This window comes from Trichomycterus rosablanca, chromosome 14 (genome assembly GCF_030014385.1).
Source record: "Trichomycterus rosablanca isolate fTriRos1 chromosome 14, fTriRos1.hap1, whole genome shotgun sequence".
Taxonomy (NCBI): domain Eukaryota; kingdom Metazoa; phylum Chordata; class Actinopteri; order Siluriformes; family Trichomycteridae; genus Trichomycterus; species Trichomycterus rosablanca.
This window is the reverse complement of record NC_086001.1, coordinates 22,671,293-22,793,188: the sequence shown is the minus strand read 5'-3', so window position 1 is coordinate 22,793,188 and position 121,896 is coordinate 22,671,293. Positions and strand designations below refer to the sequence as shown.

Below are 121,896 nucleotides of genomic sequence, written 5' to 3'. Positions count from 1 at the left end.
ATACCAGCACAACACACACTAGCACACCACCACCACGTCAGTGTCACTGCAGTGCTGAGAATGATCCACCACCTAAATAATACCTGCTCTGTGGTGGTCCTTTGGGGGTCCTGACCTTTGAAGAATAAGGTAAAAGAGGGCTAACAAAGTATGCAGAGTAACTGATGGACGACAGTGGAACTGTAGAGCTACAAAGTGCACCTATAGATAGATAACTTTATTAATCCCATAGGGAAAGTCAGTAAATGGTTAGTAAACTATATGGTTAGTGGAGCTGATAGAAAAAGAGTATACATACAAGGAGGTGGTTTTAATGTTATGGCTGATCGTATATAATTTTATAACCCAAAGGTTGTCCCTTGTATTTTTTGTAGATATTCAAGTGTCCACTACCATCACTGAGCCACATTTGCTTATTCACCTCTCATACATGAGTAAAAACTATGAACACTACTCTGCAGCATCTAACATCTGGCGTAGATCATCAGCCAAGGTCACAAGATCCAGCAAGAAGGTCCTGGGTTCGATCCCCAGGTGGGGCGGTCTGGGTCCTTTCTGTGTGGAGTTTGCATGTTCTCCCCATGTCTGCGTGGGTTTCATCCGGGTGCTCCGGTTTCCTCCCACAGTCCAAAAACATGCAAGTGAGGTGAATTGGAGACACTAAATTGTCCATGACTGTGTTCAATATAACTTTGTAAACTGATGAATCTTGTGTAATGAGTTTAACTGCCTGTCCTGTCATGAATGTAACCTAAGTTTAAAACATGACGTTAAAATCCTAATAAACAAACAAACTGTACTACTGTTAGGTTCTGTGGCGTCAGGGGAATGTGCCGTCTCTCCCTGACACCACAGGCCTTACAGAGCAGGAACGAGCTGCTCATTTAAATACCTGGCCAGCTCGTTAGGGCGAACGGGCTACAGCTGTGCCTTGTGCCTTCCCTTATTTAAGGGAAAGGTGCAGAGCTGTAGCCGTCGCACCTTCTGCTTTTGTTGGCCATTTTCTCGTTTCTTTCTTTCAGTTTGTTTGGCACTGCGGTGCCCTTTTATGTTTGTTTATTTAAATTCTAGGTTGTGCCGCCGCACTGTGCTGCCGCCGCCGTGCCGCCGCCACCGGGCCACCGCTATTGGGCCGCCGCCAGGTCGCCGCCGCCGAGCCGCCGCCGCCTCCGTGCCGCCGCCATTGTGCCGCCGCCGTTGAGCCGTTGCCGCCGTGCCGTCGCCGCCATTAGGTCGCCAACAGGTCGCCGCCGCTGAGCCGCCGCCGCCGTGCCGCCGCCACCTTGATATCCATTAGGGCGCCCAGAGGAACGCGACCCCCTCCCAGCGCAAAGCGCTGGTGACAGCGTCGCGTTACGCCCTCTGGAGCGCTGTGAATAAACGGCCACTTCCCAGCCACTCTGGCTGGTGACAGCGCCGTTACATTTAGTCGGTTAAGTCCGCATTTAATCACACCCGGTAGCTGGCATGGCGCTGACCAGCACAAACGGCTGGAGAGCGCCGTGCCACTCAACTACCGGCGGTGTTACCCCCTTCTTTGGCCAACAGCGCGAGGTTTCCCACCTCGCGAACCCGGTCGCTTCGCCTCTTTAAGGCTGGGAGCGGTTTTTGCTTTCAGCGTTGCGGTGGCAGTGCGCTTAAGCTCCCAGCCAGGAGGTGAGTGACCAGGGTTCGCGCCTTGCGCTTCCCCTTTTTCCCATTTATGTTTTTTTCCCTGTTTCTTTCAGCCTCGACGTTACCGGCTGCCTTCGGGATTCCTGGAAGTGTTTTCTGTTCTGGTTATTCTTTATGTTATGGTTTATTATGTTTACTATTTGTAAATAAAACCCTTTTAAGTTTAATCCTCTGCATCCTTGGGTCCTTTCTCCCCACATCATAACAACTTCTTTATATTGTTTTTATATATATTTTTTATATATTGTTCACTTTTATAATTATTATTCTTATATGCAATTATATGTTATTTTCTATATATAATATTCATATAGCTGTCATTTTGGTTCACTTTTATAATTGGTCTTATTTATAATATTCTGATTATTATTATTATACTACTTGCTGCAATTATCTTAATAAAATACTTTCTGCTGCACAATCTGTAGTTAATCTGTAGCATAAATCTACTATTTTATCTATGAGGACGTGAAAGGAGAAGAAATTGGTAAATAAATAGTATCGCCGTGTTTTGGGGGCAATTCCGGCCCAGTTATGGGAGAGTCGGCGGAGATCTGGCATCCGGATTTGGGCCAGTGTATTTGGTCCGATTCTGGCCAGTCATTCAAAAAGATTCAGAGCCGACACGGGCTGCCGGCACTGAACCAGATGCGGCAGGCTCGGCTGGCAGGAGCTGCGCCGGAAGTGGGCCACAATTACAAGGCTAGCTGGGTCATTACATCCTGGAAAATGTAATCTCGTTCCTCATTAATTTACTTTCACGTTACATTCTAAACACAAACAAATACTGTATACTGGAATCACATCTACAAACAAATTCCATTTATTTACTTTATTTATTTAGTTTCAGAAAAATCCTCTCTTGTACAGAGATGTGCCTGTGTTTGTGTCTGCTTTAAAACATACACGCCATGAACCAATCAGATTTAACATAAACAAGTTTATTCCTTAATTATTTGTCCTTATACTAGAGGAGCGACTCGGTTCCTTTAGTTCATTTTAAAGAGTCGTTCAATAGAATCGGTTCGTTCGGGAACGACTCATCTCTCATCACAGTAACTGTAATGTCATTACAAATATGTAACTGTAACGCGTTACATGACTTCGTTACAGATAAAAAGTCATCACGTGACTGTACCGCGTTCCCCCCAACACTGTAGCTGAGAGATACAGGGCTAATGGAGATGTTTTACTGCTAAGCTGCTGTTCAACTCCAGTCCAGTTGGTGACGCTGGTGCGTCTTAAGTTGTTCTGCCAACCGCCATTAAACATCATAAAAAGAAGAAGAAGAAGCTGCTGTGTTTGTACTGTAGAGCCTCATCTGTAAGTAAAATATGTATTTAATTATAACCCTTATATTTAATTATAACCACATTCTAATTAATAATAAAACTAGAGTTCATAATAAAACATCACTGTGAGGATTTGAGGAGCTTTAACTCCAGTTTTATTTAAACACACAAACTATTAGCTGCTCCGCTAACTGTTAGCATCACACATGATTCAGTACTGATGAACCGATTCATTGAACCGATGAATCAGTGGATTGTAACGGATTCAGAGTTTATTCATTATTAAATCTAACATTTTGATATAAACGCGTCACATTTTCAGCTTTGTTTACAGTGTTTAATGTTTGTTAGAAACAGCGAGTTCTTGTAGCTTTGTTTACAGGTTGTTTTACAGGTTTATAGTAAAAGTTAAAAGTATTAGTACAGCACTGTTATTGGGAGTGGATGAGAAACTAGATGTAAAGAACATCAGACTTAATCATTTCACTTTGGGCCACAAAACCACTTCCACCAAACTCAAAGGGTTGTTTCCCAGACAGGCATTAAGGCTTATAGTCCAGGACTACATTTAGCTTTAAATAGAGAATCTCCATTCAAAATGCTGTGTAGTCTAGGACTAGGCTTAATCCCTGTCTGTGAAACCAACCCAAAAAGTTCTATTAGAAGTCTTTTCTGTCTGATGCTGCTCAGTCCCACAATAGTTTCAACATTTTCACTCTGTTTACAGCCTCACAGCATTAAAAATAAACAGTTAAAACAGTCTGAAAGAATTTTCCTGGATTTCTCTTTAATAGGGAATAAAGTACATTTGTCTATCTGTCCGTCTGCCTGTCAGATCTTTTAATAATGCAGTCAGCAGAAGAGGGACACGTCACCCCCATAGATCTACAAAATGAAGTATTCCAAGAGAAACTAATAAAAAAGGAGGAGGAAGAAGATGGAAGTTACTTCTGTAAGTAAATGTGGAGCAATTTGCCATGTTAGTACAGTACAGTGTGGTTAGTATAGTAGAAATAATAAGAGAATGTGGATAGTGGGATTAGAACCTGTACTGTACCGTACTGTCCAGTGTAGAAGTGCTGATACTTCCAGTCTGGATTAAATCTAAGTAGTATTTATTTGTGGTAACTAAACCCACAACCAGTGTTAATTTTGACAGCAAATTTTGATTTAGTCTTAGTCATAGTCTTTTGACTAAAATGTGATTTAAATTTAGTCAAAATTTAGTCATCTGAATTGTTTTAGTCTAGTTTTAGTTGACTAATTGTCATAAGAATATAGTCGACTAAATCTACAGTCGATTTAGTCAACTAAAATACATATTTGTTTGTTAGGATTTTAACGTCATGTTTTTACACTTTGGTTACATTCATGACAGGAACGGTAGTTATTCATAACACAAGATTCATCAGTTCTCAAGGTTATATCAAACACCGTCATGGACAAATTTAGTATCTTCAATTCACCTCACTTGCATGTCTTTGGACTGTGGGAGGAAACCGGAGCACCTGGAGGAAACCCACACAGACACGGGGAGAACATGCAAACTCCACACAGAAAGGACCCAGACCGCCCCACCTGGGGTTCGAATCCAGGACCTTCTTGCTGTGAGGCGACAGTGCTACCCACTGAGCCACTAAGCCACCGTGCCGCCCTAAAATACAGTGTATCACAAAAGTGAGTAAACCCCTGTTGCCGGTGGTTTAGACATTAATGGCTGTATATTGAGTTATTTTGAGGGAAGAATAAATTTATACTGTTATATAAGCTGCACACAGACTACTTTTCATTGTGTCAAAGTGTCATTTTGTCAGTGGTGTCCCATGAAAAGATATACTGTACTTAAATATCTGCAGAAATGTGAGGGGTGTACTCACTTTTGTGATACACTGTACATATAAAGGGTGTAAAATGTAAATGCTTTTTCATCAGTTCCCTTAAATTATTTAAGTCATTATATACACTTACACAAAATTAAACATTTTTTAACCAGTTATGGAATATTATTAATGTTTGAAAGTGCAATACGCACAAAAACAGATTTAACCTCTTTCAAACATCTTTATTTACCTGACCTCGCTTATTGAGCATAACAATAACAAAATATTAATGACCAGTAGGCCTGAAAAGTATATGCATTGTTTATAACAAAATGCATATTACATTCTTTATAAAACTGGGTACTGTAAAAGCAGCTGTGCCATTATGTTTCCATTATACTGCCAGCTGTGCCAGATGTCGTTTCAGATTTGTTGTGTTTTTACCCGAGATCGTCGCCCCACATGGTTTACACATCATCTTGTTTTTCATGACGTTAAATGAGAAATGTGTCCAGATATCGGCTCTCCTCTTTCTCCCTGTTAACATCGTGGAGTTAACCTGGTTCCATGAGTAAAGACAGTTCACAGGCTAGTCTGGTCTTCCCGGGTTAGATCAAATGTGTGCGAGTGTGCTCTTACCGCGGTACCGCAAAAGATTAGTACTGATTGGATGGCTACCCGGCTTGTCCCGCCCCTCCACATACGCTAAAGTAGTTCTGATTGGATCTCTTCCTAACTTGTCCCTACCTTCCACAAAACTAAATCAGTTATTGGATGTCGTCCCTGCCAAACATTTTCGTTTTGTTTTTATTCGTTGACGAAAGTGTCGATTCATTTCGTCATAGTTTTTATCCTTTTATGTAGTTTCTATTTAGTTATCGTCTCGTTTTCGTCATGAAAAAAAGGTTTGTTGACGAAAACTATGACGAAAATCATTCGTCAACGAAATTAACACTGCCCACAACCTTCAGTTTCCTCCAGTTGTTGAGTTTCTTCTTCACATATTGATGAATTTCAGGTGAAGGATCTTTAATCCCTGTGGAACACGTCACCTCTGAGGAACACCTCACCCCAGAGGACCAACAGTGTGGAGGTTTCCAGATGAAGCCTGTGAAGAAGGAAGAACCTGAAGATAAAGATGAACTCAGTAAGTAAAAATAACATTTATTATTGAATTTATTTGTGTCTATCACTAATACTAACACTAACAGCACCACTAAACCCTCACAGTCACACAAACGACTCTAATCTCTATTTACACAAATAAAGAAAACCATCGACCCCAACTTGTGAGAATCTGTTCAGCCATGATAATAGAGACAGCAGCTGATCTGGTGTTAAGAACCACACAAACTACAATAATAATAATAGTAATAAGTTTAACTTATATAGCGTCTTTCAGCAAACTCAGGATCGATGTACAATGACAAAACAAACATAACAGAAGGGATCGATTATACATAGATTTCAAGAAGAAAAATGTAAGTATTGTGTATAGAGAAATTCACAGAGAGAAGAGATCCAGCAAAGAGTCGAGCAGAGAGTTCTAGAGTGCCTCCCATAGTGGACAACCTAAAGAAATTAATCATTCATGATGCATCATGGTACAGGACTTTATCATCAGATCTCAGTTTAACATTTACTAACAATCTGCATTATTTATAATGTTATAAATGTATTTGATTATTGATAATGTTATAAATGTATATTATTATTTATAATGTTATAAATGTATTTGATTATTTATAATGTTATAAATGTATTGTATTATTTATAATGTTATAAATGTATTTATTATTTATAATGTTATAAATGTATTTGATTATTTATAATGTTATAAATGTATTTGATTATTTATAATGTTATAAATGTATATGATTATTTATAATGTTATAAATGTATTTGATTATTTATAATGTTATAAATGTATTTGATTATTTATAATGTTATAAATGTATATGATTATTTATAATGTTATAAATGTATATGATTATTTATAATGTTATAAATGTATTTGATTATTTATAATGTTATAAATGTATTTGATTATTTATAATGTTATAAATGTATTTGATTATTTATAATGTTATAAATGTATTTGATTATTTATAATGTTATAAATGTATTTGATTATTTATAATGTTATAAATGTATTTGATTATTTATAATGTTATAAATGTATTTGATTATTTATAATGTTATAAATGTATTTGATTATTTATAATGTTATAAATGTATTTGATTATTTATAATGTTATAAATGTATTTGATTATTTATAATGTTATAAATGTATTTGATTATTTATAATGTTATAAATGTATTTGATTATTTATAATGTTATAAATGTATTTGATTATTTATAATGTTATAAATGTATTATTATTTATAATGTTATAAATGTATTTGATTATTTATAATGTTATAAATGTATTTGATTATTTATAATGTTATAAATGTATTTATTATTTATAATGTTATAAATGTATTTATTATTTATAATGTTATAAATGTATTTATTATTTATAATGTTATAAATGTATTTGATTATTTATAATGTTATAAATGTATTTGATTATTTATAATGTTATAAATGTATTTGATTATTTATAATGTTATAAATGTATTTGATTATTTATAATGGTATAAATGTATTTGATTATTTATAATGTTATAAATGTATTTGATTATTTATAATGTTATAAATGTATTTGGTTATTTATAATGTTATAAATGTATTTGGTTATTTATAATGTTATAAATGTATTTTATTATTTATAATGTTATAAATGTATTTTATTATTTATAATGTTATAAATGTATTTGATTATTTATAATGTTATAAATGTATTTGGTTATTTATAATGTTATAAATGTATTTGATTATTTATAATGTTATAAATGTATTTTATTATTTATAATGTTATAAATGTATTTTATTATTTATAATGTTATAAATGTATTTTATTATTTATTATGTTATAAATGTATTTGGTTATTTATAATGTTATAAATGTATTTTATTATTTATAATGTTATAAATGTATTTTATTATTTATAATGTTATAAATGTATTTTATTATTTATTATGTTATAAATGTATTTGGTTATTTATAATGTTATAAATGTATTTTATTATTTATAATGTTATAAATGTATTTGATTATTTATAATGTAATAAATGTATTTGATTATTTATAATGTTATAAATGTATTTGATTATTTATAATGTTATAAATGTATTTAATTATTTATAATGTTATAAATGTATTTGATTATTTATAATGTTATAAATGTATTTGATTATTTATAATGTTATAAATGTATTTGATTATTTATAATGTTATAAATGTATTTGATTATTTATAATGTTATAAATGTATTTGATTATTTATAATGTTATAAATGTATTTGGTTATTTATAATGTTATAAATGTATTTGGTTATTTATAATGTTATAAATGTATTTGGTTATTTATAATGTTATAAATGTATTTGGTTATTTATAATGTTATAAATGTATTTGATTATTTATAATGTTATAAATGTATTTGATTATTTATAATGTTATAAATGTATTTGATTATTTATAATGTTATAAATGTATTTGATTATTTATAATGTTATAAATGTATTTGGTTATTTATAATGTTATAAATGTATTTGGTTATTTATAATGTTATAAATGTATTTATTATTTATAATGTTATAAATGTATTTATTAATTATAATGTTATAAATGTATTTATTATTTATAATGTTATAAATGTATTTGATTATTTATAATGTTATAAATGTATTTGATTATTTATAATGTTATAAATGTATTTGGTTATTTATAATGTTATAAATGTATTTGGTTATTTATAATGTTATAAATGTATTTATTATTTATAATGTTATAAATGTATTTATTAATTATAATGTTATAAATGTATTTATTATTTATAATGTTATAAATGTATTTGATTATTTATAATGTTATAAATGTATTTGATTATTTATAATGTTATAAATGTATTTGGTTATTTATAATGTTATAAATGTATTTGATTATTTATAATGTTATAAATGTTTTTGATTATTTATAATGTTATAAATGTATTTTATTATTTATAATGTTATAAATGTATTTTATTATTTATAATGTTATAAATGTATTTATAATTTATAATGTTATAAATGTATTTTATTATTTATAATGTTATAAATGTATTTTATTATTTATAATGTTATAAATGTATTTGATTATTTATAATGTTATAAATGTATTTGATTATTTATAATGTTATAAATGTATTTGATTATTTATAATGTTATAAATGTATTTGATTATTTATAATGTTATAAATGTATTTGATTATTTATAATGTTATAAATGTATTTGATTATTTATAATGTTATAAATGTATTTGATTATTTATAATGTTATAAATGTATTTGATTATTTATAATGTTATAAATGTATTTGATTATTTATAATGTTATAAATGTATTTGATTATTTATAATGATATAAATGTATTTGATTATTTATAATGTTATAAATGTATTTGATTATTTATAATGATATAAATGTATTTGATTATTTATAATGTTATAAATGTATTTGATTATTTATAATGATATAAATGTATTTGATTATTTTCTGCTTCAGAACTGAACAAGGATTTCTGCTGCTCCTCGTGTCCACATTCCTCTACAACCCAAAATCAGCTCCACAATCACATCAAGAGCTGCAACCATGATAAATATGAGACTCTGGTGAAGATTAAGACTGAACATGAGGATCTGACGCCCACCAGAAGCTCCAGTAATCAGCAAACGTCCTCTGGTACTGTCAGCATTAACACCTCTCTCAGTCCCACACAGGAAGAAGGAAACGTCTGCTCACAGTGTGGGAAGAGCTTCAGGTGCCTGAGTGCTCTTAAAATACACCAGCGCATTCACACTGGAGAGAAACCGTATCAGTGCTCACAGTGTGGAAAGAGGTTTATTACACAGGGTAATCGCAATATACACCAGCGCATTCACACTGAAGAAAAGCCGTATCAGTGCTCACAGTGTAGGAAGAGTTTTACTACAGAGAGTAATCTTAAACAACACCAGCACATTCACACTGGAGTGAAACCGTATCAGTGCTTACAGTGTGGAAAGAGTTTTAATTGTCAAAGTTATCTCAAACAACACCAGCACATTCACACTGGAGTGAAACCATTTCAGTGCTCACAGTGTGAGAAGAGTTTTAATAAACAGAGTAAACTCAAAATACACCAGCGCATTCACACTGGAGAGAAACCGTATCAGTGCTCACAGTGTGTGAAGAGTTTAATTACACAGGGTAAACTTAAAATCCACCAGCGCATTCACACTGGAGAGAAACCGTATCAGTGCTCACAGTGTGGGAAGAGTTTTAATACACAGAGTAAACTCAAAATCCACCAGCGCATTCACACTGGAGAAAAACCGTATCAGTGCTCACAGTGTGGAAAGAGTTTTAATGGACAGAGTGGTCTGAAAAGACACCAGCGCATTCACACTGGAGATAAACCATATCAGTGCTTACAGTGTGGAAAGAGTTTTAATACAAAGAGTGAGTTTAAAATACACCAGCACATTCACAGTGGAGAAAAACCATATCAGTGCTTACAGTGTGGAAAGAGTTTTATTACCCAGAGTAATCTCAAAATACACCAGCGCATTCACACTGAAGAGAAACCGTATCAGTGCTCACATTGTGAAAAGAGTTTTAATCAAAAGAGTAATCTCAAAAAACACCAGCGCATTCACACTGGATAGAAACTGTATCAGTGCTCACAGTGTGTAAAGAGTTTTGAAAGACAGAGTGATCTGAAAATACACCAGCGCATTCACACTGGAGAGAAACCATATCAGTGCTCACAGTGTGGGAAGAGTTTTATTTATCAAAGTGATCTGAAAAGACACCAGTGCATTCACACTGGAGTGAAACCGTATCAGTGCTCACAGTGTGAGAAGAGATTTAATCAACAGAGTAATCTCAAAAAACACCAGCGCATTCACATTTTACAGAAAGGATGCTCACAGTGTTGGAGCTGCTTTGCTCATTTATCAGCACCTAGACACAAGTGTGACTCATCAGATTGTACCAAACAAGCAAAAATATAAAATATATTGAGTGAGTGTTGGGGAGAAATGGTTAGCAATGAATGAATTATACTGTGTAATTAACAGGTAATTAATTACACCGTAAACATGAGTAAGTAAATAGTAATAATAAAAGTATAAATCTTTAGGTTAAACTATTACTGGGAAATATTGTGATTATCTATAGTGGAGTGAATGGTGGTTAGAACCAGGAGGTTTAGAGCCTGATGTAAGTGAATGCTATCAGTTAATAGTTGAAGTGAATTAAAAAAAAATGTATTGGATCGGCTAGCATATATTGGTGTTAGTAATACTGTGCTTGATTATTTTTCTTCATACATTTCTAGACATGTACAGTATGTTCACAGTCACTCCTGTTTCTAGTGGTGTCCCTCAGGGCTCTGTCCTGGGAACTATACCTGTCCATTGTGCTCACGACTACGCTTCCTCCTCCATCTCTCTCTGATTGTCTAATAGAATTAAGAACATGGTTCTCTTACAATTTTCTCACATTAAATGCTGATAAAACTGAAATTCTTCTTATAGGTAGAAAATCTTCTCTCTCTAAATCTAACAAATTCTCAGTGATGATGAAGAACTCAGTCGTCTCTCCTTCCACTCACAATCTTTCATTTCATGCACATATTAATAATATCACACGATCCGCTTATTTCCATTTACGTAACATAAATCGTCTGCGTCCATTCCTTTCTCCTAGAAGTGCACTCTAAAAAATGATTCATGGTGTTAGTAAATAAAACATAATAAAACAAGTCAATTCAACATTAAAAAATATGTTTGTTACATTTTTTTGAAATTGTAAGTTCAGACAAATTTAAAATGTATTTTTGGTTTGGATGCATTTTTTAATCCTTTTTGAATGCAAAATTTTGCATCAGCACAACAACGGACAAATTTTGAGTTGAACCAACAAAAATATTCGCGCCGCCGGAACTAAGAAAAAAAGAGCAATTGTGCACAGCTCTCCTCTTCCCCCCCTCCTCATTATGGAGACGGACGTATTCGCATTTTCCGCTTGTACCTGCTATTACAAGGGACTGTTTTCATACTGAGAGTAAGTCTATCACCCTTTATAAACGTCATATTTCAGAGTAGATAAGTAGATTATTATAGCTCGCTAGCAGGTCTGTCGTTACAGGAGGCTTAGCTAAGCTAGGTTAAGCCAGCTTGAAGTTCAGTCAGAGAGAGCCAGTGTCAATGTCTAAGACACAAAGAAAAAGTAATATTAATACGGGTTTCTGTTAGGAGATTTAAATGTTTTAGCTCGAACTGCTGAATAAACGACTCTATCGCTTGTCGCTGATGAGGTTCGTTGTAGCAATCCGTTAACTCTAGCTAGATTATTATTTTCACAGGCTACGTATAACTATTTGCAAGGGGGTTCTTCTTTAAAATTGTATTTCCAACTGTATATATTTTTGTGTGTATTTTGTGCTGCATCTAGCTAGCTTTGCACCAAGCTATGGCTGTGTTTCGCACAATTGATAATTATGCGTAAGAATTATTTAGCCATGTAGTGCTAGCTAGCTAACGTATAGCTAGTTACGTTGGCTGACAAGGAAAAGGGCGCCATTTTAGTTGAGCTAAAGTGTACAATATATGGCGATTGCCCATTTCATGTTGGTTGGTTAAAATACAGAAAAATTTGTCAAACATTTAGAAATGCATTGGTTCTGTAAAATTTGCAAATTTAAAACCACAAATAAGACTGAGCTCTTAAAGCATTATAGGCTATGGCATTGGCATAGTGGTCAAACCTTGCCCTGTCTTTACTGGGAATGTTACTGCTCATTTAGAACATGGGGCAGCCTTAAAACGCATGTGTCAAGAGACCATTCGACACAATTAAAACGAAAAGAAGTGTTAGCATTTAAATGTCCAAGTTGTACATTAAATACCATTTCCACAGAAAAGGAGTTCTTTGAGCACATTGGTCACCATTTAAAAAAGCAAGAAACTATCACATGTGTGTTTGAGAATTGTCACTTCAGAACAAACATTTATGGGACATATGCATCGCACAGAAGCCGGAAACACAATCCTCACTCGTTGTGTGACATCAAGGGTGAGTTTTTACAGAGGAAAATAGTGAACCCTTTAAATACAGGGGACGATCTTGATGAAGATGATGATGATGATGATCAGAGTGCAGAGGTGGCTGGAGTAGAGGCTGAAAATGAAACGAGAGAACTACCCAACTTGATTGAAAAGAACCTAAATAAATTGGAAAGTTTATTTAATGTACCTAATAGGTGTATTGATGAAGTGGTGGAAGAACTAAATTTCATTTCTCGTTCAGCTTCAGGTCTTGTTATAAGAGAGATTTTACAGTCATGTTTAAACAAGCACAGTTGTCAGGTAGATGGTCGAATAATTTCAGAGATTGTGACACAAATCTGTGAATCCAATCCTATTAGCTTAGCACTGGGGACCGATGGCCCTCTCTCCACTTCCTACAAATGAAGGGAGTATTTTAAAGAGCATTTCTCAGTGGTGGAGCCCATTGAATATGTGCTCAATGACCGTGAGCGGAGAAGCTTCCAGTATGTACCTATTCTGAGGTCCTTACGTGAGGTTTTGAACAAGAAAGAGATCCAGGACTTCATCCTTAACAGTGGGAAAGAAGTACAAGCCGGCACTGATGCACAGTACAAGTCTTTTCAGGATGGCACATACTTTAAAGCCAACAAACTGTTATCAAGACATGACCCAGCCATAAGTCTCATGTTATATGTAGATGATTTTGAAATCTGCAATCCACTTGGAACATCCAGGAAAAAGCACAAAATTACTGCTCTGTACTGGGTTTTAGCAAATGTGCCACCTTTGCTCACTCACATCAATCTACTTATCGATTCTCTGCAAGACAGATGATATAAAACGATTTGGATATAGTGCAGTGTTAGAGCCCCTACTGAAAGATCTTGTGACCCTAGAAGAAGAAGGAATTTACATATCTTCTTTAAGCAGACAGGTCAAAGGTACTGTGTTTTGTGTCGTTGCAGACAACCTTGGCGCTCATTCTATTGGAGGATTCGTTGAAAGCTTCTCTAGTTCACATTGCTGTCGGTTCTGTCTTGGAGAAAGGTCACAGTTCAAGGTAATTGAAGTTAGAACAGGAGCATTTTCTCCTAGGACAAAAGAAGACCACAGAGTCCATATCCAGACTGCACAGGAGTCTACTGGTGTGTCTAATTGCTTTGGAGTAAAGAGACAGTTTCCACTAACAGAAAAGCTACAACATTTTGATGTGTTAACAGGCTACCCACCTGATTTGTTACATGACCTTTTCGAAGGTATTGTACCAATGGAGTTAGCCTTGTGCCTTGATGCTTTAATTAGAGCAAAGTATTTCACTCTTGAAGAACTGAACAAATTAATCAGAGATTTCCCATATAGGTGGGCAGATAAAAAGGATGCACCACAGCCGGTTCCTCAAAATTTTGCTTCAAAAAGAACTGTCAGTGGGAATGCCCATGAAAACTGGACTTTGCTGCGCCTCCTTCCCCTCATTGCTGGAGCAAAAATACCAGAGTGTGAGCCAATATGGCAGGTTCTTTTGAACCTCAAGGAGATAGTTGAACTGGTTCTGTCTCCAGTTCATACTGAGGAGACTATTTGTTTTTTAGACAGTAAAATTTCAGAGCATCGGCACAGATTCCTTGAAGCCTTCCCCCAGAGTGGTCTTATTCCGAAACATCATTTTGTAGAACACTATCCACAGCTGATTAGGAATTTTGGTCCACTTGTGTCATTTTGGACAATGCGTTTTGAAGCAAAACACAGCTTTTTTTAAACGTGTTGTTAGACATACCCACAGCTTTCGAAACATCTTGCTGTCTCTCTCAGTGAAACATCAGTTAATGGTTGCATTTCATTTGCATGAAAGTAATATCCAGCCTTCTATACGGGTAACCAAGCTGTCAACAGTGGATTTGAGTGTTCTGAAGGAAGACGTTAAGGAAGCATTGGAAAGAAGATTTCCTGGTGAGTCATGTGTTCAGATGGCTAACACAGTGTGTTACTATGGCACTACTTACTCAATTGGAATGATCCTGGCTAATGGTTCGACAGGTGGACTACCAGATTTTGGAGAGGTAATTCAGATTGTTGTTGTTAAAGGAAAACTTGCATTCATTGTAAAATGTTTGAATGCTTGGTTTGTGGAACATCTGTCAAGCTACGAACTTGAAAACACCAGAACAGTTAAAGTTCTTAATCCATCGGAGTTGTCTGACATATTCCCTTTAGCAGCATATATAATCGAAGGGAAACGTTTTGTGACTCTAAAGCACTTCATTTACTTACCATAAATGGCTCAGTAGTCCACCTTCGATGTATCTGATTCATGCTAGTGATGTAAGGAATTTTCACTGGGCTCACACCCATTTATTGTGAAATGCTTAAAATGTCATATGTGGCAAAGAAATTCAGTTATTACATGCACTCAAACTATAGTTGGAAATAACTTAAGGAGTTGTTTTCTGACGAGAGCCTGGCTTTGGACTAAATTTCCCCTTTAACAGAGAAACTCCATTCAGAATATTGTGTAGTTCAGGGCTAGAACAAGAACAAGAAACATACAGTAAATCCAGATGTTTTATTGTGGGCTCTGCAAAACTCGGCCTTGTTAACACTACATAACAAAAAATAAATGTAAGTTGGTTTAAAAATAGACTCTACACTCTAGTTTAAAACAAGATTTTGATGTTGATTCAGCAGTTACTGTACTTTAGTGATTGTTTTTCACACACATACACACACACACACTTGAAATTTCAGTTTCTCTGGTTTTACTTTTTCTGGGAACATTTTTGTTAAATATTTCTTAGTAAAACCAGAGTGATACATTTTTATGTACTTTGATGTAATCTGTTATGTCTTTTTAGTTTGATGCTGCAATGTCTCAGCCTGCTAAACTTCGGATCATACTTCAAGACCATGACATTCGTAGACTGGAGTTACCTTCTGGAATCCCCGATACTGTAGACGAACTTCATTCTCTTGTGCAACAGACATTTCAGATTGAGGGTAGTTTCACTTTGCATTTTAAAGATGCTGATTTTGGAGAGTATTTTTCTCTAAATTCAGTATGTGATGTCAAGGACAAAGACACACTTAAGGTGGTCCATGTTTTTGAATCCCCCATGGTCATCTTGACTAATCTGGACAGCTCCTGCCCAAGTGGAACAGAAAGTGCCATTTATCCTCAATCTGACAGTTGCTCATCTGGATCCCAAGATACAGTGATTCTCTCATCACCTGAGCATATGACACACCGCTCTCAGTGCTGGCCTGTGGAATTTACAATACCTCGTTTCGCCTACAACACAGAACTTGTGCTTGCATCAGGTAATGAGGCTTTCGAGAAGGAGGGAATTCTTCTGAGTCCTACTGCAATTCTTCCTGATATGCTTGAGAAGTTGGCCGAAACCATTTATCAGTATGTTGCCTATCCTACAAGTGTGCAATTAAACCATGTTGCAGAAGCATTGATTCAAAAACATCCTTGTCTGAGAGAACCAGGTTCATTTAACAGATGTTATGGATGGCAGCAGAGACTGAAATATAAAATAGCTAATTACAGATGCAAACTTCGAACACTTGGGTGCCCTGAGCTTGTAGTGAACTCTCTGAAAAAGAAGCGAGCACATGAGATGGCAGCTGCAAAAAATGTAAAGAAGCCAAGAAAGGCAGAGGTGAATTACTTGCCGCCTCACCCACAAGGAGAAACAGAAGAAAGTTTGGAGCAAGTCAGACTGGACCTCTTGAGTGAAGTAAAGAAGAGGACTAACTCTAATATCATCAGTGAGAAAATGGCAAGGACATTCTCCATTCGCAGACAGGAAGTTGTCAACCTAGCCCCACATGTCGATGTTTTCAAAGAACGCTGGCCTGCCCTTTTTGATGTCATCCAGGTGAGTGCCTTAATGGAATACCTTACTAGTTCTCAACCCTAGTCCTACAATAGTCTCTTGTTTTGCACATTTGAGTGTTTTCTGGTGGGAAAACACAAAAAATGCATGGCAGAGAGTACTCCAGGACCAGGATTGACAGCCACAGGAATAGTTGATGGGTATGTTTAGTGTTAAGTGAAAGCATGTTTTATTGTGTGCCCTACAGATACGTGAAGAGTTCAAGAGAATAACCACAATCAACCTTGAGGCATCTTTCATGGCGAAGCTTGATCAGTACTGCCCAAAACTGATGAACTTGGTGTCATCAAGAGGAGGGGCTGCAAAAATGAAGATTCATCAAATAAAGGACACACTTCTTGAGGTATTCTTATCATTCTAATCTTAGAATAGAAAAAAATGGAGATTGAGCTAATTGAGCTAATGCTTGAATGAATAAACTGACAGTTTTAGCCCTGTAATGGCAGCCAAAGGTTCATGTGTTTGTTACATTGTACACATTTGGTCCGGTTAGTTCTGGTTTCACACTGCAGTTTAGTGAGCAGACTAAAGAACTTTACTACACCATGTCATCATCAGCTACGTGGGCTGCATCTTTCTATACTTCATATAAATTGGTTTGTAGAATGTTATGAGTCCAGCAAGTTGCTTTGATGTTGTGACAAATTCTAGCTCTGTCAGAATCCGACTCCCCTTCGCTGGCATGCGCACCCCACAACAGAATTGAGCGTAACAGATTATCCTCAGATTCCTTTTATCTCTGTGTATAAATAAGGGTTAATCTACAGTTACAGTAAATAAATGAATTCCCAGTGCAAGCGTTTGTGTCCATATTGCTGTGCGGCACGCCTGCACGCCAAGGGGAGTCAGATTTCACCAGTTCTTTTTCCTCTGGTTTGTTTAAAGACTGTCTCAGCTTCCTGTAATTGGCTAGGCGAACCTGACCATGGTTTAGTAGATCCGGACCGAGACCACCTCTTTTGGTCAGACCAAACTCTGGTCCTTTGTTCCAGACCATGGTTTGTGGCCCCTTTCACACCTGACACTTTGGTTCGGACCAAACTGAAAAGTCAGAAAGTCCGGACCAAAGGAGGTAGGTGTGAAAGCTCCTTTAGTAATAAGTCTAGCTGTCACAAGTCCACTCGTATCCTATGAAGTCCTGTCACCATTTCCCAGGATTGATGTTATCTGACTTTTTTCTTTACCAGCAATTCAACCCTGGCTCGTCATTGATTGTAGTGCAACGTTATTCTTTTTCAAATTAATTATATGTTTAACATGTTTTTCAGGATAACACGATTGAAAGACGCAGAGAAGTTGCAATCCGTTGCATGGTGGTTTACCTCGGTGAAAAGGAAGAGGATCTCTTCAAGGAATACTTGGTGGGCAAAATGAAATTGCTGTCTACTTTTAAACACTACACTAACTACAGCAATATTGAAACTGAAATATTGGGTCTGAATTTTTCTATAAGGATGCTGAAGCTCTGAACAGACATCTTGCTGGGGAGGTGATGAAGATCATGGTTAACAAAGCTGCCAGTACATCTGACCCAGCCAGTGCCACTATCGTGATAGAGGGAACAGAAGTCCTGAGGGGACTGGATCTACCAAGGGCTTGTGCCTTGCTGATGGGTCTTATATATGCCCTTAATCTCAGCTACCCAAGACAACTGAGGCATACCTTTGAAGTTTTTCAAAAGTTACTCCTCGAACTGGATGGACTGAAAGCTAGTCCAAAAGTAATGTCTCTTAAACAAAAGCTGCTCTCATAAAATATAGGAATTGTTGAAGTGTAGATGTACTGTGAACACATCTGACTGTTCTGTTCTCAAAATCAAAACTGTACATACTTTACTGCAAAGTAAGACTATTCATTTTGTCTAAACTTGGCAGTGATTAATAGTTTTGTTACATACTGATTTCTAATGAAAGAATACAATACATGCTTAAAATCCAGTCCAGTTCAGTTCAATGGACCTTTTATGTATATGTTGAACTAAGATGACTAAATATTGTTGAGTTGCTGTATGGTGAGTATTGTTGATTCAAGATATGGTTTAACTATGTAACCTTGCCCAAGCATTTTTAAATGAAGGGTAAAAGGGGTTTACTTCAGTAATGTTGTCTGTTAACATATGTCCTCTGATCTACAAGAGAACAGTTTGGTGGGTTCAATGCCTTCTTTGCAAATTGCACAGAGTAGGTTTTTTTTGGTTTTTTAATTTTGGTGTAAGAGACATGTGAATTATCTGACACAGCAAATTTGCCAGTGTTAAATCAATGCTGTTGGTGTTAAATTAAGATTAACTTAAATTCTGACACTCAGTGTTAATTTAATAGTGTTTATTTACCACTGGCAAATATGCTGTGCAGTGTTTGGTTCTCAAAACCTAAATGTTTGTATAATGCATATTCACTGCACTGGTATGTTCTGTTAACAGCTGTGTTCTGATCTACAAGATAACTTGCACAGAGCAGATTTATTTTTATTTTATTTTTTTGTCAAGCATCTATTCTTAAGACAGTTTTGCTCTCAAATTTAAATTGTTTGTAGGATTGTTTAATCCTTTGTTTCGCTACACTTGCTGTATCCAGCATTTTCACTTCTGTGATGGTCTTTTAACAGCTGTTATCAGCTAGAATATTTTATTTTGTACTATGCAGATTTTTATTATTGTGCAACAGTTTTTATGCACCACTTTCAATCCAATAATAAAAGGTGGTATTTTCAAAAAAATGTCTTTATTTGCCCTAATATCTGGAAAATCTTGTATTAATTAGGTAGGCTCAAATTAATGGAGATTTTTAAAGTTTAATTAAATTACGTTGGTAGAACTTAATTTAGTTGTGTTTATCAAACAAAACAATGGGATTAATATTAAGTGAAACAACTTTAAAAAGTTAAGTTAGTCCAACAATGAAAGGCTCATAGCTTTTACTCAAAAACATTCTAGTTGGGATTACTTAAAAAGATACATGCAAATTGTTACATCAATTTTTTTAAGTAGATCCAGTATATTATTTTTTAGAGTGCAGACAGCTCATCGATCAGACCATCAGAGCGATGTAGGTTTAATTCACTAACATCACGACCAGATTAAGAGCTAATTCACAGTTTACAAACAAACTAAATTTAGAATAAGTAACAGAAACAGACACAGACTTACTGTCGCTGTATTGTATTGTATTATAATGTTAAATTGTAGCCTATTTTATTGAGATTATGCTTTAATGCTGTATTTTCTTACATTTATTTAATCCAGCACAATGGTTAAACTGCACAACCCAACAAGTTAAAATAACCCATCATGTGTTCTGTCCAATATTTACACAGTGCTGGTTGCCCAATAACACCTTTTCACCTGCATTCGGCCTTTCTTTCCTGTATACCAAAAACAGTCACCAGTGCAGGTCTACAACATGTTACAAAAACACTTGGGACACTTTATTTTTGCTTTCTTTATCTTGCCGGTGTCACATTGTATTGAAACTAAAATAAATAAATGAAAACTTAAAATTTAAAATCAAGTGTTTAGGTTCATTCATCATCTTAACACATATTACAAACTAATCAAGCTCGTCAGATTTCAGACATTGTTCACATAAACAAAAATCTCAAGAGGAAGCACAAGATTCATTTATTTATAGACGGTGCTGCTTATGGTTTTATGGTATTTAAGCTGGATGTATAGATGGAAGTTAACATGTAATCTAAGGTGACACTTAAGTTTATTCGCTGCTGTTGGCTTATAAAGTTTTACTGAACAAACTGGCTCGTATTTTGGCACTGATATACCTTCCTGAATGGTGATCTGCTTGGTCGACACAACTAGCACAAGTAATCGTGGTCTACACCCCACAAGCGCTGTGTTGTACTTGCACATGCGCTGAACGCTACCATCCTGAAACTGCTAACGTTTCTAAACCTCTAAAGCTGAGTTAAGTTTAGGACCCAGTTGGCTGGTAGATTGCGCTGTAAACAACGATTTACCTTTTGGTGTTACAATTCGGCATAGAGCAGTCATATGTGGAACACTATTCTCTACTCAGCATTGATAACAGTGTTTTTACTTAAATAAAACCAGGTTCCACCGAGATTTGAACTCGGATCACTGGATTCAAAGTCCAGAGTGCTAACCATTACACCATGGAACCACACAGTGAAGCCTTACTTAAGCCCAAAAGTTAATAAAAGTTAATATTGTAAACAATGATTTGCGATTATATTTTGGGATGGAGCAGTCACATGAGGAACACTATAACACTACTAGTGCTATTATAATATTCAAGCTGGATGAATGGATGGAAATTAGCATGTAATTTAAGGTGACTCTAAACTAGCACAAGCAATTGTGATGCTCTGTTGTACTGCACATGCGCTGAATGCTACCATCCTGAAACTGCTAATGTTTCCCAATCTTGAACCTCACACCGGGCCCCAAATAAAAGCAGTAAGGTCCCACCGAGATTTGAACTCGGATCACTGGATTCAGAGTCCAGAGTGCTAACCATTACACTTTACATCTCAAGTTATTTATATTTAAACTTATGTGATTGATATAACTGACTGAAGTCAATTGAAAAAACTGAAGTAATTTAGAAGTTTTAAACACTAAATAAAAGTAATTTTAGTTAAACATTGCCACCCAAGTATCAAAATCACAACAAAACATTCCTATACACTATATAAGAGACAATCAAACCAGGGTTACCCACCGTCCTGTAACATACACAATCCTTCTTTATTTGGACTAAACGCTGCGTTCAGTATTGAAATGATACAGGACGCTTTGTTCCGTATTTTTATCAATGGGAGACGTGATGTGTATAAAACAGAAGGAAACTGCTGTTTAATTAATTATATTAAGTAGTGTTCACTTTTATTCTTAGTAACGGTGTGTGTGCGCTGGTTATAGCAGCAGAACCTGTGTAATACACCGCTGTATGAGCAGCGCAGTGGGCAGAGTGCAGATGAAGCCTCATTTAAGCTTTTGAAACGTTTTTCCTGATTGTGCTGAAAATACTTTGGGGGGGACCTTACACAGTCATGAGAACAAAGGTTTTATTTATGGTGTTTAACATTTATTATTTTTATTCAGCAGTTCCTTCTGTTTCATACACATCACCCGTCTCCCATTGATAAAAATATGGAACAAAGCGCGTCCTGTATCAGTTCAATACCGAATGCGGCGTTTAGTCTCCAGATAAAGAAGGATTGTGTATGTTACAGGACGGTGGGTAACCCTGGTTTGATTGTCTCTTATATAGTGAGTGAGATAAAACACAGCACCAAAGCTTCATCAGTCCCGCACATGCTGCTTTAATATAAGCTCCGATACACTGAGTCCAGTGTTACAAAAGTGAAACAAGCTTTAAATCCTCGGGATCAGATGTTCCGTCCCTAATAAACAATGTTTTGTCCATTTTGTGTTAATTATTTTCATTATTTCGCTTTTGTTGTTCTTGTGGGAATTCCTTAGATGTTTAGAAGAGCGGACGGTAAATAGAGATGCACACGCCACGTCTAAACATCTGCACAAACTATCTAATAAATGGATAAAATGATTTCCACAAACTAGACAAAACCTTGTTTATCGTTACCATCACAAACTCCGTTCACTTTACCGCTGACAAACAGTTTGATTGACAGCAGGTAAGCAACACGCACTTCCGGTGTTATTGTACCTACCTTTTCCGTCAGAAATGTGCGGCCGGGAAGTGCAAAACAAATTTACATTTTAGAAAACAAAATTACATATGCCGAAAATAAATTTACAAGTGCTGAAACACTTTTACATATGCCAAAACATATTTACAAACACTGGGTACCCAAGCACTTGTAAATTTGTTTTTGCTTTCATTGTAAATGTTGTTTTAGTTTTTTTGTAATTTTGTTTTCTGAAATGTAAATTTGTTTTGCACTTCTCGGCCACCGTACGTAAGCGAGAGACGCTGCAAAAGAGCTGCTTCTTTCAGACGTTCCTCGTTCAGCCTTTCTAAATAAATAAATAAGTAATTAAAAGCTTACAACAGCAGCAATTAATGTTAATAGTAATACATAATAATAAGTCAGAAGGAAAACATTTTCTTCAGGAAAATTATTTAAAAGCACCACGTTTTGTTAAACTCTCTTGAGTTTTGCTCAATAAAATGCCAATAAAAAGTTTAAGTAGTTTTTAATAAAATAGTTTTTTACATTTACACTGATTCTTATTCCACTGCAAATATGAGCTCAAGATATTTCATGTTTTATCAGGTCAACTGTTAATATACAGAAACATGCAACACATTCCAGAAAAGTTCAGACGGGGCAATTTAGAGCAAGTAATTTGGTAAAAATGATAAATGATTCGAATTGAATTAAAGTTAAACTTAAGGTGGTGAAGTTTTTATCCCATGACTCTGTATTTAAGGTGACTGTTTAAAACAATGTTTATTTTAAGTAGTGCCCTAAGTAGGGAGTAGGCGTTATTTGAGACAAGGCCGATAGTCTCTACTCAGACTGCAGACTGAACGACCTGATAAACTATCTGATGAAGTAAAAGCTCTGAACCTTTTCTGTATTTTGGCTCCACTGTTCCTCATGTTTCATGTTTACAGTTTCTCCATTTTGCACTAATTACTAAACTTGTGTTTTTACTTTCCCGGTTGTTTCTGTGGTATTTGTGTGATTGGCTGATAGTCCTGCACTGAGGATACTGTGGGTCACTGTCAGTGTTGCCAACTCCTCAGTAAGGAAAGTAGCTATTGGCTGTCCTAAAAGTAGTTAGAAGTCGCTAAATGACGTTATCGCCTAATTTGCATAAGGGTTAGCATGTGGAAAGGTCTATATATTATTGTAAACTATAGGTAGCACATCTCAATAGATCTATTGATCTGTATCTCAGGCATTAAGTAAACATGTAGTATGTTTACATGTATCTCAGGCATGTAGTGAATAATATTCTAACCCTCTATGAGGAATATCTTCTAAGGTTTTTACCTCTGTGATTTATCAGACCCTGTTGGATAAGATCCCAGTGAGGAAACTATAGATCACACAGATCTTATTTATAGCTACAAAAACATGGAATAAGGAACAAATCATTAGAACTGAACTGACGAGGAAAAAGCAACAACATTGTTTTACGTACACAAACAGCTAAGTACAAGATAACGTAATAAATGCTCAACATATTCACTCAGTAATGAACTTTATTAGACACAACCTTTACTGTACCAGCTGAACTGCTAAGAAAGCACAAAACTGAAAAATAACCGAATACATTTTGTGTTGTCGTAATATTAAGGTCACAGATGGTTATTTAAAGATGATTGGCTTTCCTAGATGTATCACTGAACGCATGTATAAACGTGGTTAAATAAAATGTTAACACATAGCATTAGATAAACAACTGTTATTCAACTGTATGCAATCACGTATAGCTAATCTGAGCACCTTGCATAGTTCTGAAATAGAATACAAAATAAGTCACATAATAACGGCATTACATACACTTAAACTTTATACTTTTAAAGGAATTAAAACTAAAACCACACATTACTAACCGCTAGCAGAAATAAATTAGGCAAAGGAAGCACAGAATTATAGACGTCCACTCAAGGAATGAAAAACAGATGTGCACATGCTCGGTAGGACAAATCGATGGTATTGGGTAAAATAAATCAACAGAACAACAACAGCACCCGCTGCTCGGTGAGGACAGTAACTGCAGAACGATATGTGCTCTCACGTCTGAGTCTCCAAAAGTCTCCAGTAACACCAGAAAAAGTCACTAGAGGGTCTGAAAACTCACTAAATATAGCTAAGCTGGAAACATTATTATACTGGAGTATTATACTGTTTATTAGCCTGACTTAAACGTTAGCAAGCCATGTGACCCGTGTGTACCATCCAATGAAACAGCTATATGTATGGCTCTGTGGTGCAATCGGTTAGCTCGTCCAGCTGTTAACCGAAAGGTTGGTGGCTCGAACCCACCCAAGGACGAGTGTCTTTTATTGCACAACCTGCCTGTTGATCAACTGGATATGAGACACAACAACAGTATGTAGTCCCACAGAATAGTGGAAATAAGTAACTGAAAACATCCAGTAAACAACAGTCCTACAAGCACAAATATCCACCTGATAAGTCACCAGAGACCGGCTGTACAAAGTGGAAGAACGTCCTTTTGGTTTCAGATGTTAAACTGAAGATAGTCGCCCAACGTGGGGCTCGAACCCACGACCCTGAGATTAAGAGTCTCATGCTCGACCGACTGAGCTAGCCGGGTTTAAGCTTATGTAGGTTTTAAGATTAAGAACTAATTCACAGTTTACAAACAAACACAATTCAGAATAAACAACAGAAACAGACACAGACTTACTGTCACTTTTAAACTACTACACAATTACTGAACCCGCTCCATTGTGCTTTACACCTCAGTGTATATTACCTGGAAACAGATGCTCTTCATATAGAAATATGCTTTACATTTGCTTGATGGTAATAACTCCTAGTGAAGTCTTAATGAACAATTAAAACATCAATTCAGGTTTAGTTCAACTGGAAAAAATATTAACAGTAGCTCAACTTCCTAAAACCCAGAATCTACACGTACAAATCCTACATTCATTCCACAAAGATCACGAAATACATGATTTAATGAGTAAAAACTTGACGTTTGGAGCTCCTCTGGTGTGCAGGCTGGTACTGTGTATCAGCACTACTTACTGTGTGCAGGAACTGAGTCGTATCTGCTCCAGTCACTGGTTGGTGGCATTAAGCTCAGTCAGGAACTTTAAGAAATATATAGTTTAGATAGTTCACACATATAAGAACCCACAAAACCTCTTAGATGTGTGTTATGAAAGTCAGTTTCAGCTGGTTGAATGGAGTTAGTGTAGAATTATGTACAAAGATCTAAAGAAAGTATAGATGAACCGGCCGGTTAGCTCAGTTGGTTAGAGCGTGGTGCTAATAGGCTCTATGCACGACTGTCTTCCGGGTTCTCGTATACTGGCAGATCAACTTCTGGTATTCATTCGCCGGTTGTCAACAAGCAGATAACGTTAGCCATGGCTCTCTTTTACACTTGTCTTCAAGATTAACCTCGTCTGACAGTGAACGATTTAGACCGACCGACACATGGTTTGTACTGCTTCCTCTAACAAGCGGGAAAAAGGATTTTAAATGTACAACTCCAGCTACATTGACAAATATGAAGGTAAGTACGTTAGCAAACATTTCCTTAGAACCATGCAAGTAGGCTAGTTGTAAACTGGTTAGTGGTTGTTTTGCTAGACTAGACAAACACTTCATCTAGCTTCACAGACCAGTATTGAGATTTATGTTTTAGTTAGCTTTGAAGCATACCGTTAAAATTTCATTTTTATGCATATTCTACTTGCACAGTGCCAGGTTAGGCAAGCTTTAAGATAGAGTGTCAAATCCCATGTATTAATGATGTTCAAACAACAATAAATATATATATATATATATATATATACAGTGTATCACAAAAGTGAGTACACCCCTCACATTTCTGCAGATATTTAAGTATATCTTTTCATGGGACAACACTGACAAAATGACACTTTGACACAATGAAAAGTAGTCTGTGTGCAGCTTATATAACAGTGTAAATTTATTCTTCCCTCAAAATAACTCAAAATACAGCCATTAATGTCTAAACCACCGGCAACAAAAGTGAGTACACCCCTAAGAGACTACACCCCTAAATGTCCAAATTGAGCACTGCTTGTCATTTTCCCTCCAAAATATCATGTGATTTGTTAGTGTTACTAGGTCTCAGGTATGCATAGGGAGCAGGTGTGTTCAATTTAGTAGTACAGCTCTCACACTCTCTCATACTGGTCACTGAAAGTTCCAACATGGCACCTCATGGCAAAGAACTCTCTGAGGATCTTAAAAGACGAATTGTTGCGCTACATGAAGATGGCCAAGGCTACAAGAAGATTGCCAACACCCTGAAACTGAGCTGCAGCACAGTGGCCAAGATCATCCAGCGTTTTAAAAGAGCAGGGTCCACTCAGAGCAGACCTCGCGTTGGTCGTCCAAAGAAGCTGAGTGCACGTGCTCAGCGTCACATCCAACTGCTGTCTTTGAAAGATAGGTGCAGGAGTGCTGTCAGCATTGCTGCAGAGATTGAAAAGGTGGGGGGTCAGCCTGTCAGTGCTCAGACCATACGCCGCACACTACATCAAATTGGTCTGCATGGCTGTCACCCCAGAAGGAAGCCTCTTCTGAAGTCTTTACACAAGAAAGCCCGCAAACAGTTTGCTGAAGACATGTCAACAAAGGACATGGATTACTGGAACCATGTCCTATGGTCTGATGAGACCAAGATTAATTTGTTTGGTTCAGATGGTCTCAAGCATGTGTGGTGGCAATCAGGTGAGAAGTACAAAGATAAGTGTGTCATGCCTACAGTCAAGCATGGTGGTGGGAATGCCATGGTCTGGGGCTGCATGAGTGCAGCAGGTGTTGGGGAGTTACATTTCATTGAGGGACACATGAACTCCAATATGTACTGTGAAATACTGAAGCAGAGCATGATCCCCTCCCTCCGGAAACTGGGTCGCAGGGCAGTGTTCCAGCATGATAATGACCCCAAACACACCTCTAAGACGACCACTGCTTTATTGAAGAGGCTGAGGGTAAAGGTGATGGACTGGCCAAGCATGTCTCCAGACCTAAACCCAATAGAACATCTTTGGGGCATCCTCAAGCGGAAGGTGGAGGAGCGCAAAGTCTCGAATATCCGCCAGCTCCGTGATGTCGTCATGGAGGAGTGGAAAAGCATTCCAGTGGCAACCTGTGAAGCTCTGGTAAACTCCATGCCCAGGAGAGTTAAGGCAGTTCTGGGAAATAATGGTGGCCACACAAAATATTGACACTTCAGGAACTTTCACTAAGGGGTGTACTCACTTTTGTTGCCGGTGGTTTAGACATTAATGGCTGTATATTGAGTTATTTTGAGGGAAGAATAAATTTACACTGTTATATAAGCTGCACACAGACTACTTTTCATTGTGTCAAAGTGTCATTTTGTCAGTGTTGTCCCATGAAAAGATATACTTAAATATCTGCAGAAATGTGAGGGGTGTACTCACTTTTGTGATACACTGTATATACTCTATATATAAAATGTATGTGTGTTCAATTCCCAGGTGGAGTGGTCCGGGTTTTTTCTGTGTGAGGTTTGCATGTTCTCCCTGTATCTGCGTGGGTTTCCTCCGGCAGCTCCTGTTTCCTCTCACAGTCCATAGATGTGCAAGTGAGGTGAATTGGAGACACAAAATTGTCCATAACTCTTTGATATTAAAACTTGAACTGATGAATTTTGTGTAATGAGTAACTACCATTTCTGTCATGAATGTAACCAAAGTGTAAAACATGATATTAAAATCCTAATAAAACATAAAACAAACTAAACATATCTGACTGGATATATTAGCAATTTACCCTCAATCTTTTGATTAAGTGTAAAAAGTTTTGTTCACCAATATATGAATGAGTTATCTTTTATTCATTATCAAATGTTATATGTCAGACCATAATCAATTTCCTGTCAATTGATCAATTTGATGTTACAGTATTAACATGTCTTTCTCCAAAAACATATTTGTTGTAAATGCGAGGAGGAACTTTGATTTTTTTTATTCTTATGTTTATTACAGCAGGTTATCAAGAATTAAAGTCATTACAGAATTTATCAGTGTCAAGCTGGCAGCCATGGGGTATCAAATATATATGCTGTTCAGTTCAAAACCTTGTATCGCGTAACAAAAGAGAAAAAAAAAACGTCTATTTGAAGTTAAATGTAAAAAGATTTTATTTCAAGTCTTTTTAACGCCATTCATTGTGAAATGAATGTTAAACAACTGCCAGATTCACAAAACGTAAGAAACAGCAAAAACTGTTTTACACACTCAATATAGAAGCACTTTGTAGTTCTACAATTACTGACTGTTTCTCTACATGCTTTGTTAGCCCCCTTTCATGCTGTTCTTCAATGACTCTCCCAGGACCCCCATAGAGCAGGTATTATTTAGGTGGTGGATCATTCTCAGCACTGCAGTGACACGGACATGGTGCTGGTGTGTTAGTGTGTGTTGTGCTGGTATGAGTGGATCAGACACAGCAGCACTGCTGCAGTTTTTAAACACCTCACTGTCACTGCTGGACTGAGAATCGTCCACCAACCAAAAATATCTAGCCAACAGGGCCTCATGGGCAGCGTCCTGTGACCACTGATGAAGGTCTAGAAGATGACCAATTGAAACAGCAGCAATAGATGAGTGATCGTCTCTGACTTTATGCCTAGGTGGACCAACAAGGTAGGAGTGTTTAATAGAGTGGACAGTGAGTGGACACGGTGTTTAAAAACTCCAGCAGCACTGCTGTGTCTGATCCACTCATACCAGCAAAACACACACTAACACACCACCAGCATGTCATTGTCACTGCAGTGCTGAGAATCATCCACCACCTAAATAATACCTGCTCTGTGGGGGTCCTGGTCATCAAGAACAGAAAGGAGGCTAACACAGTATAGAAAGAAACAAATTAACTACAGTCTGTAATTGTAGAACTAATAAAATAATCAAAGAGTGTAGACATAAGAGGTATGTTTACATAATTAAGAGGCTTTTGTTGGCTTTTTATGCTTTTGTTTAAAAACAGAGTATAAACTATAATATATATATATTTACAATATTTAAATGTGCACGTTCTTTAAGAAATTACAGTCAAAAACGAATGTTTAGCTCCATCCCTTGACAAGTTGTCCAATCTCACGATACAGTAAACAGCTGATTTATGCTCTGATAGCGATCACTGTGTCAAACAACTTATTCTTTTTAACCCGTCGGATGCAGCATTCAACATGAACTCTGAGAATGTACCGATCCACCCCGATCTTGTTTTTTAAAACACAAAACCTTCTTACTAATTTTAGAACTCAAACTCGTATATTCGCCGCTATACGACACGTTGTGATTAGAAATTTGCCGGTGTTTATAACAAACCGGAACCTAGACTGCCCGACTAACGCTAAACGGAAACGCGTCACAGAGCTTGCGTGCATAGAGCCTATAACGCCAAGGTCGTGGGTTTGATACCGTATGGGCCACACTTACTTTTGGACTTAAACTAACAAACAAGTGAGCCTTCTCTAACTAGCAGGTCATATTGACCTGGACTTCAAACGTTGTCTCTGATTAGTGTGAGATCTTTTTAATGTCCCTCTCATTCTAGTCAGAAACATGCCATTATTTCAATCTGCCAAACTTAATGACCCTTCTGTAAATGGTTTAATGTGCACACTGCTGCTACTGGCTTGTTGTTCTTTTCTACAATGTAAGTTCATACCTTCAGGTTCATGTTATTTAAGATCTCTACATAGATTTCTTCCTCATGTACAGAAAGACGCAGTTCAGTTTGAGTCGATTCACTAAGTTGATAGTACTCAGTAATGAGCCGTTAGAAGCTGAGGGAGTCGATTCTTTTTGATGAAGTCAACATTTTATATGTTATACAAAATAATTAAAAGAGTCGAATCACTATCGTTAGCTGTCATTTAAAAATGAATCGCGGGTCAATACAGAGACAAACCATCTCATCTAATACAAAATAAAATCAAATAATGTATAACAGTTTAATGATGCATCATACATACAGTGAAGCATAAATAACATTCAAAGCTTAACAACATAAAAAAAACATCAAATCACCTAAATATTATTATTTAATTAGTATTAAATTTTACACATACAGTAAAAACATGTAAATGTGGAAGCATGTGTGTATTGTTTATGTGTGTGTGTGTATTGTGTATGTGGGGTGTGTGTGCATGTTTATGAATATTAATATATTAGAATCGTATGTTAGACACGTATAGATACATGAAGTGATGTGTAGACACATATTAACTCCTCAGTAATAGAGTGATACAGGGCTAATGGAGATGTTTTACTGCTAAGCTGCTGTTCAACTCCAGTCCAGTTGGTGACGCTGGTGCGTCTTAAGTTGTTCTGCCAACCGCCATTAAACATCATAAGAAGAACAAGAAGCTGCTGTGTTTGTACTGTAGAGCCTCATCTGTAAGTAAAATATGTATTTAATTATAACCCTTATATTTCATTATAACCACATTCTAATTAATAATAAAACTAGAGTTCATAATAAAACATCACTGTGAGGATTTGAGGAGCTTTAACTCCAGTTTTATTTAAACACACAAACTATTAGCTGCTCCGCTAACTGTTAGCATCACACATGATCCACATTACTGAACCGATTCATTTGAACCGATCCACCAAAATGAATCAATTGAGCGGAACTGATTGAGGTTCTTCATGATTAAATCTCACATTTTTATATAAACACGTCATAGGTGAACTTTGTTTATAGCTGAATAGTCTATCTGTCTGTCTATTAGATTTTTAATAATGCAGTCAGCAGAAGAGGGAGACGTCACCCCTGTGGATCTACAACATGAAGAATTCCAGAAGAAAATAATAAAAGAGGATGATGATGATGATGATGATTTCTTCTGTAAGTAAATGTGGAGCATGATGCCACTTTTTCACCAGACAGTGTGGTACAGTACAGTATTATACAGTACAGTATGGTTAGTATTGGAGAAAGTGGATAGTGGGATTAGAACCTGTACTGTACTGTACTGTCCTGTGCTGCTACACTCTAGTCTGGATTTAAGTTTTAATCTAACTAGGATTTATTTATGATTAGGAACCAAACCCACAACAGTTTCCTCCAGTTGTTGAGATTCTTCTTCTCATATTGATGAATTTCAGGTGAAGTCACTTTAATCCCTGCAGAACTTGTGGCTTCTGTGGAACTGCTCTTCTCAGAGGACCAACAGTGTGGAGGTTTCCAGATGAAGCCTGTGAAGAAAGAAGAACCTGAAGATAAAGATGAACTCAGTAAGACTTGATCAAAATCATTTCTCCTGATTTGGTCGTGTCTGAATGTCTTGTAATATTTTTGTATATTTAGTGCATAAGTGAGCAGGTGAGTGAAATGAGGAGACAGAAGATAAAGAAGATTAAACAGATCATGCTGACTGTACCGTGTTTACACTAGTATATAATTACAGAGTAATGCCAGGTGAATACAAGTGGCTGAATGATTGGGTAATGAATGAGAAGAAATAAAGTCGAGTATATGAGCTGATATATTCAATATATACGTGATTGTTTGTGCTGATGGTCCTGGAGAGATGAGTCTGCACCTTCCATCCAGATCTTAACTCTCCTCCTTTTTTTAGAAAGTGTTGCAGGCCTGAAATGCAGGAATGGATGTTTATTAATAAATGAAATGAAGTTGAGCAGATAAAAGATAAAACATCTCAGCTTCATCCTGTCTGATATCAAATAAAAGTCAAAGTCTGTGTTTATATTATTATTTGCTTTTTCCATACTGTCCCAACTTTTTCTGATTTAGGGTTGTATTATTATTATTATTAAATCTGCTGAAACCCTGTTTGAACAAAGGTTTATAGGTCGTGTTTTTGACAGATAGTATAGAAGTACGTGTCTGTTAGTTCTAACTTAAGTGCTTAATAAAGAAGTCGGTCGTTACTACCAACAATAACAAACTTATTTTACTTTCTTTCAAAAAAAAAAAAAAAAGAGATTTCAGGTAAAGGAACCTCGATCCCTGTGGAACACGTCACCTCTGAGGAACACCTCACCCCAGAGGACCAACAGTGTGGAGGTTTCCAGATGAAGCCTGTGAAGAAGGAAGAACCTGAAGATAAAGATGAACTCAGTAAGATATTTTTTATCTTGAGTAAAATAAGATTTGGATTGAATAGAATCAGAGGAACCTGGGATGAAGCATCATACAGTGAAAGCTTGTATTGTGCTCATGCAGATCAGTGTGAGCAGGAAATGATGAATGCAGGATGAATCACGTTACAGGACTTTAGCATCAGATCTCAGTTTAACAATTACTAACAGTATTTATTATTTATAATGTTATAAATGTATTTGATTATTTATAATGTTATAAATGTATTTGATTATTTATAATGTTATTAATGTATTTTATTTTTTATAATGTTATAAATGTATTTGATTATTTATAATGTTATAAATGTATTTGATTATTTATAATGTTATAAATGTATTTGATTATTTATAATGTTATTAATGTATTTTATTTTTTATAATGTTATAAATGTATTTGATTATTTATAATGTTATAAATGTATTTGATTATTTATAATGTTATGAATGTATTTTATTATTTATAATGTTATAAATGTATTTGATTATTTATAATGTTATAAATGTATTTATTATTTATAATGTTATAAATGTATTTGATTGTTTATAATGTTATAAATGTATTTGATTATTTATAATGTTATAAATGTATTTATTATTTATAATGTTATAAATGTATTTATTATTTATAATGTTATAAATGTATTTGATTATTTATAATGTTATAAATGTATTTATTATTTATAATGTTATAAATGTATTTATTATTTATAATGTTATAAATGTATTTGAATATTTATAATGTTATAAATGTATTTATTATTTATAATGTTATAAATGTATTTATTATTTATAATGTTATAAATGTATTTATTATTTATAATGTTATAAATGTATTTGATTGTTTTTAATGTTATAAATGTATTTATTATTTATAATGTTACAAATGTATTTATTATTTATAATGTTATAAATGTATTTGATTGTTTATAATGTTATAAATGTATTTATTATTTATAATGTTATAAATGTATTTTGTTTTTTATAGTTATAAATGTATTTTATTATTTATACTGTTATAAATGTATTTTGTTATTTATAATGTTATAAATGTATTTGATTATTTATAATGTTATAAATGTATATTATTATTTATGATGGTATAAATGTATTTGATTATTTATAATGTTATAAATGTATTTGATTATTTATAATGTTATAAATGTATTTATTATTTATAATATTATAAATGTTTTTGATTATTTATAATGTTATAAATGTTTTTGATTATTTATAATGTTATAAATGTATATTATTATTTATGATGGTATAAATGTATTTGATTAATTATAATGTTATAAATGTATTTGATTATTTATAATTTTATAAATGTATGTGATTATTTATAATGTTATAAATGTATTTGATTATTTTCTGCTTCAGAACTGAACAAGGATTTCTGCTGCTCCTCGTGTCCACGTTCCTCTACAACCCAAAATCAGCTCCACAATCACATCAAGAGCTGCAACCATGATAAATATGAGACTCTGGTGAAGATTAAGACTGAACATGAGGATCTGACGCCCACCAGAAGCTCCAGTAATCAGCAAACGTCCTCTGGTACTGTCAGCATTAACACCTCTCTCAGTCCCACACAGGAAGAAGGAAACGTCTGCTCACAGTGTGGGAAGAGCTTCAGGTACCAGTGTCATCTCAAAAGACACCAGCGCATTCACACTGGAGAGAAACCGTATCAATGCTTACAGTGTGGGAAGAGTTTTAATACACAGAGTAAGCTCAAAAGACACCAGCGCATTCACACTGGAGAGAAACCGTATCAGTGCTCACAGTGTGGGAAGAGTTTTAATACACAGAGTAATCTCAAAATACACCAGCGCATTCACACTGGAGAAAAGCCGTGTCAGTGCTCACAGTGTGGGAAGAGTTTTAATACACAGAGTAATCTCAAAATACACCAGCGCATTCACACTGGAGTGAAACCATATCAGTGCTTACAGTGTGGAAAGAGTTTTAATTGTCAAAGTTATCTCAAAGAACACCAGCACATTCACACTGGAGAGAAACCGTATCAGTGTTCCGAGTGTGGAAAGAGTTTTTATACACAGAATAATCTCAAAACACATCAGCGCATTCACACTGGAGTGAAACCGTATCAGTGCTCACAGTGTGGAAAGAGTTTTAATACAAAGACTGAGCTTAAAATACACCAGCGCATTCACACTGGAGAGAAACCGTATCAGTGCTCACAGTGTGGAAAGAGTTTTAATGGACAGAGTAATCTCAAAACACACCAGCGCATTCACATTTTACAGAAATGATGCTCACAGTGTTGGAGCTGCTTTGCTCATTTATCAGCACTTAGACACAAGTGTGACTCATCAGATTGTACCAAACAAGTTAAAATATAAAAGAGTGAGTGAGTGAGTGTTGGGGAGAAATGGTTAGCAATGAATGAATTATACTGTGTAATTAATAGGTAATTAATTACACAGTAAACATTAATAAGTAAATAGTAATAATAAAAGTATAAATCTTTAGGTTAAACTATTACTGGGAAATAATGTGATTATCTATAGTGGAGTGAATGGTGGGTAGAACCAGGAGGTTTAGAGCCTGATGTAAGTGAATGCTATCAGTTAATAGTGGAAGTGAATTGAAAATAAAAGGTATTGGATCGGCTAGCATATATTGATCTTAGCGCTACTGTGCTTGATTGGTTTTCTTCATACATTTCTAGACGTGTACAGTATGTTCACAGTAACTCCTGTTACTAGTGGTGTCCCTCAGGGCTCTGTCTTGGGGCCTCTACTATTTATAATTTACCTGCTTCCCATTGGACGTATCTTTAGGAAATACAACATTCAATTTTATTGTTATGCGGACGACACCAAACTATACCTGTCCACTGTGCTCACGGCTACTCTTCCTCCTCCATCTCTCTCTGATTGTCTAATAGAATTAAGAACATGGTTCTCTTACAATTTTCTCACATTAAATGCTGATAAAACTGAAATTCTTCTTATAGGTAGAAAATCTCCTCTCTCTAAATCTAACAAATTCTCAGTGATGATGAAGGTCGTCTCTCCTTCCACTCACAATCTTTCATTTCATGCACATATTAACAATATCACACGATCCGCTTATTTCCATTTACGTAACATAAATCGCCTACGTCCATTCCTTTCTCCTAGAAGTGCTGATGTTCTTGTTCATGCCCTGGTCACATCTCGAATTGATTATTGTAACTCTCTCCTTTTTGGTCTACCTCATATGGGAGCTTTTAGCTACTCTGTCCCACATCTCTGGAACTCTCTCCCTCCTGACATTCACACCATTGATTCAATCCCTACCCTTAATCTGTGTAATTAATTATGTACTGATGTTTTGTATTGTAAGGTGTCCTTGAGTGTTTTGAAAGGCACCCATAAATAAATTGTATTATTATTATTATTTGTATATGTTGGCACAGATGTTACTTATACTTGTTTTTCACACATTTTCATAGTTTGGCTTATACAGAGGTGGAAAGTAACAAATTACATTTACTTGTGTTACTGTAATTGAGTAGTTTTTTGTGTACTTGTACTTTTTAAAGTAGATTTTACAACCTGTAATTTTACTTTTACTTAAGTATGTTTTGTATTAAGATTTGTAATTCGCTACATTTTAAAAACTTTCGTTACTGGGTTAAAAAAAAAAAAACAATAAAAAAAAGTCGACATCAAACCTACTAGTACTTGTACCGTTGCAGTCGTAGTCGCAATTTAACTGTTACGGGACGTGTTTTGTTCCGTATTTTTATCAGTGGGAGAGAAATGCTGCAGATTAGACTGAGACAGGGTGATGTATATGAAACAGAAGGAAACTGCTGCTACCGTGGGAATTAGAAAGTGTTTAGTTATTATTTTTAATAGTGTTTACTTTTAACCTTGGTAACGCCGTGTGTGCGCAGGTTTATCAGCATAACAACCTGTTTATTACTCCGCTGTTTGAGTAGCGCAGTGGGCAGAGCGCATATTATTCTGCCCTAGATTCGAGCCCAGCTTAGGGCGAAACTAAAGCAACTGGGGTGGGCATTGCTCCCCCTGGATTTTCTCACTGCCCGCCTAAGCAACATAGCCAGAACCGGGGCTGCATATCAGTGTGTCAGTGTCACTAATCATTAAGCTCCACTTGGCTACAACTATTAAGATTCTGGAGTGTATATGTGGGAATTTGTGCACGTCCGGATGTGACAAAAATGCCCAGGTTTTATCCCAAGTTAAGTTGAGGTCAGGGCTCTGTGACACTGGAGTTCCTTTCAATCAACTTTTCTTCATGTAAAACAGGAAAGGGCCTTCCCTAAACTGTTGCGCTTTGTTTAAATCATTGATTTACTACACCTGGGAGAGTCCTGACACTTACAGTACAGGTACTGTATGTTCGTGTGGAGTATTTTAGAAAGTGGTGCAACAGCGACATCTAGAGTTTACATGCGGTACCGCTCAGGAATATAAATGTCTGATAACAGTTAATGTTAACAACAGTGCTGCTGGGTCCTAGTGCCCTATAGTTCACCTTAAAATAAATGCTAATCACAACAACCGGGAGAAATAAAAACATTAGTTTAGCATTACGTGCAAAATGGAGAGAACTTTACAAAACACAAATGAGGGGATAAAAAAGCGTGTGAGAAATACATGAGAGAAACAGCATGTCCAAAATATTAAAAAAAGGTTTATTTAGAAACTTTCTTTCTTTAGCTAACTTTGCCAGTTCGTTCAGTCTGCCGTTTTGAGTAGAGACTATCGGCCTCGTCTCAAATGACGCCTACTCCCTACTTAGGGCACTACTTAAAATAAACACGGTAAAAACACTTACCTCAAATACATATTTATTGTTAGATAAAGACTTCACCACCTTAATTAAACTTAATTAAACCATTTAGCAAGAGAAATAAGTCACATCAGCATTTTATAAAGGCTTTCACAAAGCATCAACAAATTGAGACGCGTCCTAAAGCAGCTGAGGTAAACCGTACAGACTTCTCTATAGTACCTGATTACAGTTTTACCTCACTCACTTTTAATTACTTCATTTTCTTTATTCTTTTACACTATTGTAAATTGTTCCACACTAACACACCATGTCAGTGTCACTGCAGTGCTGAGAATGATCCACTACCTAAATAATACCTGCTCTGTTTTTCAATGTGACCATTAAAAGTAGATAGAAAAATAGATGGACTACAGTCAGTAATTGTAGTACTACAAAGTGCTTCTATATGGTAAGTGGAGCTGATAAAATGGACTACACTGATCATCCATAACATTAAAACCACCTCCTTGTTTCTACACTCACTGTCCACTGTGTAGTGTGAACTGAACAGAGATCTGAACACAGTGGTGTAGTGTGAACTTGGTATTAGTGGTTAAGGTACTAGGCTAGCAATCAAAAGGTTCCTGGTTCAAGCCACACCATTGGCGAATTGTCTCTGTTGGGTCCCTGAGCGAAGCCCTTAACCCTTAATTACTAGAACTGTGATGAGTGTAAGTAAACATTGGAGTAGTAAATTGGTTTCTTTGCCATGTACAGCTTCTGGACACATTTATTTCCTCTGTATTGTGTCCACATTCCAGTTCCTAGTTTGTTCCCAAATCTCACAACTCAGATTCCCTCAAAATAAAGAGCAGCATGGAGAGCAACTGTAACTTTAATCTTCTTTAAACCTTCCACTCTTATTCTGCCTCCATCCCAACTTTTTATAGCAATCAGTGAAATAAAGACGAATAAAGACACCAGAGAATGAGCCAATCAGAGTTTCTTCTTTTTATTACATTTTTACAGAACATTTTTACACATCTGGATCTGGTCCACAAAGTCATCCGGGCGTTGTCTTGATGTAAAGACAGCGTCTTAATGGCAGCACGTCTCTCTGAGATCCCGATACATGTTTCCACATTAGTGGTATCTTTACATGTCGGCCATGTCTTGGGTCCTGATGCACCTGTGAACTGTTAACACACATTAACAACACGTCAACCACCAGACCTGCATCCCTAACACTTAAATAAAGGTTCCAATCAAGGTTGGCCTTTAGACGTCCTCTGTTTCCAGCCTTTCATGAAACCGTCGGAGGCTCCGCCATAAAAGCGTCTCCAGTGCAGCAGCCAGGGCTTCAGGTTCTGCATACAAAGACTCGTCCAGAGTGAAGATTTTATCCAGGAAGCTCAGCATCTCAGTCTGAGAGAAGAGAAACAACATCAGGGGGCTGTTAATAAATAACAGATTACTAGTTCAAAATCATTTGTGGTGAAAAAAAAAACACACACCTGAAGATGGAATAAATAACGCTCTGTCTCCTGACGTTCAATCCATCTGGGTGTAACGCACGAATAGATGAGAGCAATCAGCCGGTCCAGAAAGAGCCATCGTCTCCGGTACTGCGTCAACTAAACAATGTAAGAAAAGCCACATAGGTGTGTTTGACTACACTTGTAGTGCAGCACAGATTCATTCTAGACTCTATAGAGCACAGACTCTCTTACTGAAATGATCTGATGCACCCTCGCTCTTCCCAGAATTCCCAGCAGCACCAGCTCAAAGACGATGTCCATAAAGTTGACGTGCTGGATCTGTGAGTAGAAGGAAAATAGATTTTCTTTTAGAATGGTCGGACTGTGGTTCTGACTGATGCCGTAGTCGCTATGGGTAACCGCATCTGTGGCATCCGGCAGTCAACAAATATATTAGTAAATATGGTGCCAGGTTCAGACTGAGTCAAACTCACCCCGATCTGCGCCAGCTCCACTTCAGCCCACATCCGATTAGTCTGATTCTCCAGCATCTGTATCAGCCGGTCGTACCTTCGGTGGAAGATGCGCAGATCCTAGAAGAGAAATGCTCAAGACGTTAAATCATTCGTACATCGCTTGAATTATTTGATACATGTTTTGCTGTCGTGTTACCCTCTTTTTTGCAGCCACCAGTACGAGTAAAGTCATTCTTCCCACCACACAGATGTAACTGTAGTTCGGAGGGTGACTGAAAATAATCTAAAGGAATCGAAACAGAGATAATAAAGTGAATAAGTAAGGAAGTAAGAGATGCTGGAAGTGAGGGAATGGACGCACCTATGGAGGGAAAATTTACTTACATCGAAGGCTCGACGCAGTGCTGCTAGTTTATGGGTGAAGTTTTTGATTCCCATTATTTTGCAGTAGTGACTGTGTAAACAGGAGTGTATCGTTTATTTATTAATAAATAACATCATTAAAATAAGTTTATATTGCTCTAAAACTGCTGCAGTACTCACAATAAAGCAGGAACATTCCTTATTTCTATATGGCCGCTCTCAATATCCACCTGTAATATTAGATATTTAATGCTTATTACAGTGCCACAGATCCTGAATTACTCTCAGGTAATAACACCGTGTGTAGTTTTACCTCATGGTCGGTTTGAGGTCTAGAAGTTTCCTCTGTTCTGGATTGTACTTCTGAGCCACAGGTCACCATCGAGCTCAGGTCAGTGTAAACAGATTATATCACCTGTAAACAGGGTGAAATAAATAAGACACGAGGAGTCACAGCTTCACAAATGCCTCACAAGTCTTTATTAAACAGTCTCTTCTAACATAATCTCTGCACTAGTACATTTTCCCCAAATGTATTGTAGTTCAAAGCTTTTTGCATTGTGTTAAGTAACATTAACACATCAGATTTTACAATAACATACACTATGCAGTTACATTCACACATCTTGACACTCAATATCCCAGCTAGCAAAATTGTATCGGCCCACAAGCGGCCCGAATCGCGCATGCCGGAAAAAAACCAGTCGGCCCGATGCCGGCGCGCCGAGTCGGCGTTGTCTCGGTTGTGAATCACGGCCGCAGCGCGGCCCGATATTTCTGGCCCGAGTCTGGGAATAACTCGGCCCGGACTCGGCCGAGTGTTACGGCTGAGATACGGCTCAAATGAGTCGGCCCTCGACCGGCAAGCCATAATACGGCCTAGTTTGAGCCAGATGTATGCCGTAAGTACCTGACTCGGCCCAGTTTCGGCTTATTACCAGTATCCCCCCATCCTATCCCACCCTGTCTGCCAATCCTTCCCTCAGAAAACAGAATCAGGTTACATGGAAAATGACTGCTTTTATTAAATAACGATTTACATACATTACAATACAATGTCTCTATAAAAAAATGGCAACTGCAGTATACACAAACCTAAATCACGATATATATATATTTATATGTATATATACAGTGTATCACAAAAGTGAGTACACCCCTCACATTTCTGCAAATATTTCATTATATCTTTTCATGGGACAACACTATAGAAATAAAACTTGGATATAACTTAGAGTAGTCAGTGTACAACTTGTATAGCAGTGTAGATTTACTGTCTTCTGAAAATAACTCAACACACAGCCATTAATGTCTAAATGGCTGGCAACATAAGTGAGTACACCCCACAGTGAACATGTCCAAATTGTGCCCAAAGTGTCAATATTTTGTGTGACCACCATTATTATCCAGCACTGCCTTAACCCTCCTGGGCATGGAATTTACCAGAGCTGCACAGGTTGCTACTGGAATCCTCTTCCACTCCTCCATGATGACATCACGGAGCTGGTGGATGTTAGACACCTTGAACTCCTCCACCTTCCACTTGAGGATGCGCCACAGGTGCTCAATTGGGTTTAGTCCATCACCTTTACCTTCAGCTTCCTCAGCAAGGCAGTTGTCATCTTGGAGGTTGTGTTTGGGGTCGTTATCCTGTTGGAAAACTGCCATGAGGCCCAGTTTTCGAAGGGAGGGGATCATGCTCTGTTTCAGAATGTCACAGTACATGTTGGAATTCATGTTTCCCTCAATGAACTGCAGCTCCCCAGTGCCAGCAACACTCATGCAGCCCAAGACCATGATGCTACCACCACCATGCTTGACTGTAGACAAGATACAGTTGTCTTGGTACTTCTCACCAGGGCGCCGCCACACATGCTGGACACCATCTGAGCCAAACAAGTTTATCTTGGTCTCGTCAGACCACAGGGCATTCCAGTAATCCATGTTCTTGGACTGCTTGTCTTCAGCAAACTGTTTGCGGGCTTTCTTGTGCGTCAGCTTCCTTCTGGGATGACGACCATGCAGACCGAGTTGATGCAGTGTGCGGCGTATGGTCTGAGCACTGACAGGCTGACCTCCCACGTCTTCAACCTCTGCAGCAATGCTGGCAGCACTCATGTGTCTATTTTTTAAAGCCAACCTCTGGATATGACGCCGAACACGTGGACTCAACTTCTTTGGTCGACCCTGGCGAAGCCTGTTCCGAGTGGAACCTGTCCTGGAAAACCGCTGTATGACCTTGGCCACCATGCTGTAGCTCAGTTTCAGGGTGTTAGCAATCTTCTTATAGCCCAGGCCATCTTTGTGGAGAGCAACAATTCTATTTCTCACATCCTCAGAGAGTTCTTTGCCATGAGGTCCCATGTTGAATATCCAGTGGCCAGTATGAGAGAATTGTACCCAAAACACCAAATTTAACAGCCCTGCTCCCTATTTACACCTGGGACCTTGACACATGACACCAGGGAGGGACAACGACACATTTGGGCACAATTTGGACATGTTCACTGTGGGGTGTACTCACTTGTGTTGCCAGCTGATTAGACATTAATGGCTGTGTGTTGAGTTATTTTCAGAAGACAGTAAATCTACACTGCTATACAAGCTGTACACTGACTACTCTAAGTTATATCCAAGTTTCATGTCTATAGTGTTGTCCCATGAAAAGATATAATGAAATATTTGCAGAAATGTGAGGGGTGTACTCACTTTTGTGATACACTGTACATATATATATATATATATATATACAGTGTATCACAAAAGTGAGTACACCCCTCACATTTCTGCAGATATTTAAGTATATCTTTTCATGGGACAACACTGACAAAATGACACTTTGACACAATGAAAAGTAGTCTGTGTGCAGCTTATATAACAGTGTAAATTTACTCTTCCCTCAAAATAACTCAATATACAGCCATTAATGTCTAAACCACCGGCAACAAAAGTGAGTACACCCCTAAGAGACTACACCCCTAAATGTCCAAATTGAGCACTGCTTGTCATTTTCCCTCCAAAATGTCATGTGATTTGTTAGTGTTACTAGGTCTCAGGTGTGCATAGGGAGCAGGTGTGTTCAATTTAGTAGTACAGCTCTCACACTCTCTCATACTGGTCACTGAAAGTTCCAACATGGCACCTCATGGCAAAGAACTCTCTGAGGATCTTAAAAGACGAATTGTTGCGCTACATGAAGATGGCCAAGGCTACAAGAAGATTGCCAACACCCTGAAACTGAGCTGCAGCACAGTGGCCAAGATCATCCAGCGTTTTAAAAGAGCAGGGTCCACTCAGAACAGACCTCGTGTTGGTCGTCCAAAGAAGCTGAGTGCACGTGCTCAGCGTCACATCCAACTGCTGTCTTTGAAAGATAGGTGCAGGAGTGCTGTCAGCATTGCTGCAGAGATTGAAAAGGTGGGGGGTCAGCCTGTCAGTGCTCAGACCATACGCCGCACACTACATCAAATTGGTCTGCATGGCTGTCACCCCAGAAGGAAGCCTCTTCTGAAGTCTCTACACAAGAAAGCCTGCAAACAGTTTGCTGAAGACATGTCAACAAAGGACATGGATTACTGGAACCATGTCCTATGGTCTGATGAGACCAAGATTAATTTGTTTGGTTCAGATGGTCTCAAGCATGTGTGGCGGCAATCAGGTGAGGAGTACAAAGATAAGTGCGTCATGCCTACAGTCAAGCATGGTGGTGGGAATGCCATGGTCTGGGGCTGCATGAGTGCAGCAGGTGTTGGGGAGTTACATTTCATTGAGGGACACATGAACTCCAATATGTACTGTGAAATACTGAAGCAGAGCATGATCCCCTCCCTCCGGAAACTGGGTCGCAGGGCAGTGTTCCAGCATGATAATGACCCCAAACACACCTCTAAGACGACCACTGCTTTACTGAAGAGGCTGAGGGTAAAGGTGATGGACTGGCCAAGCATGTCTCCAGACCTAAACCCAATAGAACATCTTTGGGGCATCCTCAAGCGGAAGGTGGAGGAGCGCAAAGTCTCGAATATCCGCCAGCTCCGTGATGTCGTCATGGAGGAGTGGAAAAGCATTCCAGTGGCAACCTGTGAAGCTCTGGTAAACTCCATGCCCAGGAGAGTTAAGGCAGTTCTGGGAAATAATGGTGGCCACACAAAATATTGACACTTCAGGAACTTTCACTAAGGGGTGTACTCACTTTTGTTGCCGGTGGTTTAGACATTAATGGCTGTATATTGAGTTATTTTGAGGGAAGAATAAATTTACACTGTTATATAAGCTGCACACAGACTACTTTTCATTGTGTCAAAGTGTCATTTTGTCAGTGTTGTCCCATGAAAAGATATACTTAAATATCTGCAGAAATGTGAGGGGTGTACTCACTTTTGTGATACACTGTATATATATACATATACATATATATATATACATATACAAATAGATAGAGAGATAGATCTAGATATATAGACAGATATGTAGACATACATATCTAGATAGATAGCGAGATAGTTAGAAAGATAGCGTTAGAGATAGATATAGAAATAGATATATAGACAAATATATAGATAGACAGATAGATATAGAGACAGAGTTAGAAATAGTTAGATATCTATAGATAGAGAGATAAGATAGACAGATATATAGATAGATGGATATATATAGACAGATATATATAGATAGATGGAGAGATAGATAGATAGAGACAGACAGATAGATATCACATTATACATATATTATGTTTACTAAGTAGAAAACAGATTTTATTCCACATTAATTATAATTTATGAGAGCAGAGCCATATGTGTGTATAATAAAAACCTGTACTAGTATAAACTTAGAGCATGCTATGCTATAACAAACATATATAAACCTGGGTAAAGTTTACAAAATAAGGTTTCTAATTTTAAATTTGAGATTACATTTCACAAATCCACGGGTATTTTACAAAATCAGGAGTACGGATTACAAATTAACGGGTACAGTTTATAAACAGAGAATGGATTACTAAACCATGGGGACTAAACCATTTCCTTTTTAGTGACCGCTACCATGTGCTGTAAATTAGAATCAAATGGAATGACTTTTCCTGTTTGTAGAGCTGCATTTCCTCTTCCACATCAGGCCGTATCTTCCATATCTTACCAGTTCTTCTAGTCTTTCACTGGAGCTGTAAAATGCAGGAGCAGTGAATCAGTTTTCTAATGGACATAAATCTCATCTAATCTATAATTCAATTGTGGTTGTACAGTGAGAGTACAGACACAAGTCTACACTGACTTTTGACTGGTGGCAAGCTTCCCCTTTTTAATTTTTTTTTAAATGTTTTTTTTTTTTTGTTGTTTAAGAAAACAGGTCACTATACATCGACATCGACTGCATGCCTCTACAAATCAGCTACCCATTCAACTGTTTGAAATATAGTAGAGAGGTATGTAATGCAGAAATTACCTCCTCTTGTCTCCTTGCCCTCTCCTTTCTCCCTCCATCTTTATCTGGAGCCAGATGTAGCCATCTTTTTACCACTGACTCAATGGCTACATCTGTGGCTTCTGCGCACACAACATTTTTTCTCACTGACTCTAAAATAGAGAAACATGACATGTTAGGCAAATATCTATCACTTAAAAACAGTACTTGAAATTAGGAGAGTCCTCATGGTCAGATTATGACAGTAAAGGGCCCCTGGGTAAGAAAGTGCTATAGATCCCACCTGTCCCTCAGGAAAACTGAGATCTACAATATGTTATGTAGTTTGTCCCTCCTGAACATGACACTGTCTTTTATGTGATTATTAATCAGTGTACTTACGATTGACTATTTCTCGTAAACGAGTCGCTGAATGAGACCTTTCCATTGGCCCCTTTCCAATTCATTGATCTAGCAAGGTCATTTGAAATCATCTTCTGAAGAGTACGCCATGTCGTATCTCTTACATTTGTACCCCCGATGATGCCAAAATAGTTTATCTGAAGCAAAACAGCAATAAGTTGACATTGTGTAAGCTAATTTACAATTATTTTAAAAAAGATAAAAGTAGTGATCAGATGTGAAATCTAAAAAAAGAAGCACTAGAACACAATCATAATACGAACAAAAAAGGCTTCCCACCCCTGATATTAGGGCAGTCATGGGCTTAAGGAACCGGCATTGTGATCTGAATGTCCCCGGTTCGATTCCCGGTAAAGCCCAGTCATGATACGGCTGAAGTGCCCTTGGGCAAGGCACCTTACTCCGAATTGTTCCCTGGGTGCTGTGGAGGCTGCTCATCACTCTAGGCATTTGTGTTCACTTCACTAGTGTATGTGTGTGTGTGCATATTATATTATAGCATATTATAATATATATATTATATATTATATTATAATATATATATATATATATATATATATATATATATATATATACAGTGTATCACAAAAGTGAGTACACCCCTCACATTTCTGCAGATATTTAAGTATATCTTTTCATGGGACAACACTGACAAAATGACACTTTGACACAATGAAAAGTAGTCTGTGTGCAGCTTATATAACAGTGTAAATTTATTCTTCCCTCAAAATAACTCAATATACAGCCATTAATGTCTAAACCACCGGCAACAAAAGTGAGTACACCCCTAAGAGACTACACCCCTAAATGTCCAAATTGAGCACTGCTTGTCATTTTCCCTCCAAAATGTCATGTGATTTGTTAGTGTTACTAGGTCTCAGGTGTGCATAGGGAGCAGGTGTGTTCAATTTAGTAGTACAGCTCTCACACTCTCTCATACTGGTCACTGAAAGTTCCAACATGGCACCTCATGGCAAAGAACTCTCTGAGGATCTTAAAAGACGAATTGTTGCGCTACATGAAGATGGCCAAGGCTACAAGAAGATTGCCAACACCCTGAAACTGAGCTGCAGCACAGTGGCCAAGATCATCCAGCGTTTTAAAAGAGCAGGGTCCACTCAGAACAGACCTCGCGTTGGTCGTCCAAAGAAGCTGAGTGCACGTGCTCAGCGTCACATCCAACTGCTGTCTTTGAAAGATAGGCGCAGGAGTGCTGTCAGCATTGCTGCAGAGATTGAAAAGGTGGGGGGTCAGCCTGTCAGTGCTCAGACTATACGCCGCACACTACATCAAATTGGTCTGCATGGCTGTCACCCCAGAAGGAAGCCTCTTCTGAAGTCTCTACACAAGAAAGCCCGCAAACAGTTTGCTGAAGACATGTCAACAAAGGACATGGATTACTGGAACCATGTCCTATGGTCTGATGAGACCAAGATTAATTGGTTTGGTTCAGATGGTCTCAAGCATGTGTGGCGGCAATCAGGTGAGGAGTACAAAGATAAGTGCGTCATGCCTACAGTCAAGCATGGTGGTGGGAATGCCATGGTCTGGGGCTGCATGAGTGCAGCAGGTGTTGGGGAGTTACATTTAATTGAGGGACACATGAACTCCAATATGTACTGTGAAATACTAAAGCAGAGCATGATCCCCTCCCTCCGGAAACTGGGTCGCAGGGCAGTGTTCCAGCATGATAATGACCCCAAACACACCTCTAAGACGACCACTGCTTTATTGAAGAGGCTGAGGGTAAAGGTGATGGACTGGCCAAGCATGTCTCCAGACCTAAACCCAATAGAACATCTTTGGGGCATCCTCAAGCGGAAGGTGGAGGAGCGCAAAGTCTCGAATATCCGCCAGCTCCGTGATGTCGTCATGGAGGAGTGGAAAAGCATTCCAGTGGCAACCTTTGAAGCTCTGGTAAACTCCATGCCCAGGAGAGTTAAGGCAGTTCTGGGAAATAATGGTGGCCACACAAAATATTGACACTTCAGGAACTTTCACTAAGGGGTGTACTCACTTTTGTTGCCGGTGGTTTAGACATTAATGGCTGTATATTGAGTTATTTTGAGGGAAGAATAAATTTACACTGTTATATAAGCTGCACACAGACTACTTTTCATTGTGTCAAAGTGTCATTTTGTCAGTGTTGTCCCATGAAAAGATATACTTAAATATCTGCAGAAATGTGAGGGGTGTACTCACTTTTGTGATACACTGTATATATATAGGACGGCACGGTGGTACGGTATATATATATTGTAATATGTAGATATATATATAAACACACACATACACATACATATACACACACACACACACACACACACACACACAATGTGTGTGTTTCATTACATGGATGGGTCGAATGCGAATGGACCAATTCTGCTGTGTACAAGCATAGTGGCAAATAAATCACTTTCATACTGTATTTACTTACTGCTTTCTCTTTGATGGCTGGGCTTTCACGAAGCTCCTGCTCTAGTGTGGTAAGACCACTCCTGTCCTTAATGGGAAACTTTGCTGCTATCGCCACCACTTCTGTCTGGTCTGTACCCATAGCACCCATAGAGTTTTGTTTTTGTAGTAACAGCAGGATTTGGGCCTGTTGCTGCTTGATTATTTCAAGCTGAGTGAGAATTTCGATCTGCACAGCTATGAAATATTAAGACTGTTAGCACATGTCCCTATGTCCCAAAAAGGAATGGATTCAAGAATGTAATCAGTGCTGACCCCACATTTAGGCCTGATGGAGACTGGTGTGTCAGCAAACATTACTCTCTAACAAACTAGTGTATTATATTTTAAGCAAAAAAAAAAGAAGCTTGCTCACTCCTGAATGTTACACATTCTTTAGAATCTATTTTCAATTAGAACTACTTACGTGTGGTTGTCTCGATCTGCAGTTGTCTCCTTGCTGGGGTATTTAACCTAAGTGATGTCGGTAGCTGAGGTGTTTGTGCTGTGATGCCTATAGAAAGATAAACAATTAACCTGTTAACACTGCAATATAGTCAGTATATTATAATTTAATTTAAAATGATTAACAAGAATGATGTACCTAGAGTTCTTTCAGGCACATTGGGTGGTATTGTCCCAGCATCAGTGGCTTGACTAGTAGCTGGAGTATAACAATAACAATAACAATAATAATAATAATAATAGCATTTTACCAACTTTTCTTGCATTCGTTTGAATTTAAAGCTGCTTACATGCATCTGCCTCGCTCTGCATTTGTCGGGTTGCTGGGGTATTTACCATCAATGTTGTTCGGAGCTGAGGTGGTGGAAACAGGGGTGGTGGTGTGATGCCTAAAGAAAGATGAACAATGATCCTGTTTACACGCAGTGTAGTCGACAGATCAGAATTTCTACATCATATTCAAGCAAGGCATAACACGTGAAATATGCATTTATTTAGAAAACAGAAAATGTTTAACAAGAATGTACCTAGAGTTCTTTCTGGCACATTGGGTGGTGATGTCGCATTAGTTGGTTGTCTAGTAGCTGGAGGTTAACAACATCAGTACAAAAATCTTCAGTTTATCAACATATGCTTACTTTCCTGGAGTTGGGCTTACTACAGTTCATGAAATACTGTCTGCAGTTGTGTTCTCTGCTGAGTGTCATTATCAGAGGCCAATATGGACAAGCTCTTGATGCACAGAACACGTTAGCAAGTTTTATGTATAATTATAAGGATTTAGGTTAAAAAAAAAAAAAAGCACCAAATTGACCCATTAACTCTGGAGACGTTCCAAGGTTAATATTAACGTATCAATAAACGATTAGTTTGTGCTTGTTAGGTTTTACCATACTAAAATAACATTTTCTTACCATTGGCAGTATCTGGCAGATAATTTACATCAGATATTGTTTCTTCAAAATCACCATTGTCTCCAACATCGTCTTCACTGTCACACTGAATATATTTCCTATTGAATCCCCTATTGAATACAAAGAATGTACTTTTCAAATTAAGGTAGACTTGACATTAGTATTTCCCAAAAGAGATACAGGTGACAGCAAGGTTGGGTAATTGTCCATAATGTCCCATTATTCTTAATCATCAGTTGGTGGCATGTAGTTATTTGGCTAATAGAACATTTACATTCCTTTCCTTCTTCTGTATGAGGGCATTGTGTCATCTTCACTCTCTGTTTGTAGATCACTTTGCTGTTCAGCCAGTGCTAATTTAGGCCTTATAGCATCGTATGAATCTGATGGCAAAATAAAGGCAGAAGCATTTATGTAGCATTATATAATAGCTCTCTCAAGTCTGACTGGCTCAGGTTTTCTTAGAATGCTCAGTAAATATATTTATGAAAACAGTTTTAAGTGCAGGGTTCCAAATGTGCATATACAGTAAACTTAAACTGAATAAGACAAGGACTATAATAACCCCAGTTAACATGTGCATTGGCACTGAGCGTGTCTCAGCCAACCAGTATGTGGTCAGAACTAAATATGGTATAGCATGGAATTACATATTCATAAAATTCAACTTCAAGCATTTTGTTATTGCAAACATTTTAGAAAACAGGTGATTAATTAAATCATTATATGGTAAGCTGTGGCATGACATACTTCACAAGAAAGCTATTCATGAGTATTTTGAAATTACACACTTTTCGTGCATCTCACTATGACAGCGTATTTTGCCCAGTCTGGATTCGGAATTTCTTGCTTTTTCACTGCCTTGCTCATCTCGTTTCCATTTTTGTATGGGGGCCAGCTACAGATTCCATTCGATACCCAAACAGCTGGGACTACTGCAACCTTTTTGTCTGCAAATTCCACAATGTGAAACATCCTGTAGTGGAAAAACAGAAAAGTGTTTACAATAATTTACTATAGTATGTGGGGACTACTTTGGACCTGGTCACAATACTGATGAAATAAGGCACAAACAATGGCTGTATACTAAAAATAAATAAATAAATAAACATTTTCTTCTCTAATGTGAACATTCTCTCTAAACCTAACAAACAGAAACCTAACAAACAAAGCTCCAAACCTAACAAACAGAAGTATCGCTAGTATTCATGAAAAAAAAAATGTTAAGGGAGTCACTTACGTTTTAATGTGACCGTCACAGTGTTGTAATTCTGTACTTCTGTTATGTCTTTAAAAGAGACTGACAAAACAAACTGAGAAAAGAAATACATCTAGTAAATCTTTATTTACTGTACCAAAGAGTAAGGGAAGTACATAGTAACAATTGTGCAATTAGCAAAATAAAATTAACAATGCAGTATATCCAAAGGTTTGTTTCAGCCCTGTCCCTTTTTGTTACTTTTAAACTGTAAAAGATTTTTGTATGAATAAAAACAAACATTTTTGAGTGAACAAGGATTTGAACTTTGATTATGTGGAGGAAACATAGAATATCAGCAATTATTCACATAAGCAATAATCTCACATTTGAGTCAAGTCCACAGGGCAAGTGATTTACAACAAAATCCTTTTACAGCAGCAAGACAAATTATAACAATTACTTGTTAATGAAATGTATGTTGTCAGACTATTGACATCCCTCAACCCTCTTCTACTCTTACACATGAATCAGAGGAATTCCAACAAAATCATCCTTAAATGGAAGTAATACATACTTACAAACTGAATCAACAGCAGATGTGTACAGCAAGGTTGAGTCAAGATTAGAAAGCAGAAATATCCCCAAATGAGTAGAAGTCAACAGATAATCAAAGTAATTTGCTTTTGTTTTGAATTCATTGTAAACCAACACCACTGTTCCCTCAACATCAAGAATGTTTCTAACCAGAGCTATTGTATCACCAATGCGAACACAATTATCACCTTTAGAAGTTTTAATGCAAAAACTCTCCAGAGATAATTCGCTGTACTGATGGGTAGCATTACTCATACTGAGAGGTACAGGACCGTGATTGTGTTCCTTTCTCAAACAATGTGAAAATGGTTGACTGATGTTTTCTTTTATTATGCTTTCCATTTCTGATAAGCGACGAATAATCTGAGCTACAGGGAAATGTGGCTGCCTGACAAGTCTTTTCAGCTGCCCCAAATAATTTTCAAACGGAAACCCTGATATTGTATCTAAATGTCCATGTTCTTTGACATCATCTGCAAGGTGCACAAGACCATGAACATTGTATGATATGTACTGCATTCCATAGGTCTCACCAAAATGTGAAACAAACGTCAGAAGCAAAGATTTTGCAAAGTCGTTTAAGTCCATACACAAAAATGGGTGGGCCAAGATAAACATGGCAGTGGAAAACAACATGAAGTTTTGGAAAAGGGCTGATGAAAGTACATTTCGCAGCACAACTGGTCCTGAATACAGCATGAATTGGCGCCACTCTGATGCTTTCCACCTACAGGTCTCATCTAGTCCTCTTGGTTTCCGTGCAAATTCAGAGGGTATATTGTACTTTAATTGTTTAAGATTTTCTGACACTTTGTTTAGGTCCCTTGATTGTAGTCTAGTTTTAAGGGGTCCACTTGACCACAGCACCACTAATTTTCGCATCACTCCTAAACATGATAGATGCATATAATCATGTGGGAATTTCGATACCATGCCTATGTATGTATTTGTCAGAGGGGATGTTGTTGTATGATGCTCTTCATCAGTATATAACCTGAAACTTTCATCAGTCCTTCTCTGAGCATCTAATTCAGGGAAAGCAACATTGTGATTGATTCGTCTGCCACGAGTCACACATTTATCGCATCCATAATATCCAGAGTGGCCCTTTATGCCTTTTATAAATGCCCTAGCAGGTGCATCGCATATTACTGAGGAGACAGTTATGAAGAAGGTCTTACCCTTGAAAATAAATCCAGAATGTAAAGTTTTTAACTCTTCCACAAGACTTTTTAGATATTCTTCTAAACATTTCGGCTTGCTAACACCACTAAAAATACCAATCACAAATGGTTTTGCAGATGTGTATCCTTTTAGTAACCCTAGAATAGGCCAAAATTGAGTATTGGAACTTTTGAACAAAGGAAGCCCATCAAAATGTAACTGTATTTTGAATACATGACCATTTTTTACATTTTCCCAGATCAGAGCTAGCGTGTTGTTCAGCGAGTTTAGAATTCCAAAGTAAAAGAACATCCCTCCTTTAATTTGTGAGACCTGATAATTTGTCTTTGTTTTAAGCAAGGTCCTTGCATCTTTTGGGAGGTCAGGGTGCCAGGGTCTCAGAAGGACAAGAAGAGTTGAAAGCGCTACAAGCTTAATACCAAATTCTACTGCCCAGTTTGCCAAAGATTGCGCTAGGTCAGGTTGCCATTCATGACTCTTAGGTTCACTCATGTCATGATGCTCCCATGCATCCCAAAAGGGCTCAACAACGTCTTCCCCATTTTCGAAATCATCACACTGTCCCTCATTGCACTGCTCAATTTCCATGCTATCACTCCCTCCAACCATGCCCTGCTCAGTTTCAATGCCATCACCCCCACCAACCATGCCCTGCTCAGTTTCAATGCCATCACTCCCTCCAACCATGCCCTGCTCAGTTCCAATGCCATCACCCCCACCAACCATGCCCTGCTCAGTTTCAATGCCATCACTCCCTCCAACCATGCCCTGCTCAGTTTCAATGCCATCACTCCCTCCAACTATGCCCTGCTCAGTTTCAATGCCATCACTCCCTCCAACCATGCCCTGCTCAGTTTCAATGCCATCACTCCCTCCAACCATGCCCTGCTCAGTTTCAATGCCATCACTCCCTCCAACTATGCCCTGCTCAGTTTCAATGCCATCACCCCCACCAACCATGCCCTGCTCAGTTTCAATTCCATCACTCTCTCCAATCATGCCCTGCTCAGTTTTATCACTGTAACTCACTCTCTCCATACACTCATCACTCAACACATGGCCATCTAAAAATTTCTCATTGCATCCACAGAAAACATTCTGCTCTTGATATAGTTCCAATAGCCGTTTCTTGACACTCGCAACAGCTTTTCTCCGTAGATTCGAGGACACCTGATACGCACTGTACTTTTCATGGTCCATGGGTCCACTAAAAGATGTGCACTAAGGTAAAGAACACTGTTTCAGCAATAAAGATTCAGACCATTAACTTTCATTATGTTTATTTTGATATGTGTATCTTAAAGAGTTTCGATTTTATCTACCTTTAGTATTGAAAATGCTACTAAATATTGATATTTGTAAGTATGGTATCGAAGTTGAAAATTTCAGTATCTTGACAATAACCTAATCAAAGTCCAAGTCTTACATTCCATTCAGTGTTATTTGTGCCAAAGTACTTAAACATGAAACCGCTAACATTTATCTTTGGAAAGCTACAAATATATATGTATATATATATATATATATATATATATATATAATAAATAACTGTCAACATACCTGAGTGATATTGGCAAATATATTACTAACAGACGTTCCGCTACCACACTGGAATAGGTGCCTGTCAGATGGGCAGAAGGAGACAATCAATAACGTTATTACAAACAAGGTCAGCAATTCCTGTAATTAATGCTGTTCATTTCTTCCAGAAAAGGGTCACCCGATAAATGTGTGGTTGGTAAACACCATAAAAATATTGGCATTATTAACTGGGATTAATTAAATGAGGGACTTGCTTGCCCACTAGGAGTTATATGATTCAGACCAGCCCACTTTAAACTCTGACTGCTCACTTCACTAGTGTGTGTATATGTGTTTCACTGAATGGATGGGTTAAATGCTAGGACATAGTGGCAAATAGATCACTTTCACGTTTGTTTTAAAAAAAGGCTTAACAATATCATGTGATGCACGACGTCACATCACCGTAAAATTGCCTCTATTCATATTTTTTCCCTAAAAAACTACTCATAACGTTACTTGGGAGAGTATATAACCATAACATTATTAATTTACAATTTTAAAACCGTCACCTCTGCACTGTCTGCCTTTTTCGCTTTGAACACCTTCACTGCTCTAGTTCAGTTATGTGATAGGAAAGTGCAAGTGTGTAAAGGCTGCTGATGCGGAATGTAAAAAGGGCGGACAGTGCGGAGATAACCGTTTACAAGTGAAATTAAAAGTTTGTAATTAATAATGTTATGGTTATATGAGTGGCTTTTTAGAAAAAAAATAATGAATTGTGGCAATTTTGATTTGGTGGCTTGACGTTGTGTGTCACATGACACTTATTAGACGGCTGGTGTGTGTGAAGTTCGATGCATACTGCATACTCGCGTACTTAAAGAGCGTACTACTTTAACGGTCAAGCAGTGTGTACTGTATTAAATCTAGTACATACTGTCGATGTATGCCATTTCGGACGCAGTTAGATGAAACACGAAAATTACACATTTTGTTTAAACATCAGTGAATTTCACCGAAAAGCGATTAGTATTCAGATATGCAAATATGTTGTGTTGTCAGCTATCAGTGCTCCTGCTAGCGGCTAACGGCTGCTACCGAAGACCTGCCGCGCCATTTACAAACACACAGTTACTCACATCGGCTTGTAAAATACGCCAAACAATGCGCATTACTAATATTAAAATACTTAGGTATGTCAGAGCGATTGTATGAGGGCTACGTTTATCATTAAAGAACGTTAGCTATGTGAGAAAAAGTGTAGCTAGTTAGCTAGCTAAAGTAAGCATAAAAATAATTTTTATATTGTAAAAATACAATTACATTTTACTATAGCATTCGATAGAAAAACGTATATATAATTAACAGTTTTAACTACACCTGAGTGATATATATATATATACAAAAATATAAGATTAAATTGAAATACTTACAGAATGAAGCAGGACACTGAGGCGGGTGAGAGCTCGCGCACGGCGGTGAGAGAAAAGAGCGGGAATCTTCATCGTCTTCTTCTTCGGTGGTTTTTACCTCAGCTTACTTTCACCCCTTCATGTTCCTCATTCAGAGTTTATTCATTATAAAGTTTATTCCAGTCCAGTCATCTTTAAAACATTACTTATTTAATCTCTTCTGTCTCCGTATTAACCTGCACTATTTCCCCTAATCATTTTTGTCGTTCATGTCTCAGTCATTAGAGCATATCAATTATCTAAAAAAATATATAATATTAACAAAGACTACCTATAATTTATTTAATAAATTTAAAATTTATTTAAAATTATTCCATCATTTTCCAGACAGTTACCGGTATCGGTCCGAGTCACTGATATTTATAGTGGGCCACATACCTCATGCTGAACGTGGCCCGAGTTCGGTTATACAGAACTCAGCCGCTTCTCTTACTACAGATATCGGCCCAGACTCGGCCCTAATGACGTCACCCGAGTCCGACAGTACGCCAGATGTCCCGCACCTCACCCACATGTGGCCCGATAGTACACTGCTAGCTGGGAAGTTTGGCTAATTGAAATATTGGCGTGTTTCTGACCTGAATGAGAGGGGAATTAAAAAGATCTCACACTTGTCAGAGACAACGTTTGAAGTCCAGGTCAATAGGAGCTGCTAGTTAGAGAAGGATCTCTTGTTTGTTAGTTTAAGTCTAAAAGTGGGTGTGGCCCGTACGGGGATCGAATCCACAACCTTGGCATTATTAGCACCACACTCTAACCAACTGAGCTAACCGGCCAGTTCTTATAGTCACTTTAAATCTTTGTACATAATTCTACACTAACTCCATTCAAGCAGCTGAAATGGACTTTAATACAACCCCTGGCAAAAATTATGGAATCACCACTCTTGGAAGATGTTCTGTCAATTGTTTAATTTTGTAGAAAAAAAATAAATCACAGACATGCCACAAAACTATCATTTCTCAAACTGTCAACCCTCTGGCATTAAGAAACAATAAAAAAAGAAACAAATATAATAGTTGTGGTCAGTCACAATTGCTTTTTTTTAGATCAAGTAGAGGAAAAAAATATGGAATCACTCAAATCTGAGGAAAAAATTATGGAATCATTAGAAAACACTGCACCATTATTACTTTGTTGCACCACCTCTGGCTTTTATAATGGTTTAAACTCTCTGAGGCATGGAGTTAACTAATGACAAACAGTATTCTTCATCAATCTGCCTTCAACTGTCTCTTGCTGTTGCCAGATCAGCTTTGCAGGTTGGAACCTTGTCATTGGCCATTTTCTTCAATTTCCACCAGAGATTTTCAAATGGATTGAGATCCGGACTATTTGCAGGCCATGCCATTGACATTATATGTTTTCTTGAAGGAAAGTTTTCACGTCCTTTGCCCTATGGCAAGATGCATTATCATCTTGAAAAATGAAGTCATCATCACCGAACATCCTTTCAACTGATGGAATAAGAAAAGCGTCCAAAATTTCAATGTGGACTTTGGCATTTATTGAAGACCATCTCCCCTGTGCCTTTACCCGACATGCAGGCCCATATCATCAACAACTGTGGAAATTAACATGTTTTCTTTAGGCAGTTATCTTCATAAATTTCATTGGACAGACACCAAACAAAAGTTCCAGCATCATCACCTTGCCCAATGCAGATTCGCGATTCATCACTGAAGATCACTTTTATCCAGTCACCCACAGTCCACGATTGCTTTTCTTTAGCCTACTTTAACCTTGTTCTTTTCTTTTTAGGTGTTAATGATGGCTTTTGTTTGGCTTTTCTGTATGTAAATCCCATTTCTTTTAGGTGATTTCTTACAGTTCAGTCACAGACATTGACTCCACTTTCCGGCCACTTGTTTCTCATTTGTTTTGTTGTGCATTTTCTGTTTTCAAGACATATTGCTTTAAGTTTTCTATCTTGATGCTTTGATGTCTTACTTGGTCTACCAGTATGCTTCCCTTTTACAACCTTCCCATTTTGTTTGTACTTGGTCCAGATTTTAAACACAGCTTACTGGGAACAACCAACATCTTTTGTGACATTCCACAATGATTTATCTTCTTGAAGGAGTTTTATAATCCTCTCATTTGTTTCAACTGACATATCTTGTGTTGGAACCATGATTCATGACAATCTGCTTTGTGCAACAGCTCTCCGAGGTGTAAGCACTCTTTTTAAATTGAAGAATAATTAGCAAATCTAATCTGCTGCAGATGTTTTGTTTTTAAACTGCAAATTACAGAGTGATTCCATAATTTTTTCCTCAGATTTGAGTGATTCCATATTTTTTTCCTCTACTTGATCTAAAAAAAGCAATTGTGACTGACCACAACTATTATATTTGTTTCTTTTTTTTATTGTTTCTTAATGCCAGAAGGTTGACATTTTAAAAAAATGATAGTTTTGTGGCATGTCTGTGATTTATTTTTTTTCTACAAAATTAAACAATTGACAGAACATCTTCCAAGAGTGGTGATTCCATAATTTTTGCCAGGGGTTGTACATAAAACTGTGAGATTTAATCATGAAGAAACTCAATCAGTTCCGCTCAATTGATTCATTTTGGTGAATCGGTTCAAATGAATCGGTTCATCAGTACTGAGTCATGTGTGATGCTAACAGTTAGCGGAGCAGCTAATAGTTTGTTTGTTTAAATAAAACTGGAGTTAAAGCTTCTCAAATCCTCACAGTGATGTTTTATTATGAACTCTAGTTTTATTATTAATTAGAATGTGGTTATAATGAAATATAAGGGTTATAATTAAATACATATTTTACTTACAGATGAGGCTCTACAGTACAAACACAGCAGCTTCTTGTTCTTCTTATGATGTTTAATGGCGGTTGGCAGAACAACTTAAGACGCACCAGCGCCACCAACTGGACTGGAGTTAAACAGCAGCTTAGCAGTAAAACATCTCCATTAGCCCTGTATCTCTCTATTGCTGAGGAGTTAATATGTGTGTCTACATCACTTCATGTATCTATATGTGTCTAACATACGTATCTATTTTATTAATATTCATAAGCATGCACACACACAGATACACACACACATACACAATACACACACATGCTTCCACATTTACATGTTTTTGCTGTATGTGTTATGTAGATAATATTTAGGTGATTTTATGTATTTTTGACATTTAATTATTATTTAAGTGAAGCTTTTTACAAGTTTAGAGGTTTTGTGCTTTGCTTCACTGTATGTATGGTGCATCATTAAACTGTTATACATTATTTATTCTATTTTGTATTAGATGAGATGGTTTGTCTCTGTATTTTTAAATGACAGCTAATGATAGTGATCCGACTCTTTTAAGTAGTTTGTATAACATATAAAATGTTGACTTCATCAAACAGAATCGACTCCTTCAGCTTCCAACTGCTCATTGCTGAGTACTATCAACTTAGTGAATCGACTCTTTTGAGTCTATTCTTGTCGTTTGACTTAAAGAACCGGATTAAAGAATCGATTCATTTGATTCATTTGAACGCGCAGACTCACTCGCTCTCCCGCTGTGAGCTTCTCAAACTGAACTGCGTCTTTCTGCACATGAGGAAGAAATCTATGGAGAGATCTCAGATAACATGAACCTGAAGGTAGTGGTGGAGCCAGACAATTTTCATAGGTGTGGCCAGACTGAGACCATTGCTCACACAGGGGTGGCACAGAAACTGATACCTTTTTTATGTGGTCACTCACTCAGCTAGCACCTAAAATAAAATGCTGATGAAGACTGAATTAAATTGTTAGTGTGAAGGCTTTACTTAATTTTATTTATAATGGTAAAGCTGCTCTCTCTCCATGTTTAAAGTTATGGGTGAGGGCAAACTGACAGATGACTTAAGATGTTAATTATTTAAGCATTAATTTACCCATTGAACGGGTCACCTTGGCCATCATCGCAACAATTGCCCCCCCTGAGAGATTTGGCAGGAGCCGCCACTGTTATCTACATAACACATACAGCAAAAACATGTAAATGTGGAAGCATGTGTGTGTGTGTGTATGTGTGTTTGCATGCTTATGAATATTAACAGAGTAGATACGTATGTTAGACACGTATAGATACATGAAGTGATGTAGACACACATATTAACTCCTTAGCAATAGTAATGATACACTATGTGGCAAAAATTATTTGGACATCTTACCATGAGCTTGTTGGATCTCAATTAAAAAACCAAACAGTATTAAAAATCAAGTGACTTCTGTGTGATCATTAGTGACTTGTGATCTTCTGAACAGGTGCACAAACATCAAATCATCTGCTTCTGAGCGACATGGAGGGACGGGCCAACTGCATCCTGAACTTAGTGCAATTTTCCAACAGTGGAACGTTTTGTTGTGATTTTGATACTTGGGTGGCAATGTTTAACTAAAATTACTTTTATTTAGTGTTTATTCTAAATTACCTCAGTTTTGTCAATTAATTTCAGTCAATTATATCAATCACGTAAGTTTAAATCACTGGAGATGTAAAAGTAAAGTCTGAAGTTTATTTTTGTTTTATTTACTTGGCAAATGGTGAATCATTACGTTTAGTTTTGTGGTGTCAGCATTCCATGGTGTAATGGTTAGCACTCTGGACTCTGAATCCAGCTATCCGAGTTCAAATCTTGGTGGGACCTTACTGCTTTTATTTGGGGCCCGGTGTGAGGTCCAAGGTTTTGAAACTTTAGCAGTTTCAGGATGGTAGTGTTCAGCGCATGTGCAAGTACAACAGAGCGCTTGTGGGGTGTAGACCACGATTACTTGTGCTAGTTGTGTCGACCAAGCAGATCACCATTCAGGAAGGTATATCAGTGCCAAAATATGAGCCAATTTGTTCAGTAAAACTTTATAAGCCAACAGCAGCAAATAAACTTAAGAGTCACCTTAGATTACATGTTAACATGTTAAAGATGATGAATGAACCTAAACGCTTGCTTTTAAATTTAAAGTTTTTATTTATTTATTTTAGTTTCAATACAACGAGACACCGGTAAGATAAAGAAAGCAAAAATGTGTTTTTGTAACGTGTTGTAGACCTGCTATGGCGACTGTTTTTGGTATACAGGAAAGAAAAGGCCGAATGCAGGTGAAAATGTGTTATTTGGCAACCAGCACTGTGTAAATATTGGACAGAACACATGATGGGTTATTTTAACTTGTTGGGTTGTGCAGTTTAACCATTGTGCTGGATTAAATACATGTAAGAAAATACAGCATTAAAGCATAATCTCAATAAAATAGGCTACAATTTAACACTATAATATAATACAATACAGCGACAGTAAGTCTGTGTCTGTTTCTGTTACTTATTCTGAATTGTGTTTGTTTGTAAACTGTGAATTAGTTCTTAATCTGGTCGTGATGTTAGTGAATTAAACCTACATCTCTCTGATGGTCTGACCGTTGAGCTGTCTGTTCTGACCTGCTGCTTAAGTCCGGCTAGCTCAGTCGGCAGAGCATGAGACTCTTAATCTCAGGGTCGTGTGTTCGAGCCCCACGTTGGGCGAATATCTTCATTTAACATCTACTGAAACCAAAAGAACGTTCTTCCACTTTGGACAGTCGGTCTCTGGTGACTTATCAGGTGGATATTTGTGCTTGTAGGACTGTTGTTTACTGGATGTTTCTCAGTAACTTATTTCCACTATTCTGTGGGACTACACATTGTTGTTGTGTCTCATATCCGTTTCATCAACAGGCAGGTTGTGCAATAAAAGACACTCGTCCCTGGGTGGGCTCGAACCACCAACCTTTCGGTTAACAGCCGAACGCGCTAACCGATTGCGCCACAGAGACACGCGCACAGATGTTTCATTGGATGGTACACACGGGTCACATCACTTGCTAACTTTTACAGAAGGGCAATTAAGTTTGGCAAATTCAAATAATGGCATGTTTCTGACTTGAATGAGAGGGGCATTAAAAAGATCTCACACTTGTCAGAGACAACGTTTGAAGCCCAGGTCAATAGGACCTGGGGGGTATTCCAGAAAGCGAGTTTAACAAACTTCAAACTTAAACCTGAACTCCGAGTTGACTTATCTCACCGTGTCATAGCCGGAGTTTTCGGTTCCAGAAAAGCGGTTCAGGGTTAGATTACTCAACTCTGAGTAGATTAAACCCAGCAGAAGCGCGTTCACGGTTACCTATACACAGGTATTCTCAATGGAGTGGCGATAAATGGATTCATCATGGATGTGAATGAAAGAAAAAGTTGTTTGTAATATTTTACACGAATAAAACTGTTTATTTTAATGTTTGCGTATTCAGATCATGAAAATGTTTTAGACGTAAAAGTAATACAGCAGCGTCCGTAAAAAAGACGTCGCAAATGGCAAAAAAAAAATGCTTACAGAATTAACGCGTGAGTTTAAATTAATAAAAAAAACTTATCCATAATTCAACATTTAGCAGAAGGATAGGGTAAAATTGTTTAATATGTCAGGTGTAATATTTGTCTCGATTTTAAACGTTTTTTTCTTTCATTTACTTAATCTAGGTGTAATCCAAGTGGAATTAGATGCACATGGCAGCAGATAAACATGAAATACAAAAACTGTCCATGTTCATTACATGTAAATCTTTAGTTTTTAGTGCATAAACTGTGGAATATTAAGAACTGCATTGGTACAGTCTGAACACTTTTATTGGCATCTCTCCAGTGATTGGTGGTGTGGTTTTGAACCTCCTGCAATTGTTAGTGACCTAAATGTCCCTAGATTCTAATGAGTATAAATAATGTTCTTTAATACAAAAAAAAAACACTGTTAAAGGACGATAAAGAAACCATCTCCGCTGCCTCAGAGTGGGATGATACTGGGAGGCCTACAGTGGAACAGTACATGTTGAACATAGAGCATGGCATTTCATTTGATCTACAATTATAATGTGTGTGACTGTCCTCTAACAGAATGTGATGGGCAGTTCCGAATCAAATGAGGGACCATCCACCTCTAAAGCTCAGCTTAGAACAGTAAAAATGTCTTACCAAATATCTGAAATATTTAGAACACATTAAGCTATGTTTGATCATAACATGCTATTTTGTCTCTTTTTTTAGGTTGGGTGTAAATAAGATGGACTATACAAGGTCTATCTGGAGAAACAAACTGCAAAGTGTGAGCATATAAAGAGGTGGCAAGGTGGAGCATATAAAACAGACAAGGCTAGAAATTCAGTTGCTTGAATTTAAGATGGGTGTCGGTGCTAAGGGTGTATAAATATGAATGTTCTCACTAAAGAATAAGGACAAGAATATTAACTTGTTGCATTGTTTTATTTTCAGTGATCATGCACAGAGCCTGACTATTTGGCTTCAATATTTGTAATGTGGGTAGCATCACATAAGATCTTAATGAAAGCATCTCCATAAGATGGAAAACAGTAGGTTGCAGAACATGTATTAAATGTTACATTGTTTTATTTGAAATTTGTTAATTTTTTAAGATAATGGTCACTACCTGTATGTGGAGGGATATTCTGTCTGCTGTTCAAATAATAAAAGACAACATTTTAATAAAATAAAATCCACATCTGTCAGTTACCCACCCACACACAGCTGTAACATATATACATATGATAATATGTGTAAAAATAATACTTGAATAGACCCATAACAGGGCAGATGCAACATTCATTGATATGTAGTAAAATCATTCTTTAACATAATTTTGCAAAGACCTTTTTTGTACAGATAGGGTTTATATATATATATATATACAGTATATATATATATATATATAGGCCCTGTTTTAAGTAACAATCATGTTTGGGGTTAATTACTACAATCAATTTAAACCACAAATGATTTTAGCTTACTAAACTGTGTGTGTGTGTGTGTTAAAGGTGTTCTATATTAATCCATAACATTCCATCCATAATGTTATAATTAATGTTGTAACAAGCCTTTTTATTAATATTGTGATTATTGTGATTAATAATGTTGCAGCTGCCCCTTGTGGCAACCGTCCCCACTCTCCCCGAACTGACTGACTGATAAAAACGGAAAGGTTTGCGAATAAATCCATCCGGAAATGATTAATCTGAGTTTAATGACTCGTTCCTGATTAAGATCTCTTCGAATAATTAGCGCGTCGGGATCCACTGGATCCTGGAGTAAAGAACATGGCAGGTTTACATGAGGAAATTGTGAGTAACCCCGGGTTAGGTTTAAGTTAACCTGCCAGCGAGCAGGTTAGCTTCAGAGTGTAAGTTGCTATAGTAACTGACACAGGCTCTCTTTAATTTCGGTTTCTGGAACGGAAAACCTCAAGTTTTCATTAATTCTGAGTTAACTTACCCGGTTTAATCACTTAACCCGCTTTCTGGAATACCCCCCAGATTAAGAACTAATTCACAGTTTACAAACAAACACAATTTAAAATATAACAATAAGAACTAAATGCAAAACTGTAAGTTAGTCGCGTCTTTCTGCTCATACTGAGTATTACTGTGGTATTACTGCATGTAGGAGACACATGGAGCGCAGTATGGTAGGTGAACTATTCAAGTCTAAATGTAGAACAATCTACATGTTTGAAATTCAGACCTTCTTTGGTATTAAAAATAAAGAAACCTGCTTTCAGTTAAATCCACTATATTTAAATAACTGTCCTACTGACTCATAATACCACATCTACTGTTTTTACCTTGATGATTTAAAGAAATGAGAAAATGATGCAAATGGAAACATTTAAAACTCCATAAAATAACAAATCAAACTATCATATGAATTCATCATATTTTTGAAGCGTTTAAGTATTTTACTGTAGGATTATGAAGTAATGGGATGGTAAACTTATATAAAGTGTCTATTTGATTCTATACAGACCAGTTTTTTTTTCAGTCCAATAAAATAACCAAATCAAACAGGTTAGATAAGGATGATAACTAAACATTATAATCTTTATATAAATATAATAAATAATCAGGGTATAAAAGGGTTTCTCTGCTAAGAAGAAATTCTGCAATGTATTCTAACACAACAACCACTACAAAGTACACTGTAAACACTGTCAGTACATGGTGACTACGAGTGGTTGATTTCATATTAAAGTTTATGTTACGTTTTGTTAGGATTCAGTTGCAGGAGAAGCTGCAGGAAGTAAAAGATGTTCAGGATGAGGATGATGTGAGTTATGAGAGTAACGAGGAATTCTTCACCCAGTGTCTTCCAGCATCACCATCATTCTTTTTCATTCCACACTGGAGCAATCAACAAAAAAATCACTTAAAGGGTCTGCAGTGGATAAATGTTATTACAAAAAGTGTTTGACTTGTTCACCCATATTACAGTTTTACATTTCTAGAGTTTCTACAAGGTTAAAGTCATTAGACTGAACATTTAGTGATTGACTGTCCAGTTGATGTAGATGTTGTTGTGCACAATGAGCTGAAAAGACGACCTCGGAGAGCAGAGGAACAAATCGATGCTTCCAAGAGCTCTTTATCTACAAAACCTGCAGAAATGAAGGAGTTCTGGAACTGAGTCTGGTTACAGAGATGAAGCTCCAACTCCTGCTGTTCTGAAGTGTCTTCTGGAGACCAAGAAACAAGGAGAGGAAACATGAGAATGAAATGTTTATGTTATAACAGTCTGGATCCAACATGGTTGAGTATTTGCAGCAGTAGGAACAGAGGAAGCTCTTCCTGTTGGTATTAGAGCTTCGACGTGAACATTTTTCTCAGTTTATTACAGTCCTGTAGAGCAGCGTCTCTTATCCAAGCAGTGGATGTTTGTTTTAGAGCTTTTTATTGCTTTGATTTACACTTTACTAAACAGTGTCCCTCAGCTTGGGAATCATTACAGCAGGTAGTGAACCAGCATCCTGGTAAATCTTCAGCTCTCCGGGTTTCAGGGGCCTTGATTTATTCAACAGAGGAGGAATTTAACATGTAAAGAAGAGCAGTTTAAGATGTATGTTAGATGTATTTTATATTTTTGTTTCATCAGTTATTAAATAATAATTAGTTAATATAATTCAGAAATTAATAAATTGTATCGTATTAAATGTTAAATTGTAGCCTATTTTAATAAGATTATGCTTTAATGCTGTATTTTCTTAAATGTATTTATGCTTAATCTCATTACAGTAGCTACAAATAATATGTGGCTGCGATAAAAAAAATGCAGGATTTTCAACAATGTAAATAATATATTAATTAATAACTGTCTGATTTTGTTAACATTTTCCTAATTATTTTTTTGTGTATCCATGTACATTTTATACTCAATCAATTATTTTTATTAACACTAAATAATAAAACAAAATACCTCAAAAACATTTTATGCTGTTTATTATTATTATTATTATTATTAGTAGTAGTAGTAGTAGTAGTAGTAGTAGTAGTAGTAGTATTCACATATCAGCACTGGAGTAAACAACATTCATGGTAAAATGAACCCAGCATTGGGTAAAAAAGAACCTCACAGTTGGGTTGTTGTAACAACTCAACACAATGGTTAAACTGCACAACCTAACAAGTTAAAATAACCCATCATGTGTTCTGTCCAATATTTACACAGTGCTGGTTGCGAAATAACGCCTTTTCACCTGCATTCAGGCTTTTCTTTCCTGTAAACCAAAAACAGTCGCCATTGCAGGTCTACAACACGTTACAAAAACACTTGGGACAAAAGAGCCATAAACACTCTCTAATTTTTATATATTACAATAATAATAATAATAAAGTCTCAAATCTGCAATGAGCAACAAGCTGTAATTTATTTCTAGCACCACTAGATGGCGACGATGTCTGTACAACATTTTGAACTTCACTTTAAAAGTCAGTTGAATGTGTTTTACTGTAGTAAGAATGAAAGTATGAGCTGATCTTTGTCTCATTGTGTAGCTTTGATAAAGAAAAAGCCGCTGGGTCAGTGTGTAACAGGAGGTTTGGAGTGAAGGTGGGTGTGTGGATAAAAGCTTCCAGCACCTGGTATTCCCAGGCGGTCTCCCATCCAAGTACTAACCAGACCAGACCCAGCTTAGCTTCCGAGATCTGGTGTTCTCAGGGTGGTGTGACTGTGAGTGGGAGACAACATAAATGAGCTGCTTCTTATAGACGTCCGTCGTTCAGCCTTTCACTCCGCTGTGTGTCGTCTTTTATCTTCTCTGTTCTACATGCAGCTTTTCAAATAAAAGATCCTGAAACAGTGACAAATGGGTTTCCATCCAAACCTTTGCATTTACAAAATATCGGCAGAAATTCCATCAACTACAGTTATGCGAAAAAACCTTTACATGACGTGTCAACGCGCTGCAGAGAAACGAGCAAGATGGAGAGATTTAACTTGGTTTTTGCTTTTGGCGCAATTATATTTACAACCATTTGCCATCTTTTTATGGTTATGTTGTTTGCAGCTAAGAGATGTCGGGCAGAACGAGCAATGGCCCATCTAATGTGAGCTCAAATCTCCATGCCATAGCAACGTTCACCTCGCATCTGGGAATGTAAACGCACAAAACAATTTTGGGAGCACATTGTGCAGAACCATTTTTCAGGCGAGCTTTGGATCAAGAATTTCAGAATGTCAAAATCAGCCTTTGATGAGCTATGCACCATGATCGGGTCATCTGTAGAGCCAAAAGTTTACAGTCACCGGCCACCCGTGCCAACTGAAAAGAGGATTGCTATTGCCTTGTACAAGCTGGCCACTAGTGCGGAGTACAGCATAGTGGGCGAGACGTTCTGCTTAAGCGTAACAACAGTTCACCGTAGTGTGTACGCTGTATGCCAAGCAATAACTAATGAAACGTTACGTCGTATTACCAAATGCTCGAAAGGGATGGCCATCGATTGTTTTGCAGGCACTTGTGGATGACCAGTTGTTGATTCGTGATGTATGTCTTGGCTCTCCAGGCAACGCATATGACACTTAAAAAGTTTAAAAGTTAAAAATTTGCAAAAAGTTGGTGGATGGAAAACCCTGAGAGCAGCACAGAAAAAAGCGTAAGCGAGAAACTTTTTAGACTGACGGCGAGACATGATTGAAAAACAGCGCAGCCAAAAATGAAAAACAGACTTCTTAAGTTCTTAAAATCTGCTTTTTGGTTCTCAATATCTGCTTTTTGGTTCTCAATACTTTTGACACAAATCTAACGCCATAGAGTTCCTGCCAATGTTTATGTTTAAAATTACTGTTACATTCATTACTGCTGCAATTCAACTGGACCTACTAGCGACTCTGGTGGTGGCACTCTCAAATGAGATACGGTTCAATTCCGCACAGGGTCTGGTGCTTTAATTCTGCCTATAGGTCCAGGTGGAGTTTCAGTAATTATGACCTGCATAAACAGGACCACAATCACAGGGTCATTAATACTAACTGAAGTCTCTGATTCCAAACGTTATCAGTTAGGGATTTGTCAATAATAGTCATAACAGTGACCAGTACAGATGCTGCATTTGCATAAGATGGAAAAGATTTTTATCAGTATTTATTAATTAAGAGATGGGGTAATTTGACATGCATTGTGGGTAGTCGGATAAATGCTTATTTTGATTTCTCTGAATGTCATAAGATGCCAGAAGACTTTTTATTTTTTATTTATTACCAAATTGTGTATCACAGTAGAGATCATATAATTTTCTGGGTATTTCTGGGTATTCTCTGGAATTTTGGGGATTTTTAGTAATCGCTTTGTGAAGTGGAGGCATCACATCATTTTTCATTTTATTAAAATGTAGGTGCGTTGATGGTGCAGTGCTAAATTACCCTAGCCCACTACCACTGAGCTCCATGGCTCTATCAGTCTGTCAGGTCTACTCAGACATGATTGGCTATATTTGGGAAGAAGGAACTGGCTGGAAAAGCCTAGCCTTAGGTAGGTACACTTAGTGCTGTCCCAAGCCTAGATAACAATAACGAGGCCTGCATCAGAGGGCATCCAGCGTAAAAAAAAACATAACAGCTACAATGTCATGATAATTAAGGGTCTGTTCAGACCCTTAAATAAGGGTGTTTACAATGTGATCTAGAACAAGCCTAAACTCTGAACCCTGCATGATGACAGTAAATAATTTTGGTTACTAAAAACATAAATTATTACTGAAAGAACATAAATGTGTTGGTTACTTTTAAACACAGTGTTGTTTTGTAGAATATCAGTCCTGCTATCTTGTTTCTTTTTTATATTTTGAGTGTTGGTTGTGGCTACTTCCTGTCTCTCTGTCTGTGAGGCACATTTATGCTAAAGCAGTCATCACCAAACATCCTGTAAACCAGCACCACGTAAGTTTCAGTTCACTGAGTAATAATACTGTGTACCAGGGCCGGCGCTGGGGGCTGAGGGGGGCATTGCCCCCCCCCAAATTGTGTCTTTGCCCCCCCAAGCACAATGCAAGCAACGGCTATTTTTAAAATTATCTCTGAACCAATCACAAAAATGCATTTTGTTTTACAGTGTGAAGATATTTCCTTGCTTATTCCTGATTGGCTCTTTGAGTCATATAAAAATCAGCAGACTGCCCCAAACAGTTCAGTTCGGCAGTATATGTTCTGTTAGTGTGAGCGAGAGGCAGGTATACTGGTAAACACTCTTCTGAGTTTAAACTGACTTCCACATGGTAATATTTGCTTAACTGTGGTTTTTCGTTGCTTTAATGTTACTTACCTCTTACATAGGTGTTGCTTAAATTATTTTATTAGCCGTTAGCGGTTAGCGGTAATTCTTTGTTCTGAGTTCATTTTAGAATACAGGCTCAGCTAAAGGTTTTAGATAATTGTATCCACAGTGTGCATATAGAGATTTCATTTTTTGTATATAGTTTGTTTGGTTACGTTATTTTTAACTTGGCATTATTTTTACATGACCTTCTCGTTGCAAGGCAGGAGTGTTACTGCCACAATATATAGGTGTATAGTTGTGTTCAATGAAAATATGATTACTGTTGTTCATTTGCACTTATAGTCTTTACATAATTTGTTATACTGTGCATAAATACTGCATTGTACCAGTACGTTTCATAACATCAATAAAAACTTCAATACTTTACCAGATTTTTTACCATTAAAGTGCAGTAGATAGGAAAATTTTCCTTATTTTATGTACTTTCATATTTTTTTTTTTTTCAAAATAGAAATGTGACGAATATCCCCCCCCCCCTTTTTTTTTTTTACAGAATTAGTATTCTTTTGTTTTCTTTATATTTTAATTTCCCAATAATATAAATATTCTCACTCATTCCTATTTCCACGTTTGAATATTCTCAGTCTGTGTGTAGGTACATTTGTCAGCTTTGACTTAAATTTGTATTAAAGCCTTTCAAGAAATAGAGTTGTTCTATTAGTAATGGCAATTTAATTAAGGGGGCGTATTAAAATGAAATACAATTAGATAATCTTTTTTCTCCATTTACATAATCAACATGTATTTTTTAATCATTGGGTTTTAAGTTTAAGTTCGAAAACATGCATTTTTATTTCTTTACCTCATACATCACTTTAAGCCAGTATCAATAGCTTGGCTGTCATCATTCATGCACAAATCAAGCCTTGAATATATTTCTGGCTTCAAAAACATGACTATCAACATGCCCCCTCATTAGGTTTTACTGCCGCCCCAAGCAAAGCAGTCCAGAACCGGGGCTGCTGTGTACACTGGGTATTTTTAGTGCAGAGACCTGAACTAGATACCATACTGAAATAACAGGTTATTCTTTGTCAAAACAGTACTCAATTATCCAAAACTGTGTGAGGCAGAAATACAGTTCAAAAAGCACACTTTCAACAAATCAGTTGATAAATTAACTGATAGAGCTTGTACAGGTCAACTATGAGAAGTGCAAGACGTACAGGAACAAGTCACATGATGTCACTAATGTCAAGTCACAAGCAACACCGTCACAGAAACTGTTCTTTCAGAGCTTTATGTTGCAGGTTTCCTGGGCTCAAAAAACCCTATGACAATGTCTAGGTTTGAATTAGGTGATAAAGCACACAACTGTTGCACTCTAGATAAGCAGAATCAGGTTTGCTAGAGAAATTAATCATGCTTAACAATCTGGCAGACTAATATATGAATATGGGCTTTCGCAAGATCTACTTATTACACCAAATTACATTTAAAGATTAATAATCATATTCATACCATCATGTACATTTGATAATTGAAGTAGAACAGTTCTAGTGTATATTAGTGGAAAAAGAAAGTACACATAACTTTTTCTGTACATGCATTAAGTATTAAGTATTTTATTTTCTCCTCTGAATGTGCTGGTGTTTTTCAAGATGACCAGTCACAAAAATGTAACTTCTGTGTGACCGTACTGGTGTCTATTACAAATGCTGCTTCCAGTAAAACTTCATCCGCACCATAAGCAGCAGTATGAGTCATCCTCTTATGTGAATGCGCTGGTGTGGTGTACTTAAAGGATATTCATTTCACTAAAGTTCTTTTCAGACAGTGAACGGTGATATGATTTCTTTCCTGTGTGAATGCGCTGGTGTTGTTGGAGAACATAATATGCAATAAAATACTTCCCACACTCTTAACAGTGATGTAGTTTTTCTATGTGAATACGCTGATGCCGTTTGAGACTATTTTCATGAGCAAAAATCTTTCCACACACTAAGCAGTAATACGGTTTCTCTCCTGTGTGAATACGCTGGTGTACTTTAAGGGATTTACTTTCAGTAAAACTCTTCCCACACTCTGAGCAGTAATAAGGTTTCTCTCCTGTGTGAATACGCTGGTGTACTTTAAGGGATTTACTTTCAGTAAAACTCTTCCCACACTCTGAGCAGTAATAAGGTTTCTCTCCTGTGTGAATACGCTGGTGTATTTTAAGGGATTTACTTTCAGTAAAACTCTTCCCACACACTGAGCAGTAATACGGTTTCTCTCCTGTGTGAATACGCTGGTGTATTTTAAGGGATTTACTTTCAGTAAAACTCTTCCCACACTCTGAGCAGTAATAAGGTTTCTCTCCTGTGTGAACACGCTGGTGTACTTTAAGAGCATTACTGTTCGCAAAACTCTTCCCACACTCTGAGCAGTGATGAAAGTTCTTCATGTTTATGCTTTGATAAGACTGTAGAAACTGTTTCCTTGGAAAGCAACAGAAACGAAGAAACAAGTCGATTAATTAGAATTACTTTTACTACATTAATACCACAATAATATTAAACTCATCACCTAGTAATAAAAACATTAAATTCACTTCACGTCTAAGTGAGAATCTGAATTCAAAGAACATCAGGATAAAATACTTATAAATACTGCAGATATTAATAATTAAATAACTATAAATAATTTGATATAAATAAAGATATAAGAGATCTGACTTTCTCAACATCAGTCCTGCACCAAGCAAATCTAATCCAGTTCATGACAGGACTAATAATTAGCTCACAAGTGTAAATCTTTGGTGTGCTGGGAGTAAAAAAGGCTTCATAAATCACCACAATTATGAGCATAAAGCTATTTTAAATATATATATTAACCTGATAATATTAAATAACATCATAAAATAAAAAGAACAACAAATGCAACATAAATGTAAAAGAAACAAACAAGAAAACCCTTTACCTTCCTGTTAGAATCCTGGCAGCCACTTTAACAAAGCTGGTGTCTCCAGCAGGTCGTTTCTAATGAAGAACGTGCAGAAGATCCTTCTTACCAAGTGACTCAGCTACAAGTCTAGAGTTTAGTCCTTAAATAGAGCTGAGGACAAAGACTCAAGACCAGTTCAAAACTCTGCATTGGTCAATCATCAGCCAACCATTCACACCTTCTTGTGTGAAGTACTAGCTCATTATCTATGGAACGTGTGCAAATGAACTAGATGGAGCCACAAAGCATGATGGGTGAAGTCAAACTACACCTATTTATCTCAGCAGAGAAGTGATTTACATTTAATCCTAAACACAAACAAGGAATTGAAAGTTTTTTCTGTAAAGTGAAATGACATGAACTTAGATAAAGCTTTTATGATAAGAATCTAAGTCATGTAAAATGCTGTATGTATATTTGTGTGAATTAGTTTCTACTGTATATGAGGAACAATAAGAAAACTATAAGAGGAAACAGATTTGATCTGTATTTATGATGTAGTAATATTTAAGTATTATTAATATATATATATAAGAAATATTTTAAGCACTTTCTACATTCTGAACAGTGATACGAGCTCACTGAGGAAAGATACAGATTAATAAAGAGAAGGAAATAAAAACCTGAAAATAAGAGCTTTACCTTCTGTTGAAATCCTGTTAAAACAGCTGAGAATGAGAGCAGTTCATAACTAAAAGATAACGGACTGTACTTGTACTCGGTCTGTTTACCTCCAGCAGTGACTGCCCCAACCTTATATGCAGTTGATTTGCATAATGACTGATCACCCGCTATTGCATAACAATGGAACCGGTGATCAGGTCCATATGCAATTCACAATTGGGGTAAATGTGTGTCTTTTTCCCCAATCATGTGTAAAAGACACACATGGCCATTGTCATTAATGGTCATTGAGAATTGCATATGGACCTGATCACCGGTTCCATTGTTATGCAATGAGCGGTGATCGGTTGTAAACATAAATAAAATTGAATTAAAAAACAATATTAAACAAACCCCTTTGAATGGATGAAATAAATAGAGAAGAAAATGATGAACCTGAAATAAAAATGCAAACTAAACCTTTCTATAAACATTTACTAGGAAAAGTGAAGGTACAACCTAAAGCTACCACATACTAAGCTACAGCTTACAGCCACACCTGAATCAGATAAAGACAGACCATGGGAACCAGGTGATGATTGCAAGCAGGAAGAGCAAGGAATGATTTGTTTTTGAGGAACTTGGCTTCCATATATTTCATTGTTTGCTGAATATTGAAGGCAAACACAGAGTATCACATCATGACCACAAGTTTTTTACTGATATGTTGACAGTTTTGAACAGGAAATACAGACAACACAACAGTCTTAGACTCCTAAGATTATATATGAAGTTATACAATTAGAATAAGTACAAATAATCATAAATACAGTAAAAAGTAGACGCTTGCACAGAACTGTATGTGTTTCACATTTCCTATTTAGTTGTTTGCTAGAAGACAGATTGAGAATAAAATATAATCACAATTATCTATCTATGTTTGCTTTATTCTAGATATTGAGCAGTTGCAGGCAGTCGGGGACGTCTTAGACCAAGTTGAGGAACGTTCACGAAGAACTCGAGAGTGGACTTCCAATCCCAAAGAGTAGTCCGGACCAACATGAGTTATACCCAAACAGTGGACCAGACTGGCAGCAATTCAACAGAAGGCAAAAAAGGACTTGAGCATGTGATGAGTGCATCAACTCTGTTACATTTGGAAAGCATGGCAAAGTTCCAGAGGGGAAAAAGAGGCTGGATAAATCCAAAGTGAATGGAATACTAAGTAAGTATCTTTTAGCTTTCTCATTTCATACTGAAGCAACCTTAGATGTACACAGTGTGGGTAGCAGTCATTACATTGTGGTCAGTATAACCAGTATAGCAGTGCTGTGGATAGATGTGCTGTAGACTCTACTCATTTATAAAGCCAATCACTGTACATACTTTCATTTTATTTTCTACTGCAGCTTATACCATGATCTGTGGTAAACTGCATGGATGGGAACCAGTTGAGAAAGCCAAACTGAAGAAAGCCGTTATCAACAAATGTCGTATCAGGTCCAAGTCAAAGGCTTTATAAAGGAAGGGAAGGAATGGAGGTGCTGTTTTTGGATACAGAAAGCCCTTTGTCTTTACTACCCACCCTGTTTTGTGTCCCTGATCCATCCAGCATTTGTTTATTTTGAGTTAAATTAAGACAGTTTGTCTCAAATTAATCCTGTTGTTGTGAAATTCAAAACTTTTGACATTAGTTGTATTAGATTAACTTCTGATTAGACGTGATGTACTTGTATTAGGTCATTTTATCTAGAGAAAGTTTTATTCCTTTAAAAAAATGCATTAACCAAGTAACAATGCTTAAATCAAGCACGACTATCTTTCATAGGAACCAGACACTTTCATTAGGTAAAATTACTTAAAACTAGTTAAAACAATCATGAAATGATATGACCTATATGGACTAGATTTAAGATGATTTCACTTGTAAAGATGTGGTGTGTATTATGAACATATATTGATATTAACTAAACATTTTAGACTGTTTTCTGAGGTGTTTCTATGGTGTCAATAACTCAGTTGCTTTAGATTCTATCTGATTTATTATTGTAAGTTGTTTTGCTGGGAATATTGTGTTACTACTACTGTCAGCTGTATAACCCATTTATCTGTTGTATAATAATTGCAGTCCCACACTACATACTGCATTCTTAAATATTTGTTACTGTTCAGTTGTATTCAGTTGTACATTGAAGTTTCAGCACCTGAAATTGTACTTAGCTGTTATTTCTGTAATATGTTATTTTTTACTATGCAAAATTGGAGAATTGTTAAATAAAAATAATATGATAGATAGATAAGATAGAACTTTATTAATCCTGATTGAAATAGTTTCGTTACAGCAGCAAAACACAGAACTCTACACAGAATTCTACACATATTGCACAACTATAGAATATAGAAAAAAAACAGTATCTAAGTATAAAGTATCTAAGTACACATTTATTATTACCATTATAATTACCACTACCATTATCACCACTATTATCAACATTATTACAATTACTGTCACTAGATTATTAATAACAATAATAATAATGACAATAACAAAATGTGACAGCAAATTTGGGGTCTAGAAAATAAAGTGACTTCAGTGAATAAGTGGTTAACGATCAAGGAAAAACAGCCCTAATCAATCCAACAACATTAGATCTGGCTGCCTCGACTGTGAAGAGACTCGTTGTAGAGTCTGATGGCAGTGGGTAAAAAAGATCCTTAAAGATTTTATGGATTTTACTGTTTTTACTTCAAAAGAAAGGAACCAGATCCTTAACCAAGCCCTATTTCTGAACCCAGCCATAAGATTAAAATTAAAAGGAGCAAAAAATCAACAACTAAAAGACACACAGGCATGCACTGACTTAAAGAAAGAAAAAAAGAAGTAAAAATAAAAAATAAAATGGAAATTAAAAAACAATATCAAAAATAAAATAGCAATATCTTTTAAATGGATAAAGGAAATTAAAGAGAATAAAACAGAGGAAGAAAATGATGAACCTGAAATAAAAGTACTAAAAAAATGGAAACAATAGAATTGTTACTCAAATATTATTGTAACTCAATTCATAATGTAATAATACAGACCCTGTAGCGGTGGTCTTGCTAAAAGAATCAAGAAACAGACATTGGATGAAAGCCTGGGTTGTTCTCAAACATACCACATTTGTATGGTATAAAGTAAAAAATATCTTCTGGAGAAAATAAACATTACATCATAATAAAATGTAATTTTAAAATCTCTCTCTATACAGGCTCACTGTGGAAGCAAATTGGTGGTTAAGTGGGCGGGTCTAAACTGCTGTAGGCTAAATGAGCAGAGATAAACTGATAAAATCTGAAAGAACGTACCACAATACAAATAACTATTTCTGTGAAAGAATCAATTCCCCTCTGAAACCATCCACATGTATCTAAGTTCTGCTGTATTATTCCTCACCATGTGCTGGTTTCACTTTTAAACTTGTGTTTTACAGCTCAGGAGAAATCAGGTGAGAATCAGCTTCTCCAGGAGAGTCTAAAACACCTCATGTGGCTTTTATGTTTGTCTTTTATTTAATTTAGTTTTAATATTTGAATCCATTTAGATGATAAATGTTTAAGAAAAGAAAAATGAGGAAAGGGGGTAAATACTTTTTCACAGCACTGAATAAATGGTGGTTAATAAGTTGAAAAAGAAAATCTTCATAAATGTATCACTGCCTCACAGATTCTAAAATCAATCAAACAGTTTAATGTTACATTTTCATGTAAATGTTACATTTAATTTGTTAAATCTGACAGTTTCACTTTTGATCCGTAACAAACATTAAACCCCGGGTAGAGGGGCTGAGTGAACGTGGTCTGAACCCTGTGGAGGAGCTTCATTGTATCAGAGACGCTGTAGAAGGACAGAGTTCCTGCTTCATAATCCACATACACTCCTATTCTAGAGGAACTCGGCATTATGGGAATTTCAGACTTTTTCTTATTGTGGCAGAATAAAAATCTGGATGAAGAACACAAGAAACTCCAGGACTGATCATTACCTCCAAACAAACACTCATAACCACGTCCCTTCCTGCTGATGCTTTTATATGACACTGCTATACAAACCCCATCATCCCCACTCAACTCAACCTCCCAGTAACAGCGTCCACTCACACTCTCTCTACACACAACCTGGTACCGGTCAAATCTATCTGGATGATCAGGATACGACTGTAATGTTCCACTGCAGGTCACCACTTTGTTCTCCTCAGACAGACGGAGGTTTTTATTTACTGTGTTTGGATCCAGTGTGAACCGACAAACATCTGGAGAGGAAACACAAAATAAACCAATTAACATAGAAGAGAGAGAGAGAGAGAGTGTACAGTGTGTGTGTGTGTGTGTGTGTGTACAGTGTGTGTGTGTACAGTGTGTGTGTGTCTGTGTGTACAGTGTGTGTGTGTACAGTGTGTGTGTGTCTGTGTGTACAGTGTGTGTGTGTACAGTGTGTGTGTGTACAGTGTGTGTGTGTACAGTGTGTGCATGTGAGAGTGTGACACTAGACAAACACACACACAAACACACACACACACACACACACACACAAATACACAGAAACACAATACAACCAAAGATACAGAGCAACACTACTCAACACCAAACACACAAACACTCACACACTGCAAAGACATACAAACACACAGAGATACCACTAAAACACACAAGAACACTACACACGTGGACAACTACTGCACAGACACACGCACACACACTACACAAACACACAAAAACCCTAAACATACACACACTACACAATCACACAAATGCTACACAAACACTACACATACACAAACAAACACCAGCAACACACAATCTAACAGCAAACACACAGTCATGCTAGTAAAGCTCTTTGAATTGTGTGTGTGTATTTAAGTGTGTGTGAGTGTGAATGTGTGTAAGAGTATAAGCATGTATGAGAGTGTGTGTCTCTGTAACTGTGTCTGTGTAAATGTGTGTGTGCGTGTGTGTGTGTGTGTGTGTGTGTGTGTGTGTGTGTGTATTTCAGTGGTTTCTATGACTGAATGATTGAGACTCATAAAATCTCCTGGATCAAAAATATACAGACAGCAGTTTAAATGATTGTTTTACTTGTTTTAACTTCATGACCCAAATATCTAAAATGTCCCTAATCCAAGTCATGATCAATGCCAGACCTGTCAAATCCAAACATAGATTACAAATTGTGATTTAATTGAAAAAAAAAGAGAAGAAATGATCAGAATCCAAGGACTGAGGTGACATGTTTCTTTTAAGTGTCTGTGAACTTTTGGCTGTAATAAAAGTGCTGTGAATACAAAATGCCTTTCTGATTGAGTTTATTTTTTATTTTTTCACAGTTGTTAGTTTTAGATTAAGACAAAGCCAATTCTAATGTTTTAGGACTTTAGCAAACCACAGTAAGAGCCATGATCTCCAAATGACACTTGGAACAGTTAAGATGCTTCAAGAGCTCATCAATGTCTCATCAAGGAAAACATACAAGAACCCAAACAAACATTTAGGAAACCGCAGGACCTGCTGGCCTCAATTTAGATCTGATTTAATGATTCCAGTATTAGAAGGAGACTGAGCACAAATAAAATCCATGAGTGAGTCACAAGGTAAAATCACTGTTAACTAAGAGGAACATAAAGCCTCGTCTCTCATTTACCAATATAAGAACCTTAATGACCCTCAAGCTTTTTGGTGATGATTTTCTGTGAACTGATGAGTCAGAATTCTTATACTTGCAATAAAGCTAAAACAGCATTTTACAATAAAAACATCTTACTAACAGTCAGTCATGGTGGTGGTTGTGTGATGGTGTTTCAGGGCTAAAGAAGAACGTGTAATACAAAAACACAACAATTCCAAATAACAAGAGCAGATCTTTGTTTAAATAAATCTGAGGAAATAAAGTTTAGGTTTTAGACTTCATCAAATTTTGACTTGAACCAAACTGAGCTGCTGTAGCATCTAAACTAGTAACGTGTGACAAATCTGTAAAAATAAAGATAACTGGGGGGTGCAAATACTTTTTCACTGCACTGTGTATGTTTGTGTGCTTGTGAGAAACTTACATTGTAGAAAATCTTCTCTGATTTCACCTTTAGGAGGTGAAGTAATCCGGACTTTCTTCACTGCAGAAAGAATGAACAAAATGTGGATTTGATTGTTTTGTTTGATATTTTGGAGACAATGGAACACTGAGGGCTTGAACTCACCTTCATCTGGTATCTTCTCACACTGCTCTTTCCAGAATTCTTCTACTTTCTCTCTCAGCTGAGATACAGACTTTGTAACCTCATCAAATGAGAGGAAAGGACTGACTGTGATGGCGGCCGATTCTGCAGATCCAGCAGGAGCCGAGAGAGACTGAAAATTCTACATCCAGACAGATAATGTTCACAGAGAAACAACAAGATGATGAATCACAAATGATGGATGACAGACATGAAGCACAGAGTGATGTTTCTCCTAATAACATTAACAGTATTTCATGATCTCTTGGACAAGCTGATTCTGATTCTCACAATTTCTCAGAACCCCGAGTGTTACGACTTTATGAGTCATAATGTGTTTTGTATGGGGGGGTTTTCCCTATGTTACAGACTTGTGCAGAATGTACAAAAATACGCAAAGCTACCACCAGGGGGAAACGCATATAAAAAGGAGACCTCTAAGAAGACAGGAGAGGATGCTTTGCTTGTGATGGGTTTTCTGTTGTGTTTCTGGCTCTTCCCAACATGTTTGAAAGAATGCTAACAATAATCAAGTTTAAGGGAACTCATTTCTTGATGAAATGCATCAAGTTTCAAAAATTTTAAGTTTAGGGGACGTCAAGTTACTAGGTACCGCTGTAATTTATTACTTGGACTGGTGCGGCAATAATATAATTATTTTAGTGCTGTTACCTGGAGGAAATGGACGGGATCCTCTGTGTGTGAAAGCTGTTCCAGTTCAGCATCTTTCCTCTTCAGCTCTAAAATCTCCTGCACCAACTGATCCAGGACTCTTACAGCTTTACTTACTTCTGCTGTCTCTCGATCTCTGATCAGATCTTTTAACTCAGAGCATCTTCTGTTAATTGAGTTGATTAGTTCAGTACAGATCCTCTCAATGTTCTTCACTGCTGTCTGTGCAGAACACTGTTAGAAGATTCAGAAAGAGGAAACATTTCTCACTCAGATATTTGTCCATTTAAAATTCAATGTAGTGATCTTTACAAATCTTATACAGTAATTTATGTTTAAGCATCTAGATACAGAGCAACAATCAATCATTTTTTTAAGTGGCTCAAAGTCCTAATCTGATTTTATCACCCTTATAATTATTAGCACAACCTCAGAATTGCTGTACAGCATCAATCACCAAATAACCAGGCAGAATATCTCATTTTTAATGGAGATTGGTTTAATGGAGGAGAGTCGGACTGATCCTGAGAGCTTTTTGTTTATAAAACTTACCTTGTGAGACTTCACAGCGTTTATCAGCTCACAAAGTTCCTTCCTTCTGTTCTGGATTTTCTCATGGAATTTCCTCTGGATCTCCAGCAGCTGCTTCTACACAGAATAGCAATTCAGAATTTACTTGTATTGTGTACGAGCACCATACAAACAACATCAGTGTAAATGCTAATGAGTTGTTACTTGTTAAAGAGAGCTGTATAATATTTTTACCTGTTTCTCAGTTCGTTCTGCTGCAGCTGATATTGTATCATGTCCTTTATGATCATCCATGATACACATCATGCAGATACACTGCTGATCAGTACAACAGTAAACCTCCAGCAGTTTATGATGCTGAGAGCAGATCTGATCCTGGAGTTGTCTGGAGGCTTCAACCAGCTTGTGATTCTTATAAGAAGAAATTCGATAATGAGGCTGAAGGTGAATTTCACAGAAAACACCAAACACACCAGACAGGATTTTACTGCTTTGGATTTTTTCCCAGTGCAGGAATCACACTCCACATCTTCAGGTCCAGCAGAACAGTGACCAGGATGTGGAGCTTGAAGTTGTGTTTTCTTCAGTTTCTCCACAACTCCAGCCAGCATAATGTTTCTCCTCACAACAGGTCTTGGAGTGAAGGTTTGTCTACACTGTGGACAGTTGTAGGTTCCCTTATCATCCTCCTGATCCCAGCAGTTATTAATACACACCATACAGAAACTGTGTCCACATGATGTAGTTACTGGATCCTTCAGTGTTTCCAGACAGACTGAACAGCTGAACTCGTCCTGAGTTACTGAAATTTTAGACTCGGCCATTTTTCTACACGTAAACAGAAACACTAGTAAACACAGCAAGTTATTTACAGCAGCTTAGACTTCCTGGTTTAGTTAGTGTGCATCATGTTCAAAACAAGTGTGTTTAAATCAAATCAACAATCTGAACTACATAAAGTAACAATACACAGTAATGTACAGAAGTGTGGAAATGTATAAATTCACCTGCGTTCATCAACTTCAATTATCAACAAAACACAAACACAGACACGGAACAGATCCACACTCGAACAGAACAGCATCAGATCAGTTTCACTTCTGCTGAACTAAAGAGAGAGAGAGAGAGAGAGAGAGAGAGAGAGAGAGAGAGAGAGAGAGAGAGAGAGAGATATGGAACCTGGTCAGGGTCACGATGGGTCCTTACTTGTTAACACTGAATGTAAATCAGGAACACATGCTGCACAATTATTTGAAGGTAACCAATTATTATTCAGTTTAGTTTTAAATAATACACACATATACTTTTTATGTCTCATCCTGCAACTGTTTCACATGTCTTTTTATTTAAAGAAATATTTTATAGGAGAGATGCTACACTTACCCATCCTGCTCGTACTACAGGAAATTATAATGTAAATATTACAAATAAATAATAATAACTTTTTTATCTTTTACTGTAAGTTGTTATTAATAGTATTATTATTTTTACTATTATTTATTTCATTTATTTCTTTTTGCTGTTGTTGTATTGTTTTTTATGTTAACGATAAATGCAATCCAAGCAGACTTTGGAATGTCCAAGGCAGTTAACCAAAGTTATTTTTACAGTATAATTTCCTGTCATACAATTAGGATGGGTACGTGTTTTACTGACCTTTGTCTTATTGTATTGATTTGATGAAGAAAAAGACTCTGGGTATGTGCAAGAAAAGTCATCACTGCTGCCTGAAACACATTACAAAAACACTTTGGACAGAAGAGCCTCTCTTACTTTTTTTTTTTTTTTTTCTTGCTGACCTCGTGTTGTATTGAAACTGAAATAAATATATAAATAACTAATTAAAGGTTTAAAAAGCAAGTGTTTAGGTTCATTCATCATTTTAACGCATATTACAAACTAATCAAGATCGTCAAATTTCAGACATTGTTCACATAAACAAAAATCTCAAGTGGAAGCACAAGATTCATTTATTTATAGACGGTGCTGTTTATGGTTTTACGCTTTAAAACAGCAGTCGCATTTTGCAAAATGTTGTTTACTACCGTGTGTAGTAAAGATTGAGTGGATCTCCTAGTAACCACTGGAACTCCTCATTGCTTCAGTATTTATATATTAAGTTGAACTGTTGATGCTATAAGAAAGGAAACAAACAAAAACCATGATCATAAAACACAGTAACCCCAACCTTTGTACAATAGTACAAAACCCTTTACCCCCCACTGTGTACATCCACCCAGCACCTTACAGAATGTGAGGATGAGGGTTCAATCAAGACATGCCAACAGTATCAAAATTTAGGATGTAGTGACACTCAAAAGTATATACACAATATAATGTGCCCTGCCACAAAGCAAACATGCTTCAGGAACGGTTTAAGGAGCACAACAACAAGTTTTTTAGGTGTTGACTTCAAATTCCTCCAAATTCCCCAATCCAAGCGAGCATCTGTGGGACATGCTGGACAAACAAGTCCGATCCATGGAGGCCCCACCTCACAACTTACAGGATTTAAAGGATCTTCTGCTAACATCTTGGTGCCAGATACCACAGCACACCTTCAGGAGTCTAGTGGAGTCCATGCCTCGACGGGTCAGGGCTGTTTTGGCAGCAAAAGGGGGGCAAACACAATATTAGGAGGGTGGTCATAATGTTATGCCTAATTGGTGTATAATTTCCACAGCCACAGTTAGTGTTTACTTTGATGTTTTCAACCCTGTCATGTGTGTTCATCGTACACTATATGACCAAAAGTATGTGGACACTTTTCCTAATTATTAAGCTGTGGTGTTAACAGAACAAAAGTATAAACCTAATCACAACCTTCTTACTCTAATGATTAAGCATTCAGTCCTGTTTCGTTCTCTTGGTGTATGCCATACACCTAAGCATTGTTGCTCACTTGTCTGCGTCTTTACTGACATCCGAGATTGATCAGCCTGTATTTGTATCCATATTGTAAAAAAAGAAAATGTAGTGTTAGTGCTGCATGCTTCTGGGGACCTTGGTTCGATCCTTGAGTTTGTTTTTCACCCTTAAACATTTTGTTGATTGTATGAGACTGTATGCTGCCATGTGATCGACTAACATCCTGTTTGAGGTGTTCTCCTACTATGCAAGTAGTAGTAAATCACATTACTTTTCTTCAAACATGTTTCCAATCTGAAGACTAAGCTGTTCTTTTTAAAATATGAATTTTACACTAATGATTGATATGGGTGTATGGTTTGGGTAATTGTTTTATAGAACGCCTCATCAATGAACAAGTCTAACCTACTGGCAGAAGCAACCAGATTTGGACTTGAGCACCTTGATACCTGGCAGGAAAAGCAAAACAGCCCTAAAACGCCATTGAGCCACCACAACAATCTAGAGTGGGTGACTGTAAATGAATTCTGCAAAAGAATTCTAACACGTTTTTATTGTGCCTTGATTGTTTATGATGGTAATTTAACTGTCAGTATATTATTTTGTGTCCCTACTATCTACAGGTCAACAACCTCGTCTGTCGTCTGTCTCTTTTGATTAAACAAAGTCCTTACAAACAACCAATAAAATGTCTTTTAAACTTTTAAGCATAGTAAAGGAATCATCTTGTTTTAAGTTGCTTTCCTTCTCCAGGACCTGATGATGTTACTGCAGTGCTCCATCACATGACCCTTAATAAAACTAGGAGATTCATGTTCCAGGCTGGACTGTAATGATATATTTTTATTGGTGTGTTTTTTTCTTTACTTACTTTATGACTTGAATAACACAAGAGAGCACATTTTATGAATAATTGATGCAGAAATGCAGATAAACAAGTTTGGAATTACTTTGTTCATGCAGCTGTAGTTTTGTATAAGTGAGAATGTATGTATACAGCTCCTATAAAAAATTATCTACCCTTTAAAATATACACATTTCCCAACAACATTCAAGGAAACCAGACTTCACCTATTAGGATGCCTGCGGTAGCTGGTGAACGACTCCCGGGTTCCCGGCGAAGCAGGCGTTACAGAGCTCAGGAAATAAAGGCTTTAAATAGAAAGCCTTCTAATTAGGGCTGATTGCCCGCAGCTGGGAGCTGGCTTATTTAAGCCAGCTCTGCACAGCAGCGGGCGTCGCACCTTTTGTTCTTTTCTCTCTCAGTGGCAGCTCGCCCACGCTCCTTTTCAGGGTCAGCAGGTATCCCCGGGTGGCATTTAGGCCAGTCGGGTGTGTAGACTGAAAGGTCGAGGTAAATAGCGTTGCTTTATCTCCTCTAGGGCCAGTGTGGTGCGACGCCGTGCAGTCCTCGAACTGCTTTTGTTTTTCTCGTGTCGGTTTGGCGCTAGCGGCTTTGCTAACCGTTAGCACCAGGTTCCGGTGAAATGCTTTTCTAATAGCGCATTACCGATATTGTGTCCCGATCTCGCAACCGCTGGGTGGCGACGCCGTGAAGCACTCGGCTGGCGAGCCTACATCCCCGGTTCGAATCCCGACCATAGCTGTGTCTGTTCTCGCTAATTAAATTTATCTCTTTTTCAGATCAGCGCGTTTTTCTCTCGGAGAAGCCCAGTTAAAGTGTTCGCCGATTGTGCTCCGCCCTGACCACCGCTTCCTGGGTTGGTCTGCAGCGAGCGTTTTCTCCTATTGCGGTACTACCGCAGCGCTTAACAGCGCTTCTCATTTGATTTAAACCCGCGCTCTAATAGCGCGTTGGTAACTAGTTCGCGTCCCACTTCATTATTTATTTTTTCCCTTTTTCAGTTTCCATTGTCCGCAGCGTCAGCGACATCATCGGAGTTTTCGATTGTTTTTTGTTGTTCCAGTTTTTTATCTTTCTTTTGTATTTTGCTTTAAAAAAATTAAATTATTCTTTTATTTTTAAATCTGCGTTTGAGTCCTACCTTCTTCCACGTAACAGAAAGGTGTGACCAAAAATGGACTCAGCAGATTCCTCACCCGCCGCGGACGTGCTACGCCACCAAGGGGTGGCGTTAGGTAGACACGAAATGGCCATCAATGAGTTGGCACAGCGGGTAGCTGCCCTCGCCCAGCAGTTGCCGGCCACCGCTGCCACTCCTAGCTCCGTACCCCCCGCTAGCCAACCAAAAACCCCGGACACTCCAATTCCTCCTCCAGAAAGTTTTTCGGGAGAGGCTAAGAGATGGCGCGGGTTCCTTTTGCAATGCTTACTAGCATTCGAGCTGCAACCCGCTCGATACCCCACCGAGCGGTCCAAAGTGGCGTATATTATATGTGGTCGAAGAAATTATTGTGGGCCGAATTCGCTCACAATACCCTGCATCACTCGGCGATACCAATGTCACCATTTGAGGCTCAGTACGGGTACCCTCCGCCGCTCTTTCCTGAGCAGGAGCAGCAGGTAGCGGTCCCGTCTGTACAGCTTCATGTCCGCCGCTGCCGCGCCGCCTGGCGTAAAGCAAGGCAGGTACTTGTGGCCACCCAGCGCTCCATGAAGCATATTGCTGACCGCAGGCGGCAGCCAGCTCTTACCTTCCGGCCAGGCCAACGTGTCCTTGTGTCGACGAGGGATCTCCCCGTCAGAGGTGCCCCTTACAAGTTGGCACCCAAGTACATTGGTCCATTTAAGGTGGTCAGGCAGATCAACCCGGTGACATATAGGTTGGAGCTTCCTCCCAGGATGAAAGTGCATCCAACCTTTCATGTCTCCCAACTCCGACCATTTATGTGCGGGGGAGTTTCACCCCCTCCCCAACCTCCCGCCCCTCGTATCATCCAGGGTGCCCCTGCCTTCACTGTCCGCCGCCTGCTGGATAGTAGGAAGGTTCAGGGTAGCACCCAATACCTGGTGGATTGGGAGGGTTATGGCCCTGAGGAACATTCATGGGTACCGGCTCGTCAGATCCTGGACCCTGAACTGATCCGCGAGTTCCGCCGGAACCAAGCTGCGGGTCTTGGGACCTCAGGAGCTGTCCCTAGAGGAGGGGGTTCTATTAGGATGCCTGCGGTAGCTGGTGAACGACTCCCGGGTTCCCGGCGAAGCAGGCGTTACAGAGCTCAGGAAATAAAGGCTTTAAATAGAAAGCCTTCTAATTAGGGCTGATTGCCCGCAGCTGGGAGCTGGCTTATTTAAAGTGTTCGCCGATTGTGCTCCGCCCTGACCACCGCTTCCTGGGTTGGTCTGCAGCGAGCGTTTTCTCCTATTGCGGTACTACCACAGCGCTTAACAGCGCTTCTCGTTTGATTTAAACCCGCGCTCTAATAGCGCGGTGGTAACGCACCCGACGTGCACCGGCGCGACCCTAGTTCGCGTCCCACTTCATTATTTATTTTTTCCCTTTTTCAGTTTCCATTGTCCGCAGCGTCAGCGACATCATCGGAGTTTCCGATTGTTTTTTGTTGTTCCAGTTTTTTATCTTTCTTTTGTATTTTGCTTTAAAAAAATTAAATTATTCTTTTATTTTTAAATCTGCGTTTGAGTCCTACCTTCTTCCACGTAACATCACAGCACTAAAGTAAACTTTACCTAAACCAGAGGCTCTAATCTCATGTCACCAAAAAGTTTTTAACAAACGTGTCAGTCCAGAAGCCAAGATAAGAAATGTGTCCGTCCTTTAAAAGTCACTTTCTAGCTGTTAGCATAATAAAGTGTCTGTCTGTCCTTTTTATTCAAGCACCTACAGCTTACAGCCACACCTGAATCAGATGAAGACAGACCATGGGAACCATGTGATGATTGCAAGCAGGAAGTGCAGGCAGTGATGGAGGAAAGGAGAAGGATGAAAAATGCTGTCTAGTATCAGTAACTGTAAAATCTTAACATGATTTGTTTTTGAGGAACTTGGCTCCCATATATTTAATTGTTTGCTGAATATTGAAGGCAAACACAGAGTATCACATCATGACCACAAGTTTTTTTACTGATATGTTGACAGTTTTGAACAGGAGATACAGACTACACAACAGTCTTAGACTTCTAACATTATATATGAAGTTATAAATTAGAATAAGTACAAATAATCATAAATACAGTAAAAAGTAGATGTATTGTGAGCTAGTCTGAAGAACAAAGTTTGTTTCCAGATGTTCTCCTTGATTGCATGAATTTGTTAAATCACCAGCACACTTAATTTAAAATAATGAAGTGTTGATTAACCAAACTAGGTACTGGATGATAACCACAAATAATATTAAACTATACATTCACATACAGAAAAGCACTACTTACTGTATTAATGTTGGTGGTTTTTATTCTAACATTAGTTTTTTTCTAGGCAAATAAACTCTCACTTTTAAATAGTTTCATTTTTATAGCTTTTAAACTCATTTTCTCAGGTGGCTAAAACGTTTGCACAGTACTGTATGTGTTTCACATTTCTATTTAGTTGTTTGCTAAAAGACAGATTGAGAATAAAATATAATCACAATTATCTATCTATGTTTGTTTTTTTCTAGATATTGAGCAGTTGCAGACAGTCAGGGACGTCTTAGACAGAGTTGAGGAACACAAAAGACTTGAGAGTGGACTTCCAATCCCAAAGGCTAGACCTGGCCAACATGAGTTATACCCAAACAGTGGACCAGACAGGCAGCAATTCAACAGGAGACAAAAAAGGACATGAGGATGTGAGGAGTGCATCAACTCTGTTGCATTTGGAAAGCATGGCAAAGTTCCAGAGGGGAAGAAGAGGCTGAATAAATCCAAAGTGAACGGAATACTAAGTAAGTATCTTTTAGCTTCACATTTCATACTGAAGCAACCTTAGATGTACACAGTGTGGGTAGCGGTCATTACATTGTGGTCAGTATAACCAGTATAGCATTGCTGTGGATAGATGTGTTGTAGACTCTTAGTACTCATTTATAAAGCCAATCGCTGTACATACGTTCATTTTATTTTCTACTGCAGCTTATACCATGATCTGTGGTAAACTGCATGGATGGGAACCAGTGGAGAAAGCCAAACTGAAGAAGGCTGTTATCAACAAATGTCGAATCAGGTCCAAGTCAAAGGCTTTATAAAGGAAGGGAAGAAAAGGACTGGAGGTGCTGTTTTTGGATACAGAAAACCCTTTGTCTTTACTACCCACCCTGTTTTGTGTCCCTGATCCATCCAGCATTTGTTTATTTTGAGTTAAATTAAGACAGTTTGTCTCAAATTAATCCTGTTGTTGTGAAATTCAAAACTTTTGACATTAGTTGTATTAGATTAACTTCTGATTAAACATGTTGTACTTGTATTAGGTCATTTTACCTAGAGAAAGTTTTATTCCTTTAAAAAAATGCATTAACCAAGTAACAATGCTTGAATCAAACATGACTATCTTTCATAGGAACCAGACACTTTCATTAGGTAAAATGACTTAAAACTAGTTAAAACAATCATAAAATGATATGACATTTACTGACTAGATTTAGATGATTTCACTTGTGAAGATGTGATGTGTGTTATGAACATAAGCTTTAAATTGATATTAGCTAACGTTTTAACGTTAACGTTTTCTGAGGTGTTTCTATGGTGTCAATAACTCAGTTGCTTTAGATTCTATCTGATTTATTATTGTAAGTTGTTTTGTTGGGAATATTGAGTTATTACTAGTCAGCTGTATAACCCATTTATCTGTTGTATAATGATTGCAGTCCCACACTACATACTGCATTCTTAAATATTTGCTACTGTTCAGTTGTATTCAGTTGTACATTGAAGTTTCAGCACCTGAAATTGTACTTCAGCTGTTATTTCTGTAATATGTTATTTTTTTACTATGCAAAATTATTTCTGTTTAAAAATAAAAGGTAAAACTGATTGGACAGTTGTTTGTGTTAATTGAATTGAATGTGTTTAATTAAGGTTACAAAGCTTTAGTTCTTAACTTCTGAATGATTTTGCTAACTTAAAAAAAATATGGAGATGGAGAATTGATAAATAAAAATAATATAATATAGATAGATAGATAGATAGATAGATAGATAGATAGATAGATAGATAGATAGATAGATATAACTTTTTTAATCCCAATGAAAATTGTTTAATTATAGCAGCAAAACACAGAACTCTACACAGAACTCTACAGATGTTGCACAACCATAGAATATAGAACAAAACAGTAAGGGAGGAATATACAGGGTCCCCGCTATATACAAATATGGAGTAAAAACAGTATACTGTATCAATAAAGTATCAATATACACATTTATTATTACCATTATAATTACCACTACCATTATCACCACTATTATCAACATTATTACCATTACTATCACTAGATTATTAATAACAATAATAATAATGACAATAACAAAATGTGACAGCAAATTTGGGGTCTAGAAAATAAAGTGACTTCAGTGAATAAGTGGTTTACGATCAAGGAAAAACAGCCCTAATCAGTCCAACAACATTAGATCTGGCTGCCTCGACTGTGAAGAGACTCGTTGTAGAGTCTGATGGCGGTGGGTAAAAAAGATCATTAAAGATTTTATGGATTTTACTGTTTTTACTTCAAAAGAAAGGAACCAGATCCTGAACCAACCCCTATTTCTGAACCCAGCCATAAGATTAGAATATAAAGGAGCAAAAATCAACAGCTAAAAGACATTTTATATGAATTTACACAGAGATTTTTACCCACACAGGCATGTACTGACTTAATGAAAGAAAAAGAAGTAAAAATTAAAAATTAAATGAAAATTAAAAAACAATATTAAAAATAAAACAAAACCTTTTAAATGGATAAAAGAAATTAAGGAAGAAAATGATGAACCTGAAATAAAAGTACATAAAATGAAAACAATAGAATTGTTACTCAAATATTACTGTAACTCAATTCATAATGTAATAATACAGACCCTGTAGCGGTGGTCTTGCTAAAATAATCAAGAAGCTCATTGGATGAGCCTGAGTTGTTCTCAAACATACCACATTTGTATGGTATAAAGTGAAAGATTTCTTCTGGAGAAAAGAAACATTACATTGTAATAAAATGTAATTTAAAAAATCAAATCTCTCTCTCTATACAGGCTCATCATGGAGGCAAATTGGTGGATAAGTGGGCGGGTCTAAACTGCTGTAGGCTGAATGAGCAGAGATAAACTGATGAAGGCTGAATGAACGTACCAGAATCAAATCCCCTCTGAAACCATCCACACGTATCTAAGTTCTGGTTTCACTTTTAAACTTGTGTTTTACAGCTCAGGAGAAATCAGGTGAGAATCAGCTTCTCCAGGAGACTTTAAACACCTCATGTGGCTTAATGTACTAAACAGCCTAGAAACACCAAAGTTCTCTCAGTTATTACTGCTTATAAGCGCTCGATACTGCTGAAATGACCAACCTGTGGTTCAAAAGGAAAATGATCATTTTTATAATGAGTTTGCTTATAATAGACTTGAGAAGAAATTCAATTCAATTCAATTCAATTTTATTGTCATTATACAATACAGGGTTGTACAGTATAACGAAACACTGTCAGGCTACATCTCCAGTGCAGACAATGAAAGACAATAGTGCAAAGACAATGGGGGAGGGGATGGGGGAAGTTACCAAAAGAAAACCATACATAAGGTGCATAGACAAGGTGCAATGACAAGACAAGGTGCAATGACAATACAAGGTGCAATGACAAGACAATATAAGGTGCAAAAACAATATAAGGTGCAAGAACAAAACAAGGTGCAAGAACAGAAGCAAGGTGCATAGGCAGATTGAGGTAGTGGATTTGGATTTAGCAGTTAACACGCAGCGGCCACTCTGGGGTCGAAAAACTGTGTTTTTTTGTTGTTTTCAGGAAAAGTTTGTAAGTTTGTTTAGGACAGTTTTGTTTATAAACGTATGGAAACCACTTTTGACTTAGTTTACAACCGCCAGACACTGCTACAATTGAGGAAACAGTCAGAAACCAACCTGCAAGATGATCTGCAGCGAACTCTGCATGAACTCTGCCTACTTCGCGAACCAGGTCTGCAGTCCTCGGTGTTACCTGGAGCAGGTGACCGGGGAAGGGGGCGCCGCAAGCGGTGCTCGAGGAAGCAGAAGCGTGGAAAGCGAGCCGGGGTCCGTGCTAGGCTAAAAGCTAACCCAAGCCGGCCGGCTCTACCATCGTTATTCCTCGCAAATGCATGCTCTCTGGAGAATAAACTGGACTGTATCAGACTTCAGCGAACTACCCAATGTGAGTACAGGGACTGTTGTGTTTTAATTTTCACTGAAACATGGCTTAGCGACAACATTCCAGACAGTGCCATTCAGCTAGACGGGCTAGCATCGTATCGCGCCGATAGAAATGCAGCTCAGTCCGGTAAAACACGAGGAGGAGGCGTTTGTGTTTATATTAACACTGAATGGTGCAAGGACTCTGTGCTTGTTGTGGCGTACTGTTCTCCGATGGTGGAATTTGCTATTGTTAGATGCAGACCTTTTTATTTACCACGGGAATTCACCAGCGTGCTTATTGTCGCGGTGTATCTTCCGCCCAGCGCGAACGCGAAGGAAGCATTGAGCGAACTTTACAGAGCCATCAGCGAACTGCAGAACATTCATCCAGACGGGCTGTTTATCATCGCTGGGGATTTTAATCATGCAAATCTCAAGTCTGTTCTCCCTAAATTCCATCAGCATGTGGACTTTGCTACGAGAGGAGCGAACACGCTGGATAATGTTTACACGAACATTGCCGGTGCGTACCGGGCGGAGCCCCGCCCCCACCTCGGATACTCAGACCACATCTCTGTAATGCTAATCCCAGCATACAGAGCACTCGTCAGGTGCTCCAGACCTGTACAGAAACAGGTGAAAACCTGGCCAGAAGGATCCATCTCTGCTCTTCAGGACTGTTTTGAGTGCACTGACTGGGACATGTTTAGGGAGGCTGCAACATACGGCGATTACACTGATCTAGAGGAGTACACGACTTCAGTGACCTGCTACATCAGCAAATGCATTGAGGACGTCACTACCACTAGAACCATCACTTCCAGACCCAACCAGAAGCCGTGGATGACTCCAGAGGTGTGTGCACTGCTGAGGGCCCGAGACTCCGCTTTTAAAGCAGGTGATCAGCCGGCTCTGAGAACAGCGAGAGCCAGACTGTCCCGGGCAATCCGAGAAGCAAAGCGCGCACACGGCCAGAACATCCACAGCCACTTCCAGAACAGCGGTGACACACGGCGCTTGTGGCAGGGCATCCAGGCCATCACCAACTACAGGACGACTCCACCCGTCTGTGACAGTGATGCCTCCCTTCCAGATGCGCTGAATGACTTCTACGCTCGGTTCGAGGCGCAGAACAACATGTTGGCGAGGAAGATGATCCCACCTTGTGACGACCAGGTGCTTTGTCTCACCACAGCGGACGTGAGGAGAACTCTGCACAGACATCTGACATCTTCAACATCTCCCTGAGCAGCGCCATCGTTCCAACGTGCCTCAAGACGACCACCATCGTACCCGTGCCAAAGAAGTCATCTGTGTCATGCTTCAACGACTATCGTCCCGTAGCACTCACGCCTATCATCATGAAGTGCTTCGAGAAACTAGTCATGAGGCATATTAAGACCCTACTGCCTCCCACCATGGACCCACTGCAGTTTGCGTACCATCCTAACCGCTCAACGGATGACGCCATATCCACTACACTCCACCTGGCTTCTACACACCTGGACAGAAAGAACACTTACGTCAGGATGCTGTTCATAGACTTTAGCTCAGCATTCAACACCATCATTCCTCAGCATCTAACTGGAAAGCTGAGCACGCTGGGCCTGAACACCTCTCTCTGCAACTGGATCCTGGATTTCTTGACTGAGAGACCTCAGTCCGTCCGGATCGGTAAGAACACCTCCAGCACCACCACACTGAGCACCGGCGCTCCCCAAGGCTGTGTGCTCAGTCCACTGCTGTTTACTCTGCTTACGCACGACTGTACAGCAATGCACAGTTCGAATTCCATCGTTAAGTTTGCAGACGACACAACTGTGGTGGGACTCATCAGCAACAACGATGAGTCAGCGTACAGAGAGGAGATACAACATCTAACGGACTGGTGCCAAGTCAACAACCTGTCTCTGAACGTGGATAAAACCAAAGAGATGGTCATTGACTTTAGAAAGACACTGAGGGACCACTCCCCACTGCACATCGACGGCTCATCTGTTGAGATCGTCAAGAGCACCAAATTTCTCGGTGTTCATCTGGAGGAGAATCTCACCTGGACCCTCAACACCAGTTCTATCACCAAGAAAGCCCAGCAGCGTCTCTACTTTTTGAGAAGACTGAGGAAAGCTCATCTGCCACCCCCCATTCTCACCACGTTCTACAGAGGAACAATCGAGAGCATCCTGAGCGGCTGCATCACTGTCTGGTTCGGAAATTGTACTGCGTCGGACCGCAGGACTCTCCAGAGAGTAGTGAGGACAGCTGAAAAGATCATCGGGGTCGCTCTTCCATCTCTCACAGACATTTTTAACACCCGCTGCATCCGCAAAGCTCTAAGCATTGTGGACGATCCAACCCATCCATCACATGGACTTTTTACTCTGCTCCCGTCTGGGAGAGGATACCGCAGCATCCGGACTAACACAACCAGACTGTGTAACAGTTTTATCCCTCAGGCAATCAGACTCCTCAACTCAGTACTTTAACAATTTCCTCCGGAAATTTTCTGCTGCCACACACTGATCTGTATTGACTATGTTACTTGCATTTTTTGCACACCTCCTGGAACTGAACAAGTAATTTCTGCACCTTACTTGTATTTTTGCACCTTATTTACTTTTTAGGCACCTTATCGGCATTGCCAATTTTATGCTGCTAATGTACAACATGTCACTACCTCATGAACCATTGTACCATCTATTCACCATCATGTACTAACATTTGTCTTTAGTCCTGTCTTCTAATTACTTGTTTAGATTAGGGATAATTAGGAATATCTTTTGTAGTTATTTATTATAGGATTTTTTGTATTTATTGTTGTATTTACACCGTTTTGTATTGTCTTGCACTTTTTGTACCGTGTTACACCGTGATCCTAGAGGAACGCTGTTTCGTTTCAATATGTACTTGTATGTAGCTGAAATGACAATAAAACCTCTCTGACTGACTCTGACTGACCATGTCAGTGTCACTGCAGTGCTGATAATCATCCACCACCTAAATAATACCTACTCTGTGGTGGTCCTGTGGGGGTCCTGACCATTGAAAAACAGGGTGAAAGGGGGCTAACAAAGCATGTAGAGAAACAGATGGACTACAGTCAGTAATTGTATAACTACAAAGTGCTTCTATATGGTAAGTGGAGCTGATAAAATGGACAGAATGTTATGACTGATAGGTGTATCAGATGAGTGTGAATAAAAGTCACCAAATGCTGAAGCATCCATGATAAGGATGAATTAAAAACACAGTATTCATTTGGAGATAATTAAATATTGAATGAAAGTCTTTGTATGTTATGTTTTATATGTTCTGGTTATAAATGTTCATATTTTTACAGTATACTTTAATGATATATTCCTTAATTTCACAATGTACCAGGTGTCTGACCCTGAATTGTTGGGGAACAATTTACAATAGTGTGAAAGAATAAAGAAAATGAAGTAATTAAAAGTGAGTGAGGTAAAACTGTAATCAGCTGTTTACCTTCAGGACGCGTCTCAATTTGTTAATGCTTTGTAAAAGCCTTTATGCAATGCTGATGTGAGTTATTTCTCCTGCTAAATGATTTAAATTGAATTAAAGTTCAATTAAGGTTGTGAAAGCTTAATCCAACAATAAATCTGTATTTAAGGTGAATGTTTTTACAGTGTTTATTTAGTTTATTATAAGTAGTGCCCTAAGTAGGGAGTAGGCGTCATTTGAGACGAGGCCGATAGTCTCTACTCAAAGCGGGACGTCAGATTAGTGCCAAAAGTCGAGAGCACATTTTATTTGTTTTGGTGTCTATTAAAAATGCTGCTTCCAGTAACACTTCATCCGCACTATAAGCAGCAATATGGGTCATCCTCTTATGTGAATGTGCTGGTGTGGTGTACTTAAAGGATATTCCTTTCACTAAAGTTCTTTTTAGACGGTAACATAATGTGCAATAAAATACTTCCCACACTCTTAACATTGATGTAGTTTTTCTATGTAAATACGCTGATGCCGTTTGAGATTCTTTTCATGAGCAAAAATCATTCCACACACTAAGCAGTAATACGGTTTCTCTCCTGTGTGAATACGCTGATGTACTTTAAGAGCATCACTGTAAGCAAAACTCTTTTCACACTCTAAGCAGTGATACGGTTTCTCTCCTGTGTGAATACGCTGGTGTTTTTGGAGGTTAACCTGTTGAGCAAAACTCTTTCCACACTCTGAGCAGTGATACGGCTTTTCTCCAGTGTGAACACGCTGGTGTACTTTAAGGTCACTACTTTGAATAAAACTCTTTCCACACTCTGAGCAGTAATATGGTTTCTGTCCTGTGTGAACATGCTGGTGTACTTTAAGAGCATAACTGTTAGCAAAACTCTTCCCACACTCTGAGCAGTGATACGGTTTCTCTCCTGTGTGAACACGCTGGTGTACTTTAAGGTCACTACTTTGAGTAAAACTCTTTTCACACTCTGAACACAGAAATGGCTTCTCTCCTGTGTGAATGCGCTGGTGTTTTTGGAGCGTATTCTGTTGAGAAAAACTTCTTCCACACTCTGAGCAGTGATATGGCTTCTCTCCTGTGTGAATGCGCTGGTGTGTTTGGAACGTATTCTGTTGAGAAAAACTGCTTCCACACTCTGAGCAGTGATATGGCTTCTCTCCTGTGTGAATACGCTGGTGTCGTTGGAGATTACTCTGTGTAGTAAAACTCTTCCCACACTCTGAGCAGTGATGAAAGTTCTTCATGTTTATGCTTTGATAAGACTGTAGAAACTGTTTCCTTGGAAAGCAACAGAAACAAAGAAACAAGTCGATTAATTAGAATTACTTTTACTACATTAATACCGCAATAATATTAAACTCTTCACCTAGTAATAAAAACATTAAATTCACGTCACATCTAAGTGAGAATCTGAATTCAAAGAACATCAGGATAAAATACTTATAAATACTGCAGATATTAATAATTAAATAACTATAAATAACTTGATATAAATAAAGATATAAGAGATCTGACTTTCTCAACATCAGTCCTGCACAAAGCAAATCTAATCCAGTTCATGACAGGACTAATAATTAGCTCACAAGTGTAAATCTGTGGTGTGCTGGGAGTAAAAAAGGCTTCATAAATCATCACAATTATGAGCATAAAGCTATTTTAAACAGTCTGAATATATTAACCTAATAATATTAAATAACATAATAAAATAAAAAGAACAACAAATGCATCATAAATGTAAAAGAAACAAACAAGAAAACCCTTTACCTTCCTGTTAGAATCCTGGCAGCCACTTTAACAAAGCTGGTGTCTCCAGCAGGTCGTTTCTAATGAAGAACGTGCAGAAGATCCTTCTTACCAAGTGACTCAGCTACAGGTCTAGAGTTTAGTCCTTAAATAGAGCTGAGGACAAAGACCCAAGACCAGTTCAAAACTCTGCATTGGTCAATCATCAGCCAACCATTCACACCTTCTTGTGTGAAGTACTAGCTCATTATCTATGGAACGTGTGCAAATGAACTAGATGGAGCCACAAAGCATGATGGATGAAGTCAAACTGAAATGGCAAATGAACGATCAGTACTACTAGTGAATCTTTTATTATTAATAATAATATAGTTTCATTTTACATTCAGATTGAAACTTTTTTTGTGATGTATTTTGTTTACATTGGTATTACAGCTACTAATATTTTATCATTAAACTATTAGTCATTTTATAATCGTCATTTTACATCCGGCCCGCATAAGGTTCATGCCAATTAAAAATTAAATGTAAATAAACGTACATCAAACATGCATTACACCAGGATTGATTTTGACGGGAGCGCTATATCTTTAAATTACCGTAAGTTTTGATTTACAAGTGTGCGAGTGTTTCCAGCTTCACTGTAATGTGAACAGAAGGAGTTTTTACAAGACATGAACTTCTGAAGTATTTATTAACTGAAGTCAGGTGTAATGCTGGTTAAGGATCAGAATTTAGGCTCTAAATCGCTGTTACGATACTAAACAGAAATATAAGAACATTTTTACTCTGCCTACTTCTAATTTTCTGATTGTAACATCTGAACATTAACAGCTTATAAGAACAGTACAATTTACTACTTTTTATAAATAGTGAGCAGTCGTAGCCTAGTGGTTAAGGTACTGGACTACTGGACTAGTCCAGGTACTGGAACTAGTAATTAGAAGGTCGCTGGTTCAAACCCCACCACAGCCAGGTTGCTGCTGTATACTGTAACTGTATTGTAAATCGCTTTGGATAAAGATATCTGCTAAATGCTGAAAATGTAAATAAAGAGACAAAATTAATATTGAGCAGAATTAAGTTCACCTTATTGGTCCGGCCCTCCACAACAGTCCCAGTTTCTTATGTGGCCCCTTGGAAAATGTAATTGCCCACCCCTGATTTAAACCCTATTTTTTGGTACCCTTAAACTTTATAATAAATGCCTTTTATATTGTCACATTTCTAGAATGTATTTGTAACCTACATGTTGTGTACTATCATTATGAAGTGGAATTGTTCTGTGGAAACAAGTAGATTCCTTTTAATAACAATAACAATTCATGTAATCAAGATTATTTCATTTAATAACAATCTAAATTAAAACGGAAATGAGCTTAGATTATTTTTTAGTTGACTTTAAATTTAAAGTAAAATCATAATGTCCAGTTATTACCAAACCTTTTATTTTAAACCCTGAAATTCTATCCTAAATAGTTCCGCCAGATGCTTTTACCGTAATGTTTAGTATACGCACATCTTCACAAACAATGTGGGGGCTGATTTGACTGAGCATTTTGAAGTGGAGGCTTGACCGCAGTAGTAAATCAAACAATTCACAGACACACAAGTGCACAGTAAATATTTCTACACCATAAATACAGATAAATCTATAGGTGGGTGTTTCCTCTTATAGTTTTCTTATTGTTCCTCATATACAGTAGAAACTAATTCACACAAATATACATACAGCATTTTACATGACTTAGATTCTTATCATAAAAGCTTTATCTAAGTTCATGTTATTTCACTTTACAGAATAGACTTTCAATTCCTTGTTTGTGTTTAGGATTAAATGTAAATAACTTCTCTGCTAAGATAAATAGGTGTAGTTTGACTTCACCCATCATGCTTTGTGGCTCCATCTAGTTCATTTGCACACGTTCCATAGATAATGAGCTAGTACTTCACACAAGAAGGTGTGAATGGTTGGCTGATGATTGACCAATGCAGAGTTTTGAACTGGTCTTGGGTCTTTGTCCTCAGCTCTATATAAGGACTAAACTCTAGACTTGTAGCTGAGTCACTTGGTAAGAAGGATCTTCTGCACGTTCTTCATTAGAAACGACCTGCTGGAGACACCAGCTTTGTTAAAGTGGCTGCCAGGATTCTAACAGGAAGGTAAAGGGTTTTCTTGTTTGTTTCTTTTACATTTATGTTGCATTTGTTGTTATTTTTATTTTATTATGTTATTTAATATTATCAGGTTAATATATTCAGACTGTTTAAAATAGCTTTATGCTCATAATTGTGGTGATTTATGAAGCCTTTTTTACTCCCAGCACACCAAAGATTTACACTTGTGAGCTAATTATTAGTCCTGTCATGAACTGGATTAGATTTGCTTGGTGCAGGACTGATGTTGAGTAAGTCAGATCTCTTATATCTTTATTTATATCAAGTTATTTATAGTTATTTCATTATTAATATCTGCAGTATTTATAAGTATTTGATCCTGATGTTCTTTGAATTCAGATTCTCACTTAGACGTGAAGTGAATTTAATGTTTTTATTACTAGGTGATGAGTTTAAGAGTGAAGCAGCATTACGGTCACACAGAAATTACGTTTTTGTGACTGAAGCCGTGTTTTATTTTCAAATACACACTAGAACTGTTCTACTTCAATTATGAATATGATCATTAATCATCAAATGTAATGTCGTGTAATGTACCAACCTCAGATCTGAATCTGTTTTTGTTCTTTATTCAAGTTTAATCTACTTTAATAAACACAGAACAACTTTTACTTTAAGTGGAAGAATTTTACCCTGGTCTTTATGGTGTTTGCATAAATTCTTCATATTATGAATGCTAAGTTTTCATAAATGAATAGCCTGTTACTTTAACACTTCTAGGTCTACACTCCAAAATTCTAGTCTTTAGATGATTTCTACTTAGCAAATAATGAACCGTCCTCCACCAGAATGTACATGAGAAGGAGTGAATGGAGGGCTGTGGACTGAACAGTGTTGCATTGTTCTATCATCATGAGTCTTTGTTCTTTGTGTTTATCTATAGACCAAATTAGTGGTAGCTAAACTCCTTTGTTAAAAGAAATACTCATATTTACGTTTAATTTTCCCACCATCTTCTAGTGCATAAACCCAGTTCATATAAATCCTAATACAGACTGCACTGACATGTTTTGAAATTACATTTAAAAATAAATAAATACTATTGTGGTAGTTCAGGTGTTTCTTATCATGGAGGCGACCAATTGACCAAGACCAACTGGGGTCAGGAGACAAGTGTTTTTTTTATTGATGAATAAATGTGTTTGTTAAACTGTAAATTCCATCCGAGTCCTCTGTGTGATGAGAGTTTGGTTTTGAATCCGATGTCAGCAAATGTGTCCATGGTTGTTAAATGGGACTAAACTCACGGTCCATGTATTTGTATGTAGGCTTGAGCTGGAGTGACAATAGAAAGTGGATGTAAAGGACTGGGTGGGTAATCATTCTAAATAGTTCTTCATGTAACCTGAAATTCTGTTCATAAACCATAAGAGAATGAAAAGACTAAATCATTGGATTGGAGATTGGAGAGGAGAAGAAAACAGGAGGAGAAAGAACAGAAAAGAGTAGAAGTGAAATTCAGACCTTGTAGTATTTAAACTGTTATTATTTAATGTTCTTTTATGAGATATAAAACGATTATAAAAAAAATAAATAAAATGACTAATAGGTTAATGATAAAATATTACTAGCTATAATACCAATGTAAACTCTTCTTTTAGCTCTCGTGGAGACAGGACGCACTTTTCCCTCCTCCTCCCTTATCTACCCTGCTTGGCTTCTCCTGTATTGTCTTGTCTCGTCACTCTGCTCTACAGAGATTTTTCTCAGCACTGCTCTTCAAAGAACAAATTCCGGAAGATCTGCTGCTACACCTACCCCTCCCCTCACTGACTGTTTTTCATTCTGGCCAGTAAGAGCTGTAAAACAGCCATTTCATCGCGAACTTTGTACAGACTTTCCTTCTTGCTGCAGAATGGGAACTGACAGAACTCTTTCCTTACCCAAACCAACGTCTCCACTCTTAGCTTCATCCCACCACTATGGTTGGACGGGTCTGTAGCACGCGCTGTAATAGCTGCGAAATCGCCAGATGGCTGCCTCCCATAGTGGTTACTTTTCATCATCCCCACATCCCTACCCGTGGCTTGTTGTGTGATTATGTTATGTTCATATGTGCTTGTGTGCTGTAAGGGGCTTTTTTTTCATGTTACCATAATGTGCTCCTTGGGGAACACAGTCTGGTTACTGGTTTTTTTTATCTCCTACTTTCCCAATGTGTACTTTCCTACTTTCCCAATCCTGTCTTCCTGTCCTGTCCCCCCCTTGTCATATTGAATGTTCTGGACGGGCTGATGGCCAATTTCGCTGTAATTGTACTTGTGCAATTTATAGTGACAATAAAGTTAGTTACAAGTTACAAGTTACAAGTAAAATGAAACTATATTATTATTAATAATAAAAAATTACTGATCGTTCATTTTCCATTTCACCAATATCTGTGACACACTGGATTCTGGGCTAGTTTCAGCTTCAGGGTTGATTTTAGATCAGACATTAGGCTGGATAATTTTGCTAAACCTGGCAACTCTCGTTATTTTCCCGCCTAACTGGGCTTGTTTACAAATTCAGTCATGGTTGAAAATTGGGCTACTTTCAAAATGTGTCACGGCTGTCTAAAAGCTTTCATTGCAAACCGTACAAAATGTTTTTAATGAGGATTTGCGCTCACATACAAGATCTGCTAGTTTTAGCATGTGAACAAAGTCACAAAGAACAAAGACTCATGATGATAGAACAATGCAACACTGTTCAGTCCACAGCCCTCCATTCACACCTTCTCATGTACATTCTGGTGGAGGACGGTTCATTATTTGCTAAGTAGAAATCATCTAAAGACTAGAATTTTGGAGTGTAGACCTAGAAGTGTTAAAGTAACAGGCTATTCATTTATGAAAACTTAGCATTCATAATATGAAGAATTTATGCAAACACCATAAAGACCAGGGTAAAATTCTTCCACTTAAAGTAAAAGTTGTTCTGTGTTTATTAAAGTAGATTAAACTTGAATAAAGAACAAAAACAGATTCAGATCTGAGGTTGGTACATTACACGACATTACATTTGATGATTAATGATCATATTCATAATTGAAGTAGAACAGTTCTAGTGTGTATTTGAAAATAAAACACGGCTTCAGTCACAAAAACGTAATTTCTGTGTGACCGTAATGCTGCTTCACTCTTAAACTCATCACCTAGTAATAAAAACATTAAATTCACTTCACGTCTAAGTGAGAATAACAATAACAATTCATGTAATCAAGATTATTTCATTTAATAACAATCTAAATTAAAACGGAAATGAGCTTAGATTATTTTTTAGTTGACTTTAAATTTAAAGTAAAATCATAATGTCCAGTTATTACCAAACCTTTTATTTTAAACCCTGAAATTCTATCCTAAATAGTTCCGCCAGATGCTTTTACCGTCGGGTAGCTGAGTCACTTGGTAAGAAGGATCTTCTGCACGTTCTCCATTAGAAACGACCTGCTGGAGACACCAGCTTTGTTAAAGTGGCTGCCAGGATTCTAACAGGAAGGTAAAGGGTTTTCTTGTTTGTTTCTTTTACATTTATGATGCATTTGTTGTTCTTTTTATTTTATTGTTATTTAATATTATCAGGTTAATATATTCAGACTGTTTAAAATAGCTTTATGCTCATAATTGTGGTGATTTATGAAGCCTTTTTTACTCCCAGCACACCAAAGATTTACACTTGTGAGCTAATTATTAGTCCTGTCATGAACTGGATTAGATTTGCTTGGTGCAGGACTGATGTTGAGAAAGTAAGATCTCTTATATCTTTATTTATATCAAGTTATTTATAGTTATTTCATTATTAATATCTGCAGTATTTATAAGTATTTGATCCTGATGTTCTTTGAATTCAGATTCTCACTTAGACGTGAAGTGAATTTAATGTTTTTATTACTAGGTGAAGAGTTTAATATTATTGTGGTATTAATGTAGTAAAAGTAATTCTAATTAATCGACTTGTTTCTTTGTTTCTGTTGCTTTCCAAGGAAACAGTTTCTACAGTCTTATCAAAGCATAAACATGAAGAACTTTCATCACTGCTCAGAGTGTGGGAAGAGTTTTACTATGCAGAGTAATCTCCAACGACACCAGCGCATTCACACAGGAGAGAAGCCATATCACTGCTCAGAGTGTGGGAAGAGTTTTACTACGCAGAGTCATCTTAAACAACACCAGCGTATTCACACAGGAGAGAAGCCATATCCCTGCTCAGAGTGTGGAAAGAGTTTCACTCAAAGTGGTGACCTTAAAGTACACCAGCGCATTCACACAGGAGAGAAGCTATATCAGTGTTCAGAGTGTGAAAAGAGTTTTACTCAAAGCAGTAACCTTAAATTACATCAGCGTATTCACACAGGAGAGAAGCCGTATCACTGCTTGGTGTGTGGAAAGAGTTTTACTCAAAGTAGTGCCCTTACAGTACACCAGCGTATTCACACAGGAGAGAAACCATATTACTGCTCAGAGTGTGGAAAGATTTTTGCTCAAAGTAGTGCCCTTACAGTACACCAGCGTATTCACACAGGAGAGAAACCATATTACTGCTCAGAGTGTGGAAAGAGTTTTGCTCATGAAAATAATCTCAAACGGCATCAGCGTATTCACATAGAGAAACTACATCACTGTTAAGAGTGTGGGAAGTATTTTATTGCACATTATGTTCTCCAACAACACCAGCGCATTCACACAGGAGAAAGGTCGTATCACCGTTCACTGTCTGAAAAGAATTTTAGTGAAAGGTATATCCTTTAAGTACACCACACCAGCGCATTCACATAAGAGGATGACCCATATTGCTGCTTATAGTGTGGATGAAGTTTTACTGGAAGCAGCATTTTTAATAGACACCAGTACGGTCACACAGAAGTTAAGTTTTTGTGACTGAAGTCGTCTTGAAAAACACCAGCACATTCAGAGGAGAAAATAAAATGATACTCCACTACTGCATGTACAGAAAAAGCTATGTGTACTTTCTTTTTCTACTAATATACACTAGAACTGTTCTACTTCAATTATCAAATGTACATGATGGTGTGAATATGATCATTAATCTTTAAATGTAATGTGGTGTAATGTACCAACCTCAGATCTGAATCTGGTTTGGTTCTTTATTCAAGTTTAATCTACTTTAATAAACACAGAACAACTTTTACTTTCAAGTGGAAGAATTTTACCCTGGTCTTTATGGTATCTGCAAAGTTTTCATAAATGAATAGCCTCTTACTTTAACACTTCTAGGTCTACACTCCAAAATTCTAGTCTTGATAGATGTCTTCTAGATGATTTCCACTTAGCAAATAATGAACCGTCCTCCACCAGAATGTACATGAGAAGGTGTGAATGGAGGGCTGTGGACTGAACAGTGTTGCATTGTTCTATCATCATGAGTCTTTGTTCTTTGTGTTTATATATAGACCAAATTAGTGGTAGCTAAACTCCTTTGTTAGAAGAAATACTCATATTTACGTTTAATTATCCCACCATCTTCTAGTGCATAAAACCCAGTTCATATAAATCCTAATACAGACTGCACTGTCATGTTTTAAAATTACATTTTAAAATAAATAAATACTGTTGTGGTAGTTCAGGTGTTTTCTTATCATGGAGGTGACCAACTGACCAAGACCAACTGAGGGGTCGGGAGACAAGTGTTTCTTTATTGATGAAAAAATTTATTTGTTAAACTGTAAATTCCATCCGAGTCCTCTGTGTGATGAGAGTTTGGTTTTGAATCTGATGTCAGCAAATGTGTCCACGGTTGTTAAATGGGACTAAACTCACTGTCCATGTATTTGTATGTAGGCTTGAGCTGAAGTGACAATAGAAGATAGAGGTAAAGAACTGGGTGGGTACCCAGCTAGCAAAATATTTATGATATAAATATCCGGCATGCCGGAAATTTTTGTGCTGGCCCACATCCGGCAGCCCAGATCCCAGCCATGACTGCCAGCAATATGCCAACACTTAACCAACTGCTAGCCAGAACAGCCATTATCGGGGCAAATATGGCCCAGTTCTGCCCTGCAGTACATTTTTAAAAGGCTTTTTCCAGCCACATGTAACCTTAAATGGTCACTGGGACTGCTACAACTGTTCTTGCTTCCTATCGCTATGAAAATACTCTGGAAAAAAATAAAATAAAATAATAATATATATATATATATATATATATATATATATATATATATATATATACAGTATATATATACTGTATATACAGGTACATATACACTTTATTATAATTATAAGTAATAATAATAATAGAGTACAATTAAAACAGTAACAGAAAAAGACAAATGAAAAAGAAAAAGACAAAACACATTTTATTTCAAGTATTTTTATTTATTATAAAAATGTTTTGTCCTGCCATAATTGACTGCTGATCTCCTGCCTCCTGACACTGGTCTGTAATTCTGGAATGAAAACAAAAAACTATTTTTTCACAGATCAATGTGGATCTTATTCAAATTTTCAGTTCCACTTAATGATGGAAAAGAAATGTTGAATAAGAAAAAAAGTAACTGTAGTTTAAATATGTTTGCCTGGTTAAAATTGGTTCATTGGTTTACTCAGGCAGCAGGAGTGGCATCATGAAAAGCTGTTTCCAGAACAGTGCTAGAGCAGAATAAACAGTGCCTTTAGTAGGCTGAAGAACATAAGCGCAAACTTTGAAATATGTGCTTTAGACATGATAATGTGCTTTTTGGTTATAATATTTTACAGTGTTATGTACAGTGCTTGCATACATTATCCCTAATCAATCCTGAAAATGTCTTTCAAACTGTATGTTGATAAAAGCAGCTTTTGTAAACATTTTACCAAGATCAGTGTAGGACAAATAACACAAGGTGGCTGAGTGAGCTGGGTGCACAAAAAGTCACTGCAGAAATATAAACACTTAATTAGTTAAATCATTCAATCAAGGAAATCCATAAAGACTTGTAAATATGTGCTTTAGGCATGATAATGTGCTTTGTCTTTGTACACATGTTTCCTGGGTTATTTATGCCAGCCAATGACTAAAAGTTTTTATAATATTGTCAACTGCCAGGAAGAGGGAACTAATGTAACCAACCTTTTATATACATCAAACCCCTTACTCAAAAACAATGGACCACCAGCTCCACACAGCTGTAGGTATAGGTAACTAATGTAATCGTTTTAAAATATTATGTGTGTAATATAACTTGGCTATATTGTTAGATGGTTTATATCGTATTTATAATATCAGTGTAATTTTCCTTTAGATGTATGTTTTAAATTAATTTTGATAGCCTTTTGCTGCCATATTTATGTATAGCTGGCTAGATAGTTAGTTTACCGTACCTGCCAAGCTAGCATTTTTGGCTAACGTTCAAACATAGCTATAATATATTTATTAATTATCAAAAATACGAAATAATTTGATTATATATATTGTTCTGTTACTACAGTATATCAGTATTTTTAATATAATGTTTTAGTAAGTTTTAGTCCTAAAGAGCAGCAGTTAACGTTACCTTGAAATCCTCAGTGACAGTGTAAAAGATAACGGTTTTCTTATTTAAACCGGACTAAGTGCGCGAGGCTCCTTGCGCATGCGTTCAGGGAACCTTTCGTATCGAAGTAGTAAACTGATTCTGACACAACCATGTATTAACGTTAAGGTAATAGTTTTGCCGGTTTTTTTGTTCTGTCAAAACCGCACGTGATTGGTCAAGATACGTGGTGGCGTTTGTGTGTTTACACTGAGCAGGAGGGGAGGGGTTACACACACACAGAGACAGCGTGCACACGAACAGGAGGGAGAGAGAGAGAGAGAGAGAGAGAGAGAGAGAGAGAGAGAGAACTCAGCGCTTTACACAGCCAGACATTACACGCTGGAAAGGTGAGGAAAATGAGTGAGAGGAAACATAGTAAAGTTTGGACTCGAGAAGCCCCTTTTTACAGAGAAGTTCAGACCCACTGAACCAAGTGTTCACTGGGAGACCAAGTGTTCAGTCTACCCACATCTTAAACATGTGATGGCACATAGACTGTGTATCTGTCCCCTAAGAGAGAATCTTTTTTAACAGGTCAGATCATAACAGAAAGGAGAAACAGGATCAACCCATCAAAGATGAGCTCCTTGGTTTTTCTGAATGCTAATCTTCACTAAATACTTACAAATACTGTCACCTGGATGCTGATTTATCTTTTTTTTTTTCACATTTTCATTTATATTTTGCTGAGTGTGAGTGATGCTTCGTTGATGTTGTGTTGTTTCACTCTAGATGCTTGTTTATTTTGTTTTGTTTATTAGGATTTTAACGTCACGTTTTACACTTTGGTTACATTCGTGACAGAAACATTCACCTCACTTGCATGTCTTTGGACCGGAGCACCCGGAGGAAACCCACGCGGACACGGGAAAGACATGCAAACTCCACACAGAAAGGACCCGGGCTCTTCACCTGGGGATCGAACCCAGGACCTTCTTGCCGTGAGGCGACAGTGCCAACCACTTAGCCACCATGCTGTCCCACTTTAGATGCAAACGTACAAATAATGTACACAATCGGATCTTTTTGTCTAATTGAGATGGGTCTTTGTTTTTGTATTTTATAATTTATTGTTGTGGCACTCTGTTCCATGTTGAGTATATAAATAAAGCAATTTAAATAATAAACATTTGATACAATGTTTTTTTTACATTATTAATTCATTTTACATGTAATTTGGTAATAAATTAATTTAAGCAACAAAAAAATCTAAGCAGCCACTTGGTAGCCGAAAGAGCCGGCTCTTTATAGTGAGCCGAGCCAAAAGAACGGCTGTTGGAGCCGAAATTCCCATCACTACTAAGTTCAGGACCCAGTTGGCCGGTAGATGGCGCTGTAAACAATGACTTGCCACTTTGTGTTCTAATTTAGCATAGAGCAGTCATATGTGAAACACTATCGTCTTCTCAGCATTGATAACAGTGTTTTTACCTAAATAAAGCCAGGTTCCACCGAGACTTGAACTCAGATCACTGGATTCAGAGTCCAGAGTGCTAACCATTACACCATGGAACCACAAAAGAATAATTGAGCACAAAGGTTAATAATTACACCCATGGCTGGATTACTGACCGGGCCAGTGGGGCCAGCGCCCAGGGGCCCTTGAGGTCAGGGGGCCCCGGGGGGGCCCTGGCCCAAAACATTTTGCGATGCCTATCAACATTTATGATACAATATATTTTTTAAAATGGCCCTCCATTTTAAGGATCCTCTGACTATTAGGGACTTTGACCCCAGGGCCTCTTGGGGGCCCTAGCCATGCCTTTGGGGCCCCTAGCCATGCTTTTGGGGCCCCTAGCCATGCTTTTGGGGACTAGCCATGCTTTTGGGGGCCCTAGCCATGCTTTTGGGCCCTAGCCATGCTTTTGGGCCCCTTATGAAAATGGATGAGGCGACCCTAGGGGTCCTAGGAAAGAGGGGGGCATATTTTTAGAGGGCCCTGGTTATGAGAGCCCCTACCAGGGGGCCCTAGAGAAGAGCAGGGCATACCATTAGAGGGCCCTTGATCACGAGGGCCCCTGCTATGGGGCCCTTGACTTCCATAGAAGTCGTTTACCATGGCTCCTTGACTTTCTAGGGACCTACAAATTGCCAGGCAAGCTACCATATTTCATAACAGACGTTTTGTTGCAAATATGCGATTCAGGCCCTTACTTAATGTTTCTGAATTTGTATTGTTTCAAAGTTTTATGTTCAATTTCTCTTAAGCGCAGAGACACAAATTAATTTAGCAATTTTGCAATTATTTAAATTTAAGACAAGCAATTTGTCTGATGAATGCTATCTTTGACACCGATTAAATTGAGTGAATTTGGCCAAGGGTGTGATTTCACTTATGTGAAAACAACAAGCCATTTGACTAGTTTCATGTTTCCCCTTTAATAAACAACAGTAAAGAGACCAGTGGTCACTCTAGCTCTAAAGGAATGCATGAAAGGAAAAGTGGCCTTTTCATACAACAGAACTGCAAGCTAATTTTACTGAGTAGCACAATTTTGGTTTGGTGACAGATGAAGAAACAGCAAGTGGTTTTGTTGTAGTAGCTGTGGCTGCGTATGCGTGTAACCTTGATATTTTGTTTGAGGATTATTTATTGGAAAACATATTTTATTCAGCTTGTTATTCAATGACTATTCAATGACAGTTTGACATGACTTGACATGTTTCAAGGCAGTGTGAAGGGGTCTCGACAATAATTAAACTTGATTTAATATCATTAACACAGCATTTTTAATATACTCAAAACCTTCCCCGTCTCCCTCTCCATGCCTCTCACACACACACACACAAAACAGCATTTTTTGTAGTAGATAGTGGCTGCCCCTCCCCCACTCTCTCACTCAGTGGTGAAAAATTGTTACATTGCCCTAAATTCCCACGGGGGCTGAGCCAATCAGGTGTTGCGAGAACTTCCAAGTGAATATGCAAGATCTATATAAAACCCCCTGCCAGTATCAAAACTCCTCACATTCAGACAGTTCAGCTTGCGGACTTGCTCTGTGCTTTTACTACAACTTTTACCTTGCTATTACCAGATCAGCAACCAACAGCCTTTTTAAAGGCTCATTGCCCTTTATACTGCATTATATTATTTTATAATATATATAAATATTTTTATATTATATTATACTATACTATATTGCATATATTCTGTTACATTCTTTTCATAGTCTTTTCAAAGGCTTATATATTATATTATATTACATGATATAATATTATATTACTATATATAATATATTAAACTTTGAAAGGTTCACAGCCTTTTTCAAGGCTAGTGTAACGTTGCTAACTAGCAACTTTTTTATTTGCATATTACATTATTGATAATAGTAGAAGTGTAAGCTTTATAATATTAGTACATACATACAATACATTTACAATAACAACAATTTATAGCTAAATAGTTATAGGTCAGCCTTTTTTTTATTACATATTGTATCTGGTTCTACAATGTTGTGATTGTATTTTTTTCCTGAACATACAACATAGAAACAACATAGTAAGTATTGGATAGGAATAGGAATTTGCAAGACAAGCTTCTATATTTGCATCTTAAGAAACACTTGCCATTAATAACATGGATCCCAAACAAAAAAGTGGTGCCTCAAAAAGAAAAGCAAAAAAGATTAAGGAAGCAAATCAGGCAGATTTCCTGAAAAGCGTTCCTTTGATCTCAAACTTCTTTGAGAAACCGCTGGATATGAGTGAGACAAGTATTGCTAATGTTAGCAGTGATCAGAGTTCTAGCAATGAAGATGTGATCACCACTGGCTTAGTGTCACCTGTCAGTGACTATGTACCTTTGCAGACCCAGTCAGGTGCAGAGCAGAAATGCCAGCCCTGCCAGGCTACCACAGACCAGCAGCAGAAATACCATGAAAGGAAAGTTGCAGGTGTGTCAGACCCACAATAAGACCAGCCAGCTGCATCGTGTGAGTGTCGTTTTTCAAAAGAGGAGGGCAAGGACCCCAACTGCTGGTGTGAAACGGTCAACGACCCTGCTTTATGGCCCAGTACCATTACCGACCAAGCCAAGTCGATTCTTGTTAGTAGAGGAGAAGCTGCATTTCAAAACAATAGTGCTAAGTACCCAGCCTCAGTCAGGGATAGAGGCATTGGGGGTACCAGTAGGAGCTTTACAAATGCTCTATACTCAGTTGCTCTCTACCCAACGGGCAAACTGTGACTAGGCAGTGGCTACTTTACTCTCCTTCAACTGGCTGTGTGTATTGTTTTGCTTGCAAACTTTTTTCCAGTAAGCACAATACTTTTGTTCATGGATTTTCTGACTGGAAACATTCAGAGCGGATTGGTGAGCACGAGGGGAATGTGGCGCATAGGGCTTGCATGCTAGCATTATATAATCGCTCCAGAGGCACAGCAACAATTGATTCTGATATTGTCAAAACAAATTGATGCAGAAAGACAATACTGGCGGGAAGTTTTGAAAAGAGTTGTTGCAGTCATCCAGTTTTTGGGGGAGAGGGGACTTGCTTTCAGGGGAGATGATGAGCTATTAGGATCAGCCCACAATGGTAATTTTTTGGGCATCATAGAACTCTTAGCCAAATTTGACCCATTCCTAGCTGAGCACCTCCAAAGGTTTGGAGGTAAGGGAAAAGGTTCTGTGTCCTACTTATCATCGACAGTGTGTGAAGAATTTATCCATTTGATGGGACAGAGAACAAAGCAGGCAATTGTTAATGAGATCAAAGAATCAAAATACTTCTCTGTTATAGTTGACTCCACTCCAGACCTTGCTCATGTGGACCAACTTACTTTTATTTTCAGGTTTGTTAATAATGACGGACATGTAGTTCAGCGTTTTCTAGCTTTTGAGCCTATTGAAAACCATAGTGGGGACAGTTTGGCAGAGTGTGTCGTTGCTATGGTGGAGAATCTGGGCCTAGACTTATCCAACTGTAGGGGCCAGTCATATGATCATGCAAGTAACATGTCGGGAAAGTACAATGGAGTCCAAGCTCATCTTAAACAAAGAAACCCTTTGATTTGTTATGCCCCCTGTGCAGCACATTCACTGAATTTAGTTGGTGTCAATGCTGTTGACAGTAGCCCAGAAGCTGGATGTTTTTTTTTACTTTGTACAGGCAATGTACACATTTTGTGCATCATCTACACACAGGTGGGGAAAGGTTTTCCGTGATACTGATATCAAACTCACACTGAAATCACTGTCAGGTACTCGATGGAGCGCACGAGCTGAGTCAACTAAGGCTCTTTGGAAATATTATGCACAACTGAGAGAGGCATTGAATGAAATGTCTAAAGATATGGAGGAGAAATGTGTAACTCGAAGTGAAGCCTCTGCACTCTGTGACAAATTGGACACGTTGGAGATACTTCTGGGACACAATACTACAGAGGTTCCAAGCCACAAGCCTGCAGATTCAGAAGCATGATATTGACATATGTACAGCTACACAACTTCTCTTGTCTTTATGAGACTTTGTGGCAGCACAGAGAGATAACTTTGAGGTGTTTGAAGGGGCAGCTTTAAATGTCACCACTGCTGTCTCCCAAGAGTACAGGCATGACCTCCAGCGTACAAAGAAGCGCAAAATTATGTCTGATGATAGTGCAGAGCCAGGTGTAGCATTTAACGGAAAGGACAAGTTTCGGATCGAAACTTTCAATGTTGTCATTGACAAACTTGTGTCCTGTCTCAACCACCGTTTGAATGCATACACACACTTAACTGAGCTATTTGATGTTCTTTTCATGCCTGACAATATGTCCAACAGTGAGCTCACTTTAAAGGCTAACTCACTCGCTGCAGCATATCCTTCAGATCTGAACATGAGCCTGGCAGATGAATTGATACAAAACAAATCATTCATAACAGAAAAAGAAAAATGTCCTAGTAAAATAGCTCAAAACCATGATAAACTCTTTGCCCAGGGGCCCAGACTATCCTTAATCCGTCCTTGTATAGACCTATCACATGTGCTAATCCTTATGCAAATTAGGCGATGGCGTCATTTAGCGACTTCTAACTACTTTTAGGACAGCCAATAGCAACTTTCCTTACTGAGGACTTAGCAACACTTGCAGTGACCTACAGTATCCTTGGCAGGACTATCAGCCAATCACACAAATACCACAGAAACACCCGGGAAAGTAAAAACACAAGTTTAGTAATTAGTGCAAAATGGAGAAAACTTTAAAAAATGCAAAGGAGGAGATGAAGGAGTGAATGATGAATACATAAAACTGAACAACTTCTGTGGTTGTCGGAGTCACATCATATTACTTTTTTTTCATTTCTCCAAAAGTACCACAAGAGGGCGACATCACAGATTTTTCCAACATGGTTACAAAATCTCATATTACCACATCATACAGATTTTACTGATTCTACTGAATTTTATTGTAGATCAAACCAACATGAGCATTTGTAGCAGCAGGAAAAACAAGATAGAAAAACAACCTGGGCATGATGCAGTAGTTTTATTTTATGCTCTGGTTAAGTGTAAAATATTGATACATTATCGTTTTTATAAACTGATGCATGACATTAAATAATGTAAAAACATGGTGTTGTAGAAAAGCATTATGTACTTTAATTGAGAATGAATTGCACTTAAATGTTTAATGTGATTGTTATATTTGTTTGCTGTACAAAATAGTTTTTTAAAAAGTAATTTGTATATTTGAACGTTGTAACAAAATGTAATTTTAAAAATCAAATCTCTCTCTCTATACAGGCTCATCGTGGAGGCAAATTGGTGGATAAGTGGGCGGGTCTAAACTGCTGTAGGCTGAGTGAGCAGAGATAAACTGATGAAGGCTGAACGAACGTACCACAATACAAATAACTATTTCTGTGAAAGAATCAATTCCTCTCTGAAACCATCCACACGTATCTAAGTTCTGCTGTATTATTCCTCACCATGTGCTGGTTTCACTTTTAAACTTGTGTTTTACAGCTCAGGAGAAATCAGGTGAGAATCAGCTTCTCCGGGAGACTCTAAAACACCTCATGTGGCTTAATGTACTAAACAGCCTAGGAAAAGAAAATCTTCATAAATGTATCACTGCCTCACAGATTCTAAAATCACTCAAACAGTTTAATGTTACACTTTCATGTAAATTTTACATTTAATTTGTTAAATCTGACAGTTTCACTTCTGATCCATAATCAACATCAAACCCCGGGTAGAGGAGCTGAGTGAACCTGGTGTGAACTCTGTGGAGGAGCTTCATTGTATCAGAGACGCTGTAGAAGGACAGAGTTCCTGCCCTGTAATCCACATACACTCCTATTCTAGAGGAACTCGGCATTATGGGAATTTTAGTCTCGATGTATTTGTGCCAGAATGAAAATCTGGATGGAGAACAGAACAAACTCCAGGACTGATTATTACATCCAAACCAACACTTAACCCCGAATCCCTTCCTGCTGATGCTTTTATATGACACTGCTATAAAAACCCCATAATCCCCACTCCACTCAACCTCCCAGTAACAGCGTCCACTCACACTCTCTCTACACACAACCTGAGAGTAATTATCAAATCTATCTGGATGATCAGGATACGACTGTAATGTTTCACTCCGGGTCACCACTTTGTTCTCCTCAGACAGACGGAGGTTTTTATTTACTGTGTTTGGATCCAGTGTGAACCGACAAACATCTGGAGAGGAAACACAAAATAAACCAATTAACATAGAAGAGAGAGAGAGTGTGTGTACAGTGTTTGTGTGTAGTGTGTGTATGTCTAAGTATGTGTGAAAGAGTGTGACACTAGACACACAAACAAACACAGAAACACAGCACAACCAAAGATACAGAGCAACAGTATTCAACACCAAACACACAAACACTGCACACACACTGCTGTTGTTAGATGTAAAATGTTCATGTTGGTGGATTTGATTGTTTTGTTTGATGTTTGAGTACTGAAGCATTTTGGAGACAATGGAACACCGAGGGCTTGAACTCACCTCCATCTGGTATCTTCTCACACTTCTCAGGACTGATTGTGATGGCGGCTGATTCTGCAGATCCAGCAGGAGCCGAGAGAGACTGAAAATTCTACATCCAGACAGATAATGTTCACAGAGAAACAACAAGATGATGTAGCACAGTGATGTTTCACCAAATAACATTACCAGTATTTCATGATCTCTAATACGAATCAAACATCCAGAAAAGTTTGGACAGTAAGTAAAATGTAAGAGAAAAACAGAGCAGTGATTTGTAAAATTCTCTTTGACCTGAATTCAACAAAAATAACTAAATATTTATCAGGTTAACTTATTAACTTTATTAATTTATGTAAATATTCACTCATTCTGAAACTCATGACTACAAGGGATTTGAAAACAGTTGGTACAAGAGCAAATTTACACTGTAAACATTGTAAAATGTTCCAGAAACATGTTAAATGGATAAAGTGTTTATGTCTGGGTATAAAAGCATTCAGGTGAAGTCCAGTACATTATGAGCAACCACAACTTCAAAAAGCATCACCAACTCTGATATTTCCTTACCTGTCCACTAGAGACCACCATCAATATTTAGTCAATATTCAATCTCAAATCATCTGATCTCTGGTAAGTTCTTACTATATCTAAACTTTTTCACATTCTGAATATACAGTGGTACCTTGAAACTCGACGTCAGTTGGTTCTGAGATGTTGAGTTTTAAGGTATTTTTTTATCATGTTTAGGAAACCTGTTAATGTGTCCCATGATCCCGTGGAACTGCATATACTGTATTTTAGTGTAATGTAAATTAATGGGGTTGTTTTTGTCACTTATACACTAAAAATACCACAAATATAATATAGAAACAGTGAAATACAATTAAAAACAGTTAAAAGTCAATAAAAAATACAATAAAAGCTGCATTTTACCTTTTCTTCTTTATTGTTTTCTTATAGCTTTTAATCATGGAGATGCTTGATTGTGGAACACCATATTCTGTTCAGTACTGGCGCATTCACATGAGAAGTGACAAAACCGCCTTTGTGCTGCTGTGTCATTATTTCCTATGGATTGGGGTGCTGGTGCACAAAACTTAACATGACTTATTGTACTAAAACAGACTCTCGAAAAAGCTGATTCTGATTCTTACAATTTCTCAGAACCCAGAGTGTTATGACTTTATGGGTCATAATGTGTTTTGTGTAGGGGGGTTTTCTGTATATTACAGATTTGTGGAAGATGAACAAAGATGCACAAAGATACCACTAGGGGGAGACGCCAAAAAAAAGGAGACCTCTGGGAAGACATGAGAGGATGCTTTGCTTGTGACGTGGTTTCATGGTTCCGGCTCTCCCCAACATGTTTGAATGAAAGCTAACAATAATCGAGTTTAAGGGAACACATTTCTCAACGAAAGGTGTCAGAATTCAAAGATTTTGAGTTTAGGGGACGTCAAGTTACAAGGTTACAAACTGCTGTCATTTATTACTTGGACTGGTGCAGCAATAATATAATTATAAAAGGTAAACATACCTATTAAACTGTACAATTAGAGAATAGAAAAGCATTATAATAATCTAATTCTGCTCCAGTGAAATGTTTGTCATTTATACATAGCATAACTAACATAAATGATCTGTTACTTGTTAAAGAGAGCTGTATAATATTTCTACCTGTTTCTCAGTTCTTTCTGCTGCAGCTGACATTGTCCCTAGTGAAAAAAGTGTACTTAAATGTCCTTAAAATATACTAAGATTCATCTAAGTATACTATAAATAAACTAGCAAATGTCTGTACTTTTATACTATAATTTAAGCAAGTAAACTTTTATCATACTTTTCAAAAATTATCAAAAAGTATAATTTTAATAAATTCATTAACCTGAAGTATATGTTTCGTTACAATCAAGTTTCATTTAATTGCATATAGTTCTCATATACTTGTTTTCAAATACATGTTTACTATATTTTTGCAAAGTATGTTAAACAACTGCTGTAGTAATTCACTTAAAGCACACTTTTAATACATTATACAAAGGTTACTTAAGTGTATTTTTTTCATAAAGTTACTTCCACAGTGAAAAGAAGTATACTAATCTTCAGTAGGCTAGAGTGCACTAAAGTGTATTATTGTCACACTAATGATCAATACACTTAAAATGTGCTAATTATACTGTAATTGTACAAAAATAACAAAAGCTCGACTTTAATTGTATTAAGTGTACTAAACTGTACTAAACTGGAACTCTTTTAAGTAGTTAATTTACCTTAAGTATACTACTGCATGTGTATTTAACTCCATGTTTTACATACACTTTAAGTGAAATTAAAGCACACTTCACAACTGCACAACCAGTATTCCAAGTGCACTTGGAGTACATTAAAATATATGTTATAAAAAAAAACTTAAATATCTTAAAAACATTTATAAATGTCTTTTTAGACCTGATTCTAGCAATATATTTATCAATATGTTTATTTATGATAGTATGTAGTAATACCAACCTTTTATATGTATACTTATAATACTACTTTTTATAAATACATTACCATGAAGTATACTTTTAGTTCAAATTAAGTTTCATTAAATTTAATATACTTCTCAAATACTTGTTTTCATAATATACGTTCGGTATATTTTTGCATAAATGTTAAACAATTTGTATTTTTTAACATAAAGTTACTTATTGGTACAGTAGTAAAACGTTTTTACTGTTTTTGTTATTTTAAAATGTAATCATTTGAAATATATCTTAGCACTCTTTAATTCTTTTTAATACTCTGTTACTTTGCATGTAATTAATGGATTTCACATGATGCAGTGATTATATTTGCCAGGAATTCACTACATGAATATTTATTCAGTGTGTTTGTGATAACTGGCAATAAGTCTTTCACATCTCTGTGGCCCACTCTTTTTTTGCAGAATTGTTTTAATTCAGCCAGATTGGAGGGTTTTCGGGCATGAACGGCCTGTTTAAGGTCATGCCACGGCATCTCAATCGGATTCAAGTCCAGACTTTGACTAGGCCACTCCAAAACCTTCATTTTTTTTTTTTTTTTTCAGCCATTCAGAGGTTGACTTGCTGGTGTGCTTCGGATCATTGTCCTGCTGCAGAACCCAAGTATGCTTGAGCTTAAGGTCACGAACTGATGGCCGGACATTCTCCTTCAGGATTTTCTGGTAGAGAGCGGAATTCATGGTTCCATCAATTACAGCAAGTCATCCAGGTCCTGAAGCAGCAAAGCAGCCTCAGACTATCACACTACCACCACCATGTTTGACTGTCGGTCTGAAATGCTTTACGCCAGATGTAACGGGACACACACCTTCCAAAAAGTTCCACTTTTGTCTCATCAGTCCACAGAATATTTCCCCAAAAGTCTTGGGGATTATCAAGATGTCCTTTCCTGGGAAGGTTCACCACTGTTCCATGTTTTCTTTGTGGATAATAGCTCTCACTGTGGTTCGCTGGAGTCCCAAAGCCTTAGAAATGGCTTTGTAACCTTTTTCAGACTGATAGATGTCAATGACATTGTTTCTCATCTGTTCTTGAATTTCTTCAGATCGGGGCATAATGTGTTGCTTTTTGAGATCCTTTAGTCTATGTTGTCAGACAGGTTCTATTAAAGTGATTTCTTGATTCTACAGGTCTGGCAGTAATCAGGCCTGGGTGTGGCTAGTGAAATTGAACCCAGCTTTCCCAAAATTGTGGGGGGGGGGGGGGGGGGGGGGGGGGGGGGTTACTATTTCACACAAGGGACAGGTTGTTTGGGATAGCTTTTTTCCCTTAATGAATGAAATCATCATTTAAAAACTGCTTTTTGTATTTACTCAGGTTATCTTTGTCTGATATTCTAATTTGTTTGATAATCTGAAACATTTAAGGGTGACAAATGTGCAAAAACAAAAGAAATCTGTGAGAGGGCAAATACTTTTTCACATCACTGTAGTTATTAGATTAATTGATTAACTGGGGGAAAAAAATCGTTAGATTAATTGATAAAAAAATCGTTAGGTGCAGCCCTAGCCCATTGACTCTCTAAGTACCTTTTTATTGGTTTTAATTAAATGTTTACTTTAATCATAATCACCTAAAGAGTAATTTAAAGGCAATGACAAAGTTAAATGACATTACAGAATTTTGTACACCACCAAATCAATTGAATTTGAATTGCTTATTAGTGTTTCTGTTTAATTATTCAGTCAAAGAAAAAGAACTGTTGCAGAAATCATGGAAGTCCCAAGACACATTAATTGCAACTGTCTGTCAGCTGTACTTTTCCAGATCAGCATTTTTACATGCTTACATCAGTCAGTCTGTCTATATCCATATCTTGACCTGCTCCCAGGCTCTGCAGCTGACCAGTGTTTGGTGTCTAAAAACACAATGAAATTAGTTTAAGGAACGTTCTCGTATGTAACAAGAAATGTCTGTTTGTTTAATGTGTGTCACAATGATTTTGTACATTTAAAGTATTTAAATACTTATGCAAGTATTACTGCACACAAAGGAAAACTGGACTGACTCAGGATAGAGAGAATAAAAACATTTATGGACATTGAGCTGCACCGATGGTGGTTCATTCACCTTTATTTTCTCATCCTCTTCCACCTCTATTCTTTCATCTGATTTTGGATTTTGGAGGAGAAACATCTGAATAAACTAAAAACACAGAAAAAACAACACTACTCAGCAGAGAATTTTTAAATTGTTATTGTATCAGATTTTACTTTATTTTTTAAATCTGAAATTATGTGTTGTTTGTTTTGAAGTGGGGGAAAAAGGTTCACACAGGCATACAGAAAGATTTGATACAGGCATACAGATACATTTTGGGGCAACCACGCTAAAAGCCATATCTCCAAAAGTATGTAGCCTTGAGTAATAAGGAACAGACAGCAAATATCTGTCATAGGATCGAATAGTGCGAGGGGGTAAATAGGGTTGAAGGAGACTGGAAATGTCTGTGGGGCGAAGACATGTAGAACCTAAAACAGAAGAAGTGTTTTATATTGAATTCAGACAGGAACAGGAAGTCAGTGTAGATGTTTGATTGTGGGATTGTAGGAATTCTAGCAGCTGAGTTCTGCAGTTCATTTCAGTTTAGGTTGTTGTACCAATACAAAATATGGAAAGTGTAAGGGATGAATATTGATGTAAAGCGCTGTACAGAGAAGAAAGCTTTCAGTTTTGGTTTCTGCGTTTCAAACAATGAGCTGATAGAAGGTTGTGTGTCCAGTAGTTTGCATTTTCAGTATTTGCATGTCCCTCTTCATCACTTGTGAGCTTCAGCTTGATCTGCCTCATTCTGCACTATGTTTCTCTGGATGCGTTTGGTGGATGATGTTTTTTCTGTTTATTGTTAGTTCTATTATTGTGAGGACTGGGATTATGAAGAAGATGAGATGGTTTGTCTCTATATCTGTATCTGTATTGACCCGCGATTCATTTTTGAATGACAGCTAACGATAGTGAGCCGACTCTTTTAAGTATTTTGTATAACATATAAAAAATTTTGACTTCATCAAAAAGAATCGACTCCCTCAGCTTCCAACTGCTCATTGCTGAGTACTATCAACTTAGTGAATCGACTCTTTCGAGTCTATTCCAGTCGTTCGACTTAAAGAACCGGATTAAAGAATTGGCTCATTTGATTCATTTGAACGCGCAGACTCACTCGCTCTCCCGCTGTGAGCTTCTCAAACTGAACTGCGTCTTTCTGTACATGAGGAAGAAATCTATGTAGAGATCTCAAATAACATGAACCTGAAGGTGTGAACTTACATTGTAGAAAAGAAAAACAAGCCAGTAGCAGCAGTGTGCACATTAAACCAATTACAGAAGGGTCATTAAGTTTGGCTAATTGAAATAATCATGTTTCTGACTTGAATGAGAGGGGCAGTAAGAAGATCTCACACTTGTCAGAGACAATGTTTGAAGCCCAGGTTAATAGGACCTGCTAGTTAGAGAAGGATCACTTGTTTGTTAATTTAAGTCAAAAAGTGGGTGTGGCCCGATAGAACAATCCAAGCCAAATCCACTCCGATTCATTTATTTTTCCTCTTTGTTTTTAAGCTGTACATCAGCTCACAAACTTTGATCGCTCGTTACTTGTTGACGTGCATATTTGGACGTGGTATCATTATAGAGTTTGCATGTGCTCCAGTTTCCTCCCACAGTCCAAAGACATGCAAGTGAGATGAACTGGAGACACTAAATTGTCCATGACTGTGTTCGATGTAACCTTGTGTAATTACACTGTTTATTAGCATGAAGTAAACATTAGCAAGTCATGTGACCCATGTGTACCGTCCAATAAAGCAACAGTGCCTGTGTCTCTGTGGCGCAACCGGTTAGCGCGTTCGGCTGTTAACCGAAAGGTTGGTGGTTCAAGCCCACCCAGGGACGAGTGCCTTTTACAGCAGTGTAGTTATTCTGTGTAGTCCCACTGAACAGTGGAAATAAGTAACTGAAAAACATCCAGTGAACAACAGTCCTACAAGCACAAATATCCACCTGATAAGTCACCGGAGACCGGCTGTCTGAAGTGGAAAAACGTTCTTTCGGTTTCTTTTGGTAGATGTTAAATGAAGATACTCGCCCAACGTGGGGCTCGAACCCACGACCCTGAGATTAAGAGTCTCATGTTCTACCGACTGAGCTAGCCGGGCTTAAGCAGCAGGTCAGAACTTCACTAACATCACGACCAGATTAAGAACTAATTCACAGTTTACAAACAAACACAATTCAGAATATAACAATCAGAACTAAATGTAAAAGTGTAAGTTAGTCGCGTCTTTCTGCTCATACTGAGTATTACTGTGGGTCACTGCATGTAGGAGACACATGGAGCGCAGTATGGTAGGTGAACTATAGGGCACTAGGACCCAGCAGCACTACAGTGAACAGAGTGACAGTGGGATCTAGCGGTATTGGAGCTCTTATTACAGGACGCTGTTTCTGCTGCTTGTTATTAAACTCACCTGAGGATCATTTGAGTGGAGAAAACGTGGTGAGTTCTTGTTGTGTTCTTGTTTTTTATTGAGTTTTCTTGCTAGAAAAGAGATTTATGAAGCTTTTTGAGGTTGAAACTGGGAGCTGCATTTGTTTTAGATCTTCTGGACTTGCTCAGTCGCACTATTTCTACTTAATAAAGTTTTAGTGCGCATTTACACCCTGTTTTACGGTACTGATCACATTGTCTACACTAAAAGTTTTAGTGCGCATTTAAACCCTGTTGTACGGTACGATGCTCTGACTTTTAGTACATTAGATTAAACAGAAAGAAGTTTTACATTTTAATAAACTTATCGAGTCCTGATGCACACAGATGTACCAGAAATAAAGTCTGTTCTAGTCTAAATGTAGAACAATCTACATGTTCCAAATTCAGACCTTCTTTGGTATTAAAAATAAAGAAACCTGCTTTCAGTTAAATCCACTATATTTAAATAATTGTCCTACTTACCCATAATACCATCTTCTGTTTTTACCTTGATGATTTAAAGAAATTAGATGGTAAAATTATGCAAATGGAAACATTTAAAACTCCATAAAATAAGCAAAACAAACTATAATATGAATTCCTCATATTTATGAAGCGTTTAAGTATTTTTACAGTAGGATTATGAAGTAATGGGATGGTAAACTTATATAAAGTGCCTATTCAATTATGTATAGACCAGTTTTTAAAGTCTAATAAAATAATCAAATCATACAGATTAAATGAGGATGATAACTAAACATTATAATCTTTATATAAATATAATAAATAACCAGGGTATAAAAGGGTTTCTTTGCTAAGAAGAAATTCTGCAATGTATTCTAACACAACAACCACTACAAAGTACACTGTAAACACTGTCAGTACATGGTGACTACGAGTGGTTGATTTCATATTAAAGTTTATGTTACGTTTTGTTAGGATTCAGTTGCAGGAG

At 37.3% G+C, this 121,896-nt stretch overlaps 3 protein-coding genes, 1 long non-coding RNA gene, 4 other non-coding genes and 2 pseudogenes across 9 annotated transcripts; 3 read left to right on the top strand and 7 right to left on the bottom strand.

Moving 5' to 3' along the window:
• Window positions 1–2,594: 2,594 nt before the first annotated feature.
• LOC134326907 (uncharacterized) lies at window positions 2,595–5,399 on the bottom strand. Its single transcript, XR_010014636.1, has 2 exons — window positions 5,231–5,399; window positions 2,595–2,995 (listed from the first exon to the last, which is right to left on the bottom strand). It is a non-coding gene; the product is annotated as an uncharacterized LOC134326907 (long non-coding RNA).
• Window positions 5,400–13,696: 8,297 nt separating this feature from the next.
• LOC134326562 (sterile alpha motif domain-containing protein 3-like) lies at window positions 13,697–19,506 on the top strand. The gene is made up of 5 exons (XM_063008730.1): window positions 13,697–14,030; window positions 15,820–16,848; window positions 17,054–17,209; window positions 18,135–18,227; window positions 18,320–19,506. The coding sequence occupies exons 1-5, from the start codon at window positions 13,746–13,748 to the stop codon at window positions 18,617–18,619; spliced, it is 1,863 nt and encodes a 620-aa protein (XP_062864800.1). The 5' UTR covers window positions 13,697–13,745; the 3' UTR covers window positions 18,620–19,506.
• A 1,424-nt stretch (window positions 19,507–20,930) lies between these two features.
• Window positions 20,931–21,002, bottom strand: trnaq-uug (transfer RNA glutamine (anticodon UUG)). Its single transcript has one exon. It is a non-coding gene; the product is annotated as a tRNA-Gln (tRNA).
• A 17,418-nt stretch (window positions 21,003–38,420) lies between these two features.
• Window positions 38,421–55,967, bottom strand: LOC134326993 (uncharacterized). 2 transcript variants are annotated; one of them, XM_063009089.1, is made up of 9 exons: window positions 55,952–55,967; window positions 40,055–40,156; window positions 39,922–39,971; window positions 39,763–39,832; window positions 39,575–39,661; window positions 39,397–39,495; window positions 39,155–39,241; window positions 38,939–39,058; window positions 38,421–38,849 (listed from the first exon to the last, which is right to left on the bottom strand). In XM_063009089.1, the coding sequence occupies exons 2-9, from the start codon at window positions 40,121–40,123 to the stop codon at window positions 38,703–38,705; spliced, it is 729 nt and encodes a 242-aa protein (XP_062865159.1). In that variant the 5' UTR covers window positions 40,124–40,156; window positions 55,952–55,967; the 3' UTR covers window positions 38,421–38,702. The 2 variants fall into 2 exon arrangements, with proteins under 2 accessions (XP_062865159.1, XP_062865158.1); XM_063009088.1 differs by lacking the exon at window positions 55,952–55,967 and having other exon boundaries at window positions 40,055–40,875.
• On the bottom strand, window positions 45,540–50,711 carry LOC134326209 (uncharacterized). Its single transcript, XM_063008395.1, has 10 exons — window positions 50,638–50,711; window positions 50,189–50,373; window positions 49,672–49,780; window positions 49,398–49,507; window positions 49,011–49,067; window positions 48,774–48,872; window positions 48,623–48,682; window positions 48,446–48,532; window positions 48,002–48,216; window positions 45,540–45,701 (listed from the first exon to the last, which is right to left on the bottom strand). The coding sequence occupies exons 2-10, from the start codon at window positions 50,370–50,372 to the stop codon at window positions 45,540–45,542; spliced, it is 1,083 nt and encodes a 360-aa protein (XP_062864465.1). The 5' UTR covers window position 50,373; window positions 50,638–50,711.
• Window positions 55,968–61,109: 5,142 nt separating the features above from the next.
• Window positions 61,110–61,183, bottom strand: trnan-guu (transfer RNA asparagine (anticodon GUU)). Its single transcript has one exon. It is a non-coding gene; the product is annotated as a tRNA-Asn (tRNA).
• Window positions 61,184–75,192: 14,009 nt separating this feature from the next.
• On the bottom strand, window positions 75,193–80,821 carry LOC134326208 (tripartite motif-containing protein 16-like; annotated as a pseudogene).
• Window positions 80,822–102,996: 22,175 nt separating this feature from the next.
• LOC134326206 (zinc finger protein 208-like) overlaps window positions 102,997–121,896 on the top strand; it is a 339,536-nt pseudogene continuing 320,636 nt past the window's right edge.
• On the bottom strand, window positions 107,445–107,516 carry trnaq-cug (transfer RNA glutamine (anticodon CUG)). Its single transcript has one exon. It is a non-coding gene; the product is annotated as a tRNA-Gln (tRNA).
• On the top strand, window positions 120,291–120,364 carry trnan-guu (transfer RNA asparagine (anticodon GUU)). Its single transcript has one exon. It is a non-coding gene; the product is annotated as a tRNA-Asn (tRNA).

Bases quoted from the DNA above. Each gene is read 5' to 3' on its own strand.
- LOC134326993 (XM_063009089.1), bottom strand. From the start codon at position 40,123: ATGGTGACCTGTGGCTCAGAAGTACAATCCAGAACAGAGGAAACTTCT. The intron at 39,496-39,574 runs GTAACACGACAG...TTTCTCTTCTAG, and splicing joins TGGTGGCTGCAAAAAAGAGG to GATCTGCGCATCTTCCACCG. The intron at 39,242-39,396 runs GTGAGTTTGACT...TTCTACTCACAG, and splicing joins TGGAGCTGGCGCAGATCGGG to ATCCAGCACGTCAACTTTAT.
- LOC134326209 (XM_063008395.1), bottom strand. From the start codon at position 50,372: ATGTTTCACATTGTGGAATTTGCAGACAAAAAGGTTGCAGTAGTCCCA. The intron at 48,217-48,445 runs GTAAGTAGTTCT...AATATTTCATAG, and splicing joins GCAGATCGAGACAACCACAC to CTGTGCAGATCGAAATTCTC. The intron at 45,702-48,001 runs GTAAGTAAATAC...GTTTTGCTTCAG, and splicing joins CAGCCATCAAAGAGAAAGCA to ATAAACTATTTTGGCATCAT.
- LOC134326562 (XM_063008730.1), top strand. From the start codon at position 13,746: ATGTGCCACCTTTGCTCACTCACATCAATCTACTTATCGATTCTCTGC. The intron at 14,031-15,819 runs GTAATTGAAGTT...ATGTCTTTTTAG, and splicing joins GAGAAAGGTCACAGTTCAAG to TTTGATGCTGCAATGTCTCA. The intron at 18,228-18,319 runs GTGGGCAAAATG...TTTTTCTATAAG, and splicing joins ATCTCTTCAAGGAATACTTG to GATGCTGAAGCTCTGAACAG.